The 136,711-nt window shown below is 43.5% G+C and overlaps 19 protein-coding genes and 7 long non-coding RNA genes across 30 annotated transcripts; 12 read left to right on the top strand and 14 right to left on the bottom strand.

Annotated features, from left to right (window-relative positions):
- Window positions 1-5,820: 5,820 nt before the first annotated feature.
- LOC119765213 lies at window positions 5,821-6,358 on the bottom strand. Its single transcript, XR_005276573.1, has 2 exons — window positions 5,961-6,358; window positions 5,821-5,905 (listed from the first exon to the last, which is right to left on the bottom strand). It is a non-coding gene; the product is annotated as an uncharacterized LOC119765213 (long non-coding RNA).
- A 9,904-nt stretch (window positions 6,359-16,262) lies between these two features.
- LOC6041904 (anaphase-promoting complex subunit 1) lies at window positions 16,263-22,678 on the top strand. The gene is given in 10 exon segments (XM_038250065.1): window positions 16,263-16,419; window positions 16,474-16,630; window positions 16,633-17,391; window positions 17,452-17,776; window positions 17,840-20,412; window positions 20,415-20,600; window positions 20,603-20,969; window positions 20,971-21,627; window positions 21,702-22,059; window positions 22,130-22,678. Coding segments are annotated over 10 exon segments (5,895 nt in total). The 5' UTR covers window positions 16,263-16,371; the 3' UTR covers window positions 22,595-22,678.
- Window positions 22,679-23,349: 671 nt separating this feature from the next.
- Window positions 23,350-28,457, bottom strand: LOC119765680. Of its 2 annotated transcripts, none has more exons than XR_005276896.1 (3): window positions 28,322-28,457; window positions 23,537-23,695; window positions 23,350-23,468 (listed from the first exon to the last, which is right to left on the bottom strand). It is a non-coding gene; the product is annotated as an uncharacterized LOC119765680 (long non-coding RNA). The 2 variants fall into 2 exon arrangements; XR_005276897.1 differs by lacking the exon at window positions 28,322-28,457 and adding an exon at window positions 23,793-23,932.
- A 3,520-nt stretch (window positions 28,458-31,977) lies between these two features.
- LOC119765678 lies at window positions 31,978-32,957 on the top strand. Its single transcript, XR_005276895.1, has 3 exons — window positions 31,978-32,296; window positions 32,356-32,532; window positions 32,588-32,957. It is a non-coding gene; the product is annotated as an uncharacterized LOC119765678 (long non-coding RNA).
- A 1,583-nt stretch (window positions 32,958-34,540) lies between these two features.
- Window positions 34,541-34,874, top strand: LOC119765682. The gene is made up of 3 exons (XR_005276899.1): window positions 34,541-34,595; window positions 34,663-34,730; window positions 34,795-34,874. It is a non-coding gene; the product is annotated as an uncharacterized LOC119765682 (long non-coding RNA).
- On the bottom strand, window positions 34,549-34,798 carry LOC119765683. Its single transcript, XR_005276900.1, has 2 exons — window positions 34,656-34,798; window positions 34,549-34,593 (listed from the first exon to the last, which is right to left on the bottom strand). It is a non-coding gene; the product is annotated as an uncharacterized LOC119765683 (long non-coding RNA).
- A 173-nt stretch (window positions 34,875-35,047) lies between the features above and the next one.
- LOC119770313 lies at window positions 35,048-40,910 on the top strand. The gene is made up of 2 exons (XM_038264966.1): window positions 35,048-36,530; window positions 36,574-40,910. Exons 1-2 carry the CDS (start codon window positions 35,048-35,050, stop codon window positions 40,908-40,910), a joined length of 5,820 nt encoding a protein of 1,939 aa, XP_038120894.1.
- Window positions 40,911-40,916: 6 nt separating this feature from the next.
- Window positions 40,917-41,543, top strand: LOC119765681. Its single transcript, XR_005276898.1, has 5 exons — window positions 40,917-41,079; window positions 41,127-41,133; window positions 41,201-41,268; window positions 41,332-41,420; window positions 41,479-41,543. It is a non-coding gene; the product is annotated as an uncharacterized LOC119765681 (long non-coding RNA).
- Window positions 41,544-42,014: 471 nt separating this feature from the next.
- Window positions 42,015-43,087, bottom strand: LOC119765677. The gene is made up of 3 exons (XM_038250066.1): window positions 42,855-43,087; window positions 42,513-42,795; window positions 42,015-42,452 (listed from the first exon to the last, which is right to left on the bottom strand). The coding sequence occupies exons 2-3, from the start codon at window positions 42,684-42,686 to the stop codon at window positions 42,255-42,257; spliced, it is 372 nt and encodes a 123-aa protein (XP_038105994.1). The 5' UTR covers window positions 42,687-42,795; window positions 42,855-43,087; the 3' UTR covers window positions 42,015-42,254.
- Window positions 43,088-44,129: 1,042 nt separating this feature from the next.
- On the top strand, window positions 44,130-51,444 carry LOC6041905 (maestro heat-like repeat-containing protein family member 1). Of its 2 annotated transcripts, none has more exons than XM_038252594.1 (10): window positions 44,130-44,508; window positions 45,015-45,189; window positions 45,251-46,528; window positions 46,592-47,129; window positions 47,715-49,127; window positions 49,348-49,472; window positions 49,548-50,742; window positions 50,804-50,938; window positions 51,003-51,105; window positions 51,172-51,444. In XM_038252594.1, the coding sequence occupies exons 1-10, from the start codon at window positions 44,445-44,447 to the stop codon at window positions 51,309-51,311; spliced, it is 5,166 nt and encodes a 1,721-aa protein (XP_038108522.1). In that variant the 5' UTR covers window positions 44,130-44,444; the 3' UTR covers window positions 51,312-51,444. The 2 variants fall into 2 exon arrangements, with proteins under 2 accessions (XP_038108522.1, XP_038108531.1); XM_038252603.1 differs by lacking the exon at window positions 44,130-44,508 and adding an exon at window positions 44,718-44,892.
- A 12,273-nt stretch (window positions 51,445-63,717) lies between these two features.
- On the top strand, window positions 63,718-68,218 carry LOC6039713. The gene is made up of 8 exons (XM_038249187.1): window positions 63,718-65,078; window positions 65,688-65,838; window positions 65,895-66,224; window positions 66,287-66,475; window positions 66,571-66,708; window positions 66,770-66,919; window positions 66,984-67,169; window positions 67,234-68,218. Exons 2-8 carry the CDS (start codon window positions 65,778-65,780, stop codon window positions 67,542-67,544), a joined length of 1,365 nt encoding a protein of 454 aa, XP_038105115.1. The 5' UTR covers window positions 63,718-65,078; window positions 65,688-65,777; the 3' UTR covers window positions 67,545-68,218.
- A 6,237-nt stretch (window positions 68,219-74,455) lies between these two features.
- LOC6041907 (dystrobrevin alpha) lies at window positions 74,456-89,474 on the top strand. Of its 2 annotated transcripts, none has more exons than XM_001851046.2 (4): window positions 74,456-74,749; window positions 87,583-88,337; window positions 88,396-88,984; window positions 89,044-89,474. In XM_001851046.2, the coding sequence occupies exons 1-4, from the start codon at window positions 74,563-74,565 to the stop codon at window positions 89,412-89,414; spliced, it is 1,902 nt and encodes a 633-aa protein (XP_001851098.2). In that variant the 5' UTR covers window positions 74,456-74,562; the 3' UTR covers window positions 89,415-89,474. The 2 variants fall into 2 exon arrangements, with proteins under 2 accessions (XP_001851098.2, XP_038114090.1); XM_038258162.1 differs by lacking the exon at window positions 74,456-74,749 and adding an exon at window positions 75,055-75,196.
- On the bottom strand, window positions 89,415-90,323 carry LOC6041908 (ragulator complex protein LAMTOR3 homolog). The gene is made up of 3 exons (XM_001851047.2): window positions 90,164-90,323; window positions 90,054-90,099; window positions 89,415-89,917 (listed from the first exon to the last, which is right to left on the bottom strand). The coding sequence occupies exons 2-3, from the start codon at window positions 90,095-90,097 to the stop codon at window positions 89,584-89,586; spliced, it is 378 nt and encodes a 125-aa protein (XP_001851099.1). The 5' UTR covers window positions 90,098-90,099; window positions 90,164-90,323; the 3' UTR covers window positions 89,415-89,583.
- Window positions 90,324-90,701: 378 nt separating this feature from the next.
- LOC6041909 (nucleolar protein 14 homolog) lies at window positions 90,702-102,432 on the top strand. Its single transcript, XM_001851048.2, has 3 exons — window positions 90,702-91,299; window positions 91,361-93,458; window positions 102,218-102,432. The coding sequence occupies exons 1-2, from the start codon at window positions 90,852-90,854 to the stop codon at window positions 93,439-93,441; spliced, it is 2,529 nt and encodes an 842-aa protein (XP_001851100.2). The 5' UTR covers window positions 90,702-90,851; the 3' UTR covers window positions 93,442-93,458; window positions 102,218-102,432.
- On the bottom strand, window positions 93,462-94,856 carry LOC6041910 (protein windbeutel). The gene is made up of 3 exons (XM_001851049.2): window positions 94,621-94,856; window positions 94,295-94,528; window positions 93,462-94,222 (listed from the first exon to the last, which is right to left on the bottom strand). The coding sequence occupies exons 2-3, from the start codon at window positions 94,521-94,523 to the stop codon at window positions 93,651-93,653; spliced, it is 801 nt and encodes a 266-aa protein (XP_001851101.1). The 5' UTR covers window positions 94,524-94,528; window positions 94,621-94,856; the 3' UTR covers window positions 93,462-93,650.
- LOC119770310 lies at window positions 96,792-99,287 on the bottom strand. The gene is made up of 2 exons (XM_038264959.1): window positions 97,072-99,287; window positions 96,792-97,008 (listed from the first exon to the last, which is right to left on the bottom strand). Exon 1 carries the CDS (start codon window positions 99,285-99,287, stop codon window positions 97,860-97,862), a length of 1,428 nt encoding a protein of 475 aa, XP_038120887.1. The 3' UTR covers window positions 96,792-97,008; window positions 97,072-97,859.
- Window positions 100,846-101,838, bottom strand: LOC119770308. The gene has a single exon (XM_038264951.1). The coding sequence runs from the start codon at window positions 101,836-101,838 to the stop codon at window positions 100,846-100,848; it is 993 nt and encodes a 330-aa protein (XP_038120879.1).
- Window positions 102,433-104,625: 2,193 nt separating the features above from the next.
- LOC119770306 lies at window positions 104,626-105,822 on the bottom strand. The gene is made up of 3 exons (XM_038264940.1): window positions 105,611-105,822; window positions 105,415-105,515; window positions 104,626-105,344 (listed from the first exon to the last, which is right to left on the bottom strand). Exons 1-3 carry the CDS (start codon window positions 105,820-105,822, stop codon window positions 104,626-104,628), a joined length of 1,032 nt encoding a protein of 343 aa, XP_038120868.1.
- Window positions 105,823-113,864: 8,042 nt separating this feature from the next.
- On the bottom strand, window positions 113,865-115,897 carry LOC119770303. The gene is made up of 3 exons (XM_038264929.1): window positions 114,137-115,897; window positions 113,987-114,075; window positions 113,865-113,921 (listed from the first exon to the last, which is right to left on the bottom strand). The coding sequence occupies exon 1, from the start codon at window positions 115,895-115,897 to the stop codon at window positions 114,497-114,499; it is 1,401 nt and encodes a 466-aa protein (XP_038120857.1). The 3' UTR covers window positions 113,865-113,921; window positions 113,987-114,075; window positions 114,137-114,496.
- A 4-nt stretch (window positions 115,898-115,901) lies between these two features.
- Window positions 115,902-120,362, bottom strand: LOC119770300. Its single transcript, XM_038264924.1, has 3 exons — window positions 116,922-120,362; window positions 116,113-116,853; window positions 115,902-116,057 (listed from the first exon to the last, which is right to left on the bottom strand). The coding sequence occupies exons 1-3, from the start codon at window positions 120,360-120,362 to the stop codon at window positions 115,902-115,904; spliced, it is 4,338 nt and encodes a 1,445-aa protein (XP_038120852.1).
- A 41-nt stretch (window positions 120,363-120,403) lies between these two features.
- On the bottom strand, window positions 120,404-120,897 carry LOC119768667. Its single transcript, XR_005278133.1, has 3 exons — window positions 120,676-120,897; window positions 120,526-120,614; window positions 120,404-120,460 (listed from the first exon to the last, which is right to left on the bottom strand). It is a non-coding gene; the product is annotated as an uncharacterized LOC119768667 (long non-coding RNA).
- A 653-nt stretch (window positions 120,898-121,550) lies between these two features.
- LOC6041911 lies at window positions 121,551-122,677 on the top strand. The gene is given in 3 exon segments (XM_038259062.1): window positions 121,551-122,122; window positions 122,125-122,262; window positions 122,326-122,677. Coding segments are annotated over 3 exon segments (927 nt in total). The 5' UTR covers window positions 121,551-121,668; the 3' UTR covers window positions 122,661-122,677.
- Window positions 122,678-122,723: 46 nt separating this feature from the next.
- Window positions 122,724-124,401, bottom strand: LOC6041912 (glutathione S-transferase 1-1). 2 transcript variants are annotated; one of them, XM_038259081.1, is made up of 4 exons: window positions 124,312-124,401; window positions 123,499-123,638; window positions 123,138-123,427; window positions 122,724-123,077 (listed from the first exon to the last, which is right to left on the bottom strand). In XM_038259081.1, exons 2-4 carry the CDS (start codon window positions 123,631-123,633, stop codon window positions 122,807-122,809), a joined length of 696 nt encoding a protein of 231 aa, XP_038115009.1. In that variant the 5' UTR covers window positions 123,634-123,638; window positions 124,312-124,401; the 3' UTR covers window positions 122,724-122,806. The 2 variants fall into 2 exon arrangements, with proteins under 2 accessions (XP_038115009.1, XP_001851103.2); XM_001851051.2 differs by having other exon boundaries at window positions 124,295-124,377.
- A 5,960-nt stretch (window positions 124,402-130,361) lies between these two features.
- On the top strand, window positions 130,362-131,490 carry LOC6041913 (protein YIPF7). The gene is made up of 3 exons (XM_001851052.2): window positions 130,362-130,469; window positions 130,533-130,639; window positions 130,702-131,490. The coding sequence occupies exons 2-3, from the start codon at window positions 130,552-130,554 to the stop codon at window positions 131,415-131,417; spliced, it is 804 nt and encodes a 267-aa protein (XP_001851104.1). The 5' UTR covers window positions 130,362-130,469; window positions 130,533-130,551; the 3' UTR covers window positions 131,418-131,490.
- Window positions 131,491-133,564: 2,074 nt separating this feature from the next.
- On the bottom strand, window positions 133,565-134,651 carry LOC6041915 (transmembrane emp24 domain-containing protein 3; the record flags this gene model as incomplete). Its single annotated transcript, XM_038264917.1, has 3 exons — window positions 133,565-133,883; window positions 133,959-134,288; window positions 134,358-134,651. Coding segments are annotated over 3 exons (783 nt in total), but the record flags the coding sequence as incomplete, so codon positions are not given.
- A 164-nt stretch (window positions 134,652-134,815) lies between these two features.
- On the top strand, window positions 134,816-135,688 carry LOC119766613 (SOSS complex subunit C homolog). The gene is made up of 4 exons (XM_038251555.1): window positions 134,816-134,892; window positions 134,965-135,069; window positions 135,133-135,233; window positions 135,296-135,688. The coding sequence occupies exons 2-4, from the start codon at window positions 135,048-135,050 to the stop codon at window positions 135,545-135,547; spliced, it is 375 nt and encodes a 124-aa protein (XP_038107483.1). The 5' UTR covers window positions 134,816-134,892; window positions 134,965-135,047; the 3' UTR covers window positions 135,548-135,688.
- Window positions 135,689-136,711: the final 1,023 nt, after the last annotated feature.

Raw genomic sequence — 136,711 nt, 5'->3', positions numbered from 1 at the left:
TTGGCAGGTTCCATGAAGACACGGCGCGATTAGAATGTTGGCCCAGTACAAAAATATCAGAAAACTGCTCCCAAAAGTTTTGCTAGACGAATATAGATGGCGTGCACAACAGTGGACCTAGTTTCCAAATTACCCCCACCAAATGGAAGCGAGGACAAAAACCATTAGCCCCAATTTTTAGTTCCCGGATTGGCCGCTAGGTGGCGCAAAATCATTTTTTGTGACTGGGAAATTTCACCCTAGTTTCAGACCAGTCCGAAGTCGACCTACCTGAAGCTGGCCGGCCAGTAGCTGGTGCAGATGTTCATCGGAGACGGTGCCAAGCTCGTCTGGGACGCGTCCGCACTGACCAAGGAAAAGTCGCCGGTGGTTTAATTTCTTTTTATTTGTGAAATCAGTTTTTTTGTATTGTTAGATATGATGAAAAAAAAAACGATATTGACCGCCCCTCCTCTCCCTTCTCCCCCCATGTGACAACTCGTTGGATTGCGAACAGGTGCGCGTACTTTTTCAACTTGCTATTCGGCCCCACGATGAACGTAAAGATCCGTTCCTGCTTCAACCACTTTGTTATCTCTCGATCCCAGTTGTCCACCAAACTGCTCGGAGTCACGATCAGAACCCGGTTCACAACCGGCTGCCCGTAAGGTCCCTGATTCTTCAAGGTGTAGATCAACGCCAACGTCTTCCCCAGTCCCATCTCGTCGGCCAAAATCGCTCCAAACTGTTCCGAGTCTTCGCGTTTCATTCCCAATACTCCCAGGCTCCCGCATCATCAATGGAACAAAGTCCTCCGCAATCGCTTCCTCCCCACAGTCCCAACCAGCTCGACACCACAATCGGACTCCCGGCGCACATCGACTCTGCCGGCGGCCTAAACCCTCCTCTCGCCTCGAATCGAACCCTCTTCACCGGCACATCATTCTCCTTGGCCACCTCCCCATCAATCCGCTCCACCAGTTCAACCTCCTTGCTCAACCGCGAACCCTCCTCCAGCTCCTCCCCCTTCACCAACCCGGAGCTCCCAATCACCTTGCCGTCCTCGTCGCCCAACGTGACGCTCTTCCGGCCACGATGGTCAACGTTCCGTCGCCCTCCCACATTTTGTGCTTTTGGTCGTTATTTTGCCCCAGTACACTTGCGTCGTCGTTGGTTCTGCGGGGCTGCCGGCTTTCTGACTGCGACGGCTCGGGCTTCCAACACGCGGGCATGGTTCTCCGAGCTGGTGAGCAGCTCCAGCATGCCCGGGTCCGGTTGGGCTTGCGGTAACGGCTGCGGTCGGATTGTGATGGTGGTGGAAGTTCGGCCGGCAGGGACCGCTTCATCGACGGTCCTGCCGTCATCGTTTCTGGTCCCGCTGTCCCAATCTTCGTAGGGCACCGGAAATCCTGAAGGTGACAAAATATACCTCAAGATTGGAGCGGTGACAGTTTGGAAATGAAGAAAACAAACAAGTGACAGTTCTGAACTTTCACTATCCACACTGAGCAAAATTCAATTCCGAATATTGTGCAGATAAATAATATTTACGCTTGTATTTACGATATTTACGAAATATTTACGGAAGTAAATCCAATGCGCTACGGATCAACCATGTGCCCAACCCCGTGCCTCGGATGCTGGCCGCCCGTAATAGAACCGGCGTTGTCTCCATCACTGCCTCGAGCTGAGACGCGCTCGGTTTCCGCGGCCTGTTTGCTGATTGACTACTGATAATCATGGACCAACCGCTCGCGGATGGTGTTCCCGAGCATGTGCCCGGTGATCTAAAGGCCGGCGGATGTACTGCGTGGTGCTGGTTTCGAGAGTCGCCGTGGTAGGAGTGGTGGTGGCGACATCGTCTACAAAGTCATTCGTTTGCGTTTCGATGGAATTTATCTAGAAATCGTCCAGGCGTTGAAGAGCCGGATGAAAGCGGATCTGCACGTAGATGGGGTTACGGACTGGAGAAGGTTCTGCGGTGGTGATGGCTGTCGTGGAAGTGAACGTGGGGTTACATGACAAGTGGCATGCCCGTGGACTCCACGTCCGAATTACGCTTTTTATTGGATTTTTTTTTTTTCAAAATTTATTTCCTATTTAGTGAAACATTAAACAATATAAGGCTTTCTAGTCAGAAATTTACCAACACATTCAAAGTATGTTTACATGACAGCTGGACGTTTGTTTGCATCAGGTTTCCTATCTCTTTCTAGCAAAATTTTTTTGTCAGGCGACTTCTAGCTGTTTTTTTTGACTGACTGCCCGATATGTCAGCCAACATACTTCGCAGGGCTGTGACAGCTACAGCTCGATCATTGTTTGCATCAGGACACTGTGACGAGGAGTTCGTCATTTTTGAGTTAAATTATATTTTTTTCACTGGGCCTAGAAAGCCTTATCCCGGTCGGAAATGGCGGGCACAATTCTGGCGTTCGTCTGGGGGCTTGCGCCAGCCATCTGGCAGAATTTCACCCAGATTTACCCCAGATTTCTGCCATGATTTCTGGCGAATATGACACAAACCGGTCGTGCACGGTTCAACCGATTGAACCGGTTGATTTTTGTGCCAGACAGCTGGCAGAACTTTCGCCCGATTTTCGCCAGATTCATCTGGCGTTACGCAAAACTTGTCTAGGATAAGTGTGCCAAGTGTGTCTGAACTGCACGACAAACGTCCGCCAGCGCCAGACACTCAAATTTACCAGATTATTTTCCGAGTGGGATTCCATGACCAGGCTCCTAGGGGTCGGACAACTCCGTCAATAGGCTAACAATAGTTGATTAACATATTTATATTTCGTCAATATATTAACGCAACCTTACCTTGTATTATGGAACCTTGATCCAAGAACGTTGTCAGGTTCAAATGTCAAAATAAACGTAAACACAACACAAGCACCAGACACAGGGAGTGATTTATTTACTTCCATCCTAAGAATTCTTCCACCTGAATCTACGGAAGTTTTTACCATCCGCGGTGCTCGAGAACAACCTGGAATGTTCCAGCGGTGCTGATTTTCCGTAAAATGCAAACTCTTGCGTAGAATTTTGATGCCCTGGAGCCGGGAGATCATGGAGATTCATCACTAGAAGAACCACAAAGTCTACGTCACGAATCTGCACCCCTGTAACGAACATTATCCAACTGGACGGTGCCATCAAGTTCTACCGTGGTGGCAACATCAACGACTCAATCTTCCGGAAAGACTTCTCGCTCGCGACCAGTCGGATTCGTTGGCCAAGCTGAAGAATGGCCTCGAGCGGGACTTGCATGGGCTGGAGATTATCAAGAAGTAGACGAAGGCTGCCGCCAGGACCCGCTGGAGGCCACCACTATTCTGAACCGACATGGTGGCCCAACTTCGCCGATGCCATCTGGGACGTGGGCAACTTGAAAGATGTCTCCGAGCGGTTCATGTTTTGGAGCGTGGAAACGCAATCATTTGGTTTAAATTGTTATTGTACTATAAGAGTCGGCATGAAATCCAGAAATATAGTGTTCTTTTTGGAAGTAAAAATTAAATAAAATGATTGCGGCGATTTTGTGGATAATTTGGATTTTTACTTTGCACGGAACTGGGCATGAACGGAAACATGGACCGGTACAAGTCATGTCGCTTCTTTCCACCTTCAATGCGAAACCTTGCCTATCCTGTGCACTGGCCGGGAGACATAACATCCTGCTCCTGCTATGGACCTTCCTCCTGCTGTGGACGTTCTCTTGCGTGACCCTGTGCGGACCATTCTGCAGTCCGTGCGAAAAGGAAACGAGCCGCGATCCGCTAAGCCAGTGCATTCTGGCCGTCAGCTGCGCGTGTTCCGGCACGCCATGTTCGCACAGACGCGGAAGAGGAGAAAGTTGAACTTGAGTGGTTATGGTTAAGGACACCGGACCGGAGATCCAACCGAGGAACCCGTTAAAATCCTACCTCCTCCTTTGCAAGCTGTACCGGAGGTGCTCCTTTTGCTTGCTGCTCTGAAACTTTCTCCCGTTTTAACTCCGTTTAACTCGGTCTTGAGAGCAGATGCGGTACGAGCTCTCTCTTCCGATGGCCGGATTTGACTCAATTTTGGAATAAGGAGGTGTTATTTCCAATAAATTTAGAATGTTGCCACAGATTTCTCGAAAATGACAAAAAATTCTGTTGTCAAAATGCGGTTGTTATTTTTATCTGTCATCTGTCAAACCAAGGTGTCCAAATGCAGGTTGAAACGTTTTTCGTCAATATATTGACCAATAGATCAATAACAACGTCAATATATTGACGAATAGTTAATGTTTTTACTTTGTCCAACCCCTAGACAGGTACTAAATTGCTAAACAAAATCGTAGCATTCTTGAACTTTTCAACCAAAAGTTTCATGGCATCAACAAATGTCACTTATTTTGTTTTGCTTGTTGGTTCGATAAACTGTTTCCATGATAACCACGGTGGTGGTGGCTGTTGTTTGTTAAATTTCGAGAAGCGAAAATTTCGACACTTCCGGGAACCGATGGTCCGCCAATGGTAAGAACAACAGCAGAACCGTTCTCTGTTTTGATTTGAACAACTTTGTTATTTTTTTATCTTTTCAGTTCGAAAACAAACGCAGTACCGTGTAGTACCATAGTCGGTGAGCAGCAACTGGTTGCGCCAATCAATGGGATAGTTGAAATCTTGTTACTCGATATGAACGACCGGAAGTTAACAGCGAAAATGGCGATAGCATCACTGAAAGAAACCAAAATAGCAAATTCATGTGTTTTTCCACGTGAACCGCTCCAAAAATCAACACGATAAATTCACATGCTTTTCCTGTGACCAAAACATGCTTTGCATGTCAAATCCATGTGAAAATCATTTGAAACCAGCTGATCGCTAGAGCAAAACCCTTCACGCTTTTTCATATGGTGTTCACGTGAGATTAAAATGGATTGCACTTCGATTTGCCCCATTTGACTTATCCCTTGACTTCGAAGTGAAAACCACGTGAGATTCAAAAGTTTTGGGTTTTGAATGCGTTTGGGGAAAACTCTTCATCATTAGTAAGATGGCCACAGACGATGGTGGTTGATAATTTTCTATTCGGTTTAAAATGCCGTTTTTTAGAAGAGATTTTGTGTTTAATAAAGATTTGTTCTTAAATTAAAAATAAGCTCATATTTTTTCGGTAAGTATTATATAAAATAATCAAATATTTAGGTTTATTAAATATAATTATATTGCATCGATTTTTTATTTCCAGAAAATAATGTTCCAGCCATGAAGCCGGCTACAGAATCCGCTCCTGATTCGGTGATCCGGACTGTGGTCTTTATTCGACAACAGCCACTGGATCCCGGCCCAAAACCGGCGAGGGGTACATCCCAAGGGCCACCATCAAGTGCTTTTAGACCCAGTGCAGACACGGAATTGCAACTACACCTCCCGACGCAATGGCCGTTTAGAATTTTGTGATAAAAATCACAGAGTAATCCAGAGGGAGCACTGGCATTTGATTTATGGTTGCGTTATGCGGTACATCGTGGTACATCCCCCCTTCAGCAAAACTTTCGGTTGCCGTAACCCTGACAGACGGACCGGGCCGACAACGGCCCGAAAACCGCCGGACGGCTCGACAAAACGGCCCGAATTCCGTCGGTTTGTCCGACGGAATTCGGGCCCTTTTCGTGCGTATATGCAACACTTTGTCCGACGATCGTCGAAATCGACGTTGACGGGCCGTTGTCGGGCCGTTTTCGGGCGACTTTGTTATTTAGGTTGTCCTGCCATTGTCGGGTGCTCACGTTTCGGATTTAGGGCTTAATCAATCAAAAGTATTATTTTTTTTTGCAATAAAGTAATTTTTATTTATCTATTGATGATTGATGTATTTTTGTCTTCAGTGTGTGCCGATTTTGATCCAAAGAAGCAGCTCTTGCATGTTTTGTTTGTGTCCTTGTCTAAGAGAAAAGGTAATATAAGAAAATATAAAAACAAAAAAAACAAGCAATTTACCTCTTCCTCCACCGCACCGCCCAAAGGACCGACAACTGCTTATCCCTGATGGTGAAGACCATTGTCAACATTGTCATGTTGCTCGGAGGACCGAATCCTCACCGATCAAAATGGTTTCCCCGGAAAGGCCAATTTATCCACCGCTGCTGGATTCCGTCCAGGGATTTTTTTTTATTTGGTTTGTTCGCACTAATATCATTTTACAACAAAATTATAAGGATTTGGTAATTAAGAATTTATTTTGAAGACTTTGCTTTGTGAAAAGTAATGATCTGTCATAAATTTTATCACCGCCTGCTAATTTTCTATACGCCGATTAAACGCAGGACAAACGCTCGAAAATGGCAGGACAAGATCGATTTCGAGTAGATAACGCTTCGAAAGGCACGACCGCGGGACTTCAGTCTAATAGGGAACCCTGACAGACGGACCGGGCCGACAACGGCCCGAAAACCGCCGGACGGCTCGACAAAACGGCCCGAATTCCGTCGGTTTGTCCGACGGAATTCGGGCCCTTTTCGTGCGTATATGCAACACTTTGTCCGACGATCGTCGAAATCGACGTTTGAGAAAATCGACGTTGACGGGCCGTTGTCGGGCTGATTTCGGGCGACTTTGTTATTTAGATTGTCCTGCCATTGTCGGGTGCTCTCGTTTCGGATTTTCTGGGTTGATTTGATGAAAAATAAAGAACTTTTATTTGCAAACTATTCTTTTTTATTATAGTTGTCAAATGAAGGTTAGGGTAATATGTCACATTTAATTTTTCCACCTAAAGATTTGATTGAACAAATTCCAATATATTTGTGCAGGGGTGGCCTTTTTTGTCTCGTAGTGCACAGATGCCAAGCTGGGAACTCGGGTTGGGTACATCCTTGGTCTTATCCTCGGTGGCCGTTTGTTTTTTTCAACTCCATCTAAAAAAAAAATCTGGTTTAACCAAAAGTCTGAACAAACCATAATTTAAATATTCATTACCTCATTAGTTTATTGGTAGGTCTAGGTTCTATCCTGCCCAGAATCTGCTTTTTTCACAAAATATAATTTCACTACGAAAAAAAAACTTATCACGTTGGAAACCCACGAAAATTTATCTGTCAATAATTTTTATCAACGCCTGCCAAGATTTTTACACGCACTAGATGTCACCTTTTTGACATTCGATCAAAACGCACGACAAACGCTCGAAAATGGCAGGACTCAATCGTCATCGAGCAGATAACGCTTCGAATCGCACGACCGCGGGACTGCAGTCTAACAGGGAACGCACGAGGCAAACTGACATTTGAGCGTTACTTTTTTTCAAGCGTTCAGATCTAAGAGCTCTTAGGTTCAGATGACTTTTCTATAAGCTGTCAATTTTTTTCACAATTCCAAAATCAACAATGTGAATTTTCTAATGGCTCTAAAATGAATCAAAAAGAATGCATGTGGAAATTTCAGGACGTTGGCTGTGTTTTAAGAAGATTTCTGGAGCTGTTGCGGTTCTCCAGTGCGTTGAAAACGGAACATACAGTTTACCGTTGTGACCGAACTCTTTGTCGTGGACAAAAAGAGCAGATTGTCGAATTTACCTATTGAATATTTCTAATTAATTTCTTTGGGTAGTAACGGACCATACAAGAAATATAGGTGTCGATGGAAGCTTTTTGCTTTTGATATACTTTAGTTTATAATCCTCATACTGGGCTGAATTGAAGCATTGACCCAGTGCCTGCAGATTCCACCGTTGGCGTTCATGGCCACCTGGTTGAAGTACGAATAGACCCTGTGCTGTCAGGATGGAAGCAACATCCAACAGTCCTAGCACAATTTTAGTCGACTATTTTGGTTCGATTGAGCTGGTCCAACGGGGATGTTGATACATTGTAAACTTCAGCGTAATGAGGAGGATTAAATGACCCCTTGGGCGTACGGCTCTGATTAAAAGGTTCATCACGAAGATCCCAAAAACTTCACTTGAGGTGGTCATCTTCTAACAGTTGCTAGAAGTTTACAGCTCCCCAAGTTCTTTTAAATGTTCTAAAGAAACATTGAAATTTTTAAAATCCACGTCATTCCATGCTCAGCACTTGTCAAAACAAACAAATCGAAAAAAAACTGAGTTTACTATGATGAAAATATTTATCAGGAAACGCATAACGCAGTTACGATACCAAAGGGTAAGCTTGTAACGCAGCCACAAAATTCGATGACTTTTGTTCGGACTGCGTCCTCTGGATTACTCTGTGTAAAAATCATGTGTATTGTATGAGTTTTAAAAATGTGTTACATTTGTACAATAAATAATATTTATTATCGAAACTGTGTTGAAAGTAAATTCAAACATAAAGAAAATGCAACTCAATTTTTAACGCAAATGAATATCACTGGAAAACCATTTGAATGGCACTACAAAATCGTAGCATTTTCATAAGCTCAACATTGCAAATTCATGTAAGCTTTCACGTCAAACTAACGTGATTTGCACTTGGATTAACAAAAGTTGCCCGATGAAATTTATCAAGTGCATTCCACATGAAGCTTACATGCCAAGCCGTATGGGGCAGATTCATGTGGAAAACATGTTATATTACTATGAGCCTTTCTTTCAGTGATGGTTGAAAAGGCCACATCAGCGGTTACCACCCCCTCTGTCGTGCCCCCACAACCTGTAACAGACCAGCTCCGTCCCCCCCCTTCAAGATATGTACCGTTAAAAAAACAAGATCTATAAAAAAAATAAGATGTTTTATTCCCAAAAATTTTATATTTATATATATATAATATAATAAAATAAAAATTATAACTTATTGCGCAGCAGTACAGGAACATTGGGCCGCTTTGCTATCGGTTTGGGGAATGATGTCAAGGTGCGTAATTTTACGAGATCAGAGGAAAAAGATGGACGTTTCCGGTCGCAGTCTTAAATTTGTCCAGAAGTATGACAGCATCGACTGCCATCCAGGCTTCTGATTATAGCTTCGGGTTCAAAGTCGCACCGCTTGACCATCATTGTGTTTTCCGGAAATTTACGTAACTGAGAAATTCAAAACAAGCTTTTTGATGGAGGATTATGTTTGTAATAACTTTTTTTCTCACCTGCCTTTTTGAAGAGCACAAAACTTCCGTTCTATTGACCGGAAAATTCTAACGCCGACATAATATGCACTACCAACTATCGATGGAACTAGGCCAGCTGCTCGATGCGGCAGAAAACGGCGCATCCAGCAAATTTATAAAACATTCGCGAAGCAAAGAGAGCAAAATGCACGTCTTTGTTTTGACATTTCTTGGAAACAGCAGTTGCTAGTCGAGAGTTGCTTGGATATACCCGCTGAGCATTGAACTGAAACTGTGGAGGATTTTTTTCAATCGTTCCCAAAGGGTAGGTTAGTACCTGTGAATTGCCACCAGGTGTAATTTTGGCGTGGCGGTAGTGTCGCCAGCCCCAACAGGGGAGTGGCGTATCTATATATATTTAGTCTATGCTTATAAATAATACATCCTTGATTTTTTAAATAAAATGTTGTACTGCATAAAAAATAATATCCCCGTTATAGAGGTAAACTTCTTTCAACAACTTTTTTTTGAACCATTTTTTCAATACTTTGAAGTAATTAAGTAATTAAAAAACTTTTATACCCAATTTGAGTAAATCCACTCAACTGTGTACAATATTGCAGAAAAAGTACTGGAACGCGCTACCCAGGCAAAAGTTTTGCGGTTTCTCTCCTTGCAGAACTTCTGCAAAAGAGAGAGATGAAGAGAGCGAGCTGAAAAGTACGGGAACGCGCTGCAAAAAAAGTGACTTATGCTGGCTGCAGAATTCTGCAGAAGCTGTAGAAATTCTGCAATAGAACCTGTTTACTTTGTATTTTTCAAAAATTTCAAAAATATTTGGACAGAGCCGAATGGGATTTTTCCAAAGTTTGTATGGAGAATTAGAGCTGTTAGCAACTCCCACAAACTTCATGCTGCCCCCTCGAGTTGAGCCAGGTTTCAGAATTTTAGAGTTTTATAATTTTTACTTAATTATTGTAAAATTTTGAATACTAGAAGTTCAGAAGTAAAGAATTTCAGAATTTTTGTGTTTGAGATTTAAAAAGTTTTGGCTCGTAGAATTGAAGAATTCAAGAATTATTTTTTTATTGTTAAGAATTTGTGATTGCATTAGGTTTGGATCCCCCCTCCTGTCCTCCCCCACGCAAATTTCCATCGTCCTCTTTTTCCTCCCGGCACACCTCCACCGTTTAAAAAACACGACTCACCCCAATCCGCTTTCGATCGCAGACCGGTTCCTTCCCGTCCCATCTTCCGGCATGATCCGCCGGGTTAACGATGTTTCACGTTCTCTTCCACCGTCGCGAAGGCTGAAATCAGGAAATCTGGAACATAATGTTATGATTTAGCCGCTCGCCCACTCCGGCCGGAACTTTCCAGCAAAAAAAAAAGAACACAACTTACCAATCAACCAGCCAAAATCCTCACGAACCTTTACAACAATATTGTTTTTCTGATTTGATCAAGTCCGAACAAGATCAACTGAAGATTACTGTCAAACTGTTTGCGTCGACAATAATCGACGTCGAATTGAAGGTAAATCGATGGAAAAAACAATGTCGAGCATGTCGAGTGTTTGTCGCACGTTTGTCGTCCTTTCGACCAATCGATATCGAAACGGTAAAAATCAAAACCGTGCGACAACTCGTACGACGTGCGACATTTTTCAAACAGGGTACCGTCAACTGGGGCGAATTGGGACACATGGGGCGAATTGGGACAGAAGTTTTAACCATGTTAGAGCATAATATTTTGATTTTTCTGGTTGGTTTCGGATAGAACAGAATCAGACCAACAAAATGTGTACATCCATTTTCAAATTTAAATCCTTTAAGTGCTCTAAACACTGCTGTCCCTATTCAGACTGTAGTCCCAATTCACCCCAGAGACCCCAGATGACGGTATCTCTGGAGTTTTTTTTGAAAAGGTCCAATAAACCAAATTTTCAGCTTTTGCTTTTTGGGTGTTTTTTGATACCCCTGACTCAAGGCGGTTTCAAAAACACCCAAAAAGCAAAAACTGGAAATTTGGTTTATTGGACCTTTTCAAAAAAAAACTCCAGATCTATTGTTAGTGTCCGAACATGACGACGGGTAAAGTTGAAAAAAGGACAGAAAGTACCCTTTTAAGGGTTATTCTGACATTGAGTGTATATTTATTTGAGTATTTTTAAGCTATTCCTAATTAACCCAACATGACCTGGTATGACCCAATCGTGTACACTCAAAGTAAAAAGTATCCTTTTTTCAAGTTCACCCGTCGTCACCCTTTAACCCTCTAACGCCCATGGTTACACTGAAAATAAAAATCACGCCCAAAATGTGTCGATCCAACACAATGAACGTGTAAACCGGGTTGTTTTTAAATCGATGTGTGGCTTTTACACATCGCGATGGTTTTTGATCGAAAATCCATTCAATGTGTAAGTTCCTTTTTGCCTGTTTCGCCAAAGTTGCCGGTGGGTGTCGCCACCATTCTTGGACTTTGACGTTTGGAGTGAAAATTAACATGCGGTTTTGTTTGCTTGGAATTTTTTGGTAATTTCTTGAAAATTCACAAATTTTTGGTGATTTAGCTTTATTTTATTACAATAACTATTAACTTGTTCTTTTTGCGTAATTTGCAGGAAAAAAACAAATCTGCGGCAGGTCGACATTGCTCAAGTTCCGGGAGAGTAGGTTAGTCTGCAGCTGCCACACTTCCATTTCCTCGGCGGAAATGTTACTCCGTCGAATAATATCCAAGATCCTGAGCTCGATTGGGAATAGACACTTCCAGCAACATGAGGGAATTTGATGCCTTTCGGTGTTCCTCACCCCGCCAAAAGACCTGCTTCGAATGTTGAACCCTGACCTCTGAGTAGGTTGTCAATTACCCACAGAAAATTAATCGGGAAAATTTCTTCATCTTCAATCTTTTCAGCCCCACAATTTCAACCGTCTGTTTGTGCTTAGCCCAGTACAGCACACCGTAGGTTTCCTCCTCAATCCGGTTTAAATGCTGGAAATAACCGGAATCACCGGGAAGCACAGTGGAACTCCTTCAAGATCTTTAACAACCATGAACTCCTAAGTCGCTGCGGCCGCCGGCGCTTCTGGTTCCTTTCTCTGCCTTGAATACTCTGCTGATCCGATGTCGGTGCGAATTACGGCTGGAATGCGATTAGGTGCGATGCGGCTGGATTAGGTGCGATACGGCTGGAATGCGATATGAAGCGATATATTGCAATTAGACGGCGTCGTGAGTAATCAAGGCTCCAGCAAGCAGAACGTGAATCCGCCGGAATGCTCCAACCCGGAAGCGTGCCGTTGAGGTCGGCATACGTTGATGCACGTGCGACCGTCCAAGCAGCACGGCTACCGGTGGACGGACGAAGCCAAGCGGTACTTTAACTGGACGGCCAGCGGGGACCTCGGGGACCGACTGCCGGAGGAGAGCTCCTACACGGCTCGATGGTTCAAGCGTGCACTGAAGATAAGAATTACACCAAAAAGTGTAGAATCCAACCATTTTCGCACAAGACCACGCCTGAACCATCGCGCCGAGTAAACAGCCCGGAACACATTGGCTGGATTCTGGGCAGAAACGCATCCAATGTGTAAATTTTGATTCAGCAGTAGCCCCCTGGTGGCAAAAATTGAAAGCTCTTGGATAGCGGGAATATTGTGCTGCCATCTGTTGTTGAATAGACACAAATTGTTTTCTTTAGTTTTCATCTAAAAAGATTAAATTTCAAAACGTTTATTTAGAAAAAAACATTAGTGCTACAAATTTTAACAAATCACGAGACGCATGCATCCAATACGCTTTCGAAGTTCAGCCAGCTGGTTCGTCGCCGGATGGTTTGATGAAGGCGCAGTGCAGATTCTTGTGGGGACGGCCATTTAACGCGGAAGGAATCTACTGTGCTGGCAGCACATCCGCAACCCACGGCAGCATGGCTCCGGTTGTCATAGTCGGTACTGTTGGGTCCAGAAAGTCGAACACCTGGTTTGGTTCCGGACAACTAAGTAATAAACTTCCCGAAGGTTGGCCCCGAGGAGTGCGTTTTCAGGGCAGTCGATCATGGCTAGGTCCAGATCCAGAGAACCTGTGCTAGTAGGAGAAGCAGCTACACTCAAACTGGACACTGGAAAAGTGCTAACCTAAAAAATAAAAGAATCAAAACAGACCCAGAAAAGTTGTGAACAAATCTTACCCTCTGAATACTGAGGTTGTCCGGAAATCCGGTCCGAAAAGTAAATCTTCGTCCAGGAACCAAGTTTATTCCGCTGGCCAAATAGATCGCACTTAAAAGATAATAATCCCGGACGAAACCGAAAAGTGAACCACGCTGCGAAAAAACTCTAAGAGTTTGACAGCTCGCGACATGCGCGCACCTGGCGGCAACTTTGTGCAGCAGTCGCAAAAAAGTTTACACATTGGATGGATTTTGGGGCAAAAACCAGACCTATGTGTAAAATCGACACATCGATTCCAAAACAACGCGGTTGACACATCCAATGTGTAGCTGTGACACATTTTGTGCGTAATTTTTATCTTCAGTGTGGTCTTGTGCGAAAATGGTTGGATTCTACACTTTTTGGTGTAATTCTTATCTTCAGTGTACTCCAGAGCACCACACGCAAAGGCGACATTAGTCTTTTAAGACTTAAAATTAGGCTTTATCGAACCTAACCGTGTTAAGTCTTTTTAAGCCTAATGATGGGTTAGTCTTTAAAAGACTAGTTTCGTTTTAGTACGAAAAAGCCTAAATTTTAGGCTTTATGTTATCGTCAAAAAGCCTAAATTTTAGTCTTTTTCGAGAATGCGAGGGGATCAGAGCGGACATAATCCAAGATGGCGGAACTTGATTAAGACTTATTTTTAGGCCTAAAAAGACTTATTTATAGGTTTAAAAGACTAATTTTTAGGCTTTTGCAGGAAATGGGAGCGGTCGAAGCGGACATAATCCAAGATGGCGGAACTTGATTAAGACTTATTTTTAGGCCTAAAAAGACTTATTTATAGGTTTAAAAGACTAATTTTTAGGCTTTTGCAGGAAATGGGAGCGGTCAAAGCGGACATAATCCAAGATGGCGGAACTTGATTAAGATTTATTTTTAGGCTTAAAAAGACTTATTTATAGGTTTAAAAGACTAATTTTTAGGCTTTTGCAGGAAATGGGAGCGGTCAAAGCGAACATAATCCAAGATGGCGGAACTTGATTAAGACTTATTTTTAGGCTTAAAAAGACTTATTTATAGAATGAAGAATGTTTTTATTAGGTAATTCGGTAGTTTCGGAATACGACAGATTCACGGATGCGTTCAGCTTTAACCTGAAAATAAAAAAAATCAATATTTTGAAGATGAGTTGCGAGAATTTGAATCTAGGAATTTAAGATTTGAATTTAGGAATTTAATAATTTAATTATTTAAGAATTTAAGAATTTAAGAATTTAAGAATTTAAGAATTTAAGAATTTAAGAATTTAAGAATTTAAGAATTTAAGAATTTAAGAATTTAAGAATTTAAGAATTTAAGAATTTAAGAATTTAAGAATTTAAGAATTTAAGAATTTAAGAATTTAAGAATTTAAGAATTTAAGAATTTAAGAATTTAAGAATTTAAGAATTTAAGAATTTAAGAATTTAAGAATTTAAGAATTTAAGAATTTAAGAATTTAAGAATTTAAGAATTTAAGAATTTAAGAATTTAAGAATTTAAGAATTTAAGAATTTAAGAATTCAAGAATTTAAGAATTTAAGAATTTTAGAATTTTAGAATTTAAGAATTTTAGAATTTTAGAATTTTAGAATTTTAGAATTTTAGTATTTTAGAATTTAGGAATTTAAGAATACAAGAATTTAAGAATTTAGGAATTTAGGAATTTAAGAATTCAAGAATTTAAGAAGTCAAGAATTTAAGTAGTCAAGAATATTAGAATTTTAGAATTTAAATTTGAGGAATTTTATAATTCAATTTTATTTGGGTTAAGATTTTTTTTAGCAAATTCAGAAATATTTATTTAAATTGTGAAACTAGAATTTTAAATTCTAAGAATTTTAGAATCATGAGAATTCAAGATTTTTAAAACCTTATAATTTTAGAATTTTTGAGTTTAAATTTTTAAGAACTGTCATCAGGGGTGACATTGTCTGGGGTGAGATTGGTTCATACAAAATTCCTCATTTTTATGACCCAATCTCACCCCAGTCTCAATGTCACCCGTGATGACGGAAATCTGTATTTGAAATTTTGAAAAAAGTTTGTTTTCTTGAATTTTTAGGCAGGAAGGGGGCATCTCGGGAGGGGGCACATGTATGAGAATACTTTGATTACGGTATTTGTGAATACACTCCCGAACAAATCTAGAACAAATTCCTGGCAAAGGAGGGGGTGCACGTGTCCCTGGTCCCTGGTTCCCCCAGTGACCCACACTCAGGTACACACTAACCAACAACCCACCACCCACCCACAAACACACACTCCTTTTCTCCTCCTCTTCCATCACGCCACAAATCCCTAACTGGTCACTACCGATTTTCGGTCTGGTCACACTCCCGGCACTTGAAATTTATCTTCTCCATCGTTCACGACACGACGCACCATGCAAGCATCCGTTTTCCTTCACCAACTCCCGGCCGATCCAAACACCTCCTCCTCATTGTCTTCCGTCCGGATGGTCACGTTGAATCGATGCCGTAGTGCTCAGTCCCCAAGGGAAGGAACACGTCACCGTAACATAAATATTCCGTCCTCCTCCTCCTCTTTCTTGGGACGGACAATTTAACGTCCCGTCGTTTGTTCCGTCCCCGCCTTTCAATGGAACATTCAACACCCGGCGGCGGCGGCGGCTCCTTCCCCAATGGCCTCATCACGGCACCGGTTCACTCCTTTAAACCCAGAAACACCGAAAAACCTGCCACAACCAACTTACCTGACGCCTTGAAAGGTCCGCACAGCTCGAACAACAAACAAAAACTGACATGTCAAATCGCGAATAAGTTCTAAAGGTTTCTAACAAAAAGCCTATATTTTAGCCTTTTTCTTACTTCCCCACATTGTTCTAAAAAAAGCCTAAAATTTAGGCCCGAAAAAAGACTAATTTTTAGGCCTTTTTCTGACAATACTGACCGAACCTCAAAAAAGGCTAAAAATAAGTCTTTAAAGACTAATGCCGGTTTTCCGTGTACCCTTTTAAAAGGGTGACGCCGGGTAAACTTTAAAAAAGGATAGAAAGTATCCTTTTTGAGGATTGAAAGTACCCTTTTGAGGGATACTTCTGACTTTGAGTGTACAGTTGACAACTACTAGTTTGCTTGTTTTCGCGGGGCGAAAGTGTATCGTTGCCGGTTGCTGACAAAATTTGGAATCTGTTATGTTCCATGTTGGATGAATATAGCAAAGTAATGATAACCGCCTCGGAACCTTTGGTAAGTTTTGTTTGATATCTATAAAAATAAAATCAAACTGTGTTCGGTCTGCAGGAATTTATTCCACGGGGTCGTCAGGCGGTGGACGAACACCCGGGCCCCCTTCTTTACGTGAAGAAACCCGTCTCGGTTCCGTCTGATTTCGTGTTGCTGCAGCGCATGCAAGACGTAAACATCTCGCTTGATGAGACCCCATCCGAGTACTATGTGCTACGGAGGTTTACGACGATTCGGCTGAATTTTTGTTCGAAGCGAACGTTAACACCGAAGAAGAACTGTACGTGAAGGGAACAACGGCCGTATGGACAAAGGGCACCACGACCAACGGCGACGAAGCGGCGGCTCCGCACGTTTGTCTTACCTGCGAGACATCGATCAAATTTGCCTTCTTCTGTCCGGTGCGATTTCTATCGTCGGAATGCTCCGAGAACGAGAAGGCAAGGCCATTCAAGGGTGCTGCTGCCAGATCAGCCGTATGCCTTGTGGATGGAACCACACTGAAAGTGCACTGTGACAACGGAGAAAACTTCATCACCAGCATCGAATGTCCCGTTTCGAACGTTTGGGTAACGAAGCACGGAATTTTGCTCGAAAAAGAATCCTCCAGCACGCTTCTCGACATTCATTCGGTTCCGCTGCCCCGACTGTTTTCCCTCACGCACCCGCTGGATGAAATGTGTCCGGTGATCATCAAGATGTCCGGAACAGTCAGCTACATCACCGAAACGGAATATCGGGTGGTATTTTCCTGCGAGCAAACCGATTTGGTGTTGATGTTTGACGAGAAGACTGGCAAGCACTTTATTTGCTTCCTACGAAAGGCCTCCGAAGACGAAAAGAATTCTGTCGGATGCGTCAACGACAGCGAATGCTTCTCCAACAGTGCCTTTACCTCGAGCGTTAATCTTTCTCAACCGGCGACTCCGCTGCCAGCTACAGTGACTACGCCGCAATCGTTTTACAAAACGTCGCGTAAGTCATCACTCAAGATGTGTATTCAAACCGACTGTTGACATTTCTTTCTGATTGTAGTTTTGACCCGTCACAGTGCATCCACTGCTGGGCGACCCAGCCTCGGGGCGACGTTTTGCAGTCCCTACGTGAGCAATGTTGGCCAGATGGGTCAATCGATCAATCTGAGCGTTGCTGGCATCGCCAATCGGAGCAACATCGCACCCAACCAGAGCCATCTAGCGGGAACGGGGACAACGCCACTTTCGAGGCTGCAGTCGACCATGGGAGGAACATCAACGTCGCTGTTGAATGTGCGCAAGATTGGCCAGGCGGAGCCTTCGAAGCCAATCGTTCCCGAGTACTGTTTGGAGCACGTGTGGACTGAACATTCCAACACTTGGAAGTAAGTTTGCTGTCTTTGGAGTTTGTGCATGCTCTTGAGTTATAAACATTAACATTTTTTTAGGAGTTCTCTTGAAATGGCATCGACTGGCTTTCTTCACACCGACCTGGTCCAGAACAATTACCTGTGCTTTCTATTGCCACGTTCGGAAAAGCTAATTCTGGTGCGTATCAAGCCCGGCCTTTCGGATCCATCGTTGATAAGCGCCGGCATCGAAATGATTTCGCAAATACCTGCAAAAGATGCCGTCTGTTTGAAGCGCTTGAACATGATTGCAGTTTTGGCTCCGTGTGGCACGTTGATGCTCTATTCCGGGCCAGCATACGTTGGAAAGGTGCACGTGGCGGGTATTTTGAGCAGTTTTGTCACGTCCAGTGCTCTGAGCACCTCGTTTGGTTCGTCGTCGCAAGGTTTTCCCCGACGGAGCAGCCTGTTGCCAACGGCTGCGGCTGCGCAAGCCGAAAGCCGTTTCGACGAAGAATTGCACATGCTGTCACCGGTGCAACCGCTGCATCAGTTGTCACGGCCCGGAGGCCAAGCATCCTCCCGGCTAAACAACTGTCAGAACATTCGCGATGGTTCCGGAAATCGGATTACACTAGTGTTTTCCAGCGAGAAAATGTTTCGCATTGCGATTCCTCTGATGAGCGAGTCCCAGCTGGTTTCACGGTGTTTGCTTGCGCTTCGACACATTCTACCCACGGATTTGTCCTTAGAATTTATGGTTCGTTGGTACGGAACTAGGAATGCACCTGGTTCGAAGAATTTTGACGGTGATCGCGAGTGGGAAGTGTTTCGGACTATGTTGCAGCAACACATGGGAAGATCGTACCCACCGGTTGACGGCGAAGGACTCAACAAGTCCAGTTCGAGGTCTTCGTTTGACGAACCAAAAAAAAGACGAAAGAACGAAAACCAACTCGGCACGGACGACGATTGGGAGTTTATGATGCAGCACAGTGACGCCAAATGCGCAATCGATCCACCTCCGCAGGAATGCACCGCTCCGGCAGCGTACGACTCGTCCAAGCTGCTGTTTCCACACATTCCAAACATCCTGTTTGCACTGCACTTGCTTTACGAAGATATGAAGCTCGACCCGCTATTGAACAACAGCCTGAAACTGTTGGCGCACTTTCTCTACGAGTTGTCCCTGGACTTGAAGCTGGAGAAGTTTCAGCTTCACTACTTTCTCGACGACTTTCAGGATCTGATCCTTATTCGGTCGCACTGCTTCATACGCAAAGAAGACAGCGTAGAGTTTGTCAACGTGTCGGACACTGATTTCGAGCACATTCCCAACATCTTTCAGTACATTCATACGTTGATCGTGAACGCAGGTAGTGCAGAGCTACCATCGTACCCGTACTTGGCAGGAGTTAATGATCGTAGCCGTGACATAATTCTCATCGTAGCGTATCTGTATCGAGCAAAAAATCTGTCCAGGTGGATTACCGCACAACTCGAGAGTTTACTTCCATCGTTCGAGCTGTCCAAAACTGCGGCAATGGACGATGTTGACCAGATGATGGCCAACGTCATCATTCGGGTGCTGATCAAGCGTGGATACAACCGTTTGACGATTGAGAAACTTCCAGTCAGCATTCACTATCTGATTTCACAATTCCTCGAGTGCAATCGGAACAAACCACTCAACAGTTACGAAGCAGAAGTATACGAGCTGCTGCTGCGCCATGAACTATACGCCCATGCCACCTTCGACGCGCAAAATCAACTGGTGCGGTCGAAAAAGTCGGGCGCATCCGGTTTGAAAGAACATTCGCTGTCCCTCAGGCGGAAACCTCAGCCGGAAGTAATTCCCAAGACGGAAACCAAACCGGAGGAAAGTGGCATGGAGAATATGGACACGAAACTGCTGCGCCTACGATTTCCCGACGACCTGCGAATCAACGACGTCAAATCGTTCCTTAACAGTTCGCAACCGGTGACGATTGACATTCTGCAGGCTCCGAACGTTTCCGATCACGAGTTCATCGAGGAGCAAGAAAAGCAACTTTACGCGCTGTGCATACGGACGATGGCTTTACCAATTGGCCGAGGAATGTTTACGCTGCGGACAAGTCGACCAACGGCCACACAAACACTACCGATTCCCAAGCTTTGTCTCACCGGTAAAGAGGTGCTGCGCGGTGCGACGATCGAAATTCAACAGCTGGAAGTTCCGCCCAACATGAACTTGTGGCCAATGTTCCATAATGGTGTTGCCGCGGGTTTGAGAATCTGCTCGGATACTCCAGACATCGATTCCACCTGGATCACGTACAACAAACCAAAGGGGGCGGCTGAAATACCTACGGAGCACGCGGGATTCTTGATGGCTCTTGGGCTGAACGGTCACCTAAAGACGCTGTCCTTTATGAGCATATACGAGTATTTGGTCAAGTGCGATGAAATGACCAGCCTGGGTCTGCTGCTTGGCATTTCGGCGACGCATCGAGGCTCGATGGACACCAAAACAACCAAACTGTTGAGTGTACACATCGAAGCGCTGCTACCGCCAACGGCCGTCGAGTTGGACATTTCGCAAAACATACAAGTGGCCTCGTTGATGGGAATCGGTCTCGTGTACCAAGGCACGGCGAAGCGCCACATTGCCGAGGTGTTACTGCAAGAGATTGACGCCCTCCCGGACCCGAAATGGAAAACTACGTTGAGCGTGAGTCGTACGCGTTGACGGCTGGTCTAGCGCTAGGATTGGTGACTCTCGAGCAGGGAGAACAAAGCACGGCACTGCGGGATCTCAACATTCCCGACACTCTGCATTACTACATGGTCGGCGGCAACAAGCGCCCTCTGATGGGAGCCCAAAGGAGAAATACAAGCTACCATCGTTCCAGATAAAGGAAGGTGACACGGTCAATATCGACGTGACTGCCCCCGGTGCCACTCTGGCCCTGGGACTTATGTACTTCCGCACAGGAAATGAAGCGATTGCCAACTGGATGAAGTCACCGGATACTACGTACTTACTGGATTTCATCCGACCGGATCTGCTGCTGCTGCGCATTGTCGCACGGAATTTGATTCTATGGAACGACATCGATGCCTCGACTGCTTGGGTGTACAAACAGATTCCACGTTCATTGTCGGACATAATCAAAAATCGTCTGCAAGACGACGAACTGCAACAACTGACCGATCACGAGGCCCAATGTCAGGCTTACTGCAACATAGTGCGGAGCGGCCATCTCTATTGGATTGAAATACGCCGGAACTGCTGACGAACGTGCCTTTGGAACACTGAACTATCTGCTAAAGTACTTCCTGGAGGTAAACGGGCGCCCGTTTGGAGATTTTGCCGGAAAGCAAACAATCGAAAACTGCACCATTATGATCCTGCTGTCCGCATCGATGGTAATGGCTGGCACGGGTGACGTCCGAGTATTGCGTGCCATTCGTATGCTCCGTTCACGATTCGGCCAATGCCACGTGACGTATGGATCCCACATGGCGATACACATGGCGCTCGGGTTTCTCTTTCTCGGTGCCGGACGGTACACGTTGTCACGTTCGCCGCCCGCCGTTGCTGCTTTGATTTGTTCAATATTCCCGAAGCTTCCCATCCACAGCAACGACAACCGATACCATCTGCAAGCATTCCGCCACTTGTACGTGCTGGCCATCGAGCCACGGCTGTTTCTACCACGAGACATTGACAGTGGCAAGCTTTGTCTGTGTGAGATTTACTACGTTGTCAAGGGACAAACCGAACCAGTCAAGATCATGGCGCCCTGCATGCTCCCGGAACTTCATACGCTCTCTACAGTGTACGTTAAAGACTCCAGCTACTGGCAGGTGTATTTTGACCACCAAAATTGGCACATTCTAGAGTAAGTATCAACAAACTTTGACTGCATTTTAACAAAAGCTCAGTATTATAAATGTATTGTATGTATTCCTACAGAAATATTCTCAAATCAAACGGCTGTATAGACATCAAACAACGTGCCGGATGTCTGTCGTATTTGGAAGATCCAAACCGACTCAAATCAATGCTCACCCAAACGCTCACCACCGACAAGTACAATTCGTGGAAAATAGACCCCAAAAGTTTGCTCGCTTTTTCAACTGACCAGCGAATCTACAACGTGGCCAACAAATTTTTGCTTTCGCCGCCGTCGTCGTTCCAAAGTGAAGCCGAAGAAGCTCGATCGATCTCCACCTCCGAACGGAACATCACCCAGATGTTGGTCCTGCAAACATACGACTGCCTCACCCATGACAAGTTGCACGGTCTCCCGATCTTTATGGACCTTATGCATGTGAGTTTTCGTTAAGATTGCGCTCGACAACAATAAACAAACAAAAAAACTTTCTCATTTTTCCACACAGCTGCTGACCAACTTTGACACGTGCTGTGGCTCGTCCCAGCTCATGCAGCTTCGAATCATCAGCGCCATCATTGCGCGACGAAGGGCGATCCGCGAGTCCGATCTGCTCGTGTCGCAGGACATGCTCCAGTCGATCGTTGATCGTGTCCAGCTCCGCATGGAAACGTTGCTAGCCGAGAATGGCCACCTCGTGCGATCGTTCGTCGTGGGCGCCCCCGCCGAACGCACCCTGACCGATCTTTTTGGGGAAATTTGTGAGCAAAGTCGCACATCCATCGCGAAACTGATTACTTTCTATGATCTGCCGATGAAAGTTCTAAACCAGGAAGCGCTTCGAAGGCTCGAGGAAACGGATTATTTGCAGTTTTTGTGTGGATTTAAAAAACAACACCCAAAACTAGCCACTCAAACTGTTTGCTGCATGGCGCAAATTCTAGGGCTAACAAATGTTCCTGGCAAATATTAAACATTCTCAAACTATAAGTTGTAAGAAGCTGTGAAAGCCGATGAAAATTACCTTGGAAATAAACATTGTTATCTTAAAACCACAGTTTCAATGTATCCTAACAGAACCCCGTCAAGGTTTAACTCATATGGTGTCATTTGATCAACAGGTCGGAATTAAAAAAAATCTGGAGTTTTTTAAAAGTTCCGTCAACTGGGGCGAATTGGGACAGTAGTTTTAACCATGTTTGTTTGTGCACCGGCCACGGTTGGCCAGTTTCGGAGTGGACTGTATTTAGGGGGTCGGAAAGAGGTCCGAAGAAAAGGTACCGGAAGGTTCTATTTTTACTTTCTCTATTCCTTCAACATTTCCTTCTTCGTCTTCTGTTTCCTCCGCGCTTTCTTCCTTCATTCTGCGATGCGCGTCGCGTCCGGCACATCCGACGGTTGGATGACGGATTCAGAAAAAAGTACTGGCAAAATCCATAGGAACGTCTTATGACCTTTCGACATCAGGATTTTTCGAATGTCATAAGATTTTCTTATGGCTGGGAGGGGAAATTTGACAAAGCCGTCAATTAAGATTTCCATTGAGTTATCTTATGACATTCATAGATGGAATTGTGTACAGAATATATGGCAGTGCTCATGGAGATCATATTAACAAACATCGTTTTTTATAACCATTTTTTCTTCTTTTTTATTGAATGAAAACAAAAAATAATATCAATTTTAAACGTATATATTTTTAAATTATCGTTTTATAACCAAAACTTCATTTCCTTTTTTGCTTTTTTGCTTGCTGCACGGAACTGTCCTCATCGGTGCTATTCTCCGGATCCTTCTTGAGAATGCTGAGGAGGGCCGCCGTCGGAACCAACGGTCGTTAATGTTACCTGAAAATACCCAAATAAAATATTCAACTTCGAATCAAAACCCACGAAACACCCGCCACAGAACTTACCTGAGTCTGTGAGGTCGCGGTAAACAAGAAAATCGATTCGTCCGATCAGAAACTCATAGCGGCGGCAGCAGCTTTGTGAAATTGTTACCTGAACGGATTACGCGGCGATTTGGAGTCACGATGGTTTAAAATTGTCTGCACGATCCGTCCTTTCGCCATCTTGAAATGTCAAAAAATTTCACACTAGCATCTTACGCGAAAACCATTGACAAATTACAGATGAATTCCATATAAGAATTTATTATGAAGTCCATACCCGGTCGGAAAAAAATCTGGTATTGTCCGTTTCTCTCAAAGGTACATGCCGCGCGGCATTTCTGAGTGTGCCGCAGACACTGTTGCCAGCGATTTTCTGCACTTTTGATGCAATAAAAAACATTACCGGCAACAATGACATGCAATTCGAAGAAGAAGATCAACAAAAACAAAACGTACAGTATGGGATTTGACAGCGCGCATTTGCCGAAAGTGCGGCGCGTCGTTTCGAGGCTGGTATGCCGCGTGTCCTTTTCGGGAATACGCGCAATAAATTTGAGTGTCTGGCGCAGGCGGACGTTTGTCGTGCAGTTCAGACACACTTGGCACATTTCTTTTAGCCAGGTTTTGCGTGACGCCCGACGAATCTGGCGAAAATCTGGCGGGATAACTCACAGCTGTCTGGCACAAAAACCAATCGGTTCAATCGGTTGAACCATGCACGACCGGTTTGTTGCATATTCGCCAGAATTCTGGCAACATTCTTGGGCCAGTCGGGGGGGAAATCTGCCAGACGTCTTGCGCAGCTAAGTGCAGCGCCCAAGACAAAACGCCCGCCAGGCGCCCCCCTTTTCCGTCTGGGTAGTCTACCCAGACGGAAAAGGGGAGCGCCTGGCGGGCGTTTTGTCTTGGGCGCTGCACTTAGCTGCGCAAGACGTCTGGCAGATTTTCCCCCCGACTGGCCCAAGAATGTTGCCAGAATTCTGGCGAATATGCAACAAACCGGTCGTGCACGGTTCAACCGATTGAACCGATTGGTTTTTGTGCCAGACAGCTGTGAGTTATCCCGCCAGATTTTCGCCAGATTCGTCGGGCGTCACGCAAAACCTGGCTAACTGTCCGCCTGCGCCAGACACTCAAATTTACCAGATTTTTTTCCGACCGGGTATCATAGTGGACCAAATACATACACTGAAAGAAACCAACATAGCAATCTCAAGTGTTTTTTCACGTGAGAGTCTCCAAAAATCAACACAATAAATTTACGTGCTTCCCGCATAGTCAACAACCATACAGTCACCATTTGTCGAATGATTTTTCCTAAATGATCTTAATAATACACCAAATAGGGTGCAACCGTACATTTTCCATTCCCCAAACAATCCTACAATTTATTAAATAGGTCGTTAGGTAATGTTACAATACATTTTTACAAGGGATTTTTTTGGATCATAGTCATACCCTACCCCAAACTGTTCAATTTTTATTTTATGTGAACCGTACCACAAATTAATAAAATATGATTTTAAATGGTGAACTGCTTTACCGACACTTACCGACACCATTTGAAAAGGGAGGAGCCAAAAAATAAACTTTACAAATGTTCTGGGAACTATGGATTTAACGGGAATGGTAAGTATATGATTATTAATGGTGAGCGTTTTTTTTTGTAATGTCCGGGATTTGTTACCGCTTGATGATGATGTCTCCTGTTGATTCTTCCGTGGTGCTGCCGCCTTATCTAATTGAGCTATCGCAGTTACATTACGTTTGGCGGTTTAAAATGCATTTTATTATGAAATGTGGCCTCAAAATTTATCATAAATATATCGTAACATGTATGGTAGAACCATACAAATAAATTATAGACCAATCACATGGCGAACAGTTATTGTTCTGATAATGGTCAATCAATTGATTAAATTATTTGGACTTATAAAAATTATCACGAAAATAAATTAGCTTTACATACAAACTATATGGCAAACAGGTATATCGTTCCATGAATTGTTGAACAATGGTTTGAATTGCTGGGACTTAGGAAAATTTTCGCTGAATTCAGGTATATCGTTCCATGAATTGTTGAACAATGGTTTGAATTGTTGGGACTTAGGAAAATTTTCGCTGAATTTAGGTATATCGTTCCATGAATTGTTAAAGTATTATTTGAATTATTCAGACTTAGGATTTTTTTTTTGCTGTAGTTCAATTGGCTCAATCATACAATACCTGTTTCAAATAATCCTAAGCGTTTGGCGAACAGTTATATCGTTCCATGAATTGTTGTACAATTGTTTGGATTATTGGGACTTAAGAGTTTTTCGCTGAGCTTCAAGTTGGAAATACTACGTCGGCTATGGTACCCTTATGTTTTAACAATAGCTGTTCCGAAAAATCCTTACCATATGGCGAAAAGTTATATTTCTCCATGCATTGTTGAACAATTGTTTGAATCATCGGGACTTAAGAAAATTTTCGCTAAAATTAATTTTTGCTCAATCATACAAAAACTGTTTGAAATAATACCAAACATATGAGGAATAATTATATCGTACCATTAATTGTTGTGCAATTGTTTCAATTATTAGGACTTAGGAAATTTAGGAAATTTTCCGCTTAGGTTTCTTTGACTAAATCATACCGAGTATCATAACTTTTATCATACCGGCTACAGTACTATTATGTTCTAACAATAGCTGTTTCGAACCATCCTAATCGTATGACGAATAGATACCGTTCATTAAATTGTAGGAAAAAAAATCAACCATTCGAATATGTCAAGATAAGTGTAACAATTCGGGAAATAGTACCATTTTAATTTTGTTATATGGTCGTGACATTATATCAACAATATCACAAATGGTAACCATACCAGAAATAATTTTCTTATGATTTCGACAGTTTCACCTTTGGTATTTGATTATGCGGGTTTTCCTTTGACCCACACATGTTTTTCATGTCAAATGGATGTGAAAATCATTCAAAATCAGCTGATCGCTATCGAAAGATCATTCATTCTTCCTTCGCATGCTATTCATTTCATATTCAAATGAATTTCACTTAGAATTGCCCCATTCGACATTTCCTTCAATTTCGAAGTGAAAAGCACGTTAGATTGAAATGTTTTGGTTTTGGGGTGCCATACGGCCAAAATTCTTCATAAGTAAGATGGCCACTAGGGTGTAATATCAAAATCGATTTTCCAGCACAGCAATTTTTCAGTTCCTTTTGGGGTCCTAAACAACTCCCCAAAGTTTGGGAACGATTGGTTTAGTCCTCACATTGCGCAAAGCGATTCTAATTTCCATATAAATTTGTATGGGAAAACCCATTTTTTTGAGTTTTGATATTTATAAAATCCACGTTTCACGCTGTACTAAAACCGGATTCATATTCGGATGCTCTGGAATGTGCTCTACAACTTTTACGAAAAGAGTATGGTGCTAGCTTGTCCCTGAAAGAAGATACAGCGGCCTCAAAACTCGTCTAAAACGTGATTTTCGAGCAAAAAACACGTTTTAGACGAGTTTTGAACACGCTGTATCTTTTTATAGGAGCAAGTTAGCACCATACTCTCTTCGGGAAAGTTGTAGAGCACATTCCAGAGCATCCGAATATGAATCCGGTTTTAGTGAAACGTTTTTATAAATATCAAAATCCAAAAATTGTTTTTCCCATACAAATTTATATGGAAAATTGAATCGCTTTGCGCAAAGTGAGGACTAAACCAATCGTTCCCAAACTTTGGGGAGTTGTTTAGGACCCCAAAAGGAACTGAAAAATGGTTGTGCTCGCTAAATTTGGACAACTTTATTTTTTTTCCATACAACCATATTACACCCTAATGGCCACAGACGATGTTGGTGCAAAGTTTGCTTTTCGGATTGAAAAGCTCCTTTTTGCTTACTAATTACCGTAGTTTTTTTTTTCTATTTGTGCGCTGATGGTAAGTAAGAACCAAAGAAACCCATCATTGAATGAAATTAATGCGGATTAACTTTATTTTTTCCAGAAAATCGGCCAGAGATCGTCCAAGGAACCTACTCCGATCCGGAGCTGTTATCCCGGACGAAAGATTGCAAGCGGTGTTTGGCAAGATTCGTCATGGACATCAAAGGCGGGCTTCGGATCCGCTAGCTGCCGGATCGAGAAGTGTTTGAGGTTGTCGGTGACGTTACATCGGCCCAGCAGGGCTTTCTTTTTGAGCGCCTGGATGGACACAGCTCAGCACAACGCCGTCGGGACCTGGTCCGAACACTTCCAGGCTGTGTAGCAGAGCAAATTTAATGCCAGTGAAGTGAAATGTATAGTTTAATTTCGTCCGTGGTTTAAAGTTATGTATCCAAGAAGATGTTTGGTTTTGAAAATAAAAAATATATGTTTTTTTCAACACTAAATTTAATGTAAAAAATAAAGAAACCCCCTCTCACCGTTTTAAACACCTGAAAACCATTTGAAAACCGTTTGATTCAGACTATAAAATCATTTAACAATAATGAGAAAAGCATTACAAATTCATAAGCGTTGTCACATTAAGTTAACGTGTTTTGCTTTTAAATTTACCGGGTCGCGCTATGAGAATTTTCGAAGTGATTTGCACATGACATTCACATACCAAGTCGTATGGGGCAGATTCACGTGTGAAACATGTGATATTGCTATGTGCCTTTCTTTCAGTGTAAGTAAAGTTTAGTGATAACCATATGAATTTATAGTGACGTTCATAAGATTGTCTTTGAAAATCGCGAGAGGCTAGTGGATATACTCAAATCAGGCAGTACATAAGATGTAGACTTATGAAAATCTTACATTCTTTTTCCTGTGTTGATCACGCTCAACGCGAGCTTGTTGCTAAGCGGTCCATTTCCAAATTTAAAACCTGTAGATGGTGTCCTTCACTTTTGGGGCAATGACTGTCAATGATGGTTCTGAATTCAGGGTCCAGAAATAGTAAATTAAAACAAAAAATCAAGCAAAACATTGTAAAACGGCCATTGTCATTTTTCATAACATTAGGAAAAACAAGAATGAAATTTGCAATTATTTTTTCAATTCCTATTTCAAACCAATTAAGCAAACTGCGAAAATGATTTACACAACATGTGTAAAAATGGTATAGTCGCCGAAACTGTTTGCCAATGGAATTGGAGGATTGACCTCATATTCAGAATCAGAATCAGACCTCAGAAGAGGATGTTTTCTTTTTCTGTTTCCGTTAGCCGATTTAACGTTCAAACGCTTCACCAAAGTAACGACCAAATCTTCAGAATGTTTGCGTTTACCATTTTGTTTTGACGCATTTTGCAAGCAAAGTTCTCTTAAAAAGATGACTTCGTTTGTAAAATACAACAAAATTTCAGGTGAGGTTAGTCTTGAAAAGACTGTTTAGAATTTTGGAAAATAACTCAGGTAGTCTTTAAAAAGACTGTGAATTTTGTTTGAAATAACTCTGAGCCTAGGTAGTAAAAAATACCGCAGCTCTAGTGTCCGTTCACCTCAAAGGTTCGCAAGACACTCTTCAGAATTGGGTCCTGAAGCTTAGATTGATGATATAATTGTTTACATCGATAAAGCTTATTTTTCTGAGTACAAAGACCACAATGAGTTTAAAATGGATTTTTAAATCAATTTTGAAAAACTAACCCCGCGGGCCTTCTTGACAGAAAAGTTCCTACACTGAGAGAAAAGCTTATATTAATATCATAAGTTAAGTCTTATGAACGAGGTCCCAGCTGTGTCCATTGAGGCCCTCACGAAATTCATAATTCAGCTTATGAAAGCTTATGCATGGTGTCGATTTCTGGAAAAGTCAGGGAAAACCTGGAATTGTCAGGGAATTTTATTTGACCTGGAAAAGTCAGGGAAAGTCAGGGAACTTTAAGCTGGGTCAGGGAATTTCGATGATCTTAAAAATATTACTACAAAATTTCATTTCTTTTTGAAAATTTGCCCTTGATGTTGTATTTGAATGTCTTCCAGGCTAAACTTTGCAACATTGAAAAGATTTATTTTTTTATATTAATCAATCCGGAAGCAACGCAGAACTCCATATAATAATGCTTAAGAAAAGAGTTACGATGAAAAGCGCGTAGCTTGTTTGCAATATGTTTAGGTTTAAAAATCAAATAATTTGGATTTGATTTGGATTTCCGTTTAACTGAAAATTACAAATTACCAACAAATTACTAGCGCACACAGGGTGGGACAATATGAGGCAGTTGCCCCACCATCCTCAGAGATTTGTTCTAAAATTGGTTGTTTGCTAGCATATAGGGACCATAGAGAAAATCATACATTTTGTCAGAAAAATTGAATGATTTAAAAAATGAAAATTTAAAAAATTCGAACATTTGAAAATTTAAAAAAAAACTAAAATTTTAAAGCATAAAGATTCTAATTTTTTTTAAATTTTAAAATTCTGATATTTTGTAATTGTTGATTTCTCATTTTTTTTAATTCTTATTCTAAAATTTTAAAAAAATGTAAGGTTAGAAAATTTCCAGAAATTTTACTGTATTCATTATCTAAATTTTTATTTTTCTCAAAATTAAACTGAACTTTGATTTAAAAATGATCCAAAGTAGTCTAATTTTGTGTAATCTTAAATGTAAGCAAAATAGTGATGGTGAAATGGAATTAAAAGTTAAAGATCACTGCTGGATACATTCAATCTTGTGAATCTTAATCATATTTCAAACTTTTCCTGAAGATACAGACATTTGGATGTAACAAAAATTATTATTGGGCATGTTCCAGTGGGTGTACTGTGCTTCTATCCCAAATATGAGCTTGATTGGACGTAACAGAAGCTTCTCCGCCTTTAAATTTTAGATGGGATTCAATTAGTAGATTTTTTTTTAATTCAAAATTGGATTATTCAGAAATTAGGAAATAAAATTAGAAAAAATAATATTAAAAATCCCAAAAAATAAATAAATTTAATTTAAAAAGAAATTAAAAGATCCGAAATTTTTAAATCAAAAATTAATAAATATGAAAACAAAAACCAAAGATATCAATATTCAAAAATAAAAAATAAAATTAATACAATCAAGAGAACAAAAAAAAATATTTTTAAATTCTTAAATTTAAATTCTTAAATTTTTAAATTCTTAAATTCTTAAATTCTTAAATTCTTAAATTCTTAAATTCTTAAATTCTTAAATTCTTAAATTCTTAAATTCTTAAATTCTTAAATTCTTAAATTCTTAAATTCTTAAATTCTTAAATTCTTAAATTCTTAAATTCTTAAATTCTTAAATTCTTAAATTCTTAAATTCTTAAATTCTTAAATTCTTAAATTCTTAAATTCTTAAATTCTTAAATTCTTAAATTCTTAAATTCTTAAATTCTTAAATTCTTAAATTCTTAAATTCTTAAATTCTTAAATTCTTAAATTCTTAAATTCTTAAATTCTTAAATTCTTAAATTCTTAGGTTCTTGAATGCTGCCATTTTTGTTACCATCTTAGATTGCAGAAAACCTGATAAAATTTGAAGTGTTTTTGGAGTTTTTTTTTCGGTTAGAGACATTTTGGGAAGAAGATGTAGATGTATTCAAGGGGTTACAAGGAGGATTTCCCGTGGTCAGATCGAGCTTAAATTTGGAATCTATTCCAAAACACTGAAATAGTTTGAATAGTTTGATAAATAATGACTTTTTGAAAAGCTCGAGCAGGTTGTATTTTGTTTTTATTTTTATAAAATGTATTGATCGTGTGAATGATCGTCTGTAGGCTCTGGTCATGGTAGAGATCATTTTTTTTAAATTTTACAGCAATTTTTTTTGTATAATTATTTAAGAAGATGTTTTTTCAAATATCCAGAAAATCTTTTACTTTAAATACAATCATTGTTGAAAAGGACCTAGATCTTTTTTAAATCCGTAAACATGTACTTGAATTTTTTTATATAATTGTATATTTTTCTTAGTTTTCAGTTTTGTTTTAATCTTTCTTAAGGTTCTACAAAATTACATATTTTTTCAAGTTTTTGTCTCCAAAACCTTTGGTTTTTTTTATAAAAACACAATCAAAACTGGCATCGGCCTAATTCGTTTGAAAATTCCGCAAAAGGCAACAATTTTAAAATTAAACAAATTTTCAATTGTTTTTTTGAAAACATTTAACTTTAAATTTTCCTGTAAACTATTGTGTTTCATATGTTTATAGGACCCATTTAAAAAAAACTGTTTTTTTGGTAAAGGGCAACATTTAAAATGGCATCACCTGATAAAAAAAAAACATAGGATAATTTTATGGTTGCTCATTTTGGATGTTCGATTAGAAAAAAATGATTAACAAATTTAAAAAAAGTTTCTAAGTTTTTGCAGAATCCATCGTTAAAAAATAAAATAAAAAAATCATTGATTTTTTTCAATATCTTAAATTTGCAATATTCAATGCATGAAACCATAAAAAAACGCTCCAAAGAATATGTTAGTAAAAAAATAAAAAAATGGTGGTCTGGAGAGGTCAGGGAAAAGTCAGGGAATTTTATTTTGGAATTTGGATCGACACCATGTTATGAGATCAGATCGAATCAGCGCATGCTTTACATAAGATTTTCCAATGCTGTTCGACCAATGCCATGTTGTTGTTTTTTTATAAGAACTGGCAACAAAGTTCATAAGATTTTCCTATGGATTTTATAGCTTGGACATTCGCTATTTACAAATGTCAGCAGTGTGAAAATAGCTTAAGATAATTTTATTTCACCCAAACTTTAAAATGGCGTCGGAAGAGCAAACTTGTGGCAAGTTGTTTCCAAGTAGAGGACCCGTAACGTAAGTTATTGATTTTTAATTCTTTATGGCATATAACTATTACTTTATTACATTCACAGGACCTTGACTTCAATTTCACAATCGAAGCCGATTCCGTAGGCTCGGTCCAGATCAATAGTGAAAACGAAGCGACGAGCCCATCCCAGAGCGCCATTTCACCGATCGAGACGCCAGTTGGAGGCTCCGGCAAGGACGGCATCTTGTGCCCCGGCCAAAACGGACTCGCAAAATCTAACGTAAGTACACATGTTTGAAATTGAACCAGAATTTAACCTAAATTTCACTCCACAGACCGATCCGGTGGAATAAATCCCGAGCTTCAGCGAGAGTGACGCGACGAGCTCTTCCCGGAAAACAATTCTGCCGATCGAGACGCGAGGCTCTTGCACGTCCCGAATCGCCGTTCTTTGACCGCCAAGGGCACAGATCTCGTGGCCGCCGGCTAGATCTGGTTCGGAATCGGAGAAATCCGGGAAAGTAAATAACCCAAGTGAACCTGCCTTGGCGCGACTTTTCGGGGACCGGTGATGAAAACGGATCAGAGAGCATCGTTCTGGAGAACTTTTGCCTTCACAGTTTTCCAATCAAATCTAGATCTCAATTTAATATGTATGCCAGTATAAAACAATAATAATAAACAATGATATCCATAATAACATAATGATTAAAGTCACAAAAAACTTCTTACAAATATCATAAGATTGCTCTATGAAGAACACTGATATCCATAATAAAATAATTGTTGAAGTCATAAAAATCTTCGTACCAATATCATAAGATAGCTCGATGGAAATCTTAAGTAACGGCTTTGTCAAATTTCCCCTCCCAGACATAAGAAAATCTTATGACATTCGAATAAAATCCTGATGTCGAATGGTCATAAGACGTTCTTATGGATTTCGCCAGTACTTTTTTCTGAGTGTACTTGACAGCTCGTTCCAAGGGGACCATAGTTGATCAAACAATAACATCGAAAAAAATTGTCTTTTCATTTTTTTTTGACATAGGACTATGTCTCTACCGTCTCTACTTACTATATTGGGGGGCCAGTTCAGAAATTCGATCCAAAGCGTCACTTTTAAGCGTTAAAAAAAGGGGATATTTTGAACGCTTATATCTTTTTTCCCTGTGAATCAATCCAGACGGTTGGACCACCAATCGAAAGAGGAAGACTTCAGCTTTCGTATAACTACATAGATAGTTTGACTAAACATAGTTAAAGCACTTAAAACATGCAATCAAAATGAGTAATTTTTCAGTACAAATCGGACAGATGACCAATCAGAGCGAGCGTATGCATTCGAGACCGCGCCCCTTTTGTGCCGTTCTCCGGCTCTGCCGCTATTTAAGCAGAAAATTTCGCAAAAGCAAGTCACTTTGAAACGAGCACTCGAACTGTGCACGTCGGGCCGGCGCGGAGCAGCAGCAGCAGCAGCGGCCAATAGAAGAAGAGGACCAGCAACCAGAAGGAAGAACCACCAGCAGCAGAAGGAGTGAAGCGGACCGCGTTGAAGCCTCTTTGATGCGGCGGTTCTCATGAAAAATGTCGAATTGGTCACGCAGAAAAATGTTTTGTAGAATCAGCCTGTACGAGGTTTGAATCAACAAAATTTTTGTTGAATATAATCAACGCCGATTTTGCGTTGAAACAAACCTTGATTTTCTCAATTCAACAAAATTCTTTTGTTGTTTTGAAAAAGCTGCTTTGACGTTTAGCGTTGAGTCAACAAAAATCATGATTTTTAAATCAACAAAACGTTTTGTTGATTCAAATATGCCTTATTTTTCTGCGTGGTGGTGGAAAAAACTTGGAGTGGCCGGTGCCCTCGAAGTAGGTTCCCCCGGGGCCTGGGGGAACATATATAGAACCATACGAGTTGTGGCAATATGGGTATCAAAATTCATGGTTTTTTATACTGAACATAATAATGGCCATTTCGACAGTATTGGCCACAACCTGGAGTGGCCGGTACCCTCAAAGAAGGTTCCCCCGGGGCCCGGGGGAACTTTTACAGAACCATACGTGTTGCTACCGCTGGGATGGGCACACTGGCCGACGGTGCAACGCCGGCGGTGTAATCAGCCGATACCGTCACAGCTGTCAACGCGCGCAAAGAGGACGGAAAAAGTGTGTGTGTGGCCACCAGCGTAAACACGCGCGCGGTTCGTTCACCATTTTCACCAAGCATAGTACGGACGTGGAACGAGTTTTCGGAGGAGATTTTGCGGATTTGTTGAGGAAAAAGTAGTGCGATAGTTGATTATTAAATTTATTGAAACTGTGCTACGTAGGAAACCTGTAAGTAAAAAGAAAAGAAAATTAGTGCAGTTAAAGATGAATTAAACACCAGCTACTTACCCAACAGCGAAGAAGTCCAGCGAGCTGCTCTGCCGTTGTACCGTCAGTTGGGGCGAAACTGTACTTTGGTGATCCGTGAGTAAACCTGAAAATAAAGAAGAAAAATAGTTAATTAATAAATTACACCTTCTAAAAACAGGAAGAGTGCAAGAAGGAGGGAAAGGAAGAGGAAGTGGAGGAGTTGTGAAGGAAAGAGGAAAAGTTAACGTAGGAAAGGAGACCAATTAAGTAAGTTAAAGGAACAAAAAATGTAAACTTAAAAACTAAAATAAATACTTACTTGCAGTTTTGTAGCTGCTCGAAGAGCTGCTGAACAAAAAGTTGGGGTTTTATTTACCGACCACCCGAACAAACTACAAAATTAATTGCGGGTTCGGTATTCCTCTCCCACGATGGCTGACGAAAATCCGGAATTCACAAAGACTCCCTGCTCAACCTGCAAAGAGGTGTCGACCGAGGATGAGGTGATGGTGGGCTGCGATTGCTGCAAGCTGTGGTTCCATGCTCGGTGCGTCAACTTCAATCCGGCTGATAAGAAGTCGGGGAAGAAATGGTACTGTCCGGACAAGGACTGCCAGAAGAAGAAAAAGACTAAGAAGTCTGTTGAGGTACCGCTCCCAGTGCCCCCCGAGTTGCAAGAGAAGCTGGATGCTTTGGAAGAAACTCGGAAGCGTGCGGAAGCGGAACAGGAGATGACGCGAGTCCTGAAGGAGAAGGAGTTTGAACTGGCTGCTTATCTTCAGGAGCGTCAGATGAAGATCGACGAAGAGCTCCGCGAGAAGGAAGCCAAAAGGGCTGAGGAACTTCGCGAGAGGGACTTCAAGCGGCGCGAGGCCGATCTAGCGGCGGAGATGGTGAAGAAGGAGGAGCACCTGAAGCGGATCCAACAGCTGGAAACAACGTTCCGGGACAAAAGCGCCTCCATCGACAAGCTGCTGAAAAACAGTAGTACTCCGCTAAGAAACCCCGAAGTCAAACCGCTGACTGAAGGAAACGTCGCTAAACACGACGGCCGCGAAGATCCTGAGGTCGATCCGGCGAAACCTGGAGACATTCCGGATAATCCTGGGACCAATCCGGGAACTCCTGGAAGCAATCCGGGTTCGACAAAGTCGTCTAAGAAACCGGAGTCCTCGTCGGATAGTTCGTCGGCGTCCAGCGTCTCGACCGACGCCAACGGTGACGGAAAGAGCGGAAAAACGGCAAAGTCGACCAAAGTTGATGTGTCCAAGCCAGACGGGCTGGGGCTGCACGGATCGGGTCCAACGAAGGCCCAGCGAGCTGCACGACAAGGGCTGACAAGGAAGCTGCCAGACTTCCACGGCAAGCCAGAAGAGTGGCCATTGTTCTTCGCGGCCTACCAAGCGTCAAACGAAGCCTGCGGGTACACGGACGTGGAAAATCTCGTGCGACTACAGGACTGCCTGAAAGGCAGAGCGCTCGAGGAGGTGCGTGGCCAGCTCATTCTGCCCAAGTCGGTTCCGCGTGTGATCGCCAAGCTTCGCCAGATCTACGGCCGCCCAGAAGTGCTGCTGCAAAGCCACCTGCAACGAGTGCGCAAGCTGGAGCCGCCGAGAGCGGACAAGTTGGGATCGTTCATCCCGTTCGGCAATGCAGTGGAACAATTGTGCGAACACATCGAAGCCGCAGAACTAACGGCGCATCTGGTCAATCCGATCTTGATCCAGGAACTCGTCGACAAGCTCCCGGACGGGGAGAAGAGGAGTTGGGTGCACTACAAGCGCAAGAAGCGCGAGGTGAATCTGCGTACGCTCACCAACTTTCTCTCGAAGATCGTCGAGGACGCGTGCGAGGCGACGGTCAACCTAGACTACAAACCGGACGTCAGAGCAGCGTCGGGATCGAGCGGCCGAAGCCGAAACAAAGAAAGCCGCACTGTTCAACCATAGCGTTGCAGAGGAATCTACAGAGCGGCGAGAGCAGAAACAGCAAAGGCCGTGCAAGGCGTGCCAGTGCACGGACCATCGGCTGTGGAACTGCGAGGACTTCAAGAAGCTGCCCTACGAAGATCGAGCGAAGATGGCGACGAAGTGGAAGCTTTGCCAACGCTGCCTGAATGACCACGGCGGCCAATGCAAGCTCAAACTTCGCTGCAACGTCGGAGAGTGTCGCGAGCCGCACAATGCTTTGCTTCATCCGGAGACCAGGGCAGTCGGCATGAACGCACACATTACGTCCACGAGTCCCGTGCTGTTCCGGATGCTCCCGGTAAAAGTCTACTGCGGTGAGAGATCAATGATCGTGCTCGCTTTCCTCGACGAGGGTTCGTCCCTCACCCTGATCGAAAGTGGTCTAGCCGACCGTTTGGGGCTGTTGGGGACGAAGGAGAAGCTCACCATCAAGTGGACGGCCAACGTCACACGAGTGGAACAACATTCGAGGCGGACAAATATTTGGGCGTCGGCGATCAACGGGACGAATGGCGAGAAGCTGCTGCTGCAATCTGTGCGTACGGTGGACAAGCTGATGTTGCCACGCCAAACACTAAATGCTGCTGAAGTTTCGTCACACTACGATCACTTGCGCGGGATTCCGATGGATTCGTACGACGGTCGGCCAGGAATGCTGATCGGGTTGAATAACATTCATTCGTTCGCACCGCTGGAAACGAAGGTCGGCACGATTGTCGATCCGGTGGCAGTCCGGTGCAAGCTCGGCTGGACGGTCTACGGACCGCGGGATGCAGAGTCGGCGGGCGCGAGCTGTTTCCTCGGATGCCACCAAGAAGTGACGAACGAGGAGCTGCACGATCTTCTCAAAAGCCACTATTCGCTGGAAGAAGCGGTGGTGACTGTGCAGCGGGAGTCGGTCGAGGATCAGCGGGCGAGGAAGATCATGGAGGAAACTACGCGTCGCGTGGGTGACCGCTTCGAGACCGGACTGCTGTGGAAGACCGACGACGTCAAGTTCCCGAACAGCTACCCGATGGCTGTGAAGCGGATGAAGCAGCTGGAGAAGAAACTTGAGCGTTCGCCGGAATTGTACAACAACGTCAAGAAGCAGATTCTGGACTACCAGGCCAAGGGATACGCGCACGAAGCCACCGCGGAGGAACTGAACGAAACCGATAACAACAAAGCGTTCTACTTGCCGCTCAACGTGGTGGTGAACCCGAAGAAGCCGGGGAAAGTTCGGCTGGTTTGGGATGCGGCGGCGACGATTGGTGGAGTCTCTCTCAACTCGATGCTGGTGAAGGGACCAGATCTGCTCGTGCCACTGGTGTCAGTGATCTGTGGGTTCCGCGAACGACGAGTTGCCTTCGGCGGGGACATCCGCGAGATGTACCACCAGCTGAAGATTATCTCCGGGGACAAGCAAGCTCAACGCTTCCTCTTCCGGGACAATATCAACGAAGAGCCGAAAGTGTACGTGATGGACGTCGCTACATTCGGGTCGAAGAGTTCGCCGGCGTCGGCGCAGTACGTCAAGAACCGCAATGCGGAAGAGCATGCCGGTCAGTATCCGGACGCCGTGGCTGCGATCATCAATCGACACTACGTCGATGACTATTTTGACAGCGTCGACACCGTCGAGGAAGCTGTCAAGCGAGCGAAGCAGGTGAGCCACGTCCACAAACAAGGTGGTTTCGAGATCCGCAACTGGGTGTCCAACTCGCCGGAAGTGCTGACTGCTCTGGGCGAAGAGAAGCCGATGAGTCCTGTGCTGCTGAATCAGGACAAGCAAACACCCAGCGAACGCGTACTCGGCGTGCGGTGGGACCCGGAGCTGGACGAATTCGCCTTCGCCGTGATGCACCGCGAAGAACTGATGAAGTACCTGAAAGAGGGGAAAAGGCCAACCAAACGGATCGTACTGAGCTGCGTAATGGGATTTTTCGATCCGCTCGGCCTGCTGTCGCCGTTCACAATCCACGGGAAGATCATCATCCAACATTTGTGGCGAACCGGCTGCAGATGGGACCAAGACATTGACGACGAAGCCTGGATTCTGTGGAAGCGGTGGACGGCACTGCTGCCGGAAGTCGAAGCGCTGCGGTTTCCCCGGAGCTACTTCGGCGATGCGATGTCCTCGTCGATCGAGAGTCTCGAGCTGCACATCTTCAGCGACGCGAGCGAGCTGGCCTACGGTTGTGCGGCGTACCTACGCGCGGTCATTGACGGCCAAGTTCACTGCAGTCTCGTCATGGCGCGATCGAAGGTGGCACCGCTGAAACGACAATCAATTCCACGACTGGAGTTGATGGCGGCGTGCATGGGAGCGCGCATGAGCCAGCAGATCCTCGGAACTCACACGCTGCAGATCGACCATACCGTTTTCTGGACCGACTCGAGGACCGTCCTTGCGTGGCTGCGCGCAGATCCCTACAAGTACAAGCAGTTCGTCGCCTTTCGGGTCGGGGAGATTCTGGAGCTGACGAGACTGGACGATTGGAGATGGGTGCCTTCCAAGAAGAACATCGCGGACGTTCTCACGAAGTGGGGACCTGGACCGCCACTGCAGAACGACTCGGAATGGCGGAACGGTCCGGCGATACTGTTCGAGCAGGATAACCTCGTCTCACCGCCTGAGCAGATCGAGGAGACGAACGAAGACGCACGAGGCGTGGTACTGTTCCACAGGACATTCAACGTAGAAGCGGTCTCGACGTGGGCAAAGCTGGTGAGGGTGACTGCAACGGCGGTACGCTTCATCGAAAATTGTCGTCGCAAAAAGGACGGCCGTCCAGTACTGACTGCAAAGGCCACGAGTCGCCTAGCCAAGCTGGTCAAAGCGCAGCACGAGACGGATGTTCAACCGCTGCAACAAGACGAGCTGCAGAAGGCCGAGAGGATTCTGTGGAAGCAAGCGCAGTTCGAGAGCTTCCCTGATGAGATGAGCGTGCTGACAAAGAACCTACAGCTGAAACAGGGTGAGTTGCCGGAGAAGATCGAGCGGTCGAGTCCGCTCTACAAGCTGCTGCCGGTGCTCGACGAGGATGGTGTTCTGCGCGTTCGTGGAAGGCTGGAGAAGAACGAATCGATCCCGTTCGACAAGCGATTCCCGATCATCCTGGGTCGAAAACACGCCGTCACCAAGAAGATCATCCAGCACTACCACGAGAAGTACGGTCACGCGAATCGGGAGACCGTGTTCAACGAGCTGCGTCAGAAGTTCTGGATTCCGAACGCACGGGCCGCGATCCTGGAGGTGGTCAAGGAGTGTGTGTGGTGCAAGGTGAACCGTTGCGTGCCGTTCGTCCCAACAATGGCGCCGCTTCCGGTCGAACGCACTGCAGCAACCATGCGACCGTTCAGCGCGGTGGGCGTCGATTACCTGGGACCGGTCGAAGTCACGGTGGGTCGCCGCAGAGAGAAGCGCTGGATCGCCGTCTTCACGTGTCTAGCGGTCAGGGCGGTGCATCTCGAAGTGGTCCATAGCCTCACCACGCAATCGTGCCTGATGGCCCTCCGGAGGTTCGCGTGCAAGCGAGGCGTTCCCGAGAAAGTGTTCTCCGACAATGCTACGTGCTTTCGGGGAGCGGACGCGGCGATGACGAAGGCGATCAACAAGGAGTGCGCGGAGCAGATGACGTCGGCGACCACTGCATGGTCCTTTATCCCACCTGGGACGCCCCACATGGGCGGGGCCTGGGAACGGATGGTGCGATCGGTGAAGGAGGCGTTGTGCGCACTCGACGACGGACGAAAGCTGACCGACGAAATTCTCTCCACATCTTTGGCGGAGGCCGAAGACATGATCAACACTCGGCCTTTGACGTACGTCCCTCAAGAGTCCGCTGAAGAAGAAGCCATCACGCCAAACCATTTCCTGCGCGGGACGGTAACGAGCGCGGACCTCAAGCTGGACGAGACGGTGGACACCGCTGCAGCACTACGAGACGTGTACAAGCGAAGCCAGCAGCTGGCGGGCAAGATGTGGGAGCGGTGGTCGAAGGAGTACCTGCCCTCGCTGAACCGGCGTCCAAAGTGGTTCGAGGATCGCAAGCCCCTCGAAGCGGGTGACCTGGTGTTTGTGGTCGACGGCAAGAACCGGAAGAGCTGGGTACGAGGTCGAGTGGTCGAGGTGTTCAGCGGGTCGGACGGACGCGTTCGGCAAGCGGACGTGAGGACAGCAGACGGGAAGGTCAACAGGAGAGCAGTGATTAATTTAGCGGTGTTGGAGATCAGAGACGGTAAGTCCGACGTGCCGGAAGGCCCGACGGATCTTACGGGCTGGGGTGTTGCTACCGCTGGGATGGGCACACTGGCCGACGGTGCAACGCCGGCGGTGTAATCAGCCGATACCGTCACAGCTGTCAACGCGCGCAAAGAGGACGGAAAAAGTGTGTGTGTGGCCACCAGCGTAAACACGCGCGCGGTTCGTTCACCATTTTCACCAAGCATAGTACGGACGTGGAACGAGTTTTCGGAGGAGATTTTTGCGGATTTGTTGAGGAAAAAAAGTAGTGCGATAGTTGATTATTAAATTTATTGAAACTGTGCTACGTAGGAAACCTGTAAGTAAAAAGAAAAGAAAATTAGTGCAGTTAAAGATGAATTAAACACCAGCTACTTACCCAACAGCGAAGAAGTCCAGCGAGCTGCTCTGCCGTTGTACCGTCAGTTGGGGCGAAACTGTACTTTGGTGATCCGTGAGTAAACCTGAAAATAAAGAAGAAAATAGTTAATTAATAAATTACACCTTCTAAAAACAGGAAGAGTGCAAGAAGGAGGGAAAGGAAGAGGAAGTGGAGGAGTTGTGAAGGAAAGAGGAAAAGTTAACGTAGGAAAGGAGACCAATTAAGTAAGTTAAAGGAACAAAAAATGTAAACTTAAAAACTAAAATAAATACTTACTTGCAGTTTTGTAGCTGCTCGAAGAGCTGCTGAACAAAAAGTTGGGGTTTTATTTACCGACCACCCGAACAATACGAGTTGTGGCAATATGGGTATCAAAATTCATGGTTTTTTATACTGAACATAACAACGGCCATTTCGACAGTATTGACCACAACCTGGAGTTGCCGGTACCCTCAAAGAAGGTTCCCCCGGGGCTTGGGGGGACATTTACAGAACCATACGAGTTGTGGTAATATGGGTATCAAAATTCATGCTTTTTGATACTGAACATAATAATGGCCATTTCGACAGTAGTGGCCACAACCTGGAGTGGCCGGTGCCCTCAAAGAAGGTTCCCCCGGGGCCCGGGGGAACTTTTACATAACCATACTAATTGTGGCAATATGGGTATCAAAATTCATGGTTTTTGATACTGAACATAATAATGGCCATTTCGACAGTAGTGGCCACAACCTGGAGTTGCCGGTGCCCTCATGGAAGGTTCACCTTGGGAGAACATTTATGACAATTTTGCCGACAAATCTATGAAACAAAATAAAATAATCTTATTCCAGATTTCACTAACAATCCAACAACACATTCAAATTGTTTGGTCCTATGTCTTTCGGTTATGTCTCTGACATACCATCTTGAACTTTTTTTTGTATTTAACGCTTCTCCACTAGCATCTGCTTCATACGGTACGCCACCGGTCACTTCCGAATACCCCAGGCTGGACGGTTCCGGATGGAGGCTTCGACGCGCGACAGCAGTGTAACACGATGGTCACGTTTCCAGCCTCAATCAGGACAGTCTTGGAGGAGTTGGCCATTGATTCGGGGAGTTCCCGATCCTGGAAGCGCATCCGGAACATGGAGTTGATGAGGCCCTCGGAACGGAGTTCGATTTTGAGCACGTAATCCTACTTCGAGAATGACACAGATTTTTTTTGGCTCACTGTCCAGATCGCGACGTGAGTGTTTGTGGGCGGGATATTGCTAAAAGAGATGGAAAGTAAGTGAAGTTGGCTAGCCACTGCACACATTCTCAATACTCACCGGTGCTGTAAAACGCCGGCACCGAGTGCAACATCTGCGCTGACCACCTCCGATTATGTAACTTTTCGTCGGAGGCCCATCGTGAAAATAAACTTTCGCGTACTTGTCCAAAAACCGGAAGTTAATCTTCTTCAGCGCAATCTCCTTGTTCACGCAACGCTTCGGCAGCACCATCTCCTCGATGATCTCGCCTCAGTCCTCACGCGAATTGAACTTCAACCACCAATCCCTGGCCACCACCACCCAATACAACCGGTGCGAATCCACATTCCTACCTCTCATCCTACAAAAACAAACAAAATCAATCACAAACCCCACAAAACACCCAACCTTCCTTCTTACGCATTCCGGCCGTGGAACAGCTGCAGTTCCTGCAGCCCCTGTCCTTTTCGAGCACTCGACCTCGTCCCGTACCCGCACCACCCTCCTTCGAAGGCGTTCCGCTGCTGCTGTTTGACTCACGAAGGTTTCCGCGTCCGATTCCTAGCTGCTGACGCGATCGGCTTTGCTTTGCGTCCTAGACTCACCTGCACCAACGGACCCACCAAAGTGTTTGTTTACATTTGCGACTTAGGCGTACACGGTTACACGAGAACGTCAAAATGAAAGAAATTTTACAGTCGAATTAAAAGTAAAAACTTTTAAATCAGTGAGCAATGAGATTTTCAAAAACTGTAGCAGTAAAAGTTTTCATTTTCAAAACAAGAAAAAAAACTTTCAATGTAGCAAATTTTAACAACTTTTTAATTCAAAAGTAAGTTACTTTTGTCATTACCGTAATATTTTTTTGTGTGCACACTTGCACACCATTTGTTTTGCTGGCGGGTACAAAATTTAACCTCAATCTTTTTCGTGTACGTATACGCAATACATGCGCACGTAGATAACTCTATAGAGGTTCCTACGTGCGCATGTATTGCGTGTACGTACACAAAAAAGATTGAGGTTAAATTTTGTCCGGCCAGCAAAATCAGATGGTGCGCTAGTGTGCGTACGCGAAACGTCATAAAGCTCTATAGAACCTTTTTAAAGGCTAGTATGCAGATCGGAAGGAAAGGGGTCAAGAAACAGCTTTACGAACAGCAGAACAAGGGAGAGGGAGCGTTTTCTTGGGGCTTTTCTTCACCCTCTCTGACTTGCTTGCGCTGCCGCTGCTGTCCATTTAATTTTTTTCTTGACCGATTCCTTCCGAAGTGCGTATACCGCTTAACGGGGTATAGAGCTTTATGACGTTTCGCGTACACACACTAGCGCACCATTTGATTTTGCTGGCCGGACAAAATTTAACCTCACTTTTTTTCGTGTACGTACGTACACGTACATGCGCACGTAAATAACTCTATACACTCAAAGCCAGAAGTATCCCTCAAAAGGGTACTTTCAATCCTCAAAAAGGATACTTTCTATCCTTTTTTAAAGTTCACCCGGCGTCACCCTTTCAAAAGGGTATGTCAAATTCAGTATACATTTTCGATACCCTTTTAAAGGGTGACGACGGGTGAACTTGAAAAATGGATACTTTTTACTTTGAGTGTAGGTACTTTTGACTTTGAGTGTTTAATAGTTCTTGAGCCTTTTTGGTTCTGCGTGTTTGTGTTTATTTTTCATCTGGGACTCAGTTTTTCATCATTCCAAGTTTGACACTAAATAATTTGGATGACAAATTTTATTCGTGTTTTGAAAAAAAGATGACTGGTTCATCAAATTTTCATTGACTTTAAAATTCATATTTGCGAAAAGAAACAATTTCAATTAACGAAAATCATTATAGTTGTAGAAAAATCAAGTTTTGATTGTGGTAACAGTTTGTTTTATGATATCAAATGTTATGTTAAGCTTTACCTTGGTTCATTATCTTTAAAACGCAATTTTTAAAATTTATTGTCGAACAAAACATTTAAACAGAAAAAATACATTGCATTAACTATAGTTATGGATGTATCCGGAGAGGAACGAAAATCGAACCCGTCCGTCCGGCAGGACCAGCACTTAATCGGTGAGTAATATTGTTTTTATTTCCCTTTACATTCCGAATGATTACACGCACCACGAACGCTGTTCTTATCAGCGAGTTTTTTATTCTGTTTTTTTTTTTTATAATTGGAAAGATTATGTCCAAGTTGTATGCATAGAATTTGGTCGCCTTTTTTCAGTTCTCTATTTGAAATTTGTGCAGCTAGTCGCGTTCTTTTAAGTGTATCGATTTTTTGTTGTTGTTTGCCATAGAAGAGAAGATATCAAATTTCCGAAACCGATATTACTTTCGTGACGTGAATCGATATTTCTCGCATGAGTGCACTGGAATCGGGCCTTATTGCTAGCAGCAGGAGAAATTTCTTTGAGAAAAAAGTGTGATTTTTACATGAAATGAAAGCTAACCGTGAGTTTATCATGAAAAGAGCAATATGTCAAACCATTCAGATTTGATCAATATGTCAAAACATTAATCAAAAATAAATTTTAAATTAACTACCCTTCTTTTTTATCATCGAAAACTTGTAGAAATCGTCAAAAGTCTGTTGGACAGCCTAAGCGGAGATGAGCAACTACGCAATACAACGGAGGCAGCACTGATTAGGATTGCGAAGAAGCGTTACGATGAAATCATAGAAGTGTTTTGCGAGTATCGGAAGAAGCACCAGAAGCTGGGCGAAACGCAGGCATCGATCATTCTGAGGTAGGCCGTCGGGTAAATGTTCTGCGGACACAATTCGCTTGAAACGTGCTTCTTTTGGCAGGGTCATCGAACATGTTGTGGTCAACTTGATGGATAAGATCAGCCACGGGACCGCGTCCAAGTGTGTGGAGTACAGTGTCAACGAGATAACGCGTTGTCCGGATCAGCAAACAACGATTCAGGTGCCGTGTCGGGAGATTCTAGTATCCGTAGGCAGGCGGTACTGCAAAGAGGTGATGGACGCACTCGCGAAACATGTCGAGAAGCACCAGGTGGCCCATTTTATGGTTCCCTACACAATGGGTTCATTAGCTACGGCCAATGTTATGGACTCGATTTCTTTGATTAAACCATTACTTGGCTTTATTCTGCCAACACTTTCCTCGATCAAACAGGACCACCTGAGACAATCTTACGCCTTTGCCATCGGTCGCTTCGGGGAAGCTTTCTGCGAGTACAAAGAACACCTCCGTCTTAATCCAAACGAAGAAACTCCAATGAAAACTGGTTTAACTTATGACATTTCGGACGAGGTGGGCATTTGTTACGATCTGTTCCAGAGCCAATGGTTGTCGTCTCGCGAGCCCAAATTGGCGTATGAAGTGTTGAACGCTCTGTCCTTTCTGTATCCCTTGCTTCCAATGGACAAATTGAACGATGGTTTGCTAAAAGTTATCCCGGCCACACTCGCCCTGTACCGTCGTAGCATTGATCGGAGTGTCGTAACGCAATATTTAGCATCAATCATCAAAACTGTCCTCACCCTGAATGCGTCACTTTTGTCGGGAGTTTCTGACACTATAATTGCGACTCTTTTTGATCTGGTCTGTGTCAACCCGGACTACGAGAAGCCACAAACGGTCAAGGGACACTACGAAGTGCTGCGCTGCTTCGACTTGATGGCTAATGACTTTGGCGAAAAAATCGTAGAGATCCTTTTGATACATTTACGCAGTAACAACGAGCGAGAGCGAATAAAATCGCTACTGGTGTTGACACATCTAACCAACACGTCGGAGACAATCATCGTTGAAAAACAGTCCGAAATTTGTTCGATTTTGAAATCGATGCTGGTCACGGAGCGATCAATAAAGTTAAAAATGATTCTGCTTAAGACGGTCGTCGCCTTTATGCAGCGAAATTTTGTGCACGAGCGGGAATTTGTAATATTTTTGATACGAGGAAGCTGTCGACAGTCCAAGTTCAATACCGAGTATGGCAGCAACGAAGAATATCTGGAATTTGTGAAGGCGTGCAACAACACCCTTTTCATACTGTCCTCAACCATCGGCACCATGGACGACATTCTAAGGATAGAATTACTGCAAAATTTCCTTAGGTGACAGCAAATGAGTCTTGTCCATTTGAAATTAAAGTAACTTTTCATCTCATTATTCCACAGGCTTGAATTCACCGACATCAGCAGTACGATTAGCAAGTGTTTAGCCAATCTGTTGGCCAAGAGTCCGGAGATTGGCGTCAGCAGTCATCCAGATGGTCGTAATCCGTTCGATGAGAACGAACCCAGCATCGAAGAGGTCCGCCCGCCAAACCCACTGTCGGTGTTCGTCCGATCGCTCGCACTGCTGGGCAATTTCGACGAAACGACGCGCGTTCAAAACGTGCTGGCATTTTTGAAGAGCTATTCGCCGTATTTGTACAAAAGCCGCCTGCTGGTACCGCTCTGGAACGAGAAGCTGGGAGAGATTGTGCAAGAGCTGGGCACCATAAATCAGAAACGGTACGATGCTTTACTGTTTGAGTTTATTCAGGCGACCATCAGAGATATCGACGAGAACAAGAACAAGTTTGTGGAGAGCGTTATTGCGGAAATTTACCAGCAATTTCCGCTTTATCAGCCGATTGCACCGGGAACAAACCAACCGTCGATGGAATTCCGCATTCCGATGTTAGATCGAGAGAAGCGCATGCTCATTAAGGTAAAATAATAAGAATTTTCAATCAGTTTTCGTGATTATCAACTCCCTCAACAAGTAAACGGCGCATCCGTTAGAATGAAGTGAGTTTCACTTAGATCTGGGTGCATCTGATGCTTCATTTACTCATTTCTGGTTCGGTTTTGACGAAAGTCACCCACATATAAATGCTGTTAGTTCTGGTGGAACTTGGACTGGTCTGACGACGCAGAATCGAGGAGAAAAGAAAACACATCGAAACTAAACTCCAAACTAAATCGTCTCATGGCCGTCTGATTCGTGCTGTTGCACAGGGGTGTGCATTGCCAGTTGAGATAATTAGACCATCGGTAAACCACATGGACTGTTTTTTAAATCTCAGAACCACCGCGCCTGAGAGGGATGGTCAACCGGAACATATCCGGAGTTTTTTTTTTTTTTTTTTTGAAAAGGTTCAATAAACCAAATTTCTAATTTTTGCTTTTTGAGTGTTTTTGAAACCGCCTTGAGTTGGGGGTATTAAAAAACACCCAAAAAACAAAAACTGAAAATTTGGTTTATTGGACCTTTAAAAAAAAACTCCAGATATCAGTATTATATTATTTATAGGTACTTGGAATGTTTTTGTCCCATTCGCCGGATGAACATCTGGTCGCCAACAAGGTAGATCTCATCATCGGATTGGCAAAAGCGGAAAAGCTGGAAAAGAGCGCATCGAACGAGTCCTATGAAGCCCTCCTGCAGGATCATGCTCAAGCTCTGGGGTACGTTTCGGTGGCGCACGTGGACATTCTGATGAGAAAGCTTCTTGCGTTGGTCATTGAAAACTCGAGTGTGAAGAAATCCGGCAGCTTTTTCTCAAATTTAAACTTCATTAAAGATAGTAACAAGGAAACGGAAAATTTTAAAACAAAGGTGCTCGTACTTCAGTCGTTGAACTACGTCGTTACACGAGCTCCGCAAGAAAAGGTCGTACAGCTGTTTGACGAAACGGTCATCAATTATCTAACGGCCCAGTTCGACAACAAGGAACTGTTTCTGAAAAAGTTAATCCTTCAAACGTTTATGAATTTGGCCGTGATTCTGCTGAACAATCCCAACGCACTACCAGAGGACCATATGAACAACTTTAAAAACAAAAACGAGCTGCTCAAGATATGTATGAACATAACGTGCGATGCGCAGAATGAGTACTTGCCCATGTTCCCGCTTATATTGACACTGTCCACGACTCTCATCAAATTAAATCGGGAGGATGAAAATGTCGACGTAAATGGACTGCTGAACACGGCTTGTTTTTACTTTTTCACCACCGCTCAAAATCTCAAAACCAAATTCAACTCAATCGAAGAGGACAATCGCAACAGCTACCTTGCAAAGTATCTAAATTTGTCGCTCCCAGAGCTGAACAGTTTCATCCAAGCCATTCTCGAACAACAAAACGGTTCTCCAGCCTGTCTGGACGACATCAACTCGATACTGGAAATTTGGCTAAAGGATCGCAACAACGAGGTGAGAATCTGCGCGGGTCATGTGTACAACAAAACCCTCGACGTTTACATGAAATCGATGAAGATTGGCTGTGAGGCTCCCTCAAAGTTTAACCAAACCGGAAGTCTGCTGGGGAAAACCATCCCACGCTGCATCGACTCGAACGCGACCGTGCGTCAAACTGCCATCGAAGTGTTGAAGAAAGTTCTGGAAATTGCTTGCATCTACGAGACGCTCACGATCGCCGACAACCGGGTCGAGTGGGTCAAGGAGCTGGACACGATTCGCGAGGAAATCGTAACGGACGACCCGAAGGACATTTATCGGATTGCGAGTCAGCTGGCAAACATCATTGCCCAACGGCTGTCCAACTATCAGTACGTTCAGTTTAGCAAGTGTCTGCTGTACAGTTTGAACGATCCGGAGCAAAGTTCCGCGATCGGGGCGTCGGTTGTGCTGAAATTTTTCATGCAGGTCAAGGGAGCCGAAATGTATCACGCGATTCCGGAGCTGATTAAGGAGTGTCTTCATGTGAGCGTTATCTATTTTTTTTTGCCCTGGATGTATTACAGATTGTAGAGAGAAACAGATTGGTCGATGCAAAATAAATCGGCACTGGCAACGTATGTGTTGCGCTTGCAACACTGTTAGTTTTGCTGAGCGTAAAAGTTGGATCTGTCAAACATTGGCCAATCTGTTTCCTTGAAAATCTGTAGGATGTATTGGTGTAACTCCATTTCTTTGATTGCAGGCGGTCAAAAACTGCGACGTTCCCAAGGCACGATCCGGCGTACTAAAATCGATGCTGGCCATCACCAAGCACCACCCAAAGCTTGTTTGCAATGAAATTCTTGGCCAGAGCTTGCCCCTCGAAGAGTAAGATGCGAATCTGGGTTGATCTATCGATGAATCGAAGGTAAACTTGTGTTGTTTGTTTTTATTCAATTTCAGTAACGTAGTTGATTACTGGAGAACTGTCGCGAGGGATGGAGAATTATCGGGAATTATTTTGGACAACTTTATAGGCACTGTAACGACTTCGTGCCTGTACGAACAGCAACACCAGGACAAGCCCAACGACGCCCATAAGGTCGTGACTTTGCAACCGTTTTCGATAGTGTGCGTTTTAACCGAACTGTTCAAAAGCCAGGAAATTAAGCAGGAGTTAAAGGCAAGATTTACGGAGATATTTTGTATGATGCTGTCGACGTTGGCCACGTACATCAATTTGCAGCCACCGTGTGTCCACGTGGTTTCTCAGGAGGGCAGTGGGAACGTGGCTGTCCCGAAGAATGCCAAGCGTACAAAGAGCGCCACCAGTCGGGACTCCAAGCTGAACCCGTGCCAGATTGCGCTGGACACGTACAAGACATTCCTTGACACGCTGGACATGCAGCAGATCTCGAACGTTCTAAGCGTGTGCCCGGATCTTGGCTCCAGCACCGATCTGAACAGCTTTATTGAAATCCTAACGCCACTGGCGGTCGCGACTGCATCGGAAGTAGGCATCAACTCAACAACGATGAAGCAAATCGTGCTGACGCTCAGCAAGTACGTGAGCAGTCCCTACGACAGCCAGCGGATCGCATCGACCGGTTTCTACTCGCATCTGGTTCCGCTGAAGCCGTGCGGGGAGATTTCATCGGTAATCATGCTGCACCTGAACTCTTCCCTAAACGATCCCAATCCGTTGGTGCGAGGCCTAAGCATTCGCGGTATGTCGTACTTGTGCAGTCTCACCGATCACGACGTTGACAAGTACGCGGAAATGTGTCTGACTGCTCTGATGAAGGGCATTGATGACTACAACAAGGACTGCTTCATTAACATCCCCTTGGAGAGCATGCGGGGGCTGTCGAAAATCGTCCAGACTCTGCCCCAGGAAAAGTTTGAAATGTTTCTGGTGTCGCTGGCCATCCGGATTAAGCCATTCTTTGAAAATGTCTCCACAGAGCTGCGCGAGTGCGCGATTTTGCTGTTTGGTGACCTTTGCCACCAGAAGGCAAACAATGCACAGAAGTCGCAGCAAACTGAAGGTAGTGAATCGGATGATGGGCTGGCCTCGGAATCGCTGCTGGAACAACTGAAGGCCAATTTGTGCTCACTGCTTTTGCATTTGTCCGAGGAAAATCTCCTGATTGCTAGGGTAAAAAAAAGCAAGCTTTCTCCGAGCTTTGTCCTGATCTCTGCATTTGCTCGTTTCACAGGCTTGCAAAATAACGCTCAAGAACGTTTGTGCCCTGCTGGAGACTACCAAGACGAATCAGTTGGCGCAGAACCATCTACTGGAGCACGGACAGCTGCAGTACGGAACCTTCATCAAGGATTTTGTCAAACTTATTGTGAGTGTGAACTGCAATTTCGCGTTCATTTTGGGTTTGCTGATGTTGATCGTCTTTTTTGCAGGGAGAGGAACTTCCGGATTCAGTAAACGATTTCATCGATGCCTGTTTGCCGTTTATGCGCAGCCAGTGGGCGGAAATTCGTGGAAATGCAGCGGTGTTGATTGGTAAAAATATCCCTTTGAATTCAGTTCTACTCGCAGTATCTAACATTCTGTACCGCAAATTCGCAGGTTTGCTCCGAATGCAGAGTCGAACGAGTTCGCCTGTCGACACGGTTGGCCACAAAATCGCTCAACTGCTCAGGGACGAGGATTGTGGCGTCAGGGTAAAAGCGGCCGAAGCGTTGGGTTTCATCTACGGTGAATGCTAGAAAAACTGAGAATCTGCTTTGCTTCGCTCGATGTTTGAGGTGGTTTATGGGGGATCGTGATACTGTTTGCTTAAAACCTAGCACCAAATATTTTATATCTGTTTATTAAATGCAAAATGAAGAACAAGTCAAAGCAAACGTTTTTTTTTACAATCGTTAGATAAAGGGAAAAGGTCGGCCAAAGCTACAAGATTCCAAGCATCCACAGTGCAATAAATAAAGTTCCCAGTCCTGCTGTGGTGCGCTAGTGTGCGTACGCGAAACGTCATAAAGCTCTATTCGCGATAAAAAGCTCAAAAATTCCGACAGATGGCGCAAAGCATCGAAGAATGACGATTCAAATTTTCGCTGTTCGGTTACATAGGAATGAAAACTTAAAATTGCATTTACAGCTCTTAGAACAACTTTTGAGAAAAAAATTCAAGTGGTACGAGTGTAAACTTTTTGCCCTCTAAAAATTTACGCAATAAAAAAAATGAAAAAAAAAAATTTTGTAAAAAATAATATTGTTGAAAATGATAGAGCATCAAAAGTTAACAAAGTAGGTTATTAGCTCGAATTTTTGCTCAAAAGTTGTTTTGAACGCTGGAATTTATTACTCTTCTCATTGAAAAGTGCCGGCGACAAAATTGGGCGAAAAGTTCACCGCCCGGAGATCGCGAGTTGGCGCGAGCGAATGAACACCGCGAAAAAAGATTCGGGGGTGCATTGGGGTTAAATGATCATTTTGTCATTCGGTTTAATTAAAAAATAATTATGTTTTCGTAAATATCGCTACTTTGATGCGATGTAATTCATTTTTACAGTAAATTAGGCATTGTTACATCAAATTTGACCTTTCAAATGCACTAGAATGGCCAAATTTTAAAACATCAATGTTTGCCAATTTGACCGTTTTACCCCCAATTCCCCTTGTAGAACAAAAGAAAAGTTCATCCGCGGTCTGTCAGCAGCGCGCTGTTTTGTTTGCTGGATCAACATTTGGAAATGTCAAACGTTGAAGGAAATCGCTCAAAAAATGGAAATTAACCGATTTCAAATGTTATGGCCGCAAATGAAAGGTAAGGGTGGCTAATTTTTGATTCCGATCTGTAAAACTAGTTCTGGTGAGGGTTCTGGGCACTGCGGCAATCGATTTTACCGGTGGGTTGCTTCCGGTTGCATTTGATTTGAGGAGAAGGTTTTTCAATCCACCAGGGGCTTATTCGGGGGCAACAGTTTCGGTAATCCGGAACTTCCGGTAAGTTTCATATTTGCAGTGTTTAGCATGAAAAACAAACTTAGACCAATCTTTCAAGCGTGCGCTCTTTTTGAGGAGGGTGCGCAAACCGAAGAAGAGCGCAACTCGGGGGAGCGTTATTTCGGGGTTTGTGCGCAAATCGAAGGAGCGTTATTGCAGGGGTTTTTCGTAAAATAGGATTTTGTTATTTAATTTTATTTTGCAATCAAACGAAACATTTTTATAAGGGGTCATCCACAAAACACTGATAATGGGCCATCCTCAAATCTGGGTATCCAAGAACTCCCGGATGTCATGGCCTAGATAGCTACCTGATCAACGGAGGTCTCGACGGAGGTCTATGTGGGTGAATTAACCATCGGTATAGCTTCAGATAGCTTTAGTGAACCACGATGGATACCCTTCGCCATGTTGGATTATTATGGGTCCTCCAGGAACTCCCGGGAGTTATGACCTGATGATTTACCTGACTTCCGAGAGTTCCTGGGAAACCCATAAAAATCCAGCATGGTGCAAAGTGTCCATCATGGTCCACTGAAGCTTCTTGAAGCGATACCGATGGTTGATATACCCATATAGTTTCGCGTTGATCAGGTAGATCATCAGGTCATCACTTCCTGGAATTCTTGGATGATCGATAACAACGTACCCCAACGTATCCATCGTTGTTCACTGAAGCTACCTGAAGCCACACCGATGATCAATTCACCCATATAGACAATAGGGTCCTAAAGCCCTGAGTCAATTGTTATGTTAAACGGTAAAAAACAGATTAAAACCCATTTTTGATCATTTTTTTTTCATTTAAATGCAAAAAATAGGACAGGACTACATTTTTTTGATGAATCAACTAAGTTCCGCTTAGAACGAGCTGTGATTTTTTTTTTAAATTGATTTAAAATCGATTTTAAATCCTTCTCGGTCGTACAAAGTGTCATTGTACTCAGAAAAATAAGCTTTATCGTTGTGAACAATAAGATCACAAATGTAAGCTTCATCTTTGGACCCAATTGAAACATCACTAGCGTGCACAGGGTGGGGCAACATGGGGAAACTGCCCCACCATCCTCAGAAATTTGTTCTAAATTTGGTCAGGGGGTGTCCACAAATGACGTATTTTTCAAAACGTCCATATTATTGCCCCACCTTCCTCAAAGAGCTGGGAACGCTAGTGTGAAACATATCAAACGAAATATTTGAAACCAAACCTGTACAACAACAAACAAACAGAAAAATGAGGCGTTAATTTGGATTCAACAAAGTATTTAATTCCTTTCGTTATTGCAAATCGACTTTTGATTGCATTTTCAGATTTGTATGAAACCTTGTCCATTGATGTTTTTTTATGGCCAAAATAGTTATTGTGCACTATTGCCTCATATTCTTCATACAAAATGGTGTCTGTCTATACACAAGTGCTGTGAATGTTTTCGCAAAATTTTCTGAATACCAACCATTGGCAAAGTTTTAAGTTATGATCAGGTTTGAATTAAAAACTTTTTTTTAGTCTACAAAAGATTATAGTTACAATGGTTAATACACCCTTATAGACCCCCGTTGATTAGGTAGATCATCAGCATGGCTTTCTACCTAAGGTACTCGCGAGTGTGTAGTAGTGCGGCTGTCAAAATCGTTATCTCTGACTCTCTCACTCCACTGCCACTGACATTGTTTATGTTTTGCTTTTCCTGGCACGGTCCATTGTTCGTTTGTTATTGTTTTGGTTTTAGTGGCACGGAGTCATGCACTCACACTAATGCAAAGCAAGATCGTGAGTACCTATGATATACAGCCTTGGATCATCAGTTCCTGGAGGACCCATAATAATCCATCGTGGTTCACTGAAGCAACCTGAAGCTATACCGATGGTTAATTCACCCATATAGACCTCCGTCGAGACCTCCGTTGATCAGGTAGCTATCTAGGCCATGACATCCGGGAGTTCTTGGATACCCAGATTTGAGGATGGCTCATTATCAGTGTTTTGTGGATGACCCCTTATATAAATGTTTCGTTTAATTGCAAAATAAAATTTAATAACAAAATCCTATTTTACGCCAACCCCTGCAATAACGCTCCTTCGATTTGCGCACAAACCCCGAAATAACGCTCCCCCGAGTTGCGCTCTTCTTCGGTTTGCGCACCCTCCTCAAAAAGAGCGCACACTTGAAAGATTGGTCTAAGTTTGTTTTTCATGCTAAACACTGCAAATATGAAACTTACCGGAAGTTCCGGATTACCGAAACTGTTGCCCCGAATAAGCCCCTGGTGGATTGAAAACCTTCTCTTCAAATCAAATGCAACCGGAAACAACCCGCCTGTTAAATCGATTGCCGCAGTGCCCAGAACCTCACCAGAACTAGTTTTACAGATCGGAATCAAAAAATAGCCACCCTTACCTTTCATTTGCGGCCATAACATTTGAAATCGGTTAATGTCCATTTTTTGAGCGATTTCCTTCAACGTTTGACATTTCCAAATGTTGATCCAGCAAACAAAACAGCGCGCTGCTGACAGACCGCGGATGAACTTTTCTTTTGTTCTACAAGGGGAATTGGGGGTAAAACGGTCAAATTGGCAAACATTGATGTTTTAAAATTTGGCCATTCTAGTGCGTTTGAAAGGTCAAATTTGATGTAACAATGCCTAATTTACTGTAAAATGAATTACATCGCATCAAAGTAGCGATATTTACGAAAACATAATTATTTTTAATTAAACCGAATGACAAAATGATCATTTAACCCCAATGCACCCCGAATCTTTTTCGCGGTGTTCATTCGCTCGCGCCAACTCGCGATCTCCGGGCGGTGAACTTTTCGCCCAATTTTGTCGCCGGCACTTTTCAATGAGAAGATTAATAACAAAACAGAATTCGAATACATAACCTCAAAGGGCGGAAATTTCAATCAACATTCTTCGCTCTGTTCTGATACTCAACACTAGGTGTCGCATGTCGTTTGGCTTTTGAACGGCAATACCGTCTTCTTTTAACATGTTGTTTGTGATCCTCGTCCATTCTCTGTTGTGCCGCCAAGCCGGCAAGTTTTTTTTTATAATAAATTATTGTTTAATCGTTCACGGCGAGTTTTATTACGATGACCATCTGGTCACGGCCACCTGTCCAACTGCCGTAAAAGTGGCGACGACGCGTGAGTTTTCGCGGAGTGATTACATCACCGGAAATCACAAGCGCGGAGGAGCTGCACCCTGGACCTGGCTCAAGGAATCGCGATGGCAAAGCGGCCATTGCAGTTCGGTCCGCGTGGTGGCCACGAGGTGCTCACAGAGCAGCGACCAATGGACGGTGCCTTTTCCGTCGGTCCTGGAAGTATCGAGCCGCCGCCACTACGTCCCGTCCGCCCGGTCAACCTGCAGCAGCTGCCGTTGACAGCGTCAAACGGTGCCCCGTCGGTCCCCATGCAGAAGCAGCCGAAGTACGGACTCGCATCCGTAGGCTTGGGACCTTCCGGGAAGCAGACACCGTGCAGTAGCCAGTATCCGGGTGTTCATTTAAATCACCCCGTCGGCTACGCATTCGCCGGTCATCTTGTGCCCTCCTCCGATGAAGTCATGGCCTGTTGCCTGAAGGTAATTAATCAAGGTTCCGAGCAGTGCCAACATGGTCTTCCCGCGACCGCAGCGCTGCCCAAGAGTGCAATGGCGGCGGCACCATCTTCAGCGTCAGTCTACACCGCCGAGTGTGAGGTTATGTCAACTGTGCGGCTGGTGCAAAGGCCCTCCAGATCGATCGAATCCCGCAACGTTCAACGAGTTCCTCCCTTAAACGTGTGCAACCGCACCGGGTGCGGCCAAGGCGTGCGTCAAGAAGGCGGCAGGACATCTCGGAACGTCTACAAGGGGAGGAAGCGGAATAACAGTGCCATACTAAAGCGACGTACGTGCACAGTCGAGCCCTTGGAAGCGCAAGTCTGGCTCGAGCCTACCGTCGAAATGGGCACGTCCGTCGTCATCGGAGAGCAGTTTGGAAGCCCGGCGCCACCAGCAGCAGTGTGTACCACAGCAGCGCCCACTCCAACTCAGCGGCTCGCCATTGAGTCCTTACGTGACGTCATCAACTGCAACGCGAAGCATCGTAAGATCATCCACTCCGCCGAGGGACCTGTACTGCGCCCCGGATCTGACGGCGTGGACAATAACGATCGCTGCCACACCACCGGTTCTTCAATGTCTGCCAAAAAGCAGAAAAGCACTTCTACGAACGTCAACAACCAGCGTCCAGCATCGTGTGCCATCGATGCCGTCGACCAGCTCGACCGGTGCAAGCGGACGCCTGCCGTCATCCCGGTCGATCAACGAGTGCGCGCCACCAGCCGTGGTCGCTCACCTACTCATCGGTGTCATCAAGAAGATCGAGAGTCGTCGTGTCAGCTTCAACCTCATCTTACATCAACACCGGTGCTCGTTCTCACAAGCCGAAAGTGTGAACATCAAAGCTCATCAGCTGTTCATCATCCACCAAGGACGGTGGCTGTACTCAGGTGGGTTCGTAGCATTCGCTGACCGTCCTCCTCCATGGCCACCTCCTGCTCAAGATCGTCCAGCTCGGAATGTCGAATTCGTTCATGATCTCAACCGCATCTTCCAGCACTGAGTCTGCAGTAGCATCCAAGTAACCCTGGTGCTCTTCGCGTGACCGAAGACCACCCTGCGGTTCAACCGTAACTTCGCTACTAGGAGGGAGATTTTTGTATCCGGACGTAGAGCGAGGTGACACCGGTCCCCGGACTTAGGACAATCGGAATATCGAATAAAATACGCCCGGTACAACTAAAATAACATTTATTGCACGAGTTAAAAAGGCCGCGTGTGCGTATCACATCGCGGGAGAAACACTTCAAACAATTACTACAAAGAACAAAGACAGCTGACATATCAATTATGCGCACCTCCTGCATCCAGGCTTGCCACAAATACAGATTTTTTTGGCACATACCAAACACTCAATCGAGTATAACTTTAAAGAATAATATTCTTACCAAAAACTGAACATGCCAAAAGATGCTAACAATGTTTATCTTTTTGGCCAATTTGACAAAAACTTCTCAAATTTATTTTAACTGTAAAAAAATCGTTTGTGTTTCGGGCCTGTGCTGAAAAATCTGTATTTGTGGCAAGCCTGCCTGCATCTCACGATGACAGCTATAGAGTTATCTAAGCCCGCTCTCACGCACACTAGCACACCATTTGATCTGCTGGTCGGTACAAAATTTAACCTCACTTTTTTCATGTACGTACACGCAATACATGCGCACGTAGATAACTCTATGCTGAGATGTGAGAGCCGAGCGACGTATGGAGCGCACGAATAGACCCGGGCTTTCTGTGGACACTCCCTGAGTGGTGTTGTCAGGGCCCCGGCGAAGCCAAATATGAGCTACCGAACAACATTGGCAATATGGCGTCGTTTGTTTACAAACATGGGATTGTTTGTGGACGAACCGAAAAATTTACTTTTTTGTAAAAAAAATCTATAACCATTGTGCAATAACATTAAGTCTTCCAAAACAGACAAAATTACGTTAAATCCCAGACCAGAATTTGTTTTATTATTATTTTTCGATTTAAACCTCTTTTATCGCGATCCTGATTAATATTGCACATCAAATCATCGTGCCTTTAATGTATCTTTAGTTTTCACATCGATTCGCTGTAGGTTCGTGTTAAAATTTTGAGATTTAGCATAACTTAAAATAAGTTGCAAAATTCCCATCTTCAAACATGTGCAACAATTTCCACATCACCCATGTGGGAAACCGATAATGGGGTAATTCATGCGTTCCAAACTGTCAAAATTCCAAAACGTCATTGCCAATCTTCGGTTCGCTGCTTTTGTTCGTGTTTGAAGTTTCGGGCCGAGACTCTGGGTGCTGTCCACAACAGAGATGTTGGGACAACTGGACCTGGGATCTGGGAACCCTGCAGTCCGCCCCAGATCTTTCCCACTCGGAAAATAATCTGGTAAATTTGAGTGTCTGGCGCTGGCGGACGTTTGTCGTGCAGTTCAGACACACTTGGCACACTTATCCTAGACAAGTTTTGCGTAACGCCAGATGAATCTGGCGAAAGTTCTGCCAGCTATCTGGCACAAAAATCAACCGGTTCAATCGGTTGAACCGTGCACGACCGGTTTGTGTCATATTCGCCAGAAACCATGGCAGAAATCTGGGGTGAATCTGGGGGAAATTCTGCCAGATGGCTGGCGCAAGCCCCCAGACGAACGCCAGAATTGTGTCCGCCATTTCCGACCGGGTTATCGCTGGGCTCGTCACTGACATCTGTGCACTCAAAATAGTTTTCACTACAAAGTTGCATGAATATATATGTGATTTTTTTCCATTCAGTTTATCATGTAAGTTTGACGTGAACTTCCGGTGGTACAAAAAGTTCAAGATGGTATGTCAGAGACATAACCGAAAGACATAGGACCAAACAATTTGAATGTGTTGTTGGATTGCTAGTGAAATCTGGAATAAGATTATTTTATTTTGTTTCATGGATTTGTCGGCAAAATTGTCATAAATGTTCTCCCAAGGTGAACCTTTCATGAAGGCACCGGCAACTCCAGGTTGTGGCCACTACGGTCGAAATGTCAATTTTCATGTTCAGTATCAAAAACCATGAATTTTGATACCCATATTGCCACAACTCGTATGGTTCTGTAAAAGACCCTCGAGGCCCCGGGGGAACCTGCTTTGAGATCACCGGCCACTCCAGGTTGTGGCCACTACTCTCGGAATGTCAATTTTCATGTACAGTATCAAAATCATGAATTTTGATACCCATATTGCCACAACTCGTATGGTTCTGTAAATGTCCCCCCAAGCCCCGGGGGAACCTTCTTTGATGGCACCGGCCACTCCAGGTTGTGGCCACCACTGTCGAAATGGCCATTATCATGTTCAGTATTAAAAATCATGAATTTTGATACCCATATTGCCACAACTCGTATGGTTCTGTAAATGTCCCCCCAAGCCCCGGGGGAACCTTCTTTGAGGGCACCGGCCACTCCAGGTTGTGGCCACTACTGTCGAAATGGCCATTATTATGTTCAGTATCAAAAACCATGAATTTTGATACCCATATTGCCACAACTCGTATGGTTCTGTAAATGTCCCCCCAGGCCCCGGGGGAACCTTCTTTGATGGCACCGGCCACTCCAGGTTGTGGCCACCACTGTCGAAATGGCCATTACCATGTTCAGTATCAAAAATCATGAATTTTGATACCCATATTGCCACAACTCGTATGGTTCTGTAAATGTCCCCCCGGGCCCCGAGGGAACCTTCTTTGAGGGCACCGGCCACTCCAAGTTGTGGCCACTACTGTCGAAATGGCCATTATTATGTTCAGTATCAAAAATCATGAATTTTGATACCCATATTGCCACAACTCGTATGGTTCTGTAAATGTCCCCCCAAGCCCCGGGGGAACCTTCTTTGAGGGCACCGGCCACTCCAGGTTGTGGCCACCACTGTCGAAATGGCCATTATCATGTTCAGTATCAAAAATCATGAATTTTGATACCCATATTGCCACAACTCGTATGGTTCTGTAAATGTCCCCCCGGGCCCCGAGGGAACCTTCTTTGAGGGCACCGGCCACTCCAAGTTGTGGCCACTACTGTCGAAATGGCCATTATTATGTTCAGTATCAAAAATCATGAATTTTGATACCCATATTGCCACAACTCGTATGGTTCTGTAAATGTCCCCCCAAGCCCCGGGGGAACCTTCTTTGATGACACCGGCCACTCCAGGTTGTGGCCACCACTGTCGAAATGGCCATTATCATGTTCAGTATCAAAAATCATGAATTTTGATACCCATATTGCCACAACTCGTATGGTTCTGTAAATGTCCCCCCGGGCCCCGAGGGAACCTTCTTTGAGGGCACCGGCCACTCCAAGTTGTGGCCACTACTGTCGAAATGGCCATTATTATGTTCAGTATCAAAAATCATGAATTTTGATACCCATATTGCCACAACTCGTATGGTTCTGTAAATGTCCCCCCAAGCCCCGGGGGAACCTTCTTTGATGACACCGGCCACTCCAGGTTGTGGCCACCACTGTCGAAATGGCCATTATCATGTTCAGTATCAAAAATCATGAATTTTGATACCCATATTGCCACAACTCGTATGGTTCTGTAAATGTCCCCCAAGCCCCGGGAACCTTCTTTGAGGGCACCGGCCACTCCAAGTTGTGGCCACTACTGTCAAAATGGCCATTATTATGTTCAGTATCAAAAATCATGAATTTTGATACCCATATTGCCACAACTCGTATGGTTCTGTAAATGTCTCCCAGGCCCCGGGGGAACCTTCTTTGAGGGCACCGGCCACTCCAGGTTGTGGCCACTACTGTCGAAATGGCCATTATTATGTTCAGTATCAAAAAGCATGAATTTTGATACCCATATTGCCACAACTCGTATGGTTCTGTAAATGTCCCCCCGGGCCCCGAGGGAACCTGCTTTGAGGGCACCGGCCACTCCAGGTTGTGGCCACTACTGTCGAAATGGCCATTATCATGTTCAGTATCAAAAATCATGAATTTTGATACCCATATTGCCACAACTCGTATGGTTCTGTAAATGTCCCCCCGGGCCCCGAGGGAACCTGCTTTGAGATCACCGGCCACTCCAGGTTGTGTCCACTACTCTCGGAATGTCAATTTTCATGTACAGTATCAAAAACCATGAATTTTGATACCCATATTGCCACAACTCGTATGGTTCTGTAAATGTCCCCCCGGGCCCCGAGGGAACCTGCTTTGAGATCACCGGCCACTCCAGGTTGTGTCCACTACTCTCGGAATGTCAATTTTCATGTACAGTATCAAAAACCATGAATTTTGATACCCATATTGCCACAACTCGTATGGTTCTGTAAATGTCCCCCGGGCCCCGAGGAACCTTCTTTGAGGGCACCGGCCACTCCAGGTTGTGGCCACTACTGTCGAAATGGCCATTATTATGTTCAGTATCAAAAGCATGAATTTTGATACCCATATTGCCACAACTCATATGGTTCTGTAAAGTTCCCCAGGCCCCGGGGAACCTACTTCGAGGGTACCGGCCACTCCAGGTTTTTTCCACCACCAATTCGAAATTTTTCATGAGAACCGCCGCATCATAGTGGCTTAACGCGGTCCGCTTCGCTCGAATTTCCTCCTTCTGCTGCTGGTGGTTCTTCCTTCTGGTTGCTGGTCCTCTTCTTCTATTGGCCGCTGCTGCTGCCGCTGCTCCGCGCCTGCCCGACGTGCACAGTTCGAGTGCTCGTTCCAAAGTGACTTGCTTTTGCGAAATTTTCTGCTTAAATAGCGGCAGAGCCGGAGAACGGCACAAAAGGGCGCGGTCTCGAATGCATACGCTCGCTCTGATTGGTCATCTGTCCGATTTGTACTGAAAAATTACTCATTTTGATTGCATGTTTTAAGTGCTTTAACTATGTTTAGTCAAACTATCTATGTAGTTAAACAATAGCTGAAGTCTTCCTCTTCGATTGGTGGTCCAACCGTCTGTATTGATTCACAGGGAAAAAAGATATAAGCGTTCAAAATGTCCCCTTTTTTAACGCTTAAATGTGACGCTTTGGATCGAATTTCTGAACTGGCCCCCCAATATAGTAAGTAGAGACATAGTCCTATGTCAAAATCTGCTGCGTACCGATATATGATGGCTGCTCACTTTTGCATCAGGTGGCATAAGCATGAACTTCATGTGAGATGTGCATGACATATCATGCATCATCCACATGATCATCACGTGGAGGCTGCATGATTTTATTGCGGCTTTTTGCTGCTGTTTTCTATTATTAGAATATTTCTTTTTTGTCTTATTAAATTATACGCTGTGGATACTTTGCATAATTTTTTATTTTCAAAACAAATAGAACTTTCAATACAAAGTTTCAAAACTAATCACGAATCACACTTAGTTAATACCTAAAACACTTTAAAATCCATCAATCTGCTAAAAAAAACACACTTGGGCCAACTGCAGCAACTTCTCGAAGTCGGCGACGTACAACCGGTCATCGTCCTTTTCACTAAGTCGTGAGTCCTTCTGCCCAGGAAGATAGATGTGTGATGAGTGGCGCGGAGCTTTGAGGTGCAGAGAAGGCTTCTGGTCCTTCTTGGTGGAATACTTTGCAGCAGCAGCAGCAGCGGACGGGAGAGACATTTAATGGTGCTTGTCCCGAATGCTTTGTGCCACCCAAGTTCGATGCCTGTCCCGATGGCAACTGGTTGACAGCCGAAAGTTCCAACATTGGCATGTTCTGTTGGATTTTGTCCCCTGAAATATACACAAGTTAGCAATAAGTTCATTTGAACAAAAAAATGCAAAATACTTACCATCTGGTTTTAAAGATAGTGATTCACGAACTTTGCCTTTCAAAGAAAACTCAAACTCACTTCAAACGCACTTTTTGCTAAGTCGAGCGCCGGGAATAAACTGACGACTGACGACTGAAATCCTCGACAACCGAACCAAAAATTTGCAGACAGGAAATTCATGCAACCACCGATGCACCACTCACTCAAACAAATTTTCACCACAATGTTGCATGAAAAGGTGTATGGATTTTTTTCCATACCAGTTTCCATGCGTAGGTCGCATGATAATCATGCAAACCAAAACTCAGCTGACTGCAAACCACGCCTCCAAATTTTCAGGCATGGATTTCACGTGGCATTTAGTTGTATTAGTGTGAGCTGTGTGTGTGTGTGTGTGTGTGTGCAACCAACCAAACGGGACCACGCGGTCACTTCTTACAAATTGAGTTGTTTCCATGTATTTTAGATTTTACATTCTACACATGCAAATAACTCGCATAGGCATTTGGTAGGTGTTAGCTCTGCCGAGCTTCGGTGACCCATTTCTACGCAGGCTAGCCGTGCGCGAGGTACCTCAGCTTGAATCGACAAGCCCCGCTCTAAAGAACGTTTGCGTCGATCGGATTCAAACGTTATTTAGAACTTCCGAGTCCTTGTCAAATGGACAAAAACCCAGCACGTATATAGTTTGTAGTAATAGTATTCCTAATTTTACCAATCCAAAGGACGGGGGATCGAACCCCGACTTTGATTTTTTGTTCATGTTTAGTGTTTCAAAAATTCATATTTTCTGAACTTTCTCGTTTGGAGCAGATGGGAATCGAACCCAGGATCATTCGCTTACAAAGCGAACACCGTAACCAGTCAGCTACGGCTGCTCCATATTTCCAATTGGAAGTTTCTCACCCGAAAAGCAGAATCATCCGTCAAACCGGCACCGGCACAGTCGCATTGGACTCGACCAAAACGGTAAGGGCGTTGTAGCTTGAAGATGTCAACCGCAATTGATGACTCCCGTCGGATGCTACAGGTCATCATAAAATCTGCAAGAACATCGCAGGAACCCACCACAACCGTACCGAGCTCTAGCACTATCGTTCATTCAAAGAACACAACAACACGAAAATTTTTTCAAAATTTTCGAACCGCGTATTCTCGGACACCGGAGTTGACACCCATTTCAAAACAAAAAAAAAAAACTTCTTCAAGCAGCTTGACAAAAGATCTGCCATCGTAATCCACTTTTGTCGGTTTATCGCCCGACAACTTGAAATCTCAGCAGGCGTTGTAATCACTATCACCATCCAGCAAAAGCTGACCAAGTTTCATCGCCCCAGGCAACGTTCTTCCGTGGACTTCGCTCACTCAGCTTGGACAACTTACTCCACTATTTATCTTTTTTATTTTTTTTCACAAATTATCACACAAATGCACGAATTTGCTCCCTCTTCTAAAATTCAATAAAACACCAAAAGCACACCTCACAGCAGCTACACGCAAAATTAGTCATGTCCACGGAACTTGGGCAATAAGAAACCGGATTTCCAACCGGAACAGTCCGTAAACGGCAAGACACCGTCAGCACTACAACAAATCACGCACAAAACGTAAAGACCGACCAAACTAATTAACTAAAATTCCATTAGAAAAAATATTTTTCAAATTCAAAGAATAAACGAAAAAACGCGGAGCAAAAACATAAAACGTCACGACGCGCGCACGGCTTACTTCGATCTCCATTAGTTGTATTAGTGTGAGCTGTGTGAAAATCAAGCAGATTTGACATGAATGCACTGTGACAGTTGCATGACTCATGCAAAACGATGTTTTCAACCAAAAAATTATTGTCACTGGAATTTTCATGCAATATTGTGGTGAAAGGTTTTTTGAGTGTGGTAACAGCTGATAGATGCTAATAAGCAATACCGTCTTTTAACATGTTGTTTGTGATCCTCGTCCATTCTCTGTTGTGCCGCCAAGCCGGACAGTTCTTTTATAATAAATTATTGTTTAATCGTTTACGGCGAGTTTTATTACGATGACCATCTGGTCACGGCCACCTGTCCAACTGCCGTAACAATGTGCCTTTGGAGCGGAACTGACTGTATCGGCAGTCCTGTTTGCGACTGTCGTAATCAGGGAAGCGATCCGCCAAATGTTGATTGTTAGTATTCCTGGTTATGAGAATCTGAACAGTATCGAGAAATTAAAAGTGCAACATGGAGTGAAACTTTCTGTGCAGTTGCTGTGAAGTTTACCTTGGAATTTGCAAAAGTTTCACTCCATGTTACTGGCTCACACGAGGGCTCACATCTCTCTTTTTAATTTCTTGGTAGCTCTGGACTTGCACCAGTTCCCTATCCTCATGCCTCCCCGTATACTAGATGATGACTTGAACATCTGTCTAGCTGGCGGCCGACCATGGCTTTTTTGTTTCGAATCGTGGTGATTGCCTATCATGACGAAGCAAGCACTCAAAAAACTGTTCACCACAATGTTGCATGAAAATTCCAGTCGCAGCCAATGGTTGGTTCAAAATAACGATTCACATGAGTCATGCAACTGTCACAGTGTTTTCATGTCAACCCTGCTTGATTTTCACATGGCCTGCACTCACACAACAAAATGTTGCATGAAACCCATGCTTGAAAATTTGGAGGCGTGGCATGTATGTCAGCTGTTTTTTGGTTTGCCTGAAATTCTAGTCTAATCCGCATGGAAACTGGGATGGAAAAAAATCATACACCAATTCATGCAACATTGTGGTGAAAAGTTATGAGAGTGAGCATTCGGCTTCTTGTGGTGAGAGCGGTGAGAGCTTTCGGCCTCGAGTTTATTTTGACGTGAATTTCCTGCGTGAAAAATGGAAGAGAGTGTGGAATTCGCTGTCGAAATCGGGTCGGATTCGTCGGACGATTTTACAGGTAATTGGAACAAATCTGCTAAAAAACATGGAAATAATTGCAATTTTCTTGAAAAGATTATCAACAGACTCGGTTTATTTACGAAAAAGAAGACCAGGAAGAAAATACCGTGGACCAGTTAGGTGTGAAGTTGGAGGAAAAGTCCGGTCAGCAAGGTGACGGTTCAGATAATCTTCCGTTGGCGTTTTCCATCCAAGAACGGCTATCCACTGTAGCCAAACAGTTCCCCGTTGAAACCTTAACTTTCCTGGAGCAGGATATCGCTTCGGAACGCCCGAATCGCCACCCGCTGGCGGCGAACATCAGCGACGGCGGCCCGTCGTTTGTGAGCCGGATCCCGGCGGCGCAGAAGTCGGACGAGGGCAAAACTGCGATACAGTACCAAGGTAAACAAAAAGAATTTGTTTTGTTAACAAAAGTTTACAATGCTTTGTATCTCTTTTTGTAGTTTCTCAAGCTGGCCACCACGCAAAAAGCTCGAATCTCCAGGAGCAGAACATCGCTTCGGAACGCTCGAATCGCTACCCGCTGGCGGCGGACATCAGCGACGGAGACCTGTCGTTTGTGAACCGGATTACAAACCAGATCCCGGCGGCGCAGAATTCGGACGAGGGCAAAACTGCGATACAGTACCAAGGTAAACAAAAAATATTAAATTTTCTGTAGACAATCCGTATAACAATGTTTTGTTTTCCTCCGGCTCGCCAAATCTCGGAAAACGAAATTCTCCAGAAGAACATCCTGCCCGTAGTCTCGATTCGCCATCCGCTGGCGCAGATCAACAACGGAGGACCAAAATTCATCAGAAGTCTAACCAGTTCCCGACGACGCAGACGTCGGACGAAGGCAAAACTTCCAAACGGTACCAAGGTAAACAAAACAAAAATATCTGTAAACAAAAGTTTGTAATGTTTTGTGTCCATTCTTGCAGTTGCTCCAGTTGGTGCTTCGGGAGGCTCGGATCGTCACAAGCTGGCGACGGACATCAGCGATGGAGGCCTGTCGTTTGTGAGTCGGATTACGAACCAGATCCCAGCGGCGCAGACATCGGACGAGTGCAAAACTGCGAAACAGTACCAAGGTAAACAAATAATTAAAATTTTGTGCAGACAAACCGTTTACTATGTTTTGTTTCCTTTTTTTAGTTGCTCCGGCTGGCCACACAGCGGAAAACTCGACTCTCCAGGAGCACTGCTTTTCCGAAGAGTACCGTTCGCAGGCTGGTATCACCATCGAGGAACTGCAAATCGTGACTTATCGTGAGAGAAATCAGTACGAGGTTGTGCAGTCTCCAGCTGGGGACCAAACTGTTTTTCTGATTTATAATCAGGGTAAATTATACAAAAAAATCAAGTGTCAACCAAACAGTAACAATGTTTCTTTACCTTCTTACAGATGCGACAGCCAGCCACGGAGACACGGAGAACTTGATCTTTCAATACCGAGACGACCTTTCCAAAGTCTCAAATAACATTCCGCTGTTGGATATCACCGCTGGAGGATCAAACTTGGCTGGGAGTCCGCCTGCACCGATTGGATCTGCTGTTTCTTCTAGCGGTGTGAGGACGATCTTTTCTCCAAACGTACTATTAAACCTGCTAAACTCGACGATTACTGGAAGAGCAATCATTGAAAGTGCTGCCTTGGGTAAGCTGTCTGAGTCGAATCAAACTGAACTGGATCTTCTGGACCTATCTTCAACATGATGAACTTTAGAAATGAGGCTAAACACAAAAGATTTAAAGTTTACAGACACGTTATGAGTTGCAGAAGAAACATTTATTACACACTTTGTGTTAAAGCTTATCTACAGTTCACAAACTCTTTTCTTAATCAATCGTTTTTTGTAACAGACGATATAGAAATCTTTAAACTGGTAAATTTAAGATTAAGAAATTATTTTGGCATTTTAAGCCAACCGTTGATCATCGAATCGGACTTTAACGTCATGGTAGCAAACAAAATAGTTTATAAAGGGACAACTTATAAATCGAACACTTTTTTAACCGTGTTCATTGAAAGCAGATTGTTGCTTTTCGAAATTATCGACATTATTTCTTTCAACGCAAAATTTTATTTTGTAGTTCAATACTGGGAAGTTTCTTCTTATAATGAGCACTACATGGCATACGAAACGAGCGGAAGCCTTCCGATTGTCGATATAATCTCCGTTGATTTTTTTACAAGGCCACCCATCGTGATATTTTGTATTAATAATAAGTTTCTATTCAGGGTTAAGAAAAGTTTTAGCTAGGCTCAACTCATGTATTATTGTTTAAATAAATGTATTTGAAGTACTGTAAAAGTCGTTTAATTAAGGTAAACAATCAGAGTTGAATTGTAAAAGTCCAGTTTTCGTCATCACAAAAATCCGCTTCACAAAAAGGGCATTATTTCAGCGTTCGTGCAAATAAATTTGATTAAAATTCTAAATTTTCTTACCTTGTGTTCCATCAAATGTGTTTTACGCATAATATTGATACTACTAGCTCAGTTTTACCAAAACGAACGTAAAACACATTATTCGAACGAACGCAAGATAAAAAAAAATGAATTTATGAATAGAAATGTTTGCACAAGCGCTGTGGAGGATCGGTATCACGGTACAACCCATTACAAATCCCAAGACAATTTTAGTAGAATTCACATGAAAATCCGGCAACATCATTCTTTCTGCGCATGAATAACACATGAAAATCCAATACTAATCACAGGACAATACGGAAAGAGTCACATGAAAATCCAGCGAAGTACATCTGATGCGCATGCAAGCTTGTTTTCTATGTGTGTGTCAGCTGATTTTTGAAGTGCATGAAATTCTAGTGACATCCGCATGGAAACCGGTTTGGAAAACCACATACCTTTTCATGCAACATTGTGGTGAACAATTTTTTGAGTGAGGGGTTGGAAACTCTTAGAGCTATAATTATTATGTTAACCAGTATATTAAAATATATGTTAGTATACTTATTATTTCCTTCACATATCGCCAGTATACTTATCAATAAACTGAGAGTATCTTAAGATACTAAGACTGTCCTCAACGCAGCTCTACTTTGTTCTAGCTGTTTTATTTTTTGAATAGAATTGAAACTGACCACTCGCAACGCGGAGTTTCAGTTTTATTCATCGAGCAGTATTTTGAAACAATGGAGCACCCGATTCGAGTGGTAGAAATGACAGTTCTCCCATAAGGAATACATTGTAGAAAAAAGCAAAAACTGCTCGAATGGAAATGCTCCATTCGCAATTTCACAATTTTCAGTGTAAGAACGGGCCTTGACCGATCTTATGCACTAGGTTATGCACTGAACACGCACTGCCCTTTCACCTACATCTCACCCTTGCTCTGAGTCAGTACGAGCAACACCCCGGTCGGAAATGGCGGACACAATTCTGGCGTTCGTCTGGGGGCTTGCGCCAGCCATCTGGCAGAATTTCCCCCAGATTCACCCCAGATTTCTGCCATGGTTTCTGGCGAATATGACACAAACCGGTCGTGCACGGTTCAACCGATTGAACCGGTTGATTTTTGTGCCAGATAGCTGGCAGAACTTTCGCCAGATTCATCTGGCGTTACGCAAAACTTGTCTAGGATAAGTGTGCCAAGTGTGTCTGAACTGCACGACAAACGTCCGCCAGCGCCAGACACTCAAATTTACCAGATTATTTTCCGAGTGGGACGCTAAACACGCTTTGAGTGTTTGTGCCAGGCATGCACACCTTCTTTTCCGGTTACGCATTTTAACTCGGCCGGGGGTGGTACATAACGTAGGGTTTGATGTAAGTATAAGCGCCTAACCATTTATAGTGTGCCTATCAACTTTCATTAAAGCAAAAACTGTTATATTTTTAGTTTGAATTCAAAACTAATTGTTATTTACTGTGTATTATTTTCTCCTGAAATCTTCCCTATTGTTGAGTCGTGTTTATGTGTTGCTTTTGTCGCGGTGTTTTGTTACAATATTTTGAAAAGTTTTTTCAAAAGTACAATAGTAATATTTGTGTTAATGCTTTTATCATTCCAAAAATTGAGTAAGGGCTCGAACCTCACTTGTTTTAAAGAAAAGGGTGAAGATTGAAAGCAATAGACGAATCCAGTTTAAAATGGCCGCTAGGTGGCCAATGGTGTTAGAAATGACAGCTTCCATGTATTTGAATCATTGTTGGAATTCGAGCGAGAAGAAGGAAAGCATTTCTCGCTCGCGAACGAGGAGAGAACTTGTAGTACATTTCTCTTCTCGCTCGCGCTCGCATTTTCGTTCGCGTTCTCGCTCTCGCCGCGAGCGCTCGCGAGCGCCTCGTGCTAGCCGTTTGCCCCAAGCTAGCAATTTGTTTATCAGGCTTATGAATACGAACCAGGCGATGGTATAGAGGTGTAACTTCAATCGCTGTGTTGTTTTTTGTTCGTTTCTAAAACGTTCAACTTCTCGCGAACGGGCAATTCTGGCTCGCGAGAAAGCCCGTTCGCGAGCGGAGGAGAGCACGGGCAATTGGTGAGTTTCTCTCGGCAGCTCGAGACTCGCGGCGAGAACTCGAGAAAGAGAAAATTTTCTCGCGAGAGCTCGATAATACCAACACTGATTTGAATATGGGAGCTCAGGAAAACTCAATTTTTAAGCAATAAAATGATTATTTATGATAAAAGTATTGATTGATAAGGTGCACAAAATGTGTCTAGAATATTATTAAAATAAAAACTGTTCGAAAAATTTGCAATCGAGTGTACTTAAAAGATAGTAATTGATGAAGTCGATAAGAAATTAACAATAGTTAATAAATAGAGGTAACAAACAAGCATAGATTGTGCAATTTATAGGGCAGATGAAAAATTATTCAAATAAATAAATAAAGATAAACAAAATTGACATCGCTGCCAAATTAAGGGATAACAGACAGTTTGTTACAGCAGCATCAATTAGTAAATAGAGTGGAAAAGCATTGAGAAATAAGAGAATCAAGAAAATAAAATCGAAAACAAATGGACGGTAATAAACAGAAGGCGTGTTAGAGAATCAGTGAACAAAATAAACAGAATATAGATGGTAGATAGATAGCCTGGTGCTTATAGAGCTATCTAAGCACGATCTCACACACACTAGCAGACCATTTGTTTTGCTAGCTGGTACAAAATTTAACCTCAATCTCTTACGTGTACGTACACGCAATACATGCGCACGTAGATAACTCTATTAGAGACCAAACCAAAAGCACCAATCGAAGCACGAGAACCGTCAAACGGAGATACCAATCAAGCAAAAGACATAGTATTTTGCTCGATCGGCACTTCAGGCTTGAAATGTCCGCTCAATCAAACGTCAAAATTACCCCCACTAGAGGGCGCTGAAACTTGGGGTGATGTTTTTATTATAACCTACAGCGATTAAATTTGAGTTTGAGTTTGAGATTTGAAATTGTTTTATTTCATCATAAAATCGACATTAATACTTGCATTAATAGCAAATTATATCATTTTCAGGTAAGAAATAAATAGCTTAATTGATATAAACGAAAATATTTTTGTGATGGCCGTTTAACCTGTAAATTAACTGATTCAAAATAAGGGAATGTTTTAATCAACCAAAACCTAACTAATCAATTGAGAATGTAGAATATTCAAGTGGACAAATATTTTTGAAAGTCACTTCTACCCAAGCAAAAGCAAAGCTCTGCTTGAAAAATGATAATTGGAATGATTTTCAAAATTAGCAATCTAACCTCTTTCTCGCGTTTTCAATCCGGATCTCAGAATTTTCAATGAAAAAGGCAACTTAGCAAAAAATCAAAAAGTCGGTCGATAGAACTTGTTATTTCTTACCTCCTGTTAACTTTATTTTATTACAAAAGATCAATTTTCTTTCAAAAAACCTTCAAATAGTTTTCACTCCCTTTGCACTTATCGCGCAAAAACGTGAACGTAACCTTGCACCAAAGTTCTTCTACTCGAATGTAGGTGGCGAATCAAGTTTTTAGCTTTGGCTTTGGGGGCCTATAAGTTCCAGGCTCTCTAATGAAAGATAAAAACGGAAAGAAGAGAAACCCCGTTGTGCGATGTTTCAGGTACATCCACAGCAGTTGACTCAACATACTGCGAATCAAAACAATACCGTCTACAATCACAAATTACTTCCCTTTCCCACATTGTCGCGCCCTTTCTTTTAGCCGTCTCGAGTCTGACCCGCGGTTGTCAAAGGTTTACGAGCCGTTTCCACAGGCCACCAGCTAGGTCATCAACCATCATGAAAACCAAGCAAACGTGGAGGTAAGAAAATATGATCAAGAATGATCTAAGAGAACTACGCACGTAGTCAGTGACGCTCCTTCCAGGATGTTCCTCGCCTAAACGTCAACTGAAGAGGTATCAGCAGAATCATTCGCCCTTGGCCTGCAGCAGTATTTTGAAACAGAAAAAAACTGCTCGACGAGTTTGTTTCAACCGTAAGACGATTTGGAACTGGAATAGAACTCAGTTTAAAAAAATCAAATGTATAGAAATATAAAGGGTTTCTTGCACTTACACTATGATGCTGTGTTGAAAACCATACGCACACAATTAAAAGCATTTATATGAAACAACATTTAGATCTGCGCGTTGCGAGCATCGTGTTCTAGTTTCATTTTGAAACAATTAGGCCTTTGCAAATATTTTTCAAAGTTTATGTCGCCCCCTTCAAAATTGGTCCGAAAAATCAGGGGGCAAAAAAATATTTTTTCAAAAATCTCCAAAATTTTAATGAAAATAGAAGTCAAATCAACTTAAAACCATCTAAAACGCAATTTTCTGTATTGATAATCATATTAGGCATGTTTGGGCTGGATTAAACATATTTTGATTTTTTATGAAATTCCAATGTACAGAGCGCCGCAAAAACTTTTTTTTTTTGCAAAAATAAATTTTCGTCAATACTTAGGTATTTTGGAAACAAATGATTGCAAAACAACTGGGCAGGTGTAAAATGCATTTTAAACACTTTTTTCATTCAAATGTTGAAACCATGACTCGTAAATTAAATTTTTAAACTTTTTTATTTTTGTGACGACGGGTGAACTTGAAAAAAGGATACTTTTTACTTTGAGTGTAGATAGCACTTCGAATCGCTCGACCGCGAGACTTCAGTCTATCAGGCTATAGAGTTATCTACGTGCGCATGTATTGCGTGTACGTACACGAAAAAAAGTGAGGTTAAATTTTGTACCGTCCAGCAAAACAAATGGCGTGCTAGTGTGCGTGAGAGCGGGCTTAGATAACTCTATAGACGTATCCAGTTTGAAATGGCCGCTAGGTGGCCAATGGTGTTAGAAATGACAGCTTCCGTGTATTTGAATAAGGGAGCTCAGGAAAATTCAATGATTATTTATGATAAAAGTATTGATTGATTAGGTGCACAAAATGTGTCTAGAATATTATTAAAATAAAAACTGTTCGAAAAATTTGCAATTGAGATAAGTACACCATTCGATTCAGCAGGAATTTTGGGCACCAAAAATATATAGTTTTCATATGTTAAGTGTTTTATTTTAGAAGAAAATTAACAAAAAGTATGCAAATCGAGACATTTAGTATGAGAGCTGTCAAATCTCTCACCATCAAAAAGCAGCGTTGAGCTTTCGCTGGATTTGTCTATTGCCGTTCAAGAGCCAAACGACAGGCGACACCTAGTGTTGAGTAGCAGAACAGAGCGAAGAATGTCGATTGAAATTTCCGCCCTTTGAGGTTATGTATGCGAATTCTGTTTTGTTAAATTCCAGCGTTGAAAACAACTTTTGAGCAAAAATTCGAGCTGATACTTTGTTAACTTTGATGCTCTATCATTTTAAACAATATTATTTTTTCAAAATTATTTTTTCAATTTTTTTATTGCGTTAATTTATAGAGGGCAAAGAGTTAACAATCGTACTACTTGAATTTTTCTCAAAAGTTGTTCTATGAGCTGTAAATTCAATTTTAAGTTTGCATTCCTATGTAACCGAACAGCGAAAATTTGAATCGTCATTCTTCGATGCTTTGCGCCATCTGTCGGAATTTTTGAGCTTTTGATCGCGAATAAGGCTTTCTAGTCAGAAATTTACCAACACATTCAAAGTATGTTTACATGACAGCTGGACGTTTGTTTGCATCAGGTTTCCTATCTCTTTCTAGCAATTTTTTTTTGTCAGGTGACTTCTAGCTGGTTTTTTTTGACTGACTGCCCGATATGTCAGCCAACATACTTCGCAGGGCTGTGACAGCTACAGCTCGATCATTGTTTGCATCAGGACACTGTGACGAGGAGTTCGTCATTTTTGAGTTAAATTATATTTTTTTCACTGGGCCTAGAAAGCCTTATAGAGTTATCTAAGCCCGAGCTCACGCACACTAGCACCCCATTTGTTTTGCTGGTGGGTACAAAATTTAACCTCAATCTTTTTCGTGTACGTACACGCAATACATGCGCACGTAGATAACTCTATCAGGGCGTATAGTTTAACTGAAAAAATCGTATGAAAAAGTGCGAAAACGAACTCAGCAAAGTGCGATTTTCAGTTACAGTGTGGGAACTCTATTTCGTCGAACCTTGCTGGTTCTCGTTTACCTTGCACGTTGCACCGAAAACCGGTTTGAAAACAAAAATTCTTAACTGACACTGCGCTGAAGAACGTGTGTGAGTGTGTGCTGCGCGTCAAGTGGATCGTTGAAAATGCGCAAGCGGCTATTCGGCCTGGAAAAGTTGGAAGTTAACAAAAATGTTTGACCAAAAGGAAGACGAACGCGGATATTTGGTGTACATCAACCGCTTCAACAGCACCACGCAGCTTGATAACCCAAATCTAACATATATTTTGAACAAAATCAACGAAAAGTTTGCTACCTCCAAGTACAGTACTTATCGCTGTGCGTGCAAATTATTTGCTCTACAAAAGGCACTGTTCAGTAAGTAAATGTTATTTTGGTTAAGTAATGAAGGTTTTCATGGAAAATTGCGTTAGTACCGCGAGAATAAGGAAAATTCGAGGTAAACATTTTACCATTTAAATCATACAAAACAAAATTCTAATCAAGTTTTTAAGTTGGATTAGATGTTCAGAAACATTCGCTAATTGGAAAAAAAAATTGCATTCGAACTGACATATTGACATTTGCTAACTTGAGCAACTGCGACGGCAACATTTCAAAAGGCATCTTAACATTTTGACATTGTCTGGGTTATTGCATATTCTGAAAGTACTCCTAATGGGCTATCCACAATCACTTAAATTATAAAATTGTACTTAGCTTAGGAATTTGAATCAATGTAAAAGAACCTGATCTTGTACAATGAAAAAGTACCTAATCAAATTAGAAACATGACGTATGGGTTGGAAAATTTCAAAATCTACGGTAAGTTGACGTTTCCATATCAAAGGTAAACAAGCAATTGAATTGCAACGTATATCAGCCCAGCTTATTTTCTAAGTATTTCTAAGTTGATTGTAGATGACGACCGTAAATTACTTGCTTTCCTAAGTAATTTAGCTATTTTACTTTCCTTAGATATTCTGTGGTAAGTGATTGTAGATAGTTACATCAGTAAAGTCTGTTTAATAATTATTTTAAATAAGGGACCATCCATAAATCTCAGCTTCAAGATAGTTCCTGAAGTAACATAAACAAAATCTCTGAAATCAGCAGTGCCTTTTTATATAGCCCTTCAATTGACAGGGCTATATAAACAGGCACTGCTGATGCCAGAGATTTATGTTACTAAGGGATAAATAAATAAAAGACTGCATGAACCTCGTGACGAAAAAAAGTATCATGAAAAAGACGCCATGTACATTTGCCGACGAAAAGCGAATCATAACAAAACATCCCCTCCACTTGCAAAAAGCGCCATGTACATTCGGCGAAGAAAAACGAATCATAACAAAGCTTCCTCCAATGACATCAGGGTGATATAGACGTTGGTGATTCCAAAGATGTTTGTTTTTCTCACATATAATGAGGAAAAAATAGGGGTAGACGAGGCTGACGCTATTCGCTTTGTAAGCGAAAGGTTCTGGGTTCGATCTGCTCCTACCGAGAATTTATGGAAAGAAGGAATTCTGAGCACTTGAATATGAACGAAAAAAATATTAGCTCGCGACGGTGTTCGATCCCCCGTCCTTTGGGTCAGTAGACAAAAATGCTAACCATCAGACCATCGAGGCTTAAGTTGACTAGAAGGATTCAGAATGCTATGAGAATCCAAGAAACTTGGTAGGAATCTGAGAACCTAACAACAGGACAATGCAATATTGAATGCAAATTTGAATTCAAGAACTTATTCGGTTGCTTACTCGTTAGGCGAATATTGAACTTTCAACACGACTAGAATTCATCACAAAAAGCTTGGTGAACCGAATTGGAAAGCTTCCAAGATGAATCTAAGAACATAATAGGGGAAATATGCCCATGACGGGACCCGTGGTGTAGGGGTAAGCGTGGTAGCCTCTCACCCAGTCGGCCTGGGTTTGATCCCAGAAGGTCCCGGTGGCATTTTTCGAGACGAGATTTGTCTGACCACGCCTTCCGTCGGACGGGAAGTAAACGTTGGCCCCGGACTAACCTAAAAAGGTTAGGTCGTTAGCACAGTCCAGGTGCAGGAGTCGTCTCCCTGGGTCCTGTCTCGGTGGAGTCGCTGGTAGGCAGTTGGACTAACAATCCAAAGGTCGTCAGTTTGAATCCCGGAGTGGATGGAAGCTAAGGTGTAAAAAGAGGTTTGCAAATGCCTCAACAATCAAGCCTTCAAACACCTAGTTTCGAGTAGGAATCTCGCAATCGAGAACGCCAAGGCAATGCTGTAGAGCGAATAATTTGATTATTTGATGCCCATTTTAAGCCTGTTTATTTTCAGTTTTATTAAAAGTTATGCTATTCCTTTTACAAGCATTTAAAAAAAATATTTCAAAAATGCATTCTAATCAGTCGAGTGCTTTGCTGCCGCTCCAATCTAGTCCGTCCCATATGTATTCAATATACTTCAAGCCTATTTAACCCCTTCCCGCCCAGAGCAAAATCGAGATTTTTTACGTTTTTCACCATAACTCGTAATAGGATCGACCAAATTTGATGAAATTTTAATGGCCATAAGCTAACAATCTCTATAAACTAATGCAGGTTGAATCAGGTCGAAAAAATGCATGGTTGCAGAGAAATTTAATTTTGAAGACAAAAATTAGTGGTGCTCTGGAGTAACCATGGGCGTTAGAGGGTTAATAAAAAAGTCATGTTTGTTCTAAAAATTCCAAAATAAAAATGACTATTGTGCTGTCCCATATGCAAAATAAAGGCAAGTCAGTTCTTGTATAGGAATGTCTCTCAAATCGGTAATATAAATATTTAATAATTTAAATAATACACAGACTATGTCTCTAAACTTAAATTGTTGATAATTAATTAATGTTAAGAATTTTGAAGCGCAAAATAAGTTGCCTATTCTGCATTTTTTTCTCATGCGAGGGACAACCACGGCCAGAAAAGAAACTACATACCATTGTAACTAATATAAAAAAAAACTAACTTAATCCACCTATGTGGTTGAAGCCTTCCTCACTCATTACCATCAATGGCTGTACACAAATTTCATCTATTTTTAGATCTGGATTAAAAAGAACATAAATATCACTTAAGTGGCCATATCTCGAGACAGGGTTGCCAGATCTTCAATGTTTTGGACTCGTTGGAAAGGTCTTTTGATAACCTAACCAACGATGGGTCGCATATTGGATCCGGACATAGTTTACATACATTTTAGTGAGATCCGGATATATATGAAAACACATTTTTATACATAACTTTTGAACTACTTATTGAAACTTCAATCTGTATAAAACTCGATCTATGGGACCCTAAACCAAGTCGAATGCAACAAGTTCGGGTCAAATCGGTTCAGCCAGTGCCGAGAAACATGAGCTAGTTTGTTAGTCACATACATACATACACACACACATACACACATACATTTGTTCAGTTTTCGATTCTGAGTCGATATGTACACATGAAGGTGGGTCTACGATGTTCCTTGGGCATGAGTAAGGACCTCGACGCCGTTAGCAATGTTGGCTTTAAAATAAAATTTCGTGATAATATCACTTCCCCCCAGCCAACATTTTTGCCATGCGAAGCGGGCCTCGACGCTGTGTCTAGGTTTAATTCCTAGCTAGGAGCCATCAGTGTCTTAAGAGGTGGTCCCAAGGCCGAGTAGGAGTTCATGAAGCAAATTAGTCGTCTCCCACCCCTTTTAAATTGAAAAATGAACTCTGAAACCAGCGCTTACTCACAACAGAAACAGAGGCCTCTTCTAGGCATTGTAGGATAGAATAGATTTTGAAATTTATTTAAAAAAATATTATTACGTAGCATTTTGATATGTCAAAATTTCCATAGAGTCTCGGTCAATCAATAGTGCGATGATATCGGACAAAATTCGTTAATCTGTTGAACTAACGGTTTTCGGATTATGGTTGTATCGACCATTGTTGCGAATCGAGGATCTACTGGAGCCTTGACGATCAAATGGAGCCTAACATTTCAAAAGGGCGCATGGGTTTTGTGAACAGGAGTGTGTCTCCTTCACTCAAATGACAGTTTACATAAGGTATAATAGAGATGCACTCTTGTTTGCAAAGCTCTATGCCCTAATGAAATGAAAGGCATGAAATAGTCGTCTTAATTACTAGTGTTCAACTTATGAACTATTCATTTATGTTTATTGGTTTTTGGAAGCGGCAAGACTGGTTTAAAAACAAGATCCTTTACCTTATTTGGCGTTATAATAAAACATTCGGGGATTTGAGATTAAATTTACTTTCAGACAGTTTGGTTTAGGTTGTTGATTAAAGTTAGATAGTTTTCCGTCGATGAATAATTGGACTGAAATGATTAGTTGATTTGAACGAAGTGTAACATTTCATTGGCAGATCTGTTTCTAGTTGTAATGTTCGACAAGACTATTGACGGACGTGACAGGTCGGCAGTTAGTTTTCATCTTTTTTTCTCTAGTATTTTTTATTTCCTTTAAATTTGGAATACATCATAGGTTTCTTTTGTGTAGATCTCCGATTAGTTACATTTTCTTATTTAATTAACTAATAATTTAATTTATTCCGGGCCTTCTTACTTTGAATCACAATTTCAGATTTTCTTTATTCAGTGTTAAACTTAGATTACCGTAACTGCTCAAGGCATACAAGTTCTTACTACTCACACCAACACTAATTTTCTTTCACCTCCCCCCTCCCGATCCCCTATATCTTCCGGTGGTGTTCATTTGGTATGCAATACTAGTTCGGCCACTACCCTTTTTTCCACAAGAAACCGGACTTGGACTGACTTGAGGCCGCGTCCCCCACCTTGCTCCGTAAAACGAAAACGAAACGAAACGAATGAAGGTGGGTCTACGATGTTTTTATACAAAGTTCATTTTTAGAGCAGGATTATAGCCTTACCTCAGTGAGGAAGGCAAAACACTTAAAAATATAAAGCAATTACAAAACCAGATTGAAGGATATAAAACATGCTCAAAAAATCAAATGTTAAACTTATTCTTCAATGTGTGTAAAATTACCCCACAAAAAGTGTCCATATTACCCCACAAAGTATGACCACATTACCCCACAAGGCATGTCCGAATTACCCCACAAGGCATGTCCAAATTACCACATAGGGGTGTTCATATTACCCCCACACAAAAATGTGGTTGTAATTTGAACACCTTTGAATTTTTGCGATAAAAATAGGTTATTCATCAAAATTTATCGAAATAAATGACATTTATTTTTATGAATAAATGGTCTCTATTATCCTATGGTGTCATCCACATTCCTTTAAAATATCCATACAGCCCATGGCAGAGCAATTTCCTTAGGGTGTCCAAATTACCCCACACTCCCCTAGGTTTACTGGTCGGTCGTTTTAGAAGACACCCGATTTCGTTGGCTGATTGCTCAGATTGAGAACTGTCAAACTTTTTATAGGGAAAGTTCCAATAGAGTTATCTACGTGCGCATGTATTGCGTATACGTACATGAAAAAGATTGAGGTTAAAATTTGTACTAGCCAGCAAAACAAATGGTGTACTAGTGTGCGTGAGAGCGGGCTTAGATAACTCTATCGAGCATAGAGCTGTCTGCGTGTGCATGTATTGCGTTTACGTAAACGAAGGGTTTTTAGGTTAAAATTTGTACCCGCCAGCAAAAACAAATGGTAACCTAGTGTGCGTGAGATCGGGCTTAGATAACTCTATCGAGAAATTAAAAGTGAGAGTGTGTGCGTGCAACATGGAGTTTTTCACTTTTCAAAGTGCCATGGTAATCTTCACAGCAACTTCACAGAAAGTTTAACTCCATGTTGCACACACTCTCACTTTTAATTTCTCGATAGAGTTATCTACGTGCGCATGTATTGCGTGTACGTACACGAAAAAAAGTGAGCTTAAATTTGTACCGGCCAGCAAAACAAATGGTGTGCTAGTGTGTGTGAGATCGAGCTTAGATACAGTATGTAAAAAAAGTATTTACACCCACTGGGCACTATGCACATATTGTGATAAAACATGTAAACAATTTAAAGTTTGACAGAAACCTAGTACTACATTTTGTTCAGAAATTCATGCCGAACATTTTGATACAAAATGATCAAGAAAAGATGATTTCCATAAAAAGTTATATAACAAATACTATTACAAAAATCGAGACAAAATCAAAAAGGTTGCAAAAAAGTTTGTACACCTTTCGAAAATTAACATAAATAAAGTTATTTGTTGACAAATCACCATAAATCCAGTCTCCCAACTCCAAATAGGCATCCTTGACTGATGAAAAAAATAATTTGGATTGAATATAAGGTTTACTAACTACTTAGTATAAAAGTTTATATAACTCTGGAAATTCTAAATAAAACTAATCTAAACTAAATTTAAAAAAAAAAAAAAAATTAATTCAACTAAATGTCAATATATTACCATAAAACTGCTAAATAAACATTTTTGAGTGGGTATTACACCGTTTTGGGGGCCTTTGTATCGCTAGAATAGATTTTTCGTTGGAATTTCGTATCAACCCGGAATTACGTCGTCGGAAAATCCGCCAGCATCCAAACCGGTTCGCGATTCACAAGTCAGACTATGTGGCATCGGAAAGTCCATAAAATTTCCTATCTTTTGATACCCATACATCTAGGTTTTCTGTGGCAGTGCGTGGCCGAATGGTTACGCTGTCCGCTTTGTAAGCTGATGATTCTGGGTTCGATTCCCATCTGCTCCAACCCTCCATCGGATGAGGAAGTAAAATGTCGGTCCCGGCCTTGGTTGTTATGCCGTTAAGTCATTGCAGGTGTAGGAGTCAACTTCATGCCATTAGTACAAACAACAAACCAAACCAAGCCTACTCCGGTGGAATCGCTGGCGGCGGTTGGACTCGCAATCCAAAGGTCGTCAGTTCAAACACTGGGGTGGAAGGTTCCTTGGAGTAAAAAGAGGTTTGGGTGCTCTCCCCATTCAAGCCTTCGGACTCCTAGGTTCGAGCAGAAACTTGCAATAGAGACCACAAAAGACCCGGGGTCGTTAATGTGGATGGTTTGATTTTTGACATCTAGGTTTTCTATGAAACCCACGTTTTTAAATACCTAAGCAAAAACGTTGTTGTGGTTTCGTTTGAGCAACCTGCCAAAAATGTATGAACTTTCGTAATTTTTGTTCTCGTGGATTAAACTTACTTTTTGCCCAGGTATTTAAAAACGTGGGTTTTTATAAAAAACTTAAATGTATGGGTATCAAAAGATCGGAAATTTTATGCCCTTTCCGATGCCACATAGGTTGACTTGTGAATTGTGGACCGGTTCAGATGCCGGCGGATTTTCCAACGACGTAATTCCGGGTTGGTACAAAATTCCAACGAAAAATCATTTCTAGCGATACAAAGGCCCCCAAAACGGCGTTATACCCACTCCAAAATGTTTATTTAGCAGTTTTATGGTAATATATTGACATTTAGTTGAATTAATTTATTTTCAAAATTTAGTTTAGGTAAGTTTTATATAGAATTTTCAGAGTTTAATAAACTTTTATACTAAGTAGTTAGTAAACCTTATATTCAATCCAAATTATTTTTTTAATCAGTCAAGAATGCCTATTTGGAGTTCGTAGACTGGATTTATGGTGATTTGTCAACAGATAACATTATTTGTGTTAATTTGTCGAAAGATGTACAAACTTTTTTTGCACTTTTTTTATTTTTGTAGTAGTATTTGCTATATAACTTTTTATAGAAATCATCTTTTCATGAGCATTTTGTAGCAAATGTTCGGCATGAGTTTCTGAACAAAACGTAGTACTAGGTTTATGTCAAACTTTAAATTGTTTACATGTTTTATCACAATATGTGCAAAGTGCCCTAGGAGTTTAAATACTTTTTTTACATACTGAAGCTTTATGGCTTTCTACCTAAGGTACTCGCGATTGAGTGTGTAGTGGTGCGGTTGTCAAAATAGCTATCTCTGTATTGTAAGCCTTGCTATCTATCAGCACTCCCAGCATAGTTCGTTCCCGGCAACCCAACGCAAATCAAAATCAAACCATCTACATTAACGACCCCGGGTCTCTATTGCAAGTTTCTGCTCGAACCTAGGAGTCCGAAGGCTTGAATGGGGATAGCACCCAGACCACTTTCTACTCCAAGGAACCTTCCACCCCAGTGTTTGAACTGACGACCTTTGGATTGCGAGTCCAACCGCCGCCAGTGATTCTACCGGAGTAGGCTTGGTTTGGTGTGTTGTTTGTACTTATGGCATGGAGACGACTCCTACACCTGGAATGACTTAACGGCCTAACAACCAAGGCCCGGACTGACATTTTACTTCCTCATCTGATGGAAGGTTTCAGCAGATAAGAATCGAACCCAGAATCATCTGCTTACAAAGCGGACAGCGTAACCATTCGGCCACGCACTGGCAACCCAACACGCCGGACGGAATAAACTATTTTTTCAGTAACAAAATGTCTTTCACTGTAGCTTAGCAAGAGCTACAACATTTGGCGACGAGGATGGGATAAATTTTCCTGGAGCTCTCTCTTTTGCCACCTCAAGCCGCCCAGGAAAATGTCCGACGTGGATCTTCGGCAAGTTATCTTCAGGCTGGACGCGCTCCTTGCAAAACAGAACCTGATGTTGGAGAAATATCAAGTTTCGCCAAGTTCCGAACCTGCCGACAACGAGCCCCAGGAAGAAGGACACATCTCTGTGTCTAGCGCACCGGAGAACCACGCTACGAAAGAATGCCATCGTGTGGCCAACCTCAAGCAGGTCGTGCAGACGGACCTGAAGCAGAAGAAGAAGCACATCCGTATCGCGCTCAACGGGTCGACCGTACCATGCAGCTGGATACTGCTTCCGACACCACGCTGTGTGCCATGAATCCGGATCAACACCACGAATCGCTTGGACGCTGCAACACAGTTCTGCTGCGTGCCAAGAATCTGGAAGCATCACCGGAACCGCTTGAACATAGCGCTTGCACACACAATCCGCAAGACAACGAGGCCGTCGTCGCTTCGGATCAACGCGTCGATCTGGCCGTCTCGCATCAAACCAACGATGATCACCGCACGGAGCCCTCCGATTGTGTTCCCGGACCCGATCATCGCCCGTCGCTGGCATCGAGCGACGCCATCAAGCTTACCGACACCAGTTCCTGCGCTGCAAGAGGTCTCAAAAATCTCGCCGAAGGAGGAAAAGCGGTCACAGATCATCCCACAAACATCGCCTGGTTGAAGAATCATCTCGAGCCGTCAAACGTCGATCGCGGACCACACCTGGCTGGACTGCCGCGAGACGATCGGAAACGGCTACAACCGGAAACTGGTCCACCGGTGAAGCAGTTCAGTAGCAGGAAGATTGGCCGTCCGCCAAATCTCCTAAAATGGGAGATGTAGTAGACCATGCTAACTACCAGCACTCTCAGCACAGTTCGTTCCCAGCAACCCAACACGCCGGACGGAATAAACAGTTTTCTCAGTAACAAACTATCTTTCACTGTAGCTTAACAACAGCTACAGCACTCTGACTCTGTCACTCCGCAGGAAGCTGACATTGTTTATGTTTTGGTTTTCCTGGCACGGTCTATTATTCGTTTGTTTTTGTTTTGGATCGCGAGTACCTATGCCTTGCAAATCGAGCAGAAGAAATTGCAGTTGGCGTTGGATGGGACCGTAAACTGGGGTGACTGTGATAGCCCGGGGTGACATTGATAGAAATTTGATCTGTCCAGCAATTGCGGTTGTTGCGTTTCAAACGGAATTCATATACGATTCTATACGGATTGAGTTAACTGGGATAATGAGGCAGGAGTGTAGCTAGAATTTTGGTTCGGGACGTTTTTCATCAGTTTTACATAAAATCTTCTTTGGTTTTTATATTGAAGGCTAGTATGCAGATCGGAAGTAAAGGGGTCAAGAAACAGCTTTACGAACAGCAGAACAAAGGAGAGGGAGCGTTTTCTTGGGGCTTTTCTTCACCCTCTGGCTTGCTTTCGCTGCCGTTGCTGCCCATTTGAATTTTTTCTTGACCGGTTCCTTCCGAAGTGCGTATATGTACCGCTTGAAATGGGAATTGGAAAATGACGCTCAACTCGCGCTCAACATTCAAATGCGTTTTTTCCTCAAAACGCGCGGTTTATACATAATGCTTTTAAAATGTTGGCGTCGAACTGACTACTATAGATGGAAGGGCATATACATACATTTCCATCGCTTACCTAGGGTTAACTTATCAGCACTTTGTAGTTTGATTACAGCCTTATTGAATCATTTTGTAAGTAGACTAATATTTTTTTTTCAAAAAATTATTTTTATTATGTCCATTTCGGTGCTGGGACCTGGTTAGGACCGAGTCGGCTTATGTAATTACATTTGACTTAAGGTGAAGCCGTTGATCATTTTCGAAGAAAATTAATCACCACTATAAAAATTTGCGTATTAAATTCAATTTAACGAATTTCATTACCAAAAGGAATCAGCATGTGCCGGTTGTTGCCTTCTTGAAGCCACTAAAATTTTTGATCTAAATCAATTGTGCTTCAAAATTTATATAATTTTGTGGCACAGTCATTGACGTCCTAGTTGGCAATCATTGATTAATGACGATTTCCATATCTTAACAAGGAATGGGATAATCGTCGTCGAATCAGCATGTGTAGGGAACTATTCTAAACAACTTGTTGAAGGAATTTTGTCAAAATATTGAAAGCGACGCAAAATTTATATCTTTGAAAGAAAAGTCATGATAATGATGGAAGTCTTCACGTTAATAATTACAGAGGATCTTGCGTGCAGGGTGGCCACTCAAGTCGGGAAATCGGGAAAGTCGGGAAAAAAGTCGGGAATTCGTCAAAATCCGCCAAAAATCGGGAAAAAGTCGAGAATTTATGATTTTATGACAAAAAGTCGGGAATCCTGAGCTTTTTTTAACTCTTGAATAAATTTTGTAATATTTTGTACAATTTTCAATTGAATTCAATCATTTTTGCTTTAGTAACTTACTTTAAAGTTAAGGTTATTTTCACTATTTCAATATATTTGAGTATGGAAAAGCTATTTAAGACTTGATTTAAGACCTTTAGAATATTTATGAATATTGGAGTCTTTGACACATATTTTCATAATATTTTTTTATGAATCAAATTATCGCTTTTAATTTTTGTTCACAAAACAAGAGGTTAAGTTGATGAAAAACTAATATAAAAATAGAACGTAATGGCCAGCTTAGAATTATGATTCTATTCCATTTTGTCACATTTGAATTGAATTGAATATTTTAAACAGGATTCGAACTTGAGTTTGGCAATAGTTTTTTTGGGGTTAATATTTGAAATTGTTTAACTAAATTCATTAAGTAATTTAAAATGTGTTTTTTTTTTCCAAATGTTGCCCTTGAACTTTTTTTGTGAGTATGAGTAAATTATCTACCATAGATAAAGCTAGATTTTCAGTTTGCGGAAAACATAAATATCGAATAAAATCCAAAATTCAAAAAGATTTTTACGTTTTTAAAACATAAAGAAAATATTGAAATTGCAAAAAAAATAATCCAAGAAATTTTGAGTTCTTGCATAATTATTTAAAAAATGGTCTCTTCAAACAGTCGCTTAAAATAAGTGGGAAAACATAAAAACAAATCAAACTGAATTTTCACTGAAAAAAAAAACAGTTAAATACTGACCACTAGAAAAATTAACAGTGATTAAAAAATTCAATATAAAAATTACATAATTAAAAAGGGAACTTGGCAAAAACATTTTCTTTTATGAATTCCTTGACATTTTTCTAAATCCTTTGAATGAATAATAACAGCTATTACGTTTTAATCATTCTTTGATTTAAAATGATGATAAATTAAAAAACAATATCAAAAACTATACGTTTGCCAATTTAAAAAATACCATGGAAGTTATAAGTATTGTTGAACTTTCGATTATTTTTTCAAAGACTAATATTTGTTGACTAATTATTGTTAGTGTTTCTACTCTGAATCATAATAATGAAATTACATTATTGAAGTTTTTTTTGTTGTTTAGTTTCTGTATTTTGAAAAAATGCCTATCTTTGGATTTTTTTCAATTCATTGAGATTTTTTTTTCGGTGGTTATTATTGACTTTTCTTATAGAAAGTTTTTGTTTGAAATCATTCTCTAGATAAGAAATGCCTTTTATTTAAGCATTCTGGAAAAGTCTGGAAAAAGTCGGGAATTTGAAAATGGAATTTGAGTGGTCACTCTGTGCGTGTAAATGCACGCAGAAAAATAAGGCGTATTTGAATCAACAAAACGTTTTGTTGATTTGAAAATCATGATTATTGTTGAATCAACGCTAAACTTCAAAGCAGCTTTTTCAAAACAACAAAAGAATTTTGTGGAATTGAGAAAATCAAAGTTTGTTTCAACGCAATTTTTTTTTGTTGATTATATTCAACAAAAAAATTGTTGATTCAAAACTCGTGCAGGCTGATTCTACAAAACATTTTTCTGCGTGTGTTTGTAAAAGGGGAGCCGATTACCTGCGGCCTACTCGGGGTTAGAAGGGAAGGGATTGATGTTAAAGACAAGACGTGGGAAGGGAAGGAGGATTGTGTAGGGGTCTTGGTTGGCTCTGCTGGCCTTTGCTTTTGTTCTCAGCCGCAACTCGGTGTCTTCCGGTGCAAACCAGAAACGACGGCTTTGTGTGAATGCGAGTTATACTAACTGAAGGAAAACTAACTGGAAGAAAACTAAATAGATATTTTGGAATCTGAGTTAGACTAATATAGTTGAGGGAAATAATAGAATAAAATGCAAAAAAGACAACAACAACAATTGAAAACCTTGCAGAACAGCTACAGTAGTTGGAACTACGCTGCAAATTCTCACATGGTAAAAAACAACTGCTTGTTAATTTATGGAATATAAAGCATAACTGCCCACCATTAAAAAACGGCTAATATCCACTTTTGGCAAAAACGATATATTAGCACCAGGTGGTAGAGGATGTTCCAACGCATCACTAAAATAGTGTTTAGACTTGACTGCCGATGCGAAAAACAAAACGGCTAACATGCCACTCTTATGGGAAATTGCCTTGACGGAGATTTTGTGACAAACACTAAAACGCGTTTTTCGCGGAATACTTGATTTGGCATAATAGCCGAATTTTCAATTATGGGCAGATAAGCATCATCCAAGTGTTTAGTGTGACTTATTTCGATTTCTTATTATTCTAGCCAACTACATTCCATTTCAAACGATTTGCACTATTCTGGAACGCCACCGTTTGAATCAAATCGACAGCGCACCATCAATCAAACCATCCCAGCTAACGGCCGTCCTTCACGATGTATACTTTGCCGCCGAGCAATTGGGCTATTTCGCGGAGCTGACCCAACAACCGGATCGCGATGCCTTGATTTCTACGCTGGCGGGGCTTCTGTGGTCAGTGTTCGATCCCAAGCGTTGCAACCCGTTGTCTGTGCTAGAACTTAAGCAGACATTTCTTCTTTTGTGCGAAACGAGCAACTTTGAGCAAGTGGTTTGGGAGCATTTCCAACTTACGAGTGACCACAATCTTTGTGTTTCGCGCCATCGCTTGGAAGCGGTTTTATTGAACTTTTCCAAGTTGCTTTCGTTCCTTGGTGAACCGGACCACCTGAAGACGGCGCTCGTGCAGGAGATTGTGATGGAGTGCTTCACCCACTATCCGGGGTTGGTCGGCTTGACGGAGTACCAGTTTTCATGCCTTTTTCGGTTTTCGTCGAAATTCTCGTACTATTCAAATGTCCTGGCCCTCTCGAAGCGCCTCAGAGAGTCGGAATTTGTGGTGCACAGTGTTGCGTGTGGTGCCTGTCGCTCCCCCATCCAGGGACTTCGGTTCAAGTGCCAGCGGTGCCGCAATCTGTCACTCTGCATCGATTGCTTCAGCCATGGATATTCCAGCAAGAGTCATAAAGTTGGCCACAAGATGTACGAGATCAGTACTAATGTATGCTTTTTTTTCAATATTGGCATAGCAAGACTACAACATGATGATTTTCTTTTAGGATATTGCTACAAACCCCTTTTCATCGTTGTTCTCCAAACTGTGCAAAATGATCAGTTGCTCACAGAATTCTCAAACTCGCGATCATCAACCTTCCACCTACGACAACATGGAGGCGAAACTGATCGACACGAATGCCGTCGAGTTGCAAGAGGTGTATGTTCCACCGGCAGCCAGCAGCACCCTATCCCGCTCGTTAACTTCTACAAGTTGCGCTTCGTTGCGTAAAGCTTCGAGCAAAAATGTAAGCATTTTTAGCAACATTGACTGCCAACTGTTTACAAGTAGCAGCCAAAGCCAGGCGTTAGGAGAAAAGCTGGTCTCCATGCTGGAAGTCCTGGAGGAGGACGGCGAAAAGTACCGCGTCAAACTGGCCAATTTAAAGGCCAGCGGCGGCATCGATACAGCTAAACTAAATTATTTTGACGAACATGGCAAATTGATCGCGGAGCAGCTTAAAGTACTGAAAGAAGTCGGCACAAAGCTGGGTCGAGGCTTTCCCCAGAGTTCGAGCACTCCTTACCGATCGGCAAGTGTCAAGGGCGCCAAGTTGAACCTTTCAGCTGTTCAAAGTCGTTTGGAAAAGTCTAGTAAGTTTCCTTGCTGGGGGATTTTCCATGTTCTTGTTTTTATCTCATTTCTATTACAGTTGACGGTGCAGAACTAAACAAATCGTACGTAAATGATCAACTTCCATCGGAACTTTCGGTCCGGGATGTAAGCGCGTGGTTCCATCTGGATCGCTTGTCGGAGACGATGCTCGAGCAAATGGAAGCGGACATTAGCAAGCCAAAATCGAATCCTAAAACGCAACACGTGGAAGAGCTAAGCCGATGCATCGACAATCTTCGGATGGATACGCAAATTTCCAACTTTAAAGATTTGCTGCTAAAGGTGCGCGAAATTGTGGACGACTCGTACAGTGATAATACGGAACTGGCCCGTACTACGCAGCAACTGGAGAAGGCACTGGATCGGATAATTGAAGAAGAAGAGCGAAAGCGACATGCGCATGTTTGATCGTGTGTTTTTGTTGTAATTTGACGTGACTCATGAAACGAATTTCTTCCAGTTTTTTTTTAAGTGCATCCTTTTTAGAATTTATTACACACATATATTTTTTCAAACAAAGAAAAATAAAGAACAATCTATAGACTTACAAAATAGTGCAAATAAGAGTTTCCATGCCCTAAGAATCCGCCACGGCTGTTTTGAGTTCCTCCAGCATAGTATCGATTTGCTGGTCCATGGCCAATATCAGTCCGATGTTTAAGCAATTTTCCGTTCCGATGAACGTAACCACGAACGGAAGCTTGTTCATCTGAATCACGATACAGTCGGCGTACACCGAGATGATGTTACGATTTTTGCCCAGGCCAAGCTTGTTGGACTGCTCGGCGGCCAGCGTAAATGTAGATAGGAACGCAGGCTTCATGACGATTTCCGACAGTTTTTCCTTTTCAAGATTGACGAGGGGAACACCGTCCCGATCGGTTACCATCACGCACCGCAATCCGGAAACACTGACGATTAAAAAGCAAACAGTTACAACTTTTCAAACTTTACGTTCAAACTAAAAAACAAATTAGTCCAAAAATTGCATGACAACAATCACTGTTGAACCAGTGAGTTTCTGCTGTTATTTGTTTATCAACTTACCGCTGCAACATATTCTGGAAGAATCTTTTGACGTCATCGGTCATTTCTGCAATGGAGAATTATTGTGTAAGCTTTTTGATCAAATTATACTGCATATTAGCAGTTCTTACTAAAACACTTTTTAACGAGAAACTGCGTATAAAAGTTGAATAATTTAATTTCCAGTGAGAACAAATTTCAACTCATTGGAGCATTTCCATTCGAGCAGTTTTTGCTTTTTTCTTCAATGTATTCCTTATGGGAGAACTGTCATTTCTACCACTCGAATCGGGTGCTCCATTAACCCTTACACCCTTACCAAAAATCATGATTTTTTGAGTTCCAAATCCCACTTTTCATACGAATTTTTCAGTTCAACCCATATAACCATTTTTATGGTTGTAGTACCTGAACTCATTGATGAAAATCATGAATTTTCATACGATTTTTCAGTTCAACCCATATAACCATTTTTATGGTTGTAGTACCTGAACTCAAAGAATCGTATGAAAAGTGGGATTTGGAACTCAAAAGTCATGATTTTTGGTAAGGTGTGCAACAATCCGAATTTGACACATCTGCACGCTAATCAGAATTTTCTGTATTAATGGTTTTTATAACCTTTATTACCTTCCAATTTCCGTGTAGTTTCTATAAACGTCAGTCAGACGTCAGCGTCACCCGTTTTTGTTTACCTCGCGTCGTGCACGGCGATGTTTAGCACGTGGAGTAGGAATCCGGTTCGTTTTCGCATTTTTTAATGATTCTGTGAGCGTCGGATTGCGTCTTTCAATTTACGTTATTAAAGCGCCCACAAGCATGGTGAAAAAGAACCGAATTAGTTCGGACGCTCTGCTCAAGAAGAAATCACTGCAGGGCGTCAAAAAGCCGAACCCGTTCGAGATCCAGACGAGCAAAACAAAGTTCAACGTGCTGAATCGGGACACGCAGACCAACCGGCAGACCGGGCTTTCCGGCGTCCAACGGGCTCGGGCCATCGAGAAGCGCAAGCAAACACTCGGCCAGGAGTACCTGCAGAAGCACAAGAGCAACCGGTTCGTTGACCAGCGCAGGGATGGCCGGAACATGAACCGGGAGGAGTTGATGGCGGAGCGCAAGTCGGGCGCGTCCCGGCGGAAGGAGATTTACAACCTAAACGATTCCGTCAAGCTGACCCATCGGGGCCAAACGCTGGAGGAGATTGAGCGGTTCGACGACGCCGTGGACAACGACATCGATTCCGAGGATGAAGGGGGCCAGTTGGATGGTACGTTGTTGTAGTTATGTTTAAAGGCATTTCGTTACAAACTAACTTTGTCCCGTTTTAGACGAGTTTACGGAAGCCGCTCATTTTGGCGGCGGTGACACGGACAACGGCCGGGATCGTAAAACTGTAATCGAGGAGATGATTGCCGAGTCGAAGAGAAAGAAAGCGGAAAAGCAGCGCGAAAACGATGAGGTTTTTGAAATGACCCAGAAGTTGGACAAGAACTGGCAGAGTCTCGCTGCGGTGGTGGGTGGTCACATGAAGGGTGACAGCGAGCGGCCAAAGCTGGATGATTACGACAAAGTTATGCGTGAGATGATCTTCGAGCGGCGCGGCAAACCGGCCGATAAGCTGAAGTCGGCGGAAGAGCTGGCAAAGATCGAGCTGGAAAAGCAGGAACGGTTAGAGCGGGAAAGACTCGCCAGGATGGCGGGTGTGGAAAACGGTGCAAAGGCAAAGCATCGTTCGGCTGACGACCTGGACGACGGTTACTTTGTGCAACCGGCTGTTGGAAGTTCGGAGGGTGTAGACGTAGACCGGGAGAATGGTGAAGATTCGAGCGCTTACGACCCTCGCAACATTACGAAAGAGGCCGAAAACGGGCACGATGATGCCGAGGATCAGGCTGAAGAGGATGAGTCAGGTTCCGACAGCGAAGATTCGGAAGAAGGTTCCGATGATGAAGCTGCCGACAAGGACAATCTCTCGGATCTGGTTGAAGATTCGGATGAAGATGAGCCCGTAGACAAGGAAGTCAACAGTTCAAAAGCGTCAGAGGAACAAAACCGGCGTTACCTGGCTCAGCAGAAAGAACGCGAACAGGCCGCTGCTGAAGTTCCGCTGGTCTTTGAAATGCCAAAATCCTACGAAGAGCTGTCTAGTTTGTTGAACCGTTATTCGCCGATCAAGCGGACGATCGTTTTCGAGCGAATTTTATCGTCCAACAACGGCCGCGCGGTGCATCTCAACAAATCCAGAATGATATCGTTGTTTGCGTTTGCCGTTCAGTATCTGAACGACTGTTTCGCCAGCACTTTGCCGGCAACCGTCAGTGAAGCCTTCGAAACCGTCAGCGGTTTGACGCCGTTTTTGTACGACCTGGCCAAGATGAATCCGCGCGAAACGGCAACCTGCTTTCAGGACGTTGTCCGAGAAAAGCAGGAAGAGTTTCGAAAGCGACCCCGCCAATATCCTCCGTTGGACACGCTCGTATTCTTAAAGCTTGTTCCGTTACTGTTTTCCGCTTCCGATTTCCGGCATCCGGTAGTGTCCCCAGCGTTGGTGTTTCTCAGCGAGATTCTATCCCGCTGCCAAGTGCGTGATCGTAAAGACATCACCGCCGGAATGTTTTTGGTCACCGTCGCGCTGGAATGCACCGAGCAATCGGACCGAATTCTGCCAGCCGCGCTCAACTTTTTGAACGGAGTAATCTACATGTGCGCGGAGACAAAAGCGATTCAAGTTGTCAAAATAGTGCCACCGTTCAAATCGTTTGCGCCCTGGAGCAATCTACTCGTCTTGGAGGAAACAGTCGAGGATGTTGAAGAAACCAAGTTAAGCCTTCGGGCGGAGGATTTCGTCACGGGCGCAATCGACGATTCGTTCAAGATGAGAGTGCTAAACACGACCCTAGGCATGATCCGAGCCGTCTGCAGCAAGTTGAGCAAACTGGACGGCGCCCATCACATCGTGGCCAACTTTCTTCCACATCTACGGCGCATCGATGAAGAGCTTTACCCGAAAGTCCTCCAAACAGCGCTCGCCGACACGAGACAAGCGCTTCAAACCCTTCACGACAAACCGCTGCACTATCTGGTCGCGCCAGAGAAGAAACCCAAACCGCTTCGGCTGCTGGAGCCAAAAATCGAAGCCACCTACGAGGACATCCGGCGGCGTCCCAAGAATCAAACGCTTCCATTGCGGGAACAACGTCGCAAGCTGCAGCAAAAGGTTAAGAAGGAAACGCGTGCGGCGGCCCGCGAGATTCGTCAGGACAACGAATTTCTGGCCAAAATGCGGCTGCACCAGCGGGTGGCCGGCGATCGCGAACGACGCGAGAAAGTCAAGCGCATTTTCTCCGAAGCCACGGCCCAGCAGGGCGAGCTCAAGTCGTACGACCGGAAGGCCAAGTACAAAAAATAGTGGAAGGAATGGCAAATGTAAGTTTAAACTGTTCGTGTTGTCTCTGTTTTATTTTTTATTGCGCTCGAAAGAAAGGCCCAAGTGAATGAGATTCTCTTTTAATATTTTTGTTTACATTAAGGCAAATTGGTTTGCTGTGCGTTCACTCTAATCAAAACCACAAAGTGCGAGAGTGGTGAGATCTAGAGACAAAAAAAAAAACAATTACTTTACAATTCATCATTTTTCCGCACGTTGTCGGTGTTAGAAAGTGGCTTGAATGATTCCATGATGTTAAGTCGAAGATACAGATCGGCTTTTTTTTTGTCGCTGATCTTACCCTTGAGCAGACCTTGCACGCGTTGTTTTTCCGCTGTGATAAACTCGTGAATCGGCTTATTCGAACTGCTGGCCATCTTTTTCATGAGAGTAAGATAAATCTGCAACGAGATGCGATCCGTTTCCGACTGGATGGAATCATGAAGTGTTTGTGTCTCGTCGATGAGTGATTCCAAATGTGGCTTGCTGTTGGCAGGGTCGGCGAATCTAGCAGCAAGTTCGTCGGCTTCCATCACGCATCCGGCCAGCCCGATATACAAATCCGTATTCTCACGAACAAACTTTCTCAGGTCTGCAATCGTGACTGGATTGTCTTCGGGATAATCGATGTATGACTCCAGTGACTGATTGTTGAATAGTTTTATGACCGGGTATTTCTCTGGAATTTTGAATCGCTTCCCCAAGTCCGAATTTTCCTTGTCACCGTAATCCTTGATACCAACAAGAGCAAAGAGCAAATCCCCTGGAACAGGAAAAAAAATGCCTCATTTCAAATCAATTCAAAACCCAAAGCAATTACTGTAATTCATCTTACCAATACTTTCGGCGGCTTCCTGGGCGAAGCCGGTGAACGCCTCGTGCTGGGCACCGAACGGAAAGGCCACGTCAAACTTGACCAGCGTGTAGCGGAAGCGTTGAACAATCCGGTCAAAATTGAGCCGGTCCAGCTCTACGCATCCGTTTGCGGCCCGGGTTGGGGCACAGTAATATGCCAACAACAGCAGGGAGCTTAGATGTAGCAATTGGACCGTGAATTTTACCATTTTTTCTAAATTAAAAGTATGTGGAAAATAATCAATAACTTATTAATGATTAATGTTGATGAACAACACAACGTCGAATTAATACTGCTAATATTACCTGCATATAATTATGAAATTAAAAAAAAACGTATATAGTGTGAAATAACCTCCAAGTGCTCGAAAAATTTTACGAATGACGATGTAGAACAGAATTCAGTAACAACTTTTCAAAAAGGCGAAACCCTCAGATGCAAACAAACTGGGTTTTCGCCAGAATCATGTAAAGCGAACAAAACTGATTCTAAAACACCCTCCAACATCTCAAAATTCCGAAAATACGTAGTTTTACAAGCAAAAAACAAAAGTGCTAATCAACAACATCAATCAAAACAAACCATATTGAGTTTCCGCCCTTGTGTTTTCACCCAATCACGAGGGGCGAATGTAGTGTTTTCTGCAAGTTCCGACGTATATTTAGAAACACTAAATTTTTGTTATAATTTAGTGAATTTTAACCTAACAATCCTCAAAATAAATCAAAATGTATGTTTCTGATGTCTTTGACCACAATTCCACAACAAACACATATTTGTATGATCCTAAATACATAACTTTTAAATTTCAATTATTGTAGTACACTCAAACCCCGATGGTTTGACACCAACTGTTGTCAAACGAACGGTGTCACTTTTTAGTTTGACACTCTTTTTACACGGAGTTCACACAAACTACCAAACGCTTGTTTTGATAGTGTGCGTGAGCGCCGTGTAAAAAGTGACAGTTCGTCACTTTTTAGTTTGACTTTGACCAACTAACGGGGTACAAACTAAAAAAGTGTCAAACGAAAAAGTGACCAACCACCGGGGGTTCAGTGTATCGGATCTGGTCAGTTTTCACAATCTAGACATGAAGGTCCATAATTTACCGGTTCTTCGGACAGCCGGGGATTCTGGGTCGAGCAGTTGCAGGACAGAGAGTTAGTGTAGGGAGGTTTAGGAGGAATACCGTACAAAATCATCGCCTCCGCAACCATTAAAGCTATGCAAAGATTGAGAAGGCAGGATGGTGTCGCGGGGTGGCCTAGTCGTCAGCTGCCATGTCTCCCACTTCCGGCGGGGACACCCCAATATAGACCACATCCTCAAACCAACTTGCCACTTACTGTGTATCATAGCCGTGATCCTTGCTCAACGATTCTTGGGCTGAATCGGAATCATTCTGAAGGCTTTCTAGGCCCATTTTTTTATCACTGAGGTTTGAAATATCACTGTATTTTCACTAACTGTAATGTTTCACCATGATAAAATAGTTGTTTAACCACTTTTTTCCTTAAAAACCCGAAAAATAGAAAAAAACACACAAAAGGGCGAATCGGTTGTTTACATCTGTTTTGCGGCGTAACCTGATGGGCGATACTGTTGTTTTGGTTGGGTGGGTGGCGAATACGGTGGGGCGAAAATGTAGGCACGCTCTTCAAAAGGCGTAATTTCTTTTTCTCAATTTTTGATAGCAAAAACACCTTAATTAATTGCAAATTGCTCTCTATGATGAAATTATTGCTATTTTCTATTACGTTTTGACAAAATTTATGGTTTTCATGCTTTTTTGTGGAAATAGGAATTGATCGAAATTGCAAAATTTTGAATGTTTATTTTCCCGAAACGGCAGGATTGTGGGTTACACCTTTTTGAAATGTTGTTACTGAATTGATAGTTTTTTTTACGCCGCTCTCTTTTTGGGTTGCACTGAACATACCCAAGTAACCATCCAGCACTAAAACTGTGTCACTGTCCAGCATTTAATGCGCATTTATAGCTGCGAATAAAAGCTGATCAGCATTGAGAACAGCACTAACAGCTACTTCAGTGCTGAACAATGACCGAGTTTGGACTTTACTCGGCTGATTAAGTGCTGGCCTCTACTGTCTCTACCCAACCCTGCGAAAAATGTCAAAAAATTGAGAGAGGAAAAAAATATTTCTCTCTCACTCTCTTCTTTTCCTTCCCCACTCACTTTCGTTCTATTTTAGATTTGTTTACATCTATATTATATTACCGACACACAACTGACCGAGAGAGATGCTTTTTTTGATCGAAGTTGCACTGCTTGAGAATTGATGCCAGATGTTAGAAGTCGTCGTCGGTGTTGGTTCCTGAGCCCTTGCCCTCCTGCCTGTACGGGAAACGTTTGCTGTGCATGTTCATTTGACTCCAGAAACCAAAGATAGAATCTTGAACCTAATTATCAGGTCTTATGTTTGGTTGAAATGCAAACAAAATACGAGTTCTCTGGTTAGAAAATTTCAATTTATTAACAAACACAATATACAACACTAAAACTATGCTAACTGCCAGCCCGTGGACCAAAATTTCACGGGTTTAGCAGGGTCGTTTATCCCGTGCACTTTGTGGGTGTTGTTTTTGGTTTAACGTGATTTTTTTCGAGTACCAGCCTTGAAAAGGCCATCGCCGCAATGTTATGTTTTGGCTTGATCTTTCCTCATTTCCTAAAAATATATAAATGTTCTTTTTAATTAAAATTGGGTGTTTTAACCTCGTTTCGTACCCACGTTGATTTTTACAGAATTAAACCAGCATTTTGCTGCTGGTTATTTCTTCCGATGAGTGAGCGAGAATCTCAATCGGTTTGTTTTGTTCGATGTGCTCTCTCTTTCGCTAATCACTCAAAATAGTAATCGAGCTGCCAGTTTATTGTTATATCATGACAGTGTTGCTAGCTGCGGCACCTAATCAGCCATATATCAGCATTTCACAGTGCAGCTTCATAAATGCTGATTCGCATTAACATGTGCTGTTTAATGGTTGATTAGCACTGGAGTGCCAATATGTTGCTGGTTAATGATTTGTTTTAGTGCTGGATGGTTACTTGGGTAGTCAATATCACTGAGGAAAAAGAATGTAAGATTTTCATAAGTCTACATCTTATGTGCTGCCTGATTTCAGTATCCACTAGCCTCTCGCAATTTTCATAGACAATCTTATGACCGTCACTATAAATTCATATGGTTATAACTAAACTTTACTTATGTTGTTGCGGTGAAAAAGTGGACTGTAAACATCCCGAACTTGGACCGAGATTTCCGGATTCTGAAGAGGAACGAATAAATAAAAACCACGCGCGCGAATTCTACGAACTAATTTTATTCTAACGGTACTTTTCTCCTTCTTTTCTACGTCCGTTCGTCGCGGCGTCTCGGTTTGGAATGATGATGGCGGCAGCGTGCTCCTGCACACGGCGGTGAAAAGGTGGGAATACCCACTGCGATTGCGACGGCGTCGTTCTGCTAGGGGTCGTTCGGGAACTCCGGAACATCCTCCCCGCCTTGAGGCCACTGTCTCAATTTCTCGGGAGTAGGCACAGCTTGTGGATCGGGCGTTGGTACACGGTTGAACCGCGCCGAAGAGTCACCGTGCGTACCGCTCCTGTTGCGTCCGGATGGACCTCCATTACTCGTGCTAGCTCCCACTGGGTCGGCGGAGCGTTGTCGTTCTTCACGAGGACCAGCTGTTCCACCTCGATGTTGGGCTGGGGTGTGCGCCACTTGTTGCGCGGTTGTAGGCTCGTCAAATACTCATCTCTCCATCTGTTCCAGATATTAGCAGCGCGTCTCTGGAGCGCTTGCCAGTGATCCAGTCGTCCGACAGGCAGGTGTTGCACGTCGGGCTCGGGAACCAGGTTCATCGGCTGCCCAACTAGAAAGTGCCCCGGAGTCAAGGCTTCAACACTGTCCGGGTTGCTGGAGAGAGCGCAAAGTGGCCGCGAGTTCAGGCAAGCCTCGACTTGGCACAGAATTGTTGACAAGTCTTCGAACGTGATGGTTTCGTCTCCGAGTTCGGCCACCAGGTGCTTCTTGGTGCTTTTGACCGCGGCCTCCCAAATACCGCCCATGTGCGGTGCCGAGGGAGGGTTGAAGGTCCATATGATGCCCAGGTTGGACAAGAATCGCGCTGCTTCCTTGCCGTTGGACTGGATCTGCTCGACGAACTCCTGCAGAACTCGATCAGCGCCAACGAAATTGGTACCGTTGTCCGACCAGATTTCGACGGGGTATCCGCGCCGGGATACGAATCGCTTGAGGACGCTGATGAAGGTGTTCGTGGACAAATCGCTTGCTACCTCCAGATGTACTGCCTTGGTTGAGAGGCACACAAACATCGCGATGTACCCCTTGGTTACCTTGACTCCACGAACGCTGGCGGCCTTGAGTTTAACAGGTCCAGCGTAGTCAACGCCGACGTGTGAAAATGGTCGTGTCGCTAGCACCCTTGCCGGCGGTAGATTGCCCATCAGCTGATTGGCAGTTTTTCCTTTGAGACGGACGCACCGCGTGCATCCGTGGACCACCTTGCGTACCACCGTCTGGCATCCAACGATCCAGTATTGTTGATAGATGGTAGCAGTCAGCAGCGCCGGTCCGACGTGGAGATTACGCAGGTGTAACTCACGCACCAGCATTTCGGTTGCCACATGGTTCTGCGGCAGGATCATGGGGTGCTTCACGTCGTACGGCAAGTCCGAGTTCTGCAGTCGACCCCCCAAGTACATGGTGCCTTGTTCGTCGAGGAAGGGGTAGAGCGGTGAAAGGATGTGTTTGGTTGGCAGCGACTTACCCTTCCGCAACAGCTCCAACTCGGGTGCGTACGCCGTGTGTTGAATGGCTCGAACGAGCTGCGCTCTCGCAGCGTTATGCTCGGCGGGGCCAGCTCCCCAGTCTGACGATTGGCCTTGGTAGTCCGGCAGTTGCGGACGATACGATTGACACATGCCAGTGTCCGGATGATGAGCATGAGCATGAGCATGAGAGATCACCCATGGTTGCCCCTCCGTTGCTGAACAGAACCGTAATATCCTTTCAGCACTACTGATTATAGGCTTCGACGATCTAGTGGTGTTTCCCTTATCAACAGCATGTATGAATGCGCTGAAAAGATAAAACACCATGATTGCCAAAACAAGATCAGTTGCGAATAGGTAACAGTCATTGGCCACCAACGGCGCCCGCCATGTCAGTTTGTAGATCTCGATTTTTAGGGACGGGAATGTTAGTTAGCGCAGGTTGCTACTAGGGCAGCTGATTTACTCTGTGCTTACACCCCACAAGCGCCAGGAACCTGAAAATTGGTTAGTAGGATATGGTGTTTGGTCAGGATTCATCATAGAAGATGATGATGCGACCCAAAATCATAGTGTTTGTTGAAAGGTATTATATTTTATTCTCAAGGCAAACAATCGGTTGCTGCGGATGAGACATTTCCCGTTTAACTGTTGTTAAATTTTAAATGAAATGGTTTAATCTTAGACAGCCGGCTGTGGAAAGATAAAACCAAATAATATTTGTTTATAGTATGAGGTGTTAAACGCAATGCTGCAATGATAGCGTAGTCTGATTTTTAATTATATAATCTTTTAGTTCATGAATTTGTTACGGAATAGACGCCACGAACTCAATCATCAAGTGCCTTCCTATCTTCTTTCTATTAGCTAGATAAGGTATTGATTTTCGTTGCCTCTCGAGCTACGATGCTATGGAGAGGGCTTAACACACAAACAACCGACGTCGAGCCCTCCGAGCTACGGAGCTATGGGAAGGTCTTTTCAACACAAAAAAGACTCGCGCACCACACGACGTTCTTAATGAATCAAAATAATTTTGCTGCGCGATAAACCTAACGAACTTGGATCGTTTTTATCGAAAACTATATCACAATTCACGACAAAAATGCGAAACAAAAGGCACACACAAGAAAAATCACTTTTCACTCCGAATATTTTTTCATTACGACCACGCGCTCCCTTTGCCAATTATGCACTGATGACGCTGCATTTTCGGAGGGTAATCTTCTCCTCGCAGCGCACAATTCACGACAAAAATGCGAAACAAAAGGCACACACAAAAAAAAAATCACTTTTCACTCCGAATATTTTTTTACGACCACGCGCTCCCTTTGCCAATTATGCACTCACACATGCCAGTGTCCGGATGAACAGCGTGAAACTGGACCGCTTCGCCAGCAGCCCCAGCTCCTCATCGAAGTTTTCTCGGATTGGGATCGCCACTAGGTGCAGCGATTTAACTACTCTGGTTTCCAACAGGTCTTCGTCGTCAACAAGTGGAACAGGGCGCAGCTTCCTGCATCCACGGAGCAGATCCGAGCCACAGTGGGTTGCCGAGAAGCTCGGCCGGTGTGAGCCCGTGCGTTGCAAGATCAGCAGGGTTTTCCTTGCCCAGGACGTGCTTCCAGCAGCTGCGTGGCAGGTAATCCAGGATGGCAGCTGTGCGATTCGCCACGTAGGTCTTCCACTTCCGGGGGTGAGTGGACAGCTAGTTGAACACGATGGTCGAATGCGTCCAGGCCCAGTGCTCGATTGCGAGGTGCGACAAGGCTTCTGTTATGCGCTCCATCAGTAGTGCAAGCAGCCACGCACCGCAAAGTTCCAGTCTTGGCAGCGACACTTGCTTGATCGGTGCGACTCGAGATTTGGCGGCAATTAGAACCACCGAGATGTTGCCATTGGCGTCAACCGACCTGGCGTAGACGACGGCTGCGTACGCCTGCTCGGAAGCGTCCGAAAATCCGTGCAGTTGGATTCGACCACGAAAGGGGGAGAGGTATCGTGGGATCCGCATGTTCTCGAGTAAGTGCAGAGTACTCCGCACTTCCTGCCACTCCGCCTTCACCGCCGGCGGCAGTGAGTCGTCCCAGTTGACGTCGAACAGCCAGAGTTGCTGGTACAGGATCTTGATCTTCACCAGCACAGGTGCCAACCAGCCAAACGGGTCGAACTGTTTAGATGAATCCGATATCATCTGGCGTTTGGTGAAGATGAACGAAATGTCGGGGAGGTTGACCTTGAATCCGTACACGTCCTCCGTTGGGAACCACTGGATGCCAAGCGCCTTCACTGCTTCTCCTTGCTCGGAAAACTTCATCAGGACTGGAGCGGACTTGTCGGTAAGCTGCTCTTGGAGGAGTTCTTGGTTGTTTGAGGTCCACTTGCGGAGTTCAAACCCCGCCGACGAGAGGATTTCTACCACTTGCTGCTTCAGACACGTCGCTTCGTTCGTGTCGTCGGCTCCGGACAGGAAATCATCTACGTAGAAATCCCGTTTGATTCGTTCTACTGCCTGTGGGTAGACGTCGTCGTAAGCCTTGGCCGCCGCCCGCATTGACTCGATTGCCAGGTACGGTGCGGTCTTAGTGTCGTACGTCACTGTGCAGAGACGGTAGTGCTTGATCGGTTGATCTGGTTCCTCCCGGAAGACGATGCGTTGGTAGTCTCGGTCATCCGGGTGCACGAGTACCTGGTGGTACATCTTCGCCACGTCTGCACAGAACACCACCTCCCGGTCACGGAAATTTCTAGCAGAGTTTGTTCTGCTAGAATCCTGCTAGAATGATTCTAGCAGGCCTGTCAGAATTTTGTTAGAATTTTGCCGGAAAATTCTGACAGGAGAAATCTGCTAGAAATCTGTAATAATTTTGTAAGAACACTCTAGCAAGAAAAAATCGGTCGAAAATGACGTCATTTCCGCTGTACCGCTTCGTTTTGCAGCAAAACAGTTTGATGTGGTAACTTGTTCGCACAAGTCTTTATTTTTTAAACCTGCTCGGCCTTATTTTGGTAAGCAAATAGAATTTGAGTATGACCTGAGTGATTGTTTGAAAATTATTAACATCGTTCTTTTTTAACAGGAATCACATCACCGCAGTTTCGTTATCACCCGGATTGTCCCTAAATCGCCGATTCCAGAGCATCCGAACATAACGGAACCGGAGCCGTCCGTTCCCTGAACGCCGGTCTTTGGGAACCATGGAGAAATGGAGCTGCACAAGACAACAATTAGATGATAAAAAGTGCCTAAGTGAAAAAGTGAAAATGTTTTAGCTTTTAGATATTTATTGTGTGTGTATAAATTGCGTGTGTAATGTTTTTGAATAAATATAAATTGGTTTAATTTGCTAGTGGAAATCTAGCAAAAACCACATTCTTAATAAACAGCTTCCCGAACTTCCCGAAAATCTGATCCGTTCTTTTCTAGCTAAATTCTGGCAGGATTCTAGCAGAAATGCTTGCCATTTGGTTCTAGCAAAATTCTCACAGGATTCTAACAGAATGATCTGTCAGAATAGTTCTAACAGCATTCTAGCAGGATTCTCACATAACCGTTAATTTCGCCGGCTCCTGCTAGAACCGGTTATTGCATTTGAGCTAGAATTCTCAAAGAATTCTAGAGAAAATCTAGCAGGATGAAGGCAGCATTCTAGTAAGAATATTTTCGCTCTGTAAGATTTCTGTAAGAATTCTGCGAGAACGCCGTGACTGGGCTTGTGTGAGCGGAACCGCAAAGCCATCGAGAACAGGTCCGCGTTGTTGTTCGGTCCGGCACGCAATCGGTCGTTCAGCGAAACTCCCGTAGAAGTGGCGCAAGACGCGTCGAAGACAACGCGCAACTTGGTCGTGCTGCTGTCCGCCTTGATCACCGCGTGGTGCGGTAGATAATAGCACTTGCTGCTATCCTTCTCGACTTGATCGGCCGGTACCTCCTCCATGTGGCCGAGCTTCAAATATTCGTGCAGGAACGCTGTGTAGTCCTGCTTGAACTCCGGGTGTTGCTGGAATCGACGTTCCATCGACTTCAGGCGTTTTGTGGCCGCGGCAAGCGAGTCGCCGAGCGCTGGCTTCGAATCGTCAAAAGGTAATCTGACGATGAAGCGTCAATTTTCGTCGCGTTGCAAGGTCGAACTAAGTGTTCAGTGACGTGCTGTTCAGAAGGAGTAAGCGGTGTTGGCTTGAAGTTCTCCTCCTGCTCCCAGAATTGCCGCAAGGTGCGGTTCAGATGTGGTTGCTGTGAACGACGGCTTGGTCGTCGTATCGTCCCGCCACGATCCACCCTAGGACCGTGCGTTGGGCCACCGTTTGGCAGTTATCGAGGGGATGAAAATTCCGTGGTAGAGCATTTGGAACTTGGTTGTTTCTTGGGATGCTCCACGTGTCTTCGTCGATTACATCTCCGGGGAGTTGTGTCCCCAGCCACCGTGAACATCAGCGATCTGGATTCCGCGTTTCGCAGACATTTTGAGCTTTATCAAGGGAATTCGTCCCGATGAAATTCCTGTAAATATAATAAGTGGAATATATTTAATTTACTGTTCTCTAGTTGATCTAGTTGAAGTATGCACATTATACTTAACAAAATTATGCTTCTTCCGAGGCAACTTTCCAAAAAAGTAAACTTGCTCGAACAAGTTAAATTACAAAATGGTAATGGCAGTAACCTCATTCGCCCCAACGTTGTTTGGCGAAAATGACATTATTTTCGACAGATTTACTTCTGTCAGAATGTTCTCACAAAATTCTTACAGAAATCTAGCAGACCTGTTAGAATGATTCTAGCAGGATTCTAGCAGAGCCAACTCTGCTAGAAATTTCCGTGACCGGGCAAGAGCGCAAGGAAGACATCTGATCCAAGAATGATGTCGATTGGACCCGGTCGGTTGTAATCCGGGTCGGCCAGCTCCGAAATGTTCTGCAACAGTTTCATGTTGGCCACGTCGAAGCGCTGCGACGGAATGGTCGAAGTCAGCTTTCCAAGAATGTAGGCGTCCGTGGCGATAACCACGACCTCGTCGAACCGGGAAGCAATTTGCAGCGTGACCACGCCGCGGGTTGTTCCGACTTCCTGCTGTCCAAGGCCGCTCACCGCCAGTTTCCCGTTCCTTCTCGGCAACTCCAGCTTCCGGACACACTCCTCCGTCATAAGAGATGCTTGCGATCCGGAATCGATCAGCACTCTAGCACGGACGTATCCGCCACTCACTTTTCGCACTTTCACTGCTACTGTCAGCAACAGGGTAGAACCTGCCGCTTCTTCTCCGGTAGCTCCGCCATCAGCGAAGCGATCACTTCTTCTCAGGAACCACTTTCACTGAAGCACTGCTTCCACTTTCTTCACTTGCTCGTTCAGAACTGGCCGCACTTGTGCACAGCAGCGTGTGGTGTCGTTGTTTACACTCAGGGGTGTGACACGACGACTTTGAGGTGCACGATTTGGCGCAGTGCGCAGGTCGCAAACAGCTAAAACACAAGCGAGCCTTCTGCACTAGTTCACGCCGTTCTTGCACGCTAGCCTCCTGAACTCTTCGCACTGATATATGTTATGCTCTTTCGAACATTTCGCGCACTTCTGATTGGTTGCAATTGTGTGCAATGCTTTCAGCTTTTTGTCACTGATCACTTGTTTCGTCGCTTCCTTCTTCCCGTCGAGCACATTTTTTTTCGAGAATGCTGAACAGGTTTCCAGCACCTCACATCGCTTCTTCAGGAAAGACAGCAACTCGTCGAACTTCGGGTTCTCCTTTTCGATGACCTTCTGCGACCAGCCAGCTCGAGTATCCTTGTCCAGCTTCTCGAGCACCAGGTGAATCAACCACGGATCGCGGGTCTGGAATTCCTCCCCGAGGGTATCCAGCTGCTGCACGATCTCGTCCGAGCTCGTCACAAGCTTGTTCAACGTTTCAGGAGTGGCACTTGCGATTGAGGGTTGATCCATGAATTCACGTACCAGCGAGAAGACGGTGAATCGTTTCTTGTCATAGTAATCGGTCAAAGCCTCCCACGCCAGCTTGTAGTTTGCCTCCGAGATAGAGAACCTTGCGACTTGACGCTTGGGCTCGACGTCCAGATACGAGTAGAGATACTGCATCTTTAGAGTGTCCGTCAGGTCATCGCGGTTGTGAATGGTTGACACGTATAGGTCCTTGAACGTCGTCCACTTCTTGCGGTCTCCGGTGAATTTCGTGAATTTGGGCACACTGATGGCTAGTAATTGAACGTTCAGTTGGGGTAACCCATTCTGCACCTGACCGTCGTTTGGTGAACAATTCGATGCCTGCTCGTTGCGCCGATTGATTCAGCAGCAGCTGCCGCTGCGATTCCATGAGCAGGTGCACCGCTTGCTTCCAGTCGGTCGTTCCGGCCACGGTCCGCTGACTGGCCGTTGAATCGCCGTCGGAATCCACATCCAGGAATTCCTCGTAGGCGTCCTTCGCTTTGTAGTATTTGTGAACTCTTCTCGGACGCTGTACACAGAGGCAATGGCCGCTGCGTCCTCTTGCAGTTCCTCGATTCCAGTTTGCGTCTCGCGAAAACTCTCGGCAAGTTTGTTGAGCTGGGTCAGGCGGTCCTTAACCTCACTTTGGGACGGTTTCCTCGTTTTGAGGCTTTCTGCGACTGACAGCTCCCCACTTACTTGCGCCATAAAGGCGTTTCTGCGACTTTTCAGTGCTTGCATGTCCATCACTATCCGGCACTGAAGGACCAAATGTTGCGGTGAAAAAGTGGACTGTAAACATCCCGAACATGGACCGAGATTTCCGGATTCAGAAGAGGAACGAATAAAAACCACGCGCGCGAATTCTACGAACTAATTTTATTCTAACGGTACTTTTCTCCTTCTTTTCTACGTCCGTTCGTCGCGGCGTCTCGGTTTGGAATGATGATGGCGGCAGCGTGCTCCTGCACACGGCGGTGAAAAGGTGGGAATACCCACTGCGATTGCGACGGCGTCGTTCTGCTAGGGGTCTTACGGGAACTCCGGAACATATGTATTTGGTCCAATGTTGCCCGGTCACGGAAATTTCTAGCAGAGTTTGTTCTGCTAGAATCCTGCTAGAATGATTCTAGCAGGCCTGTCAGAATTTTGTTAGAATTTTGCCGGAAAATTCTGACAGGAGAAATCTGCTAGAAATCTGTAATAATTTTGTAAGAACACTCTAGCAAGAAAAAATCGGTCGAAAATGACGTCATTTCCGCTGTACCGCTTCGTTTTGCAGCAAAACAGTTTGATGTGGTAACTTGTTCGCACAAGTCTTTATTTTTTTAAACCTGCTCGGCCTTATTTTGGTAAGCAAATAGAATTTGAGTATGACCTGAGTGATTGTTTGAAAATTATTAACATCGTTCTTTTTTTAACAGGAATCACATCACCGCAGTTTCGTTATCACCCGGATTGTCCCTAAATCGCCGATTCCAGAGCATCCGAACATAACGGAACCGGAGCCGTCCGTTCCCTGAACGCCGGTCTTTGGGAACCATGGAGAAATGGAGCTGCACAAGACAACAATTAGATGATAAAAAGTGCCTAAGTGAAAAAGTGAAAATGTTTTAGCTTTTAGATATTTATTGTGTGTGTATAAATTGCGTATGTAATGTTTTTGAATAAATATAAATTGGTTTAATTTGCTAGTGGAAATCTAGCAAAAACCACATTCTTAATAAACAGCTTCCCGAACTTCCCGAAAATCTGATCCGTTCTTTTCTAGCTAAATTCTGGCAGGATTCTAGCAGAAATGCTTGCCATTTGATTCTAGCAAAATTCTCACAGGATTCTAACAGAATGATCTGTCAGAATAGTTCTAACAGCATTCTAGCAGGATTCTCACATAACCGTTAATTTCGCCGGCTCCTGCTAGAACCGGTTATTGCATTTGAGCTAGAATTCTCAAAGAATTCTAGAGAAAATCTAGCAGGATGAAGGCAGCATTCTAGTAAGAATATTTTCGCTCTGTAAGATTTCTGTAAGAATTCTGCGAGAACGCCGTGACTGGGAGAGTCTGCTTTCCGTGATGTCATGGTGTGTTTGGCCAGACGAAGACCTCTGTCACCAAGTTGTCACGGTCCGGTTTGTCTTGAATTGGCCAGAGATGGTCGAAACGGGAAAGCAGAGCGAGTATGCAGTTGGATGTTCTGCTCGTTGGTGCGACGTAGGTTCCAAAGGTCGTAACTGTCACACTTGGCCACCGTCATCATGGGCTACATCTCGGTGCAACGGTTAACAATTCCTCGAATCGTGACCAACTTGCCGACGCTCTCCACCCTAACTCCCGGATCGAAAACGCCTTCGACACGCCCGGTGCACTTAAGTAAACTTAGAAACACTTGACCAGCTCGTTCACTTCCACCGGCAAATTTCGCGAGGTCCACTTCCAGGTTGCTTGGTGCACGTTGAGAGGCGACCAGTTTCAGTGGCAGGAAACACAACTTCTTCCGTCCGGGACGGGCCGTCCTTGCAGTGAGTTGGTTTCCTTTTCTAGAAGGATTAGCTCCGGAACCGGCTGGGTGCCGACACCTCGGACGGGACCGGTTTCAAATTGCAAACCCGTGACATGATTTTGGAAAAAAACAACCAACCACGCAAAAAAAAATTGTTTATATTGGCGATGTTTTGACGTTTACACGCTTATGTCAAAATACTCATGCAATAGAAAAATCATCCTCATCATTCCAATTATTCCGGAATGATCCTGGAATTATTCCAGAATGATCGAGTGTCAACCCCCTTGTCCGTAGCTAATACACCCCACTCAGCGCGTTCCGTTTGAATTCCGTTTAGAATTCCACTTGAGCGAAAAAAGTTCGATTCGAATTCTAAACAGTGTTCGTTTTAGATTCTAAACCGCATTCCGTTTCAAACGCAACAACCGGTTCCGTTTGAGTTTTCGCCGCAAATCGGTTCAAGTGGAGTTGAAACGGAATTGACAGGTTGGTTTTGACAGCTTCTTCTTCTTCTTCTTGTTTTTACTTGTTGGTTTTCTTTTTTGTTTCGATTGAATCCAAAGTTAATTGGAATTCAACCAGAGAGGTTGATTAATGTTTTTTGCACGATTCAATGATTTTTTCATAAATTTTATTTAAATTCCTTGTTAAATAAACGACCCACCCGAACCCAGACCCCCAGTCCTCAAATTTTTTATTAGCCATTTAAAATAAACAAAGCACTGACAGTTTGTATTCCCCGTGGCAATCCAAAACGTCGTGATTCTTGATGGCCCCGGTCAATCCTTCGGATCTCTTACCACTGCCATCGCCCTGCAGCTCCATCAGCTTGACCAGATCGAAGCGGCTTGTTGGCAACCTGGGCCGGATTTAGCGAAACAAACTGGATGTTGGAATCTGCCTGCTGGAAACCTTGTGGACCGGCGGTGGCACCACCCGGTTGTACGTCTGGTACGGCGCCTGCGTCACAAACACGGCCGACCGCCCTGGGTGGCGTCCTGCGGGGGCAGCAAAACTCCCGGTGAATTTCCCAAAACGTGTAGCTGGGTAGAGGTAGACCGCTGCTTTCTACGACGAAGATGACGAATTTCCTCCCGCAACGCAGGTTGGCGTGTTCTTGGCGTGAGCGTGAGGCGGGGCGTCTACTTCGGTTGCTTCCGACTTGCTGCCGCTACTTTCCATCATGCTCATGTCTGCTGCGGACGCGAATGATGCCGGACGATTCCTGCTTATGGCCACTGCAGCGGTGACAGGACGATCCTGAGGATCGTACTTTACAGCATGATGCTTCGGCGTATCGTTATCCCCGTCGCTTTCACCCTCCGTCACACAGGCCATCGACGTCGACGTGAACGCCATCTGTCTCAATCTGGACGACAACGGAGAGGGCTTGATGGCGGTGGAATAGCTTGATCCTCCTTCCGTCGGTACTGGTTCCTCAAGGACATTCCACGGCTGCTGCCGCACGTGCACGTTGACATTTGACCCGTGTCCCCACTTCCGGATCCGACTGTCATCGAGGCTCCGCTGTACACCGCCAGGTGTCGCCCTAGTGCAAAAACGGTTAAACGGAATCGAAACGGAGTCCAACCGGAGATTCCGCTTAGAAAATTTCGAAGCAATTTTCGAAGCGGAATGAACCCGTCATGCGGAAAACGATTTGATTGGGACGTACACGTTTCCGCACCGCTGCACTATGGGGTATTTCCATATAAGCGAGCGGCCAAAAATATTTTTTTGCTTTTTTGTGACTTTTTTGTGTTGTTTGTACTTAGCATAATGAAAACAAATAAAATTTGATATTTTCCAAAAAAAGTTTAATTTTCGATTTTTCATATATTTGAGGCCACATGCATTAAAGTGGTGAATTTTAATATTCTTGCTCTGTCTATTTGATGCACGGAATGGCGGTTTATGCTATGTTAAAGTTTCAGATTTACGTTCAATCTCCATCCCCTTTTTCTTGAGTTAAAATCCACCTCTCTTTGAAGACCCCCTCCCCTCAATTAAAATTTGATTTTTGCGGTGTTTTAGAATTTTAGACGGTTTATTTTATGGAACATTGTATGGATTCTCGTCCACGTTTTTGGTTGATCCACTTGCAAAATTCACGTTTTCCACGATAAATTCTTCTAAATCAAAATCACTATGTAACCGATTGTCGTTAGATTACTTAAAATATGAACTTCTTCTATGGGCTTTTGTATACCTCGTTTTGAAGCTACAGAACAGCGTGCGTAGTTTTTCCTCTGTGGTTTTTCCTGAGTTGATCATGTGATGATTCTGCAATGTTGTAATTCTTACAAATATACTCGAAAGCAGTTCTCACGTTTTCAGAATAGTGCTTCGTTATATCGTACAGGGACACTACGGTATTATTATCCATACTTTCAAAAGAACACAACAACGAACTGATATGGATATTCGACGAATCGTTTCTGTAAAATACTTAGAATAGGAATTTCTAATTTTATTAAACGTACCTGAGTACCAACAAAGTCATGAATATCAAATCAATTTCAAAACATACATAACAGGTACGTCATTTCTGCCTCCGCAGGTAAATAATGTGATTTTAACCAAGCGTATACGCGAAATCATTAATTTCCTTGCATGAATCAAAATGTTCAAAATGGCATAACTCAAAATGTGCACATAAGTGCACTTTGAAATTGGAGACAAGTTAGGACATGGTTCAAATTTTAAGCTGCAAAATTTTCAGATCGCACAAATGCACACAAAAATAGTACTCCATTAACAAAGTTGAAAAAAACTAAATTTTGAATAAAAATCCATCTTTTTTTATTTTTATTATTTTTTTTAGCCTGTAAAAGTGTGTTTTGTAAAATATTATTGAAAAGTTAAATCAATTACCTTTCTGAATATATATAATGATGCAGGAAAAAATACATAAACAGCTGCACATTCCATTTATGAAAAATAATAATTTTTTTGTCAAAAAACATGTTTTTTCTTACCATTTTCGCCTTTGAAGGTTTGCAATTCAGTGAATTTTGAACCAACAACTTTCAAACTCTGGATTTTTCTTAGTTAGAATGTTTATTTTCGAAAAAAATACCAAAAAAATAATTAGAGTATATCGGTTTTTCGATTTATGGCCGCCTGAAACCCCATAGTGCGCGGGGATCTAATTTATTCATTTTCCAATTTTAGCCGTTTTGTTGATCAAAATCAATGAAACTATGTTCTTGTATGAGAGAACATGCTTTCAATTGCATTATATGTCCTAATTGTTTGCTTACATCAATAAAATATCATTTTCAAATTTTTAAAAGAGTTCATCCGATTTGCTACCGACATGTTTGCACCCCAACTTTCGCACCGCGGGTAGCAAAGCTAAAGCTAAATTAGCCTTCGAGTTCATTCAGCGAAGAAAAAGTTCATCGGGGATCCGTCGAGTAGCCAAGATAGGTGCTCGAGAAGTCCCCGAGCTGCCGGTGGCTAAATTTTTCAGCGATTTTTTGAATTATTTGTATTTGTTTTGGTTGAAGATGCATTTATTTTGATTATCAAACTTTCATGAATATTAAAGAAATGAGTAATTTGGTTCAAAACGACTTTATTTAATTGAATTTTTTTTGAGTTTAAAATTTTTTGTATTTTTGAATAAAAAATAATCAGCCACCTATGTTTAATATAAGAATAGTTGTACCGTAACTAAAGGGTGATACGCAAAACACCATATGAAAAAAAAAACGCCCAAGAAACGGTCAGGGAAAGGGCCAGGAAAAGATTTTTCTTAAGCGGTACGCAACTAAAAAGTAACAAAAACGAAAAGTGGCGTTTGACGTTTCTTCCCGCGGCGCTTGTTTGCAATATGTTCTGATGAAAAAAACGAAGAATTGGAATTTTCCTTTTTGAATGCGACTGAAAATCACAAACGTTTTAATAATCTTGTTTTCGATATAAAAATATTGAAAATCCCCGCCGAATCTCAAAATGCAGAATTTTGAAATTAAAAGGACAGATATAGTTTTTTGGTCGAAATGGAGTCAAAAAAGAAGTTGTCTTTATAGCTGTCGGCCCACATGTCGGCCATCAACCAGTAACCTCTGGATTGTGAGTCCAGTGCGCTGTCCAATTGATCCACACGGACGGGATCGAAATGAAGTAAACCAGAGTGAAAAAAACTTGACAATTATCATACAAATATCTATTTTCTGACTAATAAACTCAATAATAAAAAATCTTAAATTTGAAAATTCAAAATAAAAAATATGCAGAATTGAATAATAATTTTAATATTAAAGTATTTATAAATTCAAGAGCTCAACAATATTAAAAATAATCAGAAATTATAAGTCGAAATTCCAAAAGCTTAAAACTCTGAAATTAAGAAATTCAAAAATACAAATTTACGAAAAATCCGAAATTCTAACATTCAAAAACACTATTTTTATCAAAAATAAAAAAAAATGAATTCAAAATCAGGAATTCCAAAATTGAAGAAATTAAAAATTTGGGAATTTAAGAATTTAAGAATTTAAGAATTTAAGAATTTAAGAATTTAAGAATTTAAGAATTTAAGAATTTAAGAATTCAAGAATTTAAGATTTCAAGAAATTGGGAATAAAAGATCAGGATTGCATGTTTTCAAATCCGCATTGGCTTATTTAAAATGTTTTGCTTGAATTTTGCTTTTTACTTAATACAAATGACTTGTCTCTTGCATGTCCAGCAGTTGATCGACAAAGCGTTGACCAAAATTTATCAAACACAGCCCCAATCTGACCTAAAAAACTAAACTGCATCGCCCCAGATTGTCAAAAGTAAATTTTCATACGTAACTTGCAGCACAGGAGGGAAAATATCTCCAAACTCGAAGTATTGAAACCGAAAAATCAATCATCACTCCTAATGTAAACATTTACTGACGTGAGCAGGATAAACTCTTTGTTTACAAACTCACATTGGCCTAATTACATTGTTTTGCTTGAAAAAACAATCCGTCAGACGATTTGCTCCCGGTAGATCCCGGAGCTAACCTGAGTTTTGTTTAGATTCGGATGAACACGGATGAACTCGAACCTAAATTAGCTCTCACACAAGTACCGCGGTGGGCTTGACGCGGGTGCCAAATTAGCTTTGCAACGCAATTAGGTCCCTGCGGTGGACAGTGGTGTCACGGTTCGCTCACTCGAATCGGGGTTCAAACGATACGTCATGACGATCAAGCGTGGTTCGCTCATGATTGCGAACCAAGCACGAGCGAACCACGATCCGAACGTCTGCCGTGGTTCGCATGAACCTTTGCTCTCTCATCGCGAATGAGAGTGAGAGGGACCATCAATGAGCGGTTCACAAGAAGAGCTAAAAAACAGCACTCAGAGAAAAACATTTCATGATTTTGTCAACAGATGGTGACTATGGAGGGCTACAGAGCATGGCTTCAACAACTCATTGGGATGTCCTGGGTCTTCCAATGACTCCCTGGATTTATTATCGTAACAAGTAAGAGGTCTGCGGTTTATGACTGCAGATCATACCCGCATAGCTCCAGTGAGTATGGTAGACTTTTTATACTATGTTGTTATGTCCTGGGTCAACAGAGGACTCCCTGGTTCCTTGGGGACCATCCACAAACGTGGACACTTTTTGGAAATCTCACCCCCATCGTGGACAATTTCCATTCAAATTAAATCTTTTTTCTATGGAGCGTGGTTAATCGCCATAGACCCTCCCCCTCACCCTAAGGTTACCACGTAGTTTATGGATGGTTCCTTGATAACTTTATCGTTAACAAATTTGAACAATTTTGTGGGAGTGAAGAATAAAAACAAATAAGTTTTACTATCAGTGCCTACATTCTCCGTTGGCGAACCGTTCGCTGAACGCTCTCTTTACTCCGTTCAGAGCGGAGCGGCAAGCGAGCAGAGAAATGATGATCGAAATTTTGGTTCGCGAACCGTTCAAACCCGCCGCTCTGAGCGTTCGATAAGCGCTCACCCGATAGGTTCGTCGATTGAGTGGCTATGATACGCTCAAAAGCGAACCGTGACACCACTGGCGGTGGAGATGCCCTTAGACGCAAAAGAAAGGTGATGAGTTTGGCTATTTGGGAAAAATAGTAAGATGTTCCAAAAATCTAGCTTAACTATTGAAAAAGTCGTATGAAAACTTAAAATGGCGTTTTGACCGTGTCTGGATCAAAGAGCCTATGTCTGAAAAGGGAGCGTTCTTTTATTACGTAACGCAGTAGGGGGGGGGGGGTCGGAGGCCGTGTTACGCTCCATACAAATTTTTTAAAATTTGTATTAAAATTTTTGTTCGGGTGGTCGGTAAATAAAACCCCAACTTTTTGTTCAGCAGCTCTTCGAGCAGCTACAAAACTGCAAGTAAGTATATATTTTTAGGTTTTTGTTTACATTGTTAGTCCTACTACTTACTTAATTGGTTTCCTTTCCTACGTTAGCGTTTCCTCTTCCTTTCCAACTCCTCCTCTTCCTCTTCCTAACTTTCCTTCTTTGCACTCTTCCTGTGTTTGTAGGTGCAATTAATTATTTTATATTTTTTCTTTTATTTTCAGATTTACTCACGGATCACCGAAGTACAGATTCGCCCCAAGTGACGGTGCGAAACGGCAGAGCAGCTCGCGGGACCTTTTCGCTGTTGGTAAGTATCTAGTGTTTAAATTCTTCTTAAACTGCACTAATTTTGTTTTCTTCTACTTACAGGTTTTCTACGTTGCACTGTTTCAATAAATTTCAATATTAAAACTACAACTCTTACTTTTCCTCCTTAATAATCCGCAAAATCTCCTCCAACTCGTCCAAAACGTCTGCACTCTCCCAGGTGAAAAATGGTGAACGAACAGCGCGCGTGTTTACACTGGAGGCCACACACACACTTTTTCTGTCCTCTTTGCGCGCGTTGACAGCTGTGACGGTATCGGCTGATTACACCGCCGGCGTTGCACCGTCGGCCAGTGTGCCCATCCCAGCGGTGGCAACACCCCAGCCCGTAAGGTCCGTCGGGCCTTCCGGCGCGTCGGACTTACCGTCCCTGATCTCCAACACCGCTAAATTAACCACTGCTCTCCTGTTGACCTTCCCGTCTGCTGTCCTCACGTCCGCTTGCCGAACACGTCCGTCTGACCCGCTGAACACCTTGACCACTCGACCTCGTACCCAGCTCTTCCGGTTCTTGCCGTCGACCACGAACACCAGGTCACCCGCTTCGAGGGGCTTGCGATCCTCGAACCACTTTGGACGCCGGTTCAGCGAGGGCAGGTACTCCTTCGACCACCGCTCCCACATCTTGCCCGCCAGCTGCTGGCTTCGCTTGTACACGTCTCGTAGTGCTGCAGCGGTGTCCACCGTCTCGTCCAGCTTGAGGTCCGCGCTCGGTACCGTCCCGCGCAGGAAATGGTTTGGCGTGATGGCTTCTTCTTCAGCGGACTCTTGAGGGACGTACGTCAAAGGCCGAGTGTTGATCATGTCTTCGGCCTCCGCCAAAGATGTGGAGAGAATTTCGTCGGTCAGCTTTCGTCCGTCGTCGAGTGCGCGCAACGCCTCCTTCACCGATCGCACCATCCGTTCCCAGGCCCCGCCCATGTGGGGCGTCCCAGGTGGGATATAGGACCATGCAGTGGTCGCCGACGTCATCTGCTCCGCGCACTCCTTGTTGATCGCCTTCGTCATCGCCGCGTCCGCTCCCCGAAAGCACGTAGCATTGTCGGAGAACACTTTCTCGGGAACGCCTCGCTTGCACGCGAACCTCCGGAGGGCCATCAGGCACGATTGCGTGGTGAGGCTATGGACCACTTCGAGATGCACCGCCCTGACCGCTAGACACGTGAAGACGGCGATCCAGCGCTTCTCTCTGCGGCGACCCACCGTGACTTCGACCGGTCCCAGGTAATCGACGCCCACCGCGCTGAACGGTCGCATGGTTGCTGCAGTGCGTTCGACCGGAAGCGGCGCCATTGTTGGGACGAACGGCACGCAACGGTTCACCTTGCACCACACACACTCCTTGACCACCTCCAGGATCGCGGCCCGTGCGTTCGGAATCCAGAACTTCTGACGCAGCTCGTTGAACACGGTCTCCCGATTCGCGTGACCGTACTTCTCGTGGTAGTGCTGGATGATCTTCTTGGTGACGGCGTGTTTTCGACCCAGGATGATCGGGAATCGCTTGTCGAACGGGATCGATTCGTTCTTCTCCAGCCTTCCACGAACGCGCAGAACACCATCCTCGTCGAGCACCGGCAGCAGCTTGTAGAGCGGACTCGACCGCTCGATCTTCTCCGGCAACTCACCCTGTTTCAGCTGTAGGTTCTTTGTCAGCACGCTCATCTCATCAGGGGAAGCTCTCGAACTGCGCTTGCTTCCACAGAATCCTCTCGGCCTTCTGCAGCTCGTCTTGTTGCAGCGGTTGAACATCCGTCTCGTGCTGCGCTTTGACCAGCTTGGCTAGGCGACTCGTGGCCTTTGCAGTCAGTACTGGACGGCCGTCCTTTTTTGCGACGACAATTTTCGATGAAGCGTACCGCCGTTGCAGTCACCCTCACCAGCTTTGCCCACGTCGAGACCGCTTCTACGTTGACTGTCCTGTGGAACAGTACCACGCCTCGTGCGTCTTCGTTCGTCTCCTCGATCTGCTCAGGCGGTGAGTCGTGGTCATCCTGCTCGAACAGTATCGCCGGGCCGTTCCCCCATTCCGAATCGTTCTGCAGTGGCGGTCCAGGTCCCCACTTCGTGAGAACGTCTGCGATGTTCTTCTTGGAAGGCACCCATCTCCAATCGTCCAGTCTCGTCAGCTCCAGAATCTCCCCGACCCGAAAGGCGACGAACTGCTTGTACTTGTAGGGATCTGCGTGCAGCCAAGCGAGGACAGTCCTCGAGTCGGTCCAGAAAACGGTACGGTCGATTTGCAGCGTGTGAGTTCCGAGGATCTGCTGGCTCAAGCGCGCTCCCATGCACGCCGCCATCAACTCCAGACGTGGAATTGATTGTCGTTTCAGCGGTGCTACCTTCGATCTCGCCATGACGAGGCTGCAGTGAACTTGGCCGTTGATGACCGCGCGTAGATACGCCGCACAACCGTAGGCCAGCTCGCTCGCGTCGCTGAAGATGTGCAGCTCGAGACTCTCGATCGACGAGGACATCGCATCGCCGAAGTAGCTCCGGGGAAACCGCAGCGCTTCGACTTCCGGCAGCAGTGCCGTCCACCGCTTCCACAGAATCCAGGCTTCGTCGTCAATGTCTTGGTCCCATCTGCAGCCGGTTCGCCACAAATGTTGGATGATGATCTTCCCGTGGATTGTGAACGGCGACAGCAGGCCGAGCGGATCGAAAATCCCATCACGCAGCTCAGTACGATCCGTTTGGTTGGCCTTTTCCCCTCTTTCAGGTACTTCATCAGTTCTTCGCGGTGCATCACGGCGAAGGCGAATTCGTCCAGCTCCGGGTCCCACCGCACGCCGAGTACGCGTTCGCTGGGTGTTTGCTTGTCCTGATTCAGCAGCACAGGACTCATCGGCTTCTCTTCGCCCAGAGCAGTCAGCACTTCCGGCGAGTTGGACACCCAGTTGCGGATCTCGAAACCACCTTGTTTGTGGACGTGGCTCACCTGCTTCGCTCGCTTGACAGCTTCCTCGACGGTGTCGACGCTGTCAAAATAGTCATCGACGTAGTGCCGATTGATGATCGCAGCCACGGCGTCCGGATACTGACCGGCATGCTCTTCCGCATTGCGGTTCTTGACGTACTGCGCCGACGCCGGCGAACTCTTCGACCCGAATGTAGCGACGTCCATCACGTACACTTTCGGCTCTTCGTTGATGTTGTCCCGGAAGAGGAAGCGTTGAGCTTGCTTGTCCCCGGAGATAATCTTCAGCTGGTGGTACATCTCGCGGATGTCCCCGCCGAAGGCAACTCGTCGTTCGCGGAACCCACAGATCACTGACACCAGTGGCACGAGCAGATCTGGTCCCTTCACCAGCATCGAGTTGAGAGAGACTCCACCAATCGTCGCCGCCGCATCCCAAACCAGCCGAACTTTCCCCGGCTTCTTCGGGTTCACCACCACGTTGAGCGGCAAGTAGAACGCTTTGTTGTTATCGGTTTCGTTCAGTTCCTCCGCGGTGGCTTCGTGCGCGTATCCCTTGGCCTGGTAGTCCAGAATCTGCTTCTTGACGTTGTTGTACAATTCCGGCGAACGCTCAAGTTTCTTCTCCAGCTGCTTCATCCGCTTCACAGCCATCGGGTAGCTGTTCGGGAACTTGACGTCGTCGGTCTTCCACAGCAGTCCGGTCTCGAAGCGGTCACCCACGCGACGCGTAGTTTCCTCCATGATCTTCCTCGCCCGCTGATCCTCGACCGACTCCCGCTGCACAGTCACCACCGCTTCTTCCAGCGAATAGTGGCTTTTGAGAAGATCGTGCAGCTCCTCGTTCGTCACTTCTTGGTGGCATCCGAGGAAACAGCTCGCGCCCGCCGACTCTGCATCCCGCGGTCCGTAGACCGTCCAGCCGAGCTTGCACCGGACTGCCACCGGATCGACAATCGTGCCGACCTTCGTTTCCAGCGGTGCGAACGAATGAATGTTATTCAACCCGATCAGCATTCCTGGCCGACCGTCGTACGAATCCATCGGAATCCCGCGCAAGTGATCGTAGTGTGACGAAACTTCAGCAGCATTTAGTGTTTGGCGTGGCAACATCAGCTTGTCCACCGTACGCACAGATTGCAGCAGCAGCTTCTCGCCATTCGTCCCGTTGATCGCCGACGCCCAAATATTTGTCCGCCTCGAATGTTGTTCCACTCGTGTGACGTTGGCCGTCCACTTGATGGTGAGCTTCTCCTTCGTCCCCAACAGCCCCAAACGGTCGGCTAGACCACTTTCGATCAGGGTGAGGGACGAACCCTCGTCGAGGAAAGCGAGCACGATCATTGATCTCTCACCGCAGTAGACTTTTACCGGGAGCATCCGGAACAGCACGGGACTCGTGGACGTAATGTGTGCGTTCATGCCGACTGCCCTGGTCTCCGGATGAAGCAAAGCATTGTGCGGCTCGCGACACTCTCCGACGTTGCAGCGAAGTTTGAGCTTGCATTGGCCGCCGTGGTCATTCAGGCAGCGTTGGCAAAGCTTCCACTTCGTCGCCATCTTCGCTCGATCTTCGTAGGGCAGCTTCTTGAAGTCCTCGCAGTTCCACAGCCGATGGTCCGTGCACTGGCACGCCTTGCACGGCCTTTGCTGTTTCTGCTCTCGCCGCTCTGTAGATTCCTCTGCAACGCTATGGTTGAACAGTGCGGCTTTCTCTTTGTTTCGGCTTCGGCCGCTCGATCCCGACGCTGCTCTGACGTCCGGTTTGTAGTCTAGGATGACCGTCGCCTCGCACGCGTCCTCGACGATCTTCGAGAGAAAGTTGGTGAGCGTACGCAGATTCACCTCGCGCTTCTTGCGCTTGTAGTGCACCCAACTCCTCTTCTCCCCGTCCGGGAGCTTGTCGACGAGTTCCTGGATCAAGATCGGATTGACCAGATGCGCCGTTAGTTCTGCGGCTTCGATGTGTTCGCACAATTGTTCCACTGCATTGCCGAACGGGATGAACGATCCCAACTTGTCCGCTCTCGGTGGCTCCAGCTTGCGCACTCGTTGTAGGTGGCTTTGCAGCAGCACTTCTGGGCGGCCGTAGATCTGGCGAAGCTTGGCGATCACACGCGGAACTGACTTGGGCAGAATGAGCTGGCCACGCACCTCCTCGAGCGCTCTGCCTTTCAGGCAGTCCTGTAGTCGCACGAGATTTTCCACGTCCGTGTACCCGCAGGCTTCGTTTGACGCTTGGTAGGCCGCGAAGAACAATGGCCACTCTTCTGGCTTGCCGTGGAAGTCTGGCAGCTTCCTTGTCAGCCCTTGTCGTGCAGCTCGCTGGGCCTTCGTTGGACCCGATCCATGCAGCCCCAGCCCGTCTGGCTTGGACACATCAACTTTGGTCGACTTTGCCGTTTTTCCGCTCTTTCCGTCACCGTTGGCGTCGGTCGAGACGCTGGACGCCGACGAACTATCCGACGAGGACTCCGGTTTCTTAGACGACTTTGTCGAACCCGGATTGCTTCCAGGAGTTCCCGGATTGGTCCCAGGATTATCCGGAATGTCTCCAGGTTTCGCCGGATCGACCTCAGGATCTTCGCGGCCGTCGTGTTTAGCGACGTTTCCTTCAGTCAGCGGTTTGACTTCGGGGTTTCTTAGCGGAGTACTACTGTTTTTCAGCAGCTTGTCGATGGAGGCGCTTTTGTCCCGGAACGTTGTTTCCAGCTGTTGGATCCGCTTCAGGTGCTCCTCCTTCTTCACCATCTCCGCCGCTAGATCGGCCTCGCGCCGCTTGAAGTCCCTCTCGCGAAGTTCCTCAGCCCTTTTGGCTTCCTTCTCGCGGAGCTCTTCGTCGATCTTCATCTGACGCTCCTGAAGATAAGCAGCCAGTTCAAACTCCTTCTCCTTCAGGACTCGCGTCATCTCCTGTTCCGCTTCCGCACGCTTCCGAGTTTCTTCCAAAGCATCCAGCTTCTCTTGCAACTCGGGGGGCACTGGGAGCGGTACCTCAACAGACTTCTTAGTCTTTTTCTTCTTCTGGCAGTCCTTGTCCGGACAGTACCATTTCTTCCCCGACTTCTTATCAGCCGGATTGAAGTTGACGCACCGAGCATGGAACCACAGCTTGCAGCAATCGCAGCCCACCATCACCTCATCCTCGGTCGACACCTCTTTGCAGGTTGAGCAGGGAGTCTTTGTGAATTCCGGATTTTCGTCAGCCATCGTGGGAGAGGAATACCGAACCCGCAATTAATTTTGTAGTTTGTTCGGGTGGTCGGTAAATAAAACCCCAACTTTTTGTTCAGCAGCTCTTCGAGCAGCTACAAAACTGCAAGTAAGTATATATTTTTAGGTTTTTGTTTACATTGTTAGTCCTACTACTTACTTAATTGGTTTCCTTTCCTACGTTAGCGTTTCCTCTTCCTTTCCAACTCCTCCTCTTCCTCTTCCTAACTTTCCTTCTTTGCACTCTTCCTGTGTTTGTAGGTGCAATTAATTATTTTATATTTTTTCTTTTATTTTCAGATTTACTCACGGATCACCGAAGTACAGATTCGCCCCAAGTGACGGTGCGAAACGGCAGAGCAGCTCGCGGGACCTTTTCGCTGTTGGTAAGTATCTAGTGTTTAAATTCTTCTTAAACTGCACTAATTTTGTTTTCTTCTACTTACAGGTTTTCTACGTTGCACTGTTTCAATAAATTTCAATATTAAAACTACAACTCTTACTTTTCCTCCTTAATAATCCGCAAAATCTCCTCCAACTCGTCCAAAACGTCTGCACTCTCCCAGGTGAAAATGGTGAACGAACAGCGCGCGTGTTTACACTGGAGGCCACACACACACTTTTTCTGTCCTCTTTGCGCGCGTTGACAGCTGTGACGGTATCGGCTGATTACACCGCCGGCGTTGCACCGTCGGCCAGTGTGCCCATCCCAGCGGTGGCAACAATTTTGTTACGAGGGGGGGGGGGAGGGGGTCTAAAAGTCCGATTTTTCGCGTTACGTAATAAAAGAACGCTCCCAAATATGTTTATCGTATTCCTCGGAAAATTTCACATGACATATCAAAAAATTGGCGATGTCGAACCGTACGTTTCCGAGATATGATTTTTTGAAAATAAAAACTTCGTTTTTTGACGCGCCACGCGCAAAAACAGGAAAATGACGAAATCGCCAAAAAATAAACTTTTTTCACTAAAACTGCGATAACTTAAAAATTTCAGCGATGACCTATACATGTCTGGGTACAAAAAGTTGCTTCTTTCATTTACAAAATTTTTTGGAGGTTTAATCGAGCTTCAAACCACATCAAACTCTTCATATGACGAAGATAGGTGTTTGATTAGAAAGGGTATATTTCCCCTAGTTGCTCGAAATATTGGTGAAGATGTTTAAACAATTTTCAGTGTGTAGTTTGCCGATTGAAAACTTTGACAATCACATGATTGAAAATAATGTTGAAAAATCTTACAAGTCTTTGAAACAAATTTTGTGATTCTTGTTGAAGGCCGCCAAAATACTTCGAAAATGTCTAAATTACCTATAAAAGATTCAAGAATAAGAGTAATTCCCTCCAACGATCTTGAAAAATTCATAAAAGCATATTTCTACCGGGAACCAAACCTACCGGAGGCAATCGAAATTGTGTGTAAGAAAAAAGCCGTGAAAGGAAGCTGGTCCGTCAGCGATCCGTCGAAAGCCTGTCCGGTTGAGTTTACACCGGCAGAAAAATCCTTCCTACGGGAGGAAAATAGCAAACAGGTTGAAGAGATTGATTTGGATGTGGTGAGTGCGCCAGAGGAGAAAATCTATCAAGAGGACGATTCCAAAATCGAGGTACGGCGGGATGACTCACCAACCCTGCTGCTGAGCGATTTAAAATGGCTAAACGATGCCCTGAACCGACTCCGGACGAAGGAGGACAACGTTCCATACCTCCACGAATTTATGCAGAAGTGCACGCTCATTTTGCCGGAAAATGAACAACAGAAGAAAATGCCGAGCTGGAAGCTCGCTGTCAAAAGTTGCGCAAGGAGCAGGAGGCGCGCGAGTACGAGGCCATGACCCGGAACGTGGACAACGTAAGGACGCACATGCCCCAGGATACTATCGCATTTCAGAGTACTGTATCAACATTATGGTTAAAATGCCTATAAGAAAATACTCATTTCATTTTCTTTTTAGTGAAACAAATTAACAGACAGCTGATTGCCGTGGCGCAGTTCATCTTTTCCGTAGCGGCAGGATTTGCATTCGGTTTCATCGGGATTGAGCTTATCGTTGGCCAGCTAGACTTTGGGTTCCGATTATTGCTGGGCATTATGATCGCGCTGATCGTCGCTCTGGCGGAGATATATTTCCTAGCAAAGAAGCTTAACGAGGACTACGAGGTGCCCCCGAATTTGCATCCCTCGTTGGTTCCCGATGTTGCAAACGCGGAGCGTAAGGTCATTGAGACGATCCACATCACCGATAAGACGACAAAGACTTCTAAGACGAGCAAACCGCACAATGATTAAACTTTTATCCACATTGATTCAGTTTGTTTAACCTTTTGTTTGATATCACCGTAATCCGGCGGATTGGAATTTGAATGGCTATTTGATTTTATTAAAAAAGGCATCGATAAGTACACAGATATTGCAAAACAAATGGTTAAATATTTTCACTTTTGAACCTTTCGGATCGGATGAATGGGATGCTCCATGCCGGTTAGATCCGGTGGGTTCTTCTCAAATTCGGCAATTTCGGCCATTCCAGCAGCGGAAATGGACCACAGATCGGGAAACTGTTGCTTGAAGCCAGCGTACCACTTTGAAATCAACGGATACGCGGTCATGTCAAAGTTGATGCCCTCCAAACACATGACGGAAGTAACGAGCGGAAAATCGGCAATGGTCAAATTATTTCCCGCGACAAAGTTGGTTCCGGTGCGGCTACAATTTGATGTAGATTGTTGATACCGATTTCAATTAATTAAATGTATACCTGTCTACCTCATATAAGTTTCGAACGCCGAAAGGGCCATGGTTAGCTTCTTAAGTCCGATTGGGGTGCGCTGGTAGTCAAAGAAGATCGGGGCCATGACATATGCCGAAATGTTTGGGTACAGGAAAGCAAGATTGAAACAGAGCCGCTGATTGACGACTGCGCGCAGCGTCGCATCTTTGGGGTATAGCGAACTTTCCGGCGCGTACTTATCGCATAGATACTGAAGAATTGCGTTGCTTTCGCTAAGAAAAAAGCCGTTGTCATCGAGCACTGGAATCTCCTTTTGAGGGTTCATCTAAAGTCAAATATAATGGGAATTAAAATGCTGTTTGCTAATTTTTTTTTTTCAAAAACAATTATCTTTACCTTGGCGTACTCATCCGTCATATGTTCTCCTGCACCAAAATCCACGGAAATATGCTCATGAGGAATGTTCAAGGCCTTCAGGGCCATTCTCACGGCTAGTGATGGCGGCCCATCGGACACAGCGTATATTTTCATTGTGACTAGTAAAGAAACGGTAATTATTAAATTGAATTGATTTTTTTTACTTTTTTAAGGTAGGGACCATTCATCAACCACGTGGACACTTTTTTGGGGATCTGTAACCCCCCCACCGTGGACAATTGTCCATATATCAGCACTTTGACGTTCAATTACAGCTTATAAAAAGCGTTTTCAACTGAAATCGAGTGATTAATAGCTCAATACGGAAGTGAGCAAGCAAGTTTCTATATATATATAGTTTTTTTTTTAAAGTTGGTTAAATAGTGAAAATCAGCTAATTGGACGGAATTAGGAGCGAGTGCTTAACCTGCCAAACATACGAGTATTTCCCCTGTTTTCTTAAGTATTTGCACAAAAATAAGGAAATTCAGTGACTAAAAAATGCTACAGATTCTTTTTTATGATTGTTAATCTCATAAATTAACAAAAATTTAGAAATAACAGCAAAAAATGTTGATTACTATTTTTGAACATTTCTAGTATAATGTAAATATGTTAAAGATGTATGGAAAGGCATCTATGAATGCAACTTTGAGAACCCAATATGATTCATTTTGTTGCATAAATTCATCAAACCGGTTCAACCACATTTTTTGTCGTAAGAAGCGAAAAGTGCACAGAGTAAAAAAGAAATAATATATATATATATATTTACAATCGATGCTACACTACCTGGTCTTTACGGCTCTGACTTGAAAGTTGAACTAAAGTTTCGTGTCGAGTGCACGCCAGATAGGTCAAAAATACCGAGCCAATTCGCAATTAAAAGCTTCATAATTCCGACAGATGGCGCAAAGCATCGAAGAATTACGATTCAAATTTTCGCTGTTCGGTTATAGAGGAATGCAAACTTAAAATTGAATTTACAGCTCTTAGAACAACTTTTGAGAAAAAAATCAAGTAGTACGATTTGCCCTCTATAAATAAACGCAATAAAAAAGATTTTGGAAAAAAAATAAAAAAAAATTGTTAAAAATGATAGAGCATCAAAAGTTAACAAAGTATGTATCAGCTCCAATTTTTGCTCAAAAGTTGTTTTGAACGCTGGAATTGACCAACACAGAATTCGCATACATAACCTCAAAGGGCAAAAATTTCAATCGACATCCTTCGCTCTCAACACTAGATGTCGCATGTCGTTTAGCTTATGAATGCCAATCGAGCTGTCAAATCGCAACATGGAGTTAAACTTTCTGTGCAGTTGCTGTGAAGCTTACCAAGGCTTTTCAAAAAGTTTAACTCCATGTTGCACGCACACACTCTCACTTTTAATTTCTCGATAGAGTTACTTACGTGCGCATGTATTGCGTGTACGTACACGAAAAAAAGTGAGGTTAAATTTTGTCAGGCAGCGTACACGAAACTAGAGATCCTAAAAACTTTTAAAAGACACTTTATGAGTTTAATAATTTCAAATAAACATTTGTTTAGGAATAATGTTTGAACTAAAATTGATTTTGAATATACTATGTGTGTAAAAATAATAGATAAATTTGATTGGCAAATAATAAGTTGTACCTTCAACGGTGTTACCAATTTGTATTTTTATATGAAACGGAAAAGAATTGATGTAATTTTGTCGAAATGAAAGTTCTGAAATTCATGATTTCTTAAATTTCTAAACTCTTAAATTATTAAATTCCTAAATTCTTGAATTCTGAAATTCTAAAATTCCTAAATTCTTAAATTCATAAATTCTTAAATTCAAATTTCTTTGCCATCTTGAATCATAAAAAATACACATTTTTGGAGTCATATTTTAGGCTAGAAACTAAAATTTAGAGGATTTAGAGATTGGAATTTTTGACTGTTTCTATTTTATTTATATTTGAGTTTTAAAATTGTTGATTTAGAGAAAAAAAATAGTTTCCCTTATTTTTGAAATTATAATTTCTTTATTTTTCTATCTTATTATTTTTAATTGTAGCTTTTGAATTTTTGGTGTTCTGAACTCATAAATATTCAAACTTTTGTTTTTTTATTTCGATTCTTTTTATTTTGAATTTTTAGAATTGAGATTTTTTAAATTCTAAATATTTAGTTTTCAATAAGTTGATTTTTCTTAAGCTTTGAATTTGTGATTTTATTATTTTTCTGATGTAATCATTTGCATTTTAAAATTTCTCAAATATTTGATTTATGTTTTTTAAAAGTTTCTCAATTTGAAAATATTAGTTTTGCCTTCCTCACCTCACTGAGGCAAGGCTATACAATAGAGTGTAACAAAAATGACTTTTTGGCGGGCATTCAAGGGTTTGTTCCGGTGGGCATACTAAGCTCAAATCCAAAATATGAGCTTGATTGGACGTAACAGGAGCTGGCGCTCCGCCCTTCAATTTAAATGGGATTTAACCCGTAAAAGATTTTTCAAAATGTCATTTTTGAGGCATTTTGCCACCAATGCGTTTACCAAAAACATCACTGGCGTAGGCCAGATCCTTGCGCATCTTTGGTATATATAACATTGACATTTGGAGCATGGAGCTCGGTACAGGCCTTCAAAGTTTGGCATTTTTTCGAAAAATCGGCTCCGGTAAAATCAAATGGCGTAGGGCGTCGCGAGGCGCGACGCATATCTTTTGCCGGGACCGATTTTTCGAAAAATGCCAAACTTTGAAGGCCTGTACCGAGCTCCAGGGTGCTCAAATGTCAATGTTATTTATACCAAAAGATGCGCAAGGATCTACACGCCAGTGATGTTTTTGGTAAACGCATTGGTGGCCAAAATGCCTCAAAAATGACATTTTTGAAAAAATCTTTTTTTACGGGTTAAATCCCATTTAAAATTGAAGGACGGAGCGCCAGCTCCTGTTACGTCCAATCAAGCTCATATTTTGGATTTGAGCTTAGTATGCCCACCGGAACAAACCCTTGAATGCCCGCCAAAAAGTCATTTTTGTTACATCCTACTATACAATCACTCGAAAAATGAACATCGTAAATACACCTCCTAGATATACCTTTTTTTCTTAATTTATTTTTATTAGGTCCTTTTAGGTGCTGTGACCAGGTTGGGACCGAGGATCAGTAAAACAATATATAATAACAACAAAAAAAACTCCTTAAATTCCTTACTTGGAGATCATGTAACTGACGAGGGTTACTTGGTCCAAGCGGGTCTTGCAGGTCTTGAACCTGCCGATGTACTCGGAGAAAATCCCCCACAGCTCAGCCGAACTGTAGAGTACCTACCCGGCTTCCTTCTCCGTGGCTCCACCGTCTCGGGGGCCACCTTGGCTGCTTCCTGCGGGTCGAGGGCGATCCTTCAATTTTCCGTCCGGAACTGCGCCCGGCAGCGGAGGGAACTCCGCCGGCGTGAACGCCGGAACTGCTGGACTCTGCTTCTCCACCTTCTTTGCCGGCGGTTTTGGTTTCGACGCTTGCTGTCGCCGCTGGATGAAATCCGCACGCTTGGGGCAGCTGCGGTCCGTGGCTTCATGGACTCCAGAGCAGTTGGCACACGCTTCGGCTCGGCTTCTTGGACTTTGCACTCGTCCGTCTTGTGGGGACCCCCACAGTTGTTGCACATCCCCTTGAGGTGGCAGTTTCTGGTCCCATGGCCCAGCTGTAAGCAGTTCCTGCACTGGGTCACGTTCGGTCGCTTGTTCCGGTAGGCCTCCCACCGGATGTGAAATCTTCTCAAGCGCTTGATTTCCCTCAGCTGCTTGAGGCTGGTGTACCCCCTTGGGGAACGTAACAATGTACGGGGTTTCCTCTGACGAGGCGAACTCTCCCTTTCTCTTGATGGTGTGCACCTCCACAGCATCCAGGTTTTGCGATTCCTTGAGATTCTTCTTGACGAATTCAGGTGAACCCGACGGAAGTACTCGGACGACGACGCGGAGTTGCCGCTCGCTTCGTTTCTCGTGGGTGTAGAACTCCACTTTGTTCGCAATCAAGTGGGCCCGCGCGGTCTCAAAACGCTCCTTGGAGGAACACAACAATTTGATCCCAAACGGAGTTAGCTTGTAACTCGGCTAGGTTGAGCACGGCGACATTACAGTCCTCAGCTTGGCGTAGCTCGTATTCTTTACCACCAGAGGTGGTGGTTTCTTGGCCACTGGAACCACTGGAACCGGTGGGACGCTTCCTTTCCTGGCTGGGATACCATTGTTATTGTGTTGTTCTCCGCCAGCGGGCTGAACTTGTTGTTGTTGAGAAGATTCTCCTCTGGGCCATCCCCGACAACGGCTCCGTTGCTGGTCTTCCTCCGCTTCCCCGTTCCATTTACGGAACGAAACTCGTCCCCGTCGGAGGATTCTTCCACCTCCATCCGTAAGCACTGTGCCGCGCCACGAAAACAGCAGAAAAACAACCGCTGACTCCGGTTGTCAGACGTAAACTGTAGGTATACCTTCACGTATCGAGAAATTTAAAGTGCAACATGGAGTTAATCTTTTTGTCAAGCTTCTGTGAAGTTTACCATGACAGTTGCGAAAGTTTAACTCCATGTTACCGGCTCACATCTCTCTTTTTAATTTCTCGATACCTATCGACTCAGAATCAAATTCTGAACAAATGTCTGTGGGGATGTGTGTAGACATGATTTTTTTCCACACGATTATCTCAGCACTGGCTGAACCGATTTTGGCCGGATCCGCCTTATTCTGTTCCTTTTGGGGTCCCCTAAGACCCTATTAAATTTTATTCTGTTTAGCGAAGTACTTTTAAAGTTATGCCATGAAACTGTTTTTTTTTGTAGCTACTAAAAAGGGTGATTTTTGCCTAACCTCAAAGGACGGGTCTTTTTGCTTATGCGCGAGAGTTGCGCAGCATGCATATCGCTCGGTAACCACATTGCTTAAGCAGTGTCTGCGTCTCTTCTGGAAAAAGTGTGTATTATGCTATAACTTGTCCCTTACCTCACAAACTTTAACTACTCTATTCTTCAAACTTGGAATCGCAATACATTATTGTAGAAATGTAACTGCTGAAAAAAAATGCTAAGAAATTTGGGCCTTGTCGTGATCGGGGACTTTCTTTTATAATAAAAACACAAATATTTTGCAATTAACAAACAACACGTCTTATTCCACACAAATTAACCACAAAACTGATTTGACAATCTTCATTCTCTCTCTTGCCGGCCGCACGCATCTTGTTGTTTTCTCGCTCGTTGTTCTCTCTCGCAGCTCGCTAGCGCGCTCTCGCACTCAACCCGCAATCTGTCAGCTAACAAGGAAAAATATTTTTGTTGCGCTCTAAACTCTTATTTATGAATAATTCAATCTTATAATAAATACTCATTTTATAATTTAATAACATATTCAATCCTGCTACCCATACTCCCTACAGGCATAACTGTTATTAAAATGATTAAAGGTACGTTCAATCTGTTTTATTATATATATATTAACTATTATAGTTTGTTTGTCCTGTCCCATATTTTACAACTTCAGTTGTTTTCTTGTAAACTTCTCGTTACAAGTTGGTAGTTCTGCCTTGTTGCAAAATAAGGTTTCTTTATTCTTTCTTTCTGTGTTAGTCTGTTATTCAATGTTCGATTTTATTTTACATTGTACTTATCCCATTTTTTCTCTTTTTCTCTTTCATGTACCTTGCGAGCATACGATGACCGAAAAAGTCATTGTATCAGCCAACATATGTGTATTTTTCACAAAGCCGCGAAACAGAACAATTATTTTTATAAGTGCGTGAATAACAATCGGTCGTTGAAGCTCAAAAAAAAAAAATTGAGAACAATATCGCGTCGTGGTTCAGTGATAATAAGGCGAAGAAAGTAGACGACGATTCCGCGTGAAGAACATAGCGGAAATTATGTGTTAATTGCACAATGGATGAAGGTTTGAAGTTGACACTATCAAAAGGGAATGGTAAGATGCAATAGTAATATTGCTAGGTTTGATAGTGTCAAAAGGTAAGATCAAGGAATAAGGATTATTTGAACCTGTATTGTCATAATTATTGTATTCACTGAAAATTCTATCCGCTGTCTACCCCCAATTTGTCCTGCACTGGGGGTGCCTGGGGTAACTTCGAGTTGACCTGGGCCGCCCGAGGAATTATGACGTAGGTGGCTCGTGTACCGGTTCACACACCTCTCCTCGCGGCAAGGTTTTCCGTAGGTCTACACTCGAACATGCAATATGGGACGGCATGAATCTTCAGCTGAAGCCGGACGAATGTATTCCGAAATTACAGAATTACAGCCCCCCTTTTGCTCCTTTATTTTGGAGATTTGGTTAAAAAAGAATTTAAAATTGCTGTTCTGGTAAAAACGATAATTATACAAAAATTGAATGAAAAAAATTCTTAATTTTCAGATTTCTTAATTTATGTGTTTCAAAACATGTATTTTTGGTCTCTTCTATAGAAAACCTTAGTTTGTCTTTTTTTAATCATATTTATTAAACGTACCTGCCACTATCATTTGTAAAATTGTTTACCTAATGTAAAATTTTTGAGTTGTTTCTAATATATAATTTCTAACTTGTGTCTACCTAAGCATAACTATTTTCTAGTTACTTAATAAATAATACATCCTTGATTTTTTTAAATAAAATGTTGTGCTGCAGAAAACAATAATTTCCTCGTTCTTGAGGTAAACTTCTTTACTTTTTTTGTCAACCATTTTTTTAATATTTTAAAATAATCAAAAAAAACTTGAATACCCAATTTGAGTAAATCCACTCAACTGTGTCATGAGATTAAATTTCAGAGTAAATTGACCTAGAATTAAATCCTCAAACGAATAGTTTTGAGTAGACGTGCAAATATGAAAAGCAAAAACATGTTTGCACCTTTTTTCAACGTCTTGAACCTTGACAACTCACTAAAATAAAACTCAACTTGTGGAAGTATATTTTTGAGTGAGCTTTTCCTATTTATTATTAATAAAATTTAATTTTAAAGGATTTACTTTACACATTTAGCTTCTCTAAACCCGTAAACATGGCTGGATATTCCGAGGAACAATTTTGGGCAAACCAAAACAACAAAAACCCGTATGATGGCTTTGGCGATCAGTCGCAAACTTTAGGTAAGAAATCGTGAAATATTGCATTTTTCGATAAAACACCTTATTTTACATCAAAATTGTAGATTTTCAATCGTTTGATCAAAATGCAAGCTTTTTTCCACCAAACGCCTACCCATCGCCACAGCAGCAGCAAGGTTACGGTCAACCGTCCATATTTACGCCGGACATATCAACCGCGGCCGCGCCACACAATTACTCCGGGCCGGGAAACATGCCCGGTAGTGAGCCCAGCGAGTTTGACGAACCGCCACTGCTCGATGAGCTGGAGATCTACCCCCAGAGAATACTGGAGAAATCGCTGGCCGTGCTGAATCCGTTCCACGCTCAGGGCCTGGTGGACAATCCGGAGTATTTCTTCAAGGAAACAGATCTCGCCGGTCCGATTGCGTTTTGTCTGACGTTGGCCGCGTGTCTGTTTGTGTCTGGGGCCAAGGCACAGTTTGGGTACATTTACGGGCTGTGTGTCATTTCGGTGATCGTGATGTACGTGCTGATTACGTTGATGTGTAATTCAACGGAAAATTATGTCACCATCACGGCTGTGGCCAGCATTTTGGGTTACAGCATCCTGCCGATCGTGTGGTTGTCCATAGTTGGAGTGTTCTTCTCGTTGAACTCAACGTTTGGAATGGTGCTGGCTGCGTGCGCTATTTTTCTCGCCGCGATGGGATGCAGTCGAATCTTTTGCATTATGACCGGGGACATGCACCAGCGCTATCTGATCGCTTACCCGTGTGCACTTGTGTATATTATATTCACTTTGCTGGTGTTGTTCTGAATACACATTTCGTTAACCTCATACAGCTCTTTTAATACAAAAAAGTCAATAAAGATTCATTCACTAACAAAAGGGTGCGTTTCGTTGTTTTTCTTTGATCTCATAAATAAGTATTTGGGTATAAAGTTATCTACGTGCGCATGTATTGCGTGTACGTACACGAAGAGTATTTAGGTTAAAATTTGTACCCGCCAGCAAAAACAAATGGTAAGCCAGTGTGCGTGAAATCGGGCTTAGATAACTCTATAGAGATATCCACGCGCGAGAGTGTGTTAGTTTGTAACAAAATTTACACGCACACAAAGGCAAATCGAGTAGAATGATTCGTCTGTCAAAATCAGCTGTGTCCTTTGTTATACCACGAGCACGTGGTAAACAGCTGGTTTCTACAGACGATTGATCTACTCGATTTGCCTATGTCTGCGTAAAAAAAGTGTAAACAAAATCAGCTGCTTGGAATTCAGCCAATCAAAATCGTTCAAAACCAAAACAATACTTCAAATACAAATACTAACACAGAACGATGGTGTGCGTGAGAGAAACCGTGGAGATCTCTATAGAGTTATCTAAGCCCGAGCTCACGCACACTAGCACCCCATTTGTTTAGCTGGCGGGTACAAAATTTAACCTCAGTCTTTTTCGTGTACGTACACGCAATACATGCGCACGTAGATAACTCTATAGCTAGTTTTAAAATGAAGGAATTAGGACGTCCAATTTTCCCGGGTTTTGAACTTCCCCGGGAAACGGGAAAAATATATTTTGAATCCCGGGAAATTTTGGAAACAGACCCAAAATCAATTTTTTGTTCTATTTGTTTTATTTTTTATGCTTAAAATCAAAGAATTAGCTCAATTATATTAATTGGTTATAGTTGACATATATAGTTTTATTAAAAGGTCCTATAAACTATTGTGGCAGTGTGGCAGTGCGTGGCCGAATGGTTACGCTGTCCGCTTTGTAAGCGGATGATTCTGGGTTCGATTCCCATCTGTTGCAACCTTCCATCGGATGAGGAAGTAAAATGTCGGTCCCGGCCTTGGTTGTTAGGCCGCTAAGTCGTTCCAGGTGTAGGAGTCGTCTCCATGCCATAAGTACAAACAACACACCAAACCAAGCCTATTCCGGTGGAATCGCTGGTGGCGATTGGACTCGCAATCCAAAGGTCGTCAGTTCAAACACTGGGGTGGAAGGTTCCTTGGAGTAGAAAGAGGTTTGGGTGCTCTCCCCATTCAAGCCTTCGGACTTCTAGGTTCGAGCAGAAACTTGCAATAGAGACCACAAAAGACCCGGGGGTCGTTAATGTGGATGGTTTGATTTTTTTTTTGTTTACAGGACCTATTTAAAAAAAAACTCTAGACTTCAATCTAACAAAGGGCAGCAGTTTTTAGATACCATAAAAAAAATTGTTTTTGTTCTTTGTGTTGCTTTGGATTTTTATGTTTCATTGAAAATCCATTAAATAAACTAATGTGATTTAAATTGAATAAGTCTCTGTAAAATATGTTTTATTCATTTTTATTTATTTTACATGACTAAAAAAGGTTTAAAAATTACTTTGAAAAAATAAAAAAAACAGCATCGACACCAAAAGAAAGTGGTACCAGTTAATGTAAACTTTTAGATAAATTAAGAATGTCTTGTTTTATGTAAAGCATATTTTTTAACGCCAACAGGGGAAAATCAAGACAAAAGTATGAATAGGTATAGGAGAAAAATCGAAACATTTTGCCAAAAAATGGCTTAAACTGCTGTCTTACTTTGCTACCTTTGTCCTGATTTTCCACAGGCGGCGGTGTTTGATGCAAAATAGTTAAATATGGTATTTTTCAAGTTTAGAATAACCCAGTATTTTTAGAAAATATAAACTTAAATAGAAAATATTTAAATCGCTAAGCATTTTTCGAATTTCTAAACTAAAATTTTAACAATTTTCCGTAGTATGCCAAATAAATGATGATGTATGCGATGTAATACAAATTTTGAATGCTAAATTTCGGGATTTCCCGGGACAAAATATAAAATATGGACAAAATATGAAAATATGGATTCGGGAATTCCCGGTTTTGGAAAAATCACGGGAATTCCGGGATGGACGCACTAGAAGGAATGTTCGGATAACGATTGTTTAGAACAAAATTCTCAACTGAGATATTGCGCACCGTGACTTCGCCCGCTTTTTAAATTTATATTTAGTGTAGCGTGTTGTACATTCAAAGACTTGGTCTAATATTACTTAATTGTCGATCGAATCCTACCAAGTAAGTAGCGGTGCGCTTATGAAAAAAGATACAGAACTTTTCCCGTTTACTTAACTTGCTGGTAATTCATCTGGCTCGGTTTTTTCTCCGAGAAAAAGTTCCTTAAAATTATTACCTGGCCAACTGCTATCGTCAGCACTGCAATAGTCTCGGTGAGGGACCACCACAGAACGCGTTCGTTTAGATCTTCTGCTCGCTTACGACCTGCGAAAATAAAAACATTTTTGTCCTGTAATTCCAGTATCCGTAAGAGGCAGAAAGAATCGCATCCAGCACACACCTGAGCTTCCCGCAGCCGATGATGGGTCTGGTAGTCTAAAATCGCGTTCAGACTCTTGTGAATTTCCTGTGATGAAGCCTCAAGCTGTGTCAATACGGTGGCATGCTCGTCAATTCCGGGCAGTGGCTGTTCGTCTCCAACTTGGAAGTCCATGTAGATCAGCTTGTGTGAGAAAGTCGAAAACTCGTTTGAGAAACATGCCGCGTATACACCGGTCGCCTGAGCAGTAAACTGATGCGAATCAAACTGCGTTTTGATCTGTCGGTAAAGAATCTCTTTGGTTGGACCTTCCAACACCACGTCCACGTCGTACTGCCCTCCGGTTACAACCTGCGACGTAGACAAAATAGATGAATCATCCTCACCTGCAACCAACATGACCATTCCACTCGGTCTTACCTGGTACTCTAACGTCGCCGTTTGGTTCTTTTTGATTTCCTCGTAAAAACATTCCCTCGCGTTGTCGGGAAGCTCGAATGATAATTCGACACTTTGGACCAGAATCCGAGGACCACCGAAGAACAACAGCAAAAGATTCCACTGGCCAGCTTCTCCATCATTTTGGCGCTGAACTTGATTTTGTTTCCTTTCTAAAACCTCCGTCCGATGCGGGTTTATCCGGTGGCCTCTCCAAATCTGGCCTTTTTCTGGAACCTGGATTTTTCGCTTACGTACACGCACTTGACGTTTCGATCAATAGCACGCAGATTCGGAACTAAGCATAAATTCCTAATCTTATTTTTTTAAGTTCCAGCTGTCAAAATTGTGCTTAATTTGTAGGCATTTTGTTTTTAAAGTGTTTTTCAGAGCTACCCAAAGTAATTCTACCCATTTAATCAGTATAGTTTTCAGTAACAGTGCTGCTGGTTTTGACACACAATTATTTTTGTTTTCATCGCGTCATTTCCAGTCCATGTTTTGAATTCCGGTTTTGGTTGGTTCATCTTCATTCATTATTCGAGTCGGAAAACCCTAAAAAGCTAAACTGGCAATTCCTCCCCCGCAGCGACGTGATAATTGATCAGATAAATAACCATCCCGTGCCGGAACGAAGCGCGGAGGGCGTTAAAAAAGGCCAAAAGTCGATAAATGGCTTTTCCAGCCCAGCAAGGTGCGATCTTTGTTGGATTTGTTTGTTCGGGAAGTAATATTTTAAAATTAATTTGTTTTTCAGCTGACGTTACCAAAAAAATTCTGGAAGACATTCAAAATTCAAAGAAACAACTGCTTCAAAAAGGTGTGACGTCAAACTCGGCCGGTCTTACGATACCTCAGGTAGGCGTCCGTTGTTTTAGAGGCGCTACTTTGTGTTTATTAATATTCTCCGTAATTTCCAGTACATTCAAGCTAACAATCAGTCTCAGCCCGGACAGACTTTGGATTCGTCGATAAACGCAACCGCCAAGGCAGTGTGGACTCAGGCGTCCAACAGCTCATACGGGTTTTTCATCGCACAGGATTCTTTGTTTGGTAACAGTATCATTCCGGTTTTGCCACGATTTGACAACGCATCGGCGTGCACTGGCGGCGTTGGAGCAAATCCTGTAGGATCCGGGAGTCAATCTTCAACCTCTGGAGCGAGTAAATAAGTTTTGCCGACAATGGCATGCCTTAAGTTGAAAAAGTTTGAAGAGTTTCTGCAAACGGTCGAAGGATTTGAGAAACCGAAAGTTTACTTGGAACAGTACGTAACCCCTTCGCATATTGCTGCTCACGCTCTTTATACAATTGAAACTAACTACGGCGACTTGGAAAATAAGCTTGTTTTGGATCTCGGATGTGGCCCGGGAATGCTGAGTATTGGTAGGTAGCAAAATAGGTTATTACGGATGGAATAATCGCAAAAATCATTTTCGCTTGCGAACTTTCTTCACCCGCGAAAGAAAGAGGAGGCAAATCACGCAGAAGAAAATTGCACCCGAAATTCTGCAAGGAAATCAATCTGCTGATGTTTTTTTGTGAATTTTCTTGTCAGCACCGCTTCAAAATATTAATTTCACTTTGTTTACACACATTGCCCATCTACAAAATGTGATGGTCTTTTTGACCTTTGACGTTACACTTGCAAAAAGATGTTCCGCCGAATAATAAAGATGATGATTTTTGCCTACCTCACCTTACTGAGGAAAGGCTTTAAAATCACTCGAAAAACGAAATTCTTAATTTGACCAACTAGACCCAACTTCACATATGCATATCGACTCAGAATCAAATTCTAAGCAAATGTCTGTGTGTGTGGTGAGATGTTGATAAAAAAAATTTGCACTGGATTATTTCGGCACAGGCTGAACCGATTTGGACCGTTTTGATCTTATTCGATCCGTCTTAGGGTCCCATAAGTCGCTATTGAAAATTATAATGTTTAGTTAAGTACTTCAAAGATTATGCTAAAAACGATTTTAGCAAAAGTTCGGAGTTTTCAAAAAGGTTTTTGTAAGAAACACCGTCACATTTTTAGAAAGGTATTTTAAAGACCTTTCCAACGCATCCGAGACATTGAAAATCTGACAACCCCATCAAAAGTTATTAGCACTTAAGTGTTATTTATGAACATTTTAGAGGCCGGATCTCAGATATTTCGATGAAAACGTTTTTCGAATCTATCACGCAACCTGTCGTTGGATAGGTAATCACAAGACCTTTCCAACGAGTTCAAAAGATTGAATATCTGACAACCCTATCAAAAGTTATAAGCACATAAGTGCCCTGAATTATGAAGATCTGACTACCCAATCTGATGGTATGAATAATGA

This window comes from Culex quinquefasciatus, chromosome 1 (genome assembly GCF_015732765.1).
Source record: "Culex quinquefasciatus strain JHB chromosome 1, VPISU_Cqui_1.0_pri_paternal, whole genome shotgun sequence".
Classification (NCBI taxonomy): domain Eukaryota; kingdom Metazoa; phylum Arthropoda; class Insecta; order Diptera; family Culicidae; genus Culex; species Culex quinquefasciatus.
The sequence above is the reverse complement of the archived record's forward strand: the minus strand, read 5'-3'. Positions and strand labels throughout refer to the sequence as shown.

Excerpts from the sequence above, each read along its gene's own strand:
- LOC119770313 (XM_038264966.1), top strand. The coding sequence starts at position 35,048 with ATGGCTGACGAAAATCCGGAATTCACAAAGACTCCCTGCTCAACCTGC. Across the intron at positions 36,531-36,573 it reads GTCGGGATCGAGCGGCCGAA|AGGAATCTACAGAGCGGCGA; the intron begins GCCGAAACAAAG and ends ATAGCGTTGCAG.
- LOC119765677 (XM_038250066.1), bottom strand. The coding sequence starts at position 42,686 with ATGGTGCTGCCGAAGCGTTGCGTGAACAAGGAGATTGCGCTGAAGAAG. Across the intron at positions 42,453-42,512 it reads GCCGGCGTTTTACAGCACCG|CAATATCCCGCCCACAAACA; the intron begins GTGAGTATTGAG and ends CATCTCTTTTAG.
- LOC6041905 (XM_038252594.1), top strand. The coding sequence starts at position 44,445 with ATGGATGTATCCGGAGAGGAACGAAAATCGAACCCGTCCGTCCGGCAG. Across the intron at positions 49,128-49,347 it reads TGATTAAGGAGTGTCTTCAT|GCGGTCAAAAACTGCGACGT; the intron begins GTGAGCGTTATC and ends CTTTGATTGCAG. Across the intron at positions 51,106-51,171 it reads AAATGCAGCGGTGTTGATTG|GTTTGCTCCGAATGCAGAGT; the intron begins GTAAAAATATCC and ends GCAAATTCGCAG.
- LOC6039713 (XM_038249187.1), top strand. The coding sequence starts at position 65,778 with ATGGAAGAGAGTGTGGAATTCGCTGTCGAAATCGGGTCGGATTCGTCG. Across the intron at positions 65,839-65,894 it reads TTCGTCGGACGATTTTACAG|ATTATCAACAGACTCGGTTT; the intron begins GTAATTGGAACA and ends TTTCTTGAAAAG. Across the intron at positions 67,170-67,233 it reads TTTTCTGATTTATAATCAGG|ATGCGACAGCCAGCCACGGA; the intron begins GTAAATTATACA and ends ACCTTCTTACAG.
- LOC6041907 (XM_001851046.2), top strand. The coding sequence starts at position 74,563 with ATGTTTGACCAAAAGGAAGACGAACGCGGATATTTGGTGTACATCAAC. Across the intron at positions 74,750-87,582 it reads TCTACAAAAGGCACTGTTCA|CCAACTACATTCCATTTCAA; the intron begins GTAAGTAAATGT and ends TTATTATTCTAG. Across the intron at positions 88,985-89,043 it reads AAGTCGTTTGGAAAAGTCTA|TTGACGGTGCAGAACTAAAC; the intron begins GTAAGTTTCCTT and ends TTTCTATTACAG.
- LOC6041908 (XM_001851047.2), bottom strand. The coding sequence starts at position 90,097 with ATGACCGATGACGTCAAAAGATTCTTCCAGAATATGTTGCAGCG. Across the intron at positions 89,918-90,053 it reads TTCCAGAATATGTTGCAGCG|TGTTTCCGGATTGCGGTGCG; the intron begins GTAAGTTGATAA and ends TTTAATCGTCAG.
- LOC6041909 (XM_001851048.2), top strand. The coding sequence starts at position 90,852 with ATGGTGAAAAAGAACCGAATTAGTTCGGACGCTCTGCTCAAGAAGAAA. Across the intron at positions 91,300-91,360 it reads TGAAGGGGGCCAGTTGGATG|ACGAGTTTACGGAAGCCGCT; the intron begins GTACGTTGTTGT and ends GTCCCGTTTTAG.
- LOC6041910 (XM_001851049.2), bottom strand. The coding sequence starts at position 94,523 with ATGGTAAAATTCACGGTCCAATTGCTACATCTAAGCTCCCTGCTGTTG. Across the intron at positions 94,223-94,294 it reads GGAAGCCGCCGAAAGTATTG|GGGATTTGCTCTTTGCTCTT; the intron begins GTAAGATGAATT and ends TTCCTGTTCCAG.
- LOC119770310 (XM_038264959.1), bottom strand. The coding sequence starts at position 99,287 with ATGTGTCAATCGTATCGTCCGCAACTGCCGGACTACCAAGGCCAATCG.
- LOC119770308 (XM_038264951.1), bottom strand. The coding sequence starts at position 101,838 with ATGTACCACCAGGTACTCGTGCACCCGGATGACCGAGACTACCAACGC.
- LOC119770306 (XM_038264940.1), bottom strand. The coding sequence starts at position 105,822 with ATGGACATGCAAGCACTGAAAAGTCGCAGAAACGCCTTTATGGCGCAA. Across the intron at positions 105,516-105,610 it reads GCAGCGGCCATTGCCTCTGT|TCAGCGGACCGTGGCCGGAA; the intron begins GTACAGCGTCCG and ends TTCAACGGCCAG. Across the intron at positions 105,345-105,414 it reads TCAATCGGCGCAACGAGCAG|CCATCAGTGTGCCCAAATTC; the intron begins GCATCGAATTGT and ends TTCAATTACTAG.
- LOC119770303 (XM_038264929.1), bottom strand. The coding sequence starts at position 115,897 with ATGAGCGTGCTGACAAAGAACCTACAGCTGAAACAGGGTGAGTTGCCG.
- LOC119770300 (XM_038264924.1), bottom strand. The coding sequence starts at position 120,362 with ATGGCTGACGAAAATCCGGAATTCACAAAGACTCCCTGCTCAACCTGC. Across the intron at positions 116,854-116,921 it reads AAAGGCCAACCAAACGGATC|ATCATCATCCAACATTTGTG; the intron begins GTACTGAGCTGC and ends ATCCACGGGAAG. Across the intron at positions 116,058-116,112 it reads TCTCGACGTGGGCAAAGCTG|GACGGCCGTCCAGTACTGAC; the intron begins GTGAGGGTGACT and ends GTCGCAAAAAAG.
- LOC6041912 (XM_038259081.1), bottom strand. The coding sequence starts at position 123,633 with ATGAAAATATACGCTGTGTCCGATGGGCCGCCATCACTAGCCGTGAGA. Across the intron at positions 123,428-123,498 it reads TGACGGATGAGTACGCCAAG|ATGAACCCTCAAAAGGAGAT; the intron begins GTAAAGATAATT and ends ATTTGACTTTAG. Across the intron at positions 123,078-123,137 it reads GCGTTCGAAACTTATATGAG|CCGCACCGGAACCAACTTTG; the intron begins GTAGACAGGTAT and ends ATCAAATTGTAG.
- LOC6041913 (XM_001851052.2), top strand. The coding sequence starts at position 130,552 with ATGGCTGGATATTCCGAGGAACAATTTTGGGCAAACCAAAACAACAAA. Across the intron at positions 130,640-130,701 it reads CGATCAGTCGCAAACTTTAG|ATTTTCAATCGTTTGATCAA; the intron begins GTAAGAAATCGT and ends TCAAAATTGTAG.
- LOC119766613 (XM_038251555.1), top strand. The coding sequence starts at position 135,048 with ATGGCTTTTCCAGCCCAGCAAG. Across the intron at positions 135,070-135,132 it reads GGCTTTTCCAGCCCAGCAAG|CTGACGTTACCAAAAAAATT; the intron begins GTGCGATCTTTG and ends TTTGTTTTTCAG. Across the intron at positions 135,234-135,295 it reads CCGGTCTTACGATACCTCAG|TACATTCAAGCTAACAATCA; the intron begins GTAGGCGTCCGT and ends CGTAATTTCCAG.